The following is a 107895-nucleotide window of genomic DNA, read 5'->3' as shown; positions in this document are numbered from 1 at the left end:
ATTTGACTTTTTATTCTCATAGACGTCCCAAATAGAATTGTATCATATGATAGAGCTACATGGTTTTCTAATAAACAGTTAATTTGAGACTAAATTGATTTCCAAAAGGCCATAATACAGGGACAAAAATAAAGTAGATGATCTAGAGTCCCTGCTTCCAGATTACAGTGCCAGCATCTATTAGACTTAGAGCTATCCAACTTTTGTAATCTAAATGAGGTCCAAAATGCTCTATGTAACAAAAAGAACCAAGTTTGTCTCATAGACGCAGACACTGTACATCTCAATTTAAGAACAGCTTTAAAAAACGTAATTCGTTCTTAACCCGGGCACTGCCTGTATTAAAGACAAACTAACCAGCATGCAAAGTCTAACGCACCTTACCAGCCCCTTTATTTGCATAAACATTTACTGTACTATAGCACTGCTTCTACACTTTTTGAAAATTAAACTTAAATACTCAGAAGATTACTTTCCCTACTGTAAAATGTTTGAATTGAACTAGAGTGGCAGCTCTTTATATTTCAAGTGTACAGAGTGATATAGCTCTCTCCCTATGCCCAGACACTTCCAAACCAGTTACTAACTGAGCAGCAGACGAGGGTGGTGTTACTATTGCCAAATGTCCATTTTGGAAGTTTGATTACCCTTACACCATGAATTTTGAGAAGACGGAGACACCATAATCCTGTACAAAATCACAATTGCAGCAAATTTCTAAGATTCGTGCAGCAAGATTATCCATAACCTTGTACTCCATAGTGGCGGATCTGCTCTAGAAGCAGCCTGCAATCATCGTAGAGCTGGCAGCTCATCTTGTCTCTAGTTCCTGCACCATTTGAGTCCCATCTTCTATCATTACTTTGGGCAAGAAGCTTGCATTTCCAGTCGGGAAACATTGTTAATGGTAAAGAGTTTTTTGACCAGCTCTCTTTCCAATCATTTCCACCTAGAAAAAAAGAGATTGTTAAAGAACAATCAAACTGTCCATTACTTGACAGATTTCTGCTAATAATAAGTGGAGACTTGCTGTACCTGAAAACCCAGCTGTTTCAGATAATCATAGACACAATTCAGGATTCGCCTGCCATCAAAGATAAAGGCCGGCTTCTGCATTGCTTTGTAAATTCTTTCATAGTCCAGAGTCTGCAGAAAACCAAAAAATGCAATAAAAAGGCAGATTGTGACGTTTATCTCTCTTTTATTAAAGCACTATCCATAAGCATAAGAACATAAGCAATGCCTCTGCCGGGTCAGACCTGAGGTCCATCGCGCCCAGCAGTCCGCTCACGCGGCGGCCCAACAGGTCCAGGACCTGTGCAGTAATCCTCTATCTCTACCCCTCTATCCCCTTTTCCAACAGGAAATTGTCCAATCCTTTCTTGAACCCCAGTACCGTACTCTGCCCTATTATGCTCTCTTGAAGCGCATTGGCTAAGGCTTTTAACATTTGCATCTCCTCTTCCTATAGGCTAAGGCTCTTTGCACCTGCATTGTGATGTCATAGAGCTTTATGGTTATAGAAACCTAGAAACATGAAGGCAGATAAAGGCCAAATAGTCCATCCACAGCATCCACTATCTCGTCCTCTCCCATAAGAACATAAGCAATGCCTCCACTGGGTCAGACCCGAGGTCCATCGTGCCCAGCAGTCCGCTCACGCGGCGGCCCAACAGGTCCAGGACCTGCGCAGTAGCTCCCTATCTATACCCCTCTATCCCCCTTTCCAGCAGGAAATTGTCCAATCCTTTCTTGAACCCCAGTACCGTACTCTGCCCTATTACGTCCTCTGGAAGCGCATTCCAGGTGTCCACCACACGTTGGGTAAAGAAAAACTTCCTAGCATTTGTTTTGAATCTATCCCCTTCCAATTTTTCCGAATGCCCTCTTGTTCTTATATGTTTTGAAAATTTGAAGAATCTATCTCTCTCTACTTTCTCTATGCCCTTCATGATCTTGTAGGTCTCTATCATGTCTCCTCTGAGTCTCCGCTTTTCCAGGGAGAAGAGCTCCAGCCTCTCCAATCTTTCAGTGTATGAAAGGTTTTCCATGCCCTTAATCATTCGTGTCGCTCTCCTCTGGACCCTCTCAAGTATTGCCATATCCTTCTTAAGGTACGGTGACCAATACTGAACACAGTACTCCAGGTGCGGGCGCACCATTGCCCGATACAACGGCAGTTGCCCGATACAACGGCAGCCAATGCTAACTAGGACCTGCAGCCTATGAGGACAATAATGTAACTTGGCACCTTATGGCCCAAATTCTCTTTGTTTGGGACTATTGTAACACCATGAAGGGAGAACATGGCGGTAAGTTACGCTCTGTTGCCTTTTTTTTATAGTCACTCCTGTTCAAGTTCCCTGGCTGCATGTGCTATGGTGGTAGAGATGGTTACTCCTCTGACCCTTGGTCACCCCACTACCCTTCACACTCTTCACGATGTACAAGCCCTTCTTTTAAATGGGCTTCTGGGTCTCATGGGTGAACAGGATTCTCTTCCTCTCTTTTTTCACAGCTTCAGTCCTTTGTTACCTCCCCTCTGAATTTGATGCCTGGAATTTGGCAGGTGCCCAAAGCCGCCCTTTTGGACGGACTTTGGTGCAAAGAGGGGAAACCCTGGATACCAGCTGCTAGCTCTCCCTTATTCATTGCCCAATATCATGGTATTGGTTATCGTAGTGCTCGCTCGACATTTTAACTTCTTGCTAGTGATATTTTCATTCTTGACCTTTTGCTCCTTGATACAGAGATATATAGTTCGATAATTACAGCTGGCACGGTTGTGAATTGAAAATAAATTGGAAAATACAATTCCTTTCTATTGTTTTAGCTGAAATTAGGATGTTGCTAATTTAAAATGTTTTGTCCGGATTTATACATAGCCATCCCAGATCAGTTATGGCACAGATATTTCTAATGTTTTCCAAGGGTCCTCTTTATCACTGCAGAGATAGAGACGCTCCAAAGAGACATTAGCTTTATGCCCTTTTCTAAATATGAGATGGTTATGATATACATTATTTGTAGTTTTGGTTTTTTTATATCAATGTGTTTATTTGCAGAGTTAAATTCAGCCCTGCACACTTGACAGATGGAGTAATAGCTCCACGCTTAAAACTTTATGTTTTGTCTGTGTCATGTCTACTTGTTTTAGTTTAGTGGGTACCCCAGGATACATAATATTGGCCACTTCTAGAGCTCTTTTTCCACTTTTTACTAGCCTAACTGCGCAATGTTCTTTTACTTATAGCTTTTATATTCTGAATATAGTTTAGTTAGGGGTTATATGTTTAAGAAAAAGTTTTACTTTATACAGCGTTTATTTCGTGGTGTTCCCTACATATAATCCATTCAATATACATTTCTGAATACATTCAGTACATCAGTATGGTCTCTCTGAAGTGCATAATAAGTTATATGCAGCACGAAAAAAACATATCCTTTTGTATTGTTCAATTAAGAACCTTAAGTAACTGAGTATTGTCTCTCTTTTGCCATAGCTATATCAAGTAAATGAACTGGTATTGTTACATGTTGCCACATTCAGTACAGGCAACATGGTTTCTCTTGTTTTCTATCTCTTATTTGGATCACATTGGAGTACAGCTGCTGAATGATATTTGGAATGCTTTCCAAGCATCTCTTTTCAAGTATCTCTTTCTGTATGCACAGACATCTGGCTGCTCTCCCTTTGAGATTCTCACGGGATGACCTTTCCCCGCCCCATGGGTGGACAAACCCTCAATAGTTGAGTAGTGATTTTCCCTTGATACAGGAGGAATACGTCCAAAAGCTAATTGAAATATTAGGGCTTGTTCAAGGAAACGTGTCTTGCACTTCTCCTTTCTCTCCTCAGATTCCTACCCATTTTTTCCAGCTCGGTGATTGTCCAGAAGCTTTCCAAGGATCGGAAGCAGACGGATTTCCCCTTTGGCCTTCCCACTACTGTGATCGCTGTGACCAGGCCCGCTGCACTCACTGAGGAGTTTCCTGTTTGGATCCACGCAAGTCGCTTGAAGAGGGTTAACCTAAAACCCCAGAAGCAAGTCTTCCCTGCGCAGATTTCACCTCCTCCAGTGGAACAACATGATGATCTCATTGCAGCATTCTACCAACTTTATCATTCTCTTACTGGCAACGCTGCTGCTAGTTTTTCTCCCTGTATGGATCATTTCTAACTGGGTCTACAGGGATGATGTGTTCTGGGTCCATGACACTTTCTGCCCATACCCATCTGTAAATGACACTCCTGTTGTAAACAGCACCCCCGACACCTCTTTGCGAACACAACATCAAGCTGGACTACTCCCTCGCAAAGGCTGTCCTTCAATTGGAATCCAGAAAAGACCGACAGTATGCTACCCTTTGGTATAATTCCAGCAGTGTGCAAGTTGCCACCTTCTCCTTTGACATTGTGGACTGTTCATCAATTGATATCCCAAGGCTGTGCCATTGGTCCTCAGAGATTCCTAAAACTAAACTGACTCACGTTGGGGAGTGTGCATTCTGGGGAGTGGTAGGGTGGAATATTGATACTGACTGGGTTTATAAACTAGAAAATACTCTGAAAAACAGTGGACCAAAATGGTAAATCACTGCTTACTTGTATGACCCTTCATAAGGTTGGATACTGTTATAGGAAAAGTGTTCCTGCACAAATTATTAAGCTTTCTCTTACTATTGACAACCCTAGACCTACTGATGAAGGTATGTACATTATGGACATGTGGTTTAAGGGTGGGTCTAGCTATCCGACCCATCAGTTTTCTTACGGGATCTATCTACCTCCACTCATCCTCTCCCGCCATTTTGTGGGGGCCCCAAAAAATACTAACCCACTGGCCCCTACATTCAATAAACTTACTAACATGATGGCTATTGCTAATCCCACTTTTGAAGATATTGTGGCTGTTGAGGTAGGGTTTTCAGAACGTAACCTTTGGTTAGAATGGATGAAATTCACTGCTGATCAACATAATAAGAGTAATTGTTACATATGTGCTCAAGCTAGACCCCATCTAGGAACCGTACCTCTGGACCTCCCTCCTGGTATCCAACCATGCTTTTTTGGGTTATTTACCAATATCTCCTCTAATTTTACCTATCCCCTTTGTGCACTGTAGTGTTCTAAATACCCTTTGTTGCCAGGACAGCAAAAGCTTGATATTGCCGTTACCATCTATAAGGGCAATTACACATGTCATGTTTCTAATCTGACACAGGGTAGTTTTGTAGGTAATTTACCCCCAGGTTATTGTTCTGTCTTGGCTCATAGGTATGCTCTATTGTTGCTACATCAGATTTGATATTTACTGGCTTTATGGAGACTTATGGCTCCGTGTTAAGCTACCCAGCCAGTGGATAGGCCAGTGCACTTTAGTTAAGGTTACTATGCTTCTGCATATTCTTTCTGAAAGGCATCCTTCCTATTCACATGGTTTTTCCTTTTATTTGTCTTGATATAAATCTGATCACATGTATACATAGATGCTATAGGGGTCCCAAGAGGGGTCCCAGATGAATTTAAGGCCCGAGCTCAGGTTAAGGCTGGGTTTGAGCTCCTTATTCCCTTTATTACTATTAATAAGAATGTTGATCGGATTAGTTAAAATTATTATAATCAGCAACGCTTTGTGAACTATTCTAGGGACGCCTTGCAAGGTATTACTGATCAATTAGGCTCCACTTCTCAGATGGTTCTCAAAATCATATGGCCCTAGATATGATTCTAGCTGAGAATTCTGTTAAATTCTCCTCAGTACTTTAAGCTGTTGTACTTTTCTTTCTGACAATATAGGTCCTCCTATGGACAGTCAGAAATTAGCAGACCTCTTTGCTGAGCTCAAATGTAACTCTGATTTATCTAATTCTTGGGATCAGCACTTTAGTTGAATGCAGGGTTGGGTAAAAGACCTTTTTATTGTTATAATCGCTATTATTATCTGCACTCTTGTTTTTGACTGCTCATGTACTGTGTTATTTGTATTACAGCTCCTAAAAAACCCTTCCTTGAGAGACATATCTAGAGTATCACTCCCTTCCAGTTCATGCTGTGTATTTATGACATCATTTTCATGACGTAAGAGGGGATTGAAGGGACACGTATCAAGTCCTTAGGCCTTGTTTTCAAGCTGTAAAAGCCAGACCCTGTTTGTCTTTCCTTCTTTGAAAATACTACAAGGACATTTATGTTTAAACAGAGATGTTGTGAAGTGAATTCAATTGTTTTTATAAGCCGTATTTGCAAACAGATTTAGATTAGGAGCTTTGCTGGTCAAGGCTTTTTTTCACCCTCTGTGGACTTCAGTCTCCAGATAGAAAAAATGCTGATGTCTTTAAAGTTTCATGTGACCTGTGTCCATATATGGTTTGTGTTTACGTCACATGCTGACACACCTGATTCATGTAAAAGATATAAAAGATGTGAAACTCATAATAAAATTTGGACATGTTTTGGAAGATGATTTCTGGTCTTTAAGATATGTCCCCAGGTACCTGACTTTCAAATGACGGAGACAGAGAAAGTATGGGGCAGGAATTGGGACCTAATCCTTTTCAGATTCCATACAAATGTAAGAAAGTTCTTCTTCACCCAGAGAGTGGTAGAAAACTGGAACGCTCTTCCGGAGGCTGTTATAGGGGAAAACACCCTCCAGGGATTCAAGGCAAAGTTAGACAAGTTCCTGCTTAACCAGAACGTACGCAGGTAAGGCTAGACTCAGTTAGGGCACTGGTCTTTGACCTAAGGGCCGCCGCGTGAGTGGACTGCTGGGCACGATGGACCACTGGTCTGACCCAGTAGCGGCTATTCTTATGTTCTTATGTTACTACTATCAATATCGGTTTGCTGCTCACCTTGAAGATGTCCCATTCTGTACAAATAACTATTGCATGGGTGTTTTCACAAGCTTCATAGGGATCTGAAGATATGGTTATTAAACGCAACACTGCAATAGAAAACAAAATAGCAGATTTCACTGAACCCAAATTCCCAAAATGAAATCAGTAAAACAAAATACAATGGTACTTTGGTTTGCGAGCATAATTTGTTCCAGAAACATGCTCATAATCCAAAGTACTCATATATCAAAGCACATGTCCCCATAGAAAATAATGGAAACTCGGACGATTTGTTCCACATCCCAAAAACTGGTACGGATATTAAGTAGACATAGAAGAGGGAGTGTTAAGTGATTTTGCCCAGAGTCACAAGGAGCTGCAGAGGAAATTAAACCTAATTCCTTAGCCAAAAGGTGCCGGAACAAACGAGACCAACTACTGTACCTCCCTCATCGCCCGAATCACTTCCAGCTTCTCTAGCAGCGGGAGCTCCACTGTGTGTGGCATGGTGGAGTGCCAGCACCACTGTCACCTGCAGCCCAGGAATTAGCACTCTTCTGTGAAGCCCACTAGCCGGCTGCCAGCGTCTTCACCTCTAACCACCACAGGTCCTCCAGCGGGGTCTATTATTGTCAGCCATAGCCTTTGTAGCAACCCAACACCCACCTGAGTTCAGGAAAGTGTGGGGTTGCCCTGTTTATGGTGAAACAGCAGCAGCCCCAAGATCTCTTTTGGTTGCCAGTGCCCCACAGTTGAGTAGGAAGCGGCTGGCAGGAGAACAGGCATCCACTCGACCAACCTGGCATTCTCAGACTCTGGCAATGTTTGAGGTGGTGCCGGTGTTTCCGCATATTGTAACAGCTTGGCAGCAACTCCCAGTGGCATCGTGTGGACTGCCGGTAGCTCGGCAGCCCTCACTTAGAGGGGCCGGCCATGTGGGCACCCACAGCGTGCTCTGACCCGGCCCTTCATTTTCCGGTGACAGCAGCGGTTCAGGCCGGTCTTGCCGCCATCCCTTCCTCCCAGTTCTCTCCACTCTCTCTCCCCCCACCCCCCCATGTGCCGCTCGGGTGCCTCAGGAGCTGGGCCAGGCCCTGTCCGCAACAGCCTTTGCCTTCTGTGCCCTGCAGTTTCTACCGGTGCCGCCGCTGCATACACAGAGAGGAAATATAGACACGTGAGTAAGTGCTCATTTACCGAGGCAACACTTGGTTTGCGAGTCAAAGATTGCTGGAGTGTTTTGCTCATCTTGCGAAACACTCGCAAACCACGTTACTCGGAAACCAAGGCTTGATTGTACCTCCCTAATGAGAATGAAAACAAGAGAATTAACAAGGAAGCTGGATCTCTCAGTGAGGTAGCATAGATAAACCAGAAAAGTTTATGGGGATGGTGCTGGGGACTCCGGATTGGGGGGATGAGCTTGGGGGGGGTTTGGTATTTTCAAAATCTATTGTTTGGAGCACTGCTTACCTTGCTGAGCTTTGGTATCTGTAATTTCGTTGGCTCTATTAAAAATAATTTAACCAGAAAGGTTAAATATGAAAATGTGCCAGTGGAGTAGAACAGAGTATTATTAGGTTATAGAAAGATCATTCATAAACTATCATTTGATATATTTTAGGAAACTCTAGGTTCCTGTAACCCATTTCCAAACCTGAGAGAACTAATAAATGTAAAATTGAGTCTAAATAAAAATCCCATATGCGTTTGTACCATTGTATTTGGCTTCTTAATTGTGGAGAGTTGTTTTTTGTACACCTCACGCATACACATTGAGCCAATCAAATTCTGGAATAAAATAGACAAAACAATACAGAAATGCAACCCCAAGGACTTCATTTCATAATGGTGCAAACTGAGCACTCATACCCTTGATGAACTAGCCCCAATACAAACCAAAACCAGAACCAGCAGACATTCAGACCAATGGTTTGACAACAAACTACTCCTACTCAAAAGACAATGTAGACGACTAGAAAGAAAATGGAGAAAAACTAACCTAGAACTTCCAAAAACCACCTGGAAAAAGCTAAACAAACAATACAAACTACAACTAAAGGATAAGAGAAAAGCACACTACACCAACTTAATAGGCACAGAAACTCAAGACACCAAAAAACTATTTCAAATACTAAAAGAGCTAACTGACACCAAATCCTACCTGACCACTAACAATACCCCCCCCCAGCCACCCTCTTAGCAGAACACTTCAAGAACAAAATTACAAATGCCAGAGCTACCCTCAAAGGTACCCCAACCCACCTAAAAGAAATCACAATAACCCCCACAGAAAAAGAATCAACGGCTGCAGACAGAACCTGGTCCCACTTCCCTACTTTACAATGATCCGACCTTAACAAATTCTACAGAAAGTATAGCCACGCATCATGTGACCTCAGCCACTGCCCACCATATCTCTTAAAAACCACCAGCACAAAATTCCATGCCCTTCTCCTACAATGGATACAAACCATGCTCACAGATGGCCTCTTCCCAAATGACCTCAGTGAAATCATCGTCACACCGATCCTAAAAGACCCTAAAGGAGCAACGGATCAACCATCCAATTACAGACCCATTGCCTCAATACCTCTCTATGTCAAACTAACAAAAGGGCTTGTAGCCAAATTCCTCACCAACTATCTGGAAGACCACAACATACTCCACCCCATGCAATCTGGCTTCAGAACCAACTTCAGCATAGAGACACTACTAGGCTCCCTTGCTGACACAGCTAGACAACACCTCAGCACAGGAAAAAAAAATGCTGCTCATACAACTGAATCTGACCGCAGCATTTGACCTGGTAGACCTTAACATCCTACTGCAAATTTTGGACACAATAGGTATCACTGATAAGGTATACTCATGGTTTGAAGGATTCCTAAAATCCAGAACCTACAGAGTAAAGTCGGACAAAGAAAAATCAGAACCTTGGTCCAACCCCTGCGGCGTACCCCAAGGATCCCTACTATCCCCCCCCCACTCTCTTCAATTTCTATATAGCCTCCCTCGGCGCCTGCCTGGACAAACTAGGCCTAACCTCATATAGCTATGCATCACTATTCTCATACCTTTTTTTTTTTTTTTTGAATTCTTTATTTATTGGATTATTCATTACAATATCTTTGTAACAAACATACATGAATGAACACAAAAAATACAAAATGTAAATTCCCAAATGGGAATTAACATAATCTATAAGGAAACTAATTCAACCGTATCCTAGTCCACATTAAAACTGATCGCCAGTACAAATAAAACATCAAAGCAAATCTTTCTATCTACTATCTAGGAACAGGCAAATGGCTATTATATGCATTCTCATACCTTTTGATCAACCCAAGCCCTCTATGACAGACACACTACACCAAACACTAGAAACAGTAGCAACATGGATGAAAGATCATAAACTGAAGCTGAACCAAGACAAAACAAAATTCATCCTCCTCAAAAACAAAGTCCCAACCATAACCAATATAGAAATTAACTTAATCGGGGCGTGGCTTGGACGCGAACTCTGACGGTTGGATGAGAGAGTAGCTCCGCATAAACAAGCTATATATATAAGAATACTACCAAAAAAAATATATTTTAAAAAGAAAATAACTGAAATATATCAGAACATGACTTCAAACAAACAAAATAAATCTGATTTGGGAGCCGGAGTATCTGGAACAGGTAGCAACAAGAGGTCGAAACCAGAACCGGGTACACCCTCTAAAGTGCCGCTGCCATCAGAAAAAAATCTTGACGTTATGGAAGAACTGAGACAAATAAAAGAGATTGTCTTAGATAGTAATAAAAAACTACAAAAAGCGATTGAAGAAGCTGCAATCCTTACAAAAAGAGTAGACATGACAGAAAACAGAATTTCTACATTGGAGGATAATTCAGAACAACTAAACATAGATATGAGATACAGCAAAACCATTTGGAAAGAGGTGACAGAAATTAAAAGAAATCTTGAAGATAGCCGGAATCGTGAGCGAAGGAACAATTTAAGAATTATTGGACTACCGGAAGGAGTGGAAAAAAACGATCCGATAGCCTTTCTGGAAAAATTTTTACCTAAAATATTACCATTAAAATTTAAAACAGAATTGGAAATAGAAAGAGCACATAGGATTCCAACACAAAGAAATAATACTCAAACGGGACCAAGGACTTTAATATTTAGACTTTTAAGACATCAACAAGCAATGGAAATATGTCAACTAGCCAAGGAAAACAAAAATCTAAAATGTCAAGACTCAAAAATACATATTGTACCAGACTTCGCAAAAGAAACAGCATCAAAAAGAAAACAATTCCTCGACATGAGACCCCAACTGAGATCCTTAGGAGCTAGGTTTGGTCTCCTTTATCCAGCGATAATGAAAGTTACTATAGCTAACAAAACCCAAAACTTTATGGAACCCAAAAAACTACAAGAATTTATGGACCAACTTGATCAACCAATGACAACTTAAAAACAATTGATGGCTACTTTTAATATTTATTTACTTATATATACTCATATAGTAAATAAATCTTTCAATGTAGAAGAAAATTGAAAACATCGGTTAAAGAATTAAAACTCTCAGGTCAACGGAAAATTTGCACGAGGACCGAATTAAAAATTTGAACAGCATACAACATTCTCAAAAGGAAGCAAAGAAGAAATAAAAATCTAAAGAAATCCACATGATTCAATTCTAGAACTTTTAAACAAGAACAGACTTACATGTAAAACTCTTAACTGGACAGAGATCCATCTTGAAATGGTGACGAAGGAAGATTTTCTCTTTGACAAAAGAATAAGGGATGTGCTGATTGGTTAGAAACTATTAGGGGCGGAGTATAGAAAGAAAACAGAGCCATCCTTCAATCATAACATGATTGGTTTAATCTGATGATTTCCTGTAAGAGGCGGAACTTCCGGTAAACTTGCGTTTCAAATACAATAGATTGCGTTTCAATAGAAAATATATACAAAAATCTCAATCTGAAACGAAAGTTTACCGGAAAAGTTTTTTGATATATTTTATGGAGTCTCTTATACCTCATAAATATTCTTCATATAAATATAAAAATATACATTACAGGAAAGCACTTTTAAACTGAACGATGACTTGTGGCTACCAGTGCTGAACACTGGTCTATGACAGACAGTTACTGCCAAAACACCACCCCAGGGTTGCTCCAGAGTACCCTCTTAACTGAGGGTTTATATTCCGTGCGATGCACCCTGACTCACTGTGGTTTGCGACGCTGTAAAAATATGAAATACAAAACTGGTAGCATTTTAATAGCCTTAAATTAAAAGTAGTGTACTCTGGTGCCATGAAAGTGAGTCTGTGTGTCCGTCCCTTTACCACAGACTTCAATTCCTGGCATCATGCTATATGGACAATACCATATCTACAAAATATTTAAAATGGATAAATTTAAAATAACAAACTCTGATACTTTGGAAAACAGTAATGGGAGAATGAATTTCTTTTGATATTAATTTTTTTTTTATATATTAATTTGATTTAAAAATCTATTGATATATAAAAAAAAAAAAAAAAAAAAATTGGTAGTAATTTAGATAATTTATTAATAGCTTGGGGGAGTTATTTAAATCTAACCTCAATCTGCGTATCCAAGTTTTCGTAATAAAAAGGGGAGGGAAGGGAGGGATGGGAGGGAATAGAGGGGGGATATATAAGAAATGGATGGATAAGGGGAGGGGAAAGGATATAAAATATTTAAATTACTGGGAAAATTTTTTCTTAAAATTATTTATTGTTTACTATCTGAAAATTAAAAAAAAAAATAAAAAAAAATAAATGGATTTTAAAATAATGTCCTTAAATGTTAATGGTCTAAATCATATGATAAAAAGGAAAAAAGCTTTATCATTTTTAAAGAGGCAAAATTCAGATATATGCTTCATACAAGAGACCCACCTTTCACATATTGAATCTAATAAGCTGGAAGGAGGTTGGGTCAAACATTGTTTTTTCTCATCAGCTATAGGGAAAAAGGCAGGTGTTGCTGTTCTAGTTAGTAAAAAATGTTCTGCTTCATTCAAATTAAAAGCTTCAGATACTCATGGAAGATGGGTAATAGTGGAAATGAATATGGGAAATACTACCATGATGTTGATTAATATATATGCCCCTAATTCGAACCAAAATGAATTTTTTAAAACCCTTCAACAACTGATCTTACCACTAGCTACTTCAAATCTAATAGTAGCAGGGGATTTCAATGCTGTAATGGATCCTTTATTAGATAAAAACCCAAGTAGAGTTATGAAATCTATGGGATTAGAAAATTTGACACAATCTTGTGATTTAACAGATATTTGGAGAATACTTCATTTTAATGATCGGGAATTTTCCTTTTGTTCTCATGTTCACAATTCTTTTTCAAGAATAGATTATATATTTATTTCAAATCATCTAGCACAGCAAGTGACACAAGCAGCCATTGATCCTATTGTTTTATCTGATCATGGTGGAGTATGGATAAAAATTAAAATTATTGATCAAAATAATAATAGACCAATTTGGAAGTTCGATAATACATTGTTGGCTGATCCAATTTTTTGTGAAAATCTTTTAATAAAAATGAAAGAATTTTTTCAAATTAATGATAAAGATGAGATTAATAGAGAAATTTTATGGGATGCTCTTAAAGCATCAATTAGAGGACAAATAATTTCCTATTCGGCTTTTCTCAAAAAACAAAATAAAAAACAATTTTTAAATTTAGAAAAAGAGATTAAAAATTTGGAAACAAAATTAATAGAAAAATGGGAATATTCAATTCAACAAGAATTATTAAAATTAAAAATTAAATATAATGAAATCTCATCTAAAATGATTAGAAAAGAATTATTTTCTCAGCAAACATTGTATTATGGTAACTCAAATAAGTCGGGAAGAATATTAGCAAACTATCTTAAAACAAAAAAAAGAAAAACAAAATTAATAGCTATAAAAAATGAAAATGGAGACACATTTACACAAATTGAACCTATATTAAAACAATTCCTAAAATTTTATAAATCTCTTTATTCTTCCGAGACTTATAAAAATAAAGAAAAAGATGGTTTAGAATTTTTGAAAATGTTAGAGGGTCCAAAAGTTCCTGAACATATAAAACGAAGTTTAGAAGAACCAATATCAATAAAAGAATTAGGAACAGCTTTGAAATCCCTTAGAGTTGGATCCGCTCCAGGTGGTGATGGATATACAGTTGAATTTTATAAAACATTTCAAAATTTTTTACTACCCTATCTACTAAATCTTTATCAATATCAACTCAATAAAGGTTGTATTAAAGGCACTATAGCAGAATCTTTAACTATTGTTTTGCCAAAGTCCAATAAAGATCCCACTTTGGTCTCAAACTACAGACCAATATCTTTAATAAATGTAGATGGAAAATTATTAGCAAAAATACTTGCGCTAAGATTAGCTAAAGCTCTCCCCCATATAATAGGTATGCATCAAACAGGATTCGTTGCTCAAAGACATTCATCTCACAATACCAGATTAACATTCCATATGTTATATTTAACAAAGAAAATGAATGAACCTACTTTTGCAATTTCATTAGATGCAGAAAAGGCCTTTGATAGAGTAGAATGGCCTTATATGTATCAGGCAATGGAATGGTTTGGTATAGGTCCTGGATTTATACAAATGATACAAACAATGTATAGCTCCCCTTCTGCTAGATTATATATTAATAATACGTTTTCAGAAAAATTTAATCTACAGAGAGGAGTTAGACAAGGATGTCCCTTGTCCCCTTTGCTGTTCGATATTGTTTTAGAACCCTTAATATTAGCAATCCAACAAGCTAAGGAGATACAGGGAATACCTCATTCAGATAAAGAATATAAGATATCTGCTTATGCAGATGATTTATTACTATATCTGAAAAATCCAGAATCCACCATTCCACATCTACTTGAATTGATTGAGAAATTTGGAAATTTTTCAGGATATAAAATTAATTGGAATAAATCAGAGATTCTTCCACTAAATATACACTGTACAAAAGGTTTATTTGATACATTCCCTTTTGTTTGGAAGGAAGAATATATTAAATACCTTGGAATTTTGATAACAAAAACAGTAGATGAAACAATAAAAATTAATGAAAAATGTTTATTACAAAAAGTAATAGAAATGTGTGAGCAATGGAATCCTTTGCATTTATCTTGGTGGGGAAGAGTACAAACTGTAAAAATGATGATTTTACCTGTAGTATGTTACCAAATGGGGATGATACCAGTTTTCTTTCAAGATTCGTTTTATACAAAAATAAATAGGATTTTGACAAAATTTATATGGCTTAATAAAAAACCAAGAATTGCTCTAGTGTCATTGCAAAAAACAATTAAGGAGGGAGGGGTAAATTTTCCCAACTTTTATAGGTATCATCAAGCCTATATCTTACGTCATGGTATGTATTGGATCCTCCCAGAACCCACAAATAATATTCCAGACTGGTTTTGGCTAGAATGGAGGCTTATGTTTCCATTACGTCTTAATCATGTAATTAGTATCAAAATGCCAAGGTTATACAAAGATCATAAAATATTTATGGATACTTGGAAAACTTTAAAATACATAAGTAATCTTACTCAAATTCCAATTAGTAAATCAACCAATCAAACTATATGGCTAAACCCCAAGATCAAGATTGGCGGTTTTAAAGTCATCTGGAAACATTGGATGATAGCAGGTATTCGTATTTTGGATGATGTGATAAAAAATGACAAATTGATGGAGTTTTCACAATTGCAACACAAATTTGGTCTTAATAAAACACAATATTTTAAATGGTTGCAATTGAAACAATCTATTCAGGAAGGGTTCCCTGAATGGAAAAACCTTGCTAAATATCACAGTTTAGAATTCTTATGTTTCCAGATGGACTCAATAGGACATAAAGCCGCACAGTGGTATAAATTAATATCTGGATTTATAAATAAAAAACCAAAAAATACTCTTAGAGACATTTGGAGCATTGAGATAAAACACCAAATTAGTGCATCTCAATGGCCACAACTTTGGTCTTGGAGGCTAAAATGTACGGTATCAGCATCTATGAGACAAACTTGGTTTTTTCTTCTTCACAGAGCATTTTGGACCCCTACACGTTTACATAGAATAGATAGCTCTAAATCCAATAGATGCTGGCACTGTCATGTTGAAATCGGGACATTAGACCATCTTTTATTCTTTTGTCCATTTATCTTATCATTTTGGAAATCAATTTGGCCCCAAATTAATAGAATATTAGAAAATCCAGTAGCCTTGACATATGATACTATATTATTTGGAACAACCATGAGAGCAAAGAGCCAAATCTCATCAAGTAATAACAAACTTTTATTTATCCTAACTGGAATAGCAATACAACAAATTACATTTAATTGGAAACAACATGATAGATTGAATTATATGTTCTGGTGGAATTCTGTATGCCATATATATAAAATGGAACTCGCTATTGCAACACATAAAGGATATATGAATAAATTTCAAAAAATATGGGGACCATTAAAAGATTTTTGCAAAGAATGATAAATTTTCTCATAAATAAAATTTGGAAAAATCTGAAGACCGTTAACAGATTTCTTTAATGGATGATTAACTTTTCCCTTGATAAACATTTGAATAGAGGGGAATGGGGTGGGTTTTTAATTCTGATTATTATATAATAATTAATATATGAATGAATTACAATTAAAAATTGATTTATGTATTAATGATTGGGAGGGAGGGAGGGAAAGGGGATTATTATATCTAATAAGAATTATATAAATTTTGATTTCTTGCATAATATTATAATTTTATATAATATTAAATTTCTAATGAAATGTTAAATTTGATATTAATATATGAGTTAATCAAGTGTGTATATTCAAATTTCTAATGAGTTTATTGAAACACTTGTTGTAACATAAGAAAATGAATAAAGATTTAAAAAAAAAAAAAAGAAATTAACTTAATCAATTACCCCATTCAACCCACCCTAAAACTACTAGGAATGACGATAGATACCGTATTTTTCGCTCCATAAGATACACTTTTTCCACCCCCAAAAAGGGGGTGGAAATAACGGTGCATCTTATGCAGCAAATACCATGCGTCCCCACCCCCACCCCCAGTACCTTGATGTAAGGCGGTCCAGCGCTGCATCGGCAGGCTCCCCTGCTGGATGGCCACTCGATTTGCCAGGCATGCATGAGCCCCGAGCGCGCCTGCCAGGTCCCGTGCCGCTGCCCGAATGGTGTCAGCTCGGCCCAGCGCTGCATCGGCAGGCTCCCCCATCTGCCGCGGAAGTGAAAGGCAGGCATGAGCCCTAAACGCGCCTACCTGGTCCTGCACAAGCTGGTCAAATGGTGCTGTTGGTTCTCGCGAGACTCACAGGAGCTGACAGCCCCATTCAAGCGGCGGGGCGCTCAGGGCTCGCACCTGCCTTTCACTTCCGGCGCAAGTCATTGGAAAAATTCCAGTCCAAGTCAGTGGAAAAATTCATAGACAGGCAGTGGATAACAGATGGAGTGTTTGAACTCATCTTCAGCCAGATGTACTGTATGTGAAATTATTTCAGCTGAAGTAGCCTGTTTTCTGTAAAGTCTTTTCTTTGGAAAACTAATCCTATGTGGAGTGTATTATTTACACACTAGTCTTTAAGCCCGTTACATTAATGGGTGCTAGAATATATGTATGTCTGTCTTTCATTCTTTCTTTCTCTCTCTCTCCCCTTGGCCGCTTTCTGTCTCTCTCTTTCCTCGGCTGACAACCATCACCCCTTGCCTGTTCCACCTGTCCAGCAGTAGGCCTTCTCCCTTCCTTTTACCTCCCCCTGTCCAGCAGCACTCCTTACCTGCTCCCCCTGTCCAGCAGCACTTCTTATCTGCTCCCCTGTTTCTCTTCCCTGCTCCCCCGTTCCTCTTCCCTGCTCTCCCTGTCCAGCAGCACTCCTTACCTGCTCCTATCAGCATTCCCTCCACCTCCATTTCCTTGTGCATCAGCATTTCCCCCCTCCCTACTTCCCTGTGCAGCATTTTCCTCCCTCCCCACTTCCCTGTACAGCAGCTGCAGCAGCATTTCTTCCCCTGTCCATTTTCCTGTGAGAGCCGGGTGAGAGCTGCTATCTTCATGTGTTTGTTTTTTTTTTTGTAGTTGAAAGTCACCGCTGCAATTAGGGTTCGCCGGCCGCCAGCGCTCAGCCGCACCCTGAGAGCCGGGTGAGAGCAGCGACCTACAGTTGTGTGTTGTTTTTTTTTTAGTTGAAAGCCGCCGCCGCAGCTCCTCTGTCGATCGTGGTGCAGAGCGGGAGGCGGGGCCTCAGCACTGGCCGGGCGGCTCGCGGCCCTGGCCCTGAGGAGCTCGAAGTCGGCGGCGGACATGCGTGGCGTGCCATGGTGCAAGAGGAACAGAGATCATTGGCGCCGCGAGGTGGAGAGCAGGTGAAGTAAAACCCGCGCATACGCACTCGTGTTTCCGCGACGGGATCAGGGAACACGATTTTTGACTGCGCATGCGCGGCCTATCATTTTATTATATTAGATTTAAAACTTGGATTCCTGACCCCATTGTCACTAGAGCCCTGAATTTTGCTTCTGAAGATAGGAAGCTTTTGTTCCCCATCTTGTAAGGCTAGGCAGTTGGGGATGACTACACAGGCCAGAAATTATCTGCTGGATCGCAAAAAATGACCAGCTGAAACTTATTTCTTATGCTGTAATCCTATATATCCAAAGGACTAACATGTTGGCCTCACTATTCCTTTAAAGCACATTATTTGCCAATTTAAGCATTTTTGAAAAATAAAGAATGATTACAGGATGCTCAGAAATGTTTCTAAGGCAAACAACTTACATACAGAGAGGCAGAAAATTTGATCAGTCTGAACAGGAAATGCGCCTTAGTAACAGAAACTTGTCCTGCATAGGATTATTTGCAGTCATGAATAAAAGTCAGACAAAAAAAAAGCTCCTAAATTTGAACTCAAACTTTCTGCTGTGGAAAACAAGTAGAAAGAACCATAGGGTATTTCCCCGAAAATAAGATAGTGTCTTATATTAATTTTGGGTCCAAAAAACGCACTAAGGCTTATTTTTGAGGATATCTTTTTTTTTTTCATGTACAACGATCATCTCTCCCTTCCTCTCCTCCATCCCAATTCTTCCTCTTTCCTTTCTTCCTCCTTTTCTATCCCTCCCATCCCCCTGTGCAGAGCTCCACCGACCCTCTCACCCATCAGGGAAGGCCGCAAGCAGCCTGTTCAGAGCGCTGCTGCCACTGCTGTTTGGAGTGGAGGTATGTCGATCTCGTGGAAGGAGGGTCGGCGGGGTTTTGCTGCGTGGGGGGGATTAGAGGGAGGGATGGAAAGATGCTGCACAGTGGGTTGGAGTGAGAGGGTCAGCAGGGTTCTGCTGCATGGGGGGATGGGTGAGAGGGATAGAAAGATGCTGCGCAAGGGGATGGGTGAGAGGGCGAATCAGGGAGCCTGCCGATGCAGCGCTGGGCCAAGCTGATACCATTCGGGCGACAGCACGGGACCAGGCAGGCATTCTCGGGGCTCGCACCTGCCTGGCAGATGCGGACTTGGGCGGCCGTCCAGCAGGGGAGGCTGCCAATGCAGCGCAGGACCACCAGGATTGCAACAAGGTACCCCTAGCCATCTAGGGAGGGAGGGATTTTAAAAGGTACCGAGGGTGGGGGGATGTTTAACATACCAGGATAGCTGTCTAGGGAGGGAGGGAGGGAGAGATTTTAAAAAGTACGGGGGTATGATAAAAAAAGGTACTGGGGTACTCTACTTCTGCAATGGACACAAGCCATGCTCACAGACGGCATTTTCCCCACTGACCTCAACGAAACCATTATCACTCCAATCCAAAAAGACCCAAAAGGACCAAAAAACCAGCCATCCAACTACAGACCAATTGCCTCAATACCGCTATACATCAAACTTACAGAAGGCCTAGTAGCTAAACACCTCACCAACTACCTAGAACAGGGGTGTCAAACTCAATCAGAGAAGGGGCCAAAATCTAAAATCCAGCCTAAATCGCGGGCCGAATGGTTTACTGAACAGTCATAAACTGACAGAGGAGGAGAGGCACAAGTGCCTACTATGCCACTGATGCCAGGGCATGGAGGGGAAAGGAGAGGGAGAAATGGAAGGAGAGATTCCAGGGCATGAGGGGAAGGAAGGGAAGTGGGCAGATTCCAGAACATGGGGTGGGGGTGGACTGGAGGGGGGAAGGGAAGAGAGAGTGAGGTGCTGGCCACATGGGGTGGCGGGGATGCTGGAGGGAAGATAGACACATGAAAACAACCGAAGCATGGAAAAAACATAAAGATGATCAGAAGAAATGTCACAAGGCGGTGAGGGATGCCAAAAAGGACTATGAGGAAAAAATAGCGCAAGAGGCCAAAAACTTCAAACCCTTCTTTAGATACGTGAAAGGAAAAAAACCCGCAAAAGAGGCGGTGGGACCCCTGGACAACCAGGGAAGAAAAGGGTACATCAAGGAAGATAAACAAATTGCAGACAAACTAAATTCCTTCTTTGCGTCCGTCTTTACGGAGGAGGATACCGCTAAAATACCAGAAGCAGTGAAAGTGTTTAGTGGAGTAATAGAAGACAGCCTCACCACAGTTGAAGTGGAGTTGGACCAGATATACTACCAGATCGACAAACTTAAAAGTGACAAATCCCCTGGACCGGATGGAATTCACCCGAGAGTTTTAAAGGAATTGAAGGTTGAAATCGGAGAGCTATTGCAAAAACTTGCCAATCTGACAATCAGAACTGGACAGATACCAGAGGACTGGAAGATAGCGAATGTCACGCCAATTTTCAAAAAAGGATCGAGAGGGGAACCGGGCAACTACAGACCTGTGAGTCTTACGTCTGTCCCAGGAAAGATGGTTGAAGCACTGATCAAGGATAGCATAGTCCGGCACCTAGATACACACGACTTGATGAAACCCAGTCAACATGGGTTCAGGAAAGGGAAATCATGTTTAACGAATTTACTTCAATTTTTTGAGACCGTGAACAAGCAAATTGATAGTGGAATGCCGGTGGACATAATATATTTGGACTTCCAGAAAGCATTCGACAAAGTTCCACATGAAAGACTTCTCAGGAAACTACAAAGCCATGGAATAGAGGGAGATATACAAAGGTGGATAGGCAAATGGCTGGAAAACAGAAAGCAGAGAGTGGGCATAAATGGGAAGTTCTCAGACTGGGAGAAAGTGACTAGTGGTGTGCCCCAGTGCTCAGTGCTTGGGCCGATCCTATTTAATATTTATATCAATGACCTGGAAGACGGAATATCCAGTGAGATCATTAAGTTTGCAGACGACACAAAGCTATGCCGGGCAATCAGATCGCAGGAGGATAGCGAGGAACTCCAGAGCGACTTGTATCAGTTAGAGAAATGGGCAGAGCAATGGCAGATGAAGTTCAACGTGGAGAAATGCAAAGTAATGCATTTAGGTAGTAAGAATAAGGAACACGAGTATAGAATGTCAGGCGCAACTCTGAGTAAGAGCGAACAAGAAAAGGACCTGGGTGTACTGATAGATAGGACCCTGAAGCCGTCGGCACAATGCGCGGCAGCGGCAAAGAAAGCTAACAGAATGTTAGGCATGATAAAGAAAGGAATCACGAGTAGATCGGAGAAAGTCATAATGCCGCTTTATAGAGCAATGGTCAGACCACACTTGGAATACTGTGTCCAACATTGGTCTCCCAACCTAAAGAAGGATATAAAACTGCTGGAGAGGGTGCAGAGACGAGCAACGAAGTTAATAAGAGGTATGGAGAACTTGGAATATGAGGAACGACTCAAGAAACTGGGACTGTTCTCCCTTGAGAAGAGGAGGCTGCGAGGGGACATGATCGAGACGTTCAAAATGCTGAAAGGCATCGATAAAATAGAACAGGAAAATAAATTATTTACATTGTCCAACGCGACACGGACAAGAGGACATGGTTTGAAGCTAAGGGGGGACAAGTCCAGGACAAATGTCAGGAAGTTCTGCTTTACGCAGCGAGTGGTAGACGCCTGGAATGCTCTCCCAAAGGAGGTTATTAAGGAATCCACTGTGCTGGGATTCAAAGGCAAATTAGATGCACATCTCCTTACGAGAGGCATAGAGGGATATGGGTGACTAAAACTACATCAGGTGTATACCTGACTGGGCCTCCGCGTGTGCGGATCGCCGGACTCGATGGACCATGGGTCGGAGATGGCAGTTCTTATGTTCTTAGGCACCCTGTCCCCCCTCCCTGCCAGGCTCTGTACCCTGTCCCCCCTCTAGTGGTCTAGTGGTAGGCAGGGACAGGGCACAGGGCAGGCAGGCAGACCCCATATCCCTCACATACCCTAAATCATCCCATACCCACCACATACCCCCCAGTACATTACATTACATTAGAGATTTCTATTCCGCCATTACCTTGTGGTTCAAGGCGGATTACAAAAGATTTATGAATGGGGGTTACAATGGAAGAACATTTGTCATTTCTAGAGTTGTAAAGAGTAGATCATTTGTCATTTCTAGAGTTGTAAAGAGTAGATCATTTGTCAGTATTTGAATGGTAAAAAGTGGAGAGGAGTAGGTAGAAATTTATGAAGAAAGGGAAACTAAGGAAGATCATTTGTTGTTTTTCAGGTTGTACAATGGAAGAACATTTGTCCTTTCTAGAGTTGTAAAGAGTAGATCATTTGTCATTTCAAGAATTGTAAAGATTGGATCATTTGTCAGGATTGTTTCAGAAATTTCTTGAAGAGTATGGTTTTTAATTTTTTTCTGAATATCTTGTAGTCTGGAGTGGTTATCAGTAGGTTAGAGATCTGGTTATCTAGTTTTGCGGCGTGAATGGCTAGGAGGCTATCGTGTAGTTTTGTCCGTTTTACTTCTTTGATTGGGGGGACTTCTTTGATCGGGGGGGAGGGTATGAATGGGGAGTGCGTTTTTCTGTATCTGGTTGAGGTTGCTTGGCTGAGGCAGTTGTTTAGGTAGGATGGGCTGTCTCCATATAGGGTTTTAAATAACATGCAGTAGAATTTAAATAGTATTCTTTCTTGGATTGGTAGCCAGTGTGAGTTGATGTACGCTTCTGTGATATAGTCATGTTTCCTCAGTGAGTAGATGAGTCTCAGAGCTGTATTCTGGATTGTTTGCAGTTGCTTGGTCATAGTAGCAGGGGAGGTAGAGGATGTTGCAGTAGTCTAGCAGTCCTAGGATTAGGGATTGCACTATAAGCTGGAATTGTGTTCTTTCAAAGAATTTCCGGACTTGTCTCAGGTTTCTCATGACTGCGAAGGATTTCTGTATTGTTTTATTTATTTGCAGTTGCATGGTGCAGCATCTGTCTATTGTCATTCCTAGTAACTTTATAGTGGTTTGGATGGGATAGTTGATTGAGTTGAGTTCTATATTGGTTATGGTTGGGATTTTGTCATTTTCGAGGAGGATGAATTTAGTTTTGTCAGGGTTGAGTTTTAGTTTGTGATCGTTCAACTATTTCTAGTGTTCGGTGTAGTATATTTGTCATGGTGGTCTTTGGCTGATCAAATGGTAAGAGAATGGTTATGTCATCCGCGTAACTATAGGTGATTATGCCTAGATTATCTAGATGTGTTCCAAGAGAGGCAGTGTATAGGTTGAAGAGAGTAGGGGATAGAGGGGATCCCTGTGGTACGCCACAGGGATTTGACCAAGGTTCAGATTTTTCTTTGTCTGATTTTACTCTGTATGTTCTGGATTTTAGGAAGCCTTCAAACCAAGAGTATACTTTATCTGAGATACCTATTGCATCCAAGATTTGCAGGAGGATGTTGTGGTCTATGAGGTCAAATGCTGCGGTCAGGTCCAGTTGTATGAGAAGCATTTTTTTTCCTGTGCTAAGGTGTTGTCTGGCTGTGTCCATAAGAGAGCCTAGTAATGTCTCTGTGCTGAAGTTGGTTCTGAAGCCAGATTGCATGGGGTGGAGTATGTTATGGTCTTCTAGGTCACATGTGTCAAACACAAGGCCCGCGGGCCAAATCTGGCCCGCCAGGCCTTGCAATGTGGCCCGCACCGCGCTGTCATCACTGCACGCCGCTGCGTTCCATCACAATGACGCGCGGTGACATAGGAGGCTTGTGATCTCGCCGGCCGTACTTGCTATCTATCTCCCCCATCGACCGCCCCCCCCAAAAACCTCCAACCGCCCCCCCAGCCGACCCGCGACCCCCCTGGCCGACCCCCACGACACCCCCACCCCCCTTCCTTTCTGTAGTTGGCCGGACAGACGGGAGCCAAACCTGCCTGTCTGGCAGGCAGCCAACGACGGAATGAGGCCGGATTGGCCCATCCATCTCAAAGCTCCGCCTACTGGTGGGGCCTAAGGCGCCTGGGCCAATCAGAATAGACCCGGAAGCCTTAGGTCCCACCAGTAGGCGGAGCTTTGAGACGGATGGGCCAATCCGGCCTCATTCCGTCGTTGGCTGCCTGCCGGACAGGCGGGTTTGGCTCCCGTCTGTCCGGCCAACTACAGAAAGGTACGGGGAAGGGGGGTAGGGGTGTCGTGGGGGTCAGCCAGGGGGGTCGGAGGTTCTTGGGGGGGGCGGTCGATGGGGGGAGGGGGGTTTGCGTCGAGGGCAGGAGGGCCTGGGATCCCTCCTGCCCGTAATGTAGTGCGGGGTGGGGGTAGGGGGTCACCGTGGTCAGGAGGGTTTGGGCTCCCTCCTGGCCCGAACAACTAGCGGGGGGGGGGGTCGCCAGGGCCAGGAGGACTTGGGCTCCCTCCTGGCCCGATATTGTCAGGGAGTTGGGGAATCGGCGGGGCAAGAGGGCTTGGGCTCCTTTTTGCCCCGATCAAATTAGGTTGGTCCCAGGCTCTGGTTTCTGTCTTCTGTTAACTCACTCACCAAGGTCTCTCCTGCCTATTTGACATTTTCTTCTTTCTCTATGCTCACCATCCATCTCTGTACCTTCTCTTCCCTCCTCCATGCAGGTTCAGCAGCTACCCCCCCCCTAAGGGTCTAACACCCTTTTTCCCTTCTCCAGTTCCAGTCCTCCAGTTCAGTGTCTATCTTCCCTCCAGCATCCCCGCCACCCCATGTGGCCAGCACCTCACTCTCTCTTCCCTTCCCCCCTCCAGTCCACCCCCACCCCATGTTCTGGAATCTGCCCACTTCCCTTCCTTCCCCTCATGCCCTGGAATCTCTCCTTCCATTTCTCCCTCTCCTTTCCCCTCCATGCCCTGGCATCAGTGGCATAGTAGGCACTTGTGCCTCTCCTCCTCTGTCCCCTGCATATGTCTTTAAATGTTCGCTGGCGCAAGCATCATTTTCCACTTTCTGCTTGTGCTGGCCTCAGCTTCCTTCTGACATTACTTCCAGGTTGCGGGACCAGGATGTGATGTCAGAAGGAAGCCAAAGCTGGCGTGAGCAACTGGTGGAAGATGCTGTTTGCGTCAGTGAACTTGTCACGAGGTATACAAGGGCAGGGTGCGCTCAAGTGGCAGGGAAGAGTGGGGGAAAGCGCAAGGTGGATACCTCTCTCCTCATCGGTGGCAGCCTTCACAATTCACTGCTCTGCTGGCATCAGGCCTTCCTCTCTGCTGGTCTCACCTACTTCTTGTTTCCACAAAGGCAAGACTCAGAAAAGAGGAATGCAGGTCCTGCTGGGGTGGGCGTGATTATGCAAATGAGAAGTTTGGGTGGGGCTAATTCGACACCGAATAGCTCCACAGGGTAGTGAATGTGATTTACAGAGCTGCTTATTTATTTATTCAATTTTCTATACCGTTCTCCAAGGGGAGGAGAGAAATGAGAATCGTTTACATGAATTTATTCAGGTATTCAAGCATTTTTCTATGTCTGTCCCAGTGGGCTTGCAATCTATCTGTTGATATTATTATAAATGGCATTGTCGTAAATGTTTATTTGAAGTTGCAATTAAAGCTGCTGCCCATGTTTTGCCCACTAGAGAAGGAGTTGGTGTGTTACTGACTGGTGTCAATGTTTTGGCAATACCAAGGTATACGAATACCAATGTTATGAGACTATTTGCCCTATTACTGCCTTCCACTATACCTTTGTCTGTATCATCCTGTGAGAGGCTGGAGTGAGCCAGGTCATCTAGGATCTGTTCTTTCTTGACTTGGGGATCAAAAATATTTAGCCGGGCTCCCTCTTCCATTAGATACTTGCAGATGTAAATACTGGAAGACTCTCTGTGAGGCAAAAGAAACAAGAATAGTTTATTACATTACATTACATTACATTAGGGATTTCTATTCCGCCTGTGCCTTGCGGTTCTAGGCGGATTACAATAAAGATGATATCTGGACATTTCCAGTAGAATTACATTACAGGAGAAGAGTAGATTACAAGTAACAGTGAAGAGTTACAATACATTCAATATCGCAGCAGATAGACATAGCCACGGATTTACAATAAGGAAGATTTCTGGGCATTTCCCGTAGAATTACATTACAGGAGAAGTGTTAATTACAGGTAATAGTGAAGAATTACAGTACATTCAATATCACAGGAGATGTTACCTAGCAACTGAGACAATTTACAACTGGTGAAGAGTAAGAATTACAATATATTCTAGATTACAAAAGATGTTCCATGAGATGAGTCAAGTTTCTTCGGATGGAGAGTAGTTTATACTGTATAATCTCGTTATAACGGACTTGCTTATAATGGAACCTCACCTATAGCGGACGAGGTCCGCTGGTCCCGGCCATATGCCATTATAAACATACAGAAAATCATCGCATATAGCAGACTCGCATATAACGGACTTTCGGATATAACGGACAACTAATTTGGTCCCCTGAGCCGCTTTTAGCTGTAGTTTTCTTCAGCTATAACGGACATGCAGGATCCGCCTACAAGGCGCATGGCATGCCAGTGATATACTATCAAAATGCAGCCCAGAAGAAAATGACAAGAGTATTTTTCTTTCCAGTACAGTACAACATAATGCTTTAGAGCAGTGTTCTTCAACCACCGGTCCATGGACCAGTGCCGGTCCACAGAAATTTCCTGCCGGTCCACAGCCCAGTGTTCTTCAACCGTCGGTCCACGGACCGATGCCGGTCCACAGAATAATTCTTTTATTTCTGCCGGTCCATAGGTGTAAAAAGGTTGGAAAACACTGCTTTAGAGCAGTGTTTTTCAACCGCTGTTCCGCGGCACACTAGTGTGCCGCGAGATGTTGCCTGGTGTGCCGTACGGTCAGGGCCGCCATCAGGGCAGTACCACCAGTCTAGGGAGAGGGGCGATCCGCCCCACGTGGACAGGAGAGAGCTGGACGGGGGACCCGCGGAGTTCAATACATCTCGAGCCGCGAGGCTCGTCTTCTGTTCCTGCCTGCCCTGCAGCTAACATATAGCCGATCGCAAGCGTTCCCCGATGTCAGTGCTGACGTCGGAGGGAGGGCTTAAGCAAAGCCTGCCCTCCGACGTCAGCGCTGACGTCGGAGAATACTTCCGTTCGGCTATTTGTGCGCGGCAGGGCAGGCAGGAAGCAGAAGACAAGCCTCGCGGCTTGAGCTTCGTTTTGCTGAGAAAGTTGCAAAGATGGGCTGGGAGGCAAACACGGAACACAAAAGGGGGGAGGGAGTGCATTTTGGACACAAGGCATGAACTTGGGAGAGAGGAAGGGAGGGAAAGAGATGCTGAGGTGGGGGAGGGAATGCGTTTTTGGACACAGAAGAAATGGACTTGGGAGAGAGGAAGGGAGGGAAAGAGATGCTGAGGTGGGGGAGGGAATGAGTGTTTGGATACAGAAGGCATGGACTTTGGAGAGAGGAAGGGAGGGAAAGAGATGGTTGTGTACACGGGGAATAGAAGAAAGGAGAATTTTTGGTCATAGGGAGGGAGTGAGGTACAGATAGTGGCATACCAGGTTGGGGGGGGGGCGGTCTGCCCCACCCCGGGTTTACGTCCCAAGGGGGTGCACAGCTGGCCACCCTCCAGTGTTGTCCCTAGGCCGGCAAACTGCAGCTCTTTAGCCACTTGAGTGCCACCGCCGCCAACGGTGTTGTTGGCGGTGGCAGCATTATAAAATACTTTCTTTGTGTTTATTTGATTCCTATTCAAGAGAATTACTTTATATATAGTCAATATAGGCACAGAGTTAAATTTTTTAACATTTTCTAATGGTGGTGTGCCTCGTGATTTTTTTCATGAAACAAGTGTGCCTTTGCCCAAAAAAGGTTGAAAAACACTGCTTTAGAGCATCTTTTAGTGTTCTGGTTTTGCAATAATTTCGTGCCATACCAATGTTTTGCTGAATTTTGTTATTGATGTTGCTGATATGCTTGTGCAGTGACTGTTGTTCATTGATTGAACGTTGTTTCAAGTTGATCTAAATAAAGTTTTTTTTTCCAATTCTTTATTCATTTTCATATCTCATAACAAGTATACAATAATCATTCAATATTCATACAATTCACTTGTATACTTCATATAATATTAAATCTTATATTATCCCCCCTCCCCCCTTCCCTTCCACACATATCAACATTTTATTTGAATCTCACACATTATACCCTCCCAATCCCATATCATATTGTTCTTCTATAAAAAAAAGGTGTCTAATCATTCGAATATTCAATCAATGGCCCCCAAATTTTTTTTAACTTGTTATAATTTCCTTTTTGCTTAGCAAGAATTCGTTCCATTTTATAAATATAACATATAGAATTCCACCAAAAAGTATAGTTAAGTCTTGTATAATCTTTCCAATTTCTAGTTATATTCTGAATGGCAACTCCTGTCATAATCATTAGTAATTTATTATTATTTGCTGAAATTTGACTCTTTGCTCTCATCATTGTTCCAAACAAAATTGTATCATATGACATAGCAACTGGATTTTCTAGAAAATAATTAATTTGAGACCAAATTGACTTCCAGAAGGCGTTAATACAAGGACAATAATTTTTCCTTTTCATTTCTTTATTACTCTCTAGGTACTTTAGTTAGATTGTGAGCCTTCGGGACAGTAAGGGAATTTCTAAGTACCTTTCTTATTTATAATTTTAATGTATATTTTCTGTAAACCGCTTAGAACTTAACGGATGTAGCGGTATATAAGAAATAAATTACATTACATTACAATAAAAAATTAGATGATCCAAAGTCCCTGCTTCTAGATTACAGTGCCAACATTTATTAGATCTAGAGCTATCAAACTTTTGTAAACGTACTGGGGTCCAAAGAGCTCTATGCAACAAAAAGAACCAAATCTGTCTCATAGATGCCGACACTGTACATCTAATTCTCCAAGACCAAATTCGTGGCCATTGAGAAGCAGAAATTTGATGCTTAATCTCAATGCTCCAAATGTCTCTTAGACCCGTTTTTTGTTTTTTATTTGTAAAACCATATATCAATTTATACCACTTAGCGGCTTGGTGACCCAAGAAATCCGCCTGGAAACATAGGATTTCCAAACTATATTGAGTATCAAGATCTTTCCATTCAGGGAACCCCTCCTGAATAGCCTGCTTCAGCTGCAACCATTTAAAACTTTGTGACTTAGTAAAACCATATTTATGTTGCAGCTGTGAAAAACTAAGCAGCTTACCATTTGAAATAACATCATTTAAAGTTCTTATTCCTGCAATGATCCATTGTTTCCAGAGAATTTTATGACCGCCTATTTTAATCTTGGAGTTTAGCCAAATGGATTGATTTAATGATTTAAAAATTGGAATAGGTGATAATTTAGTAACATATCTCAAAGTCTTCCAAGTATCATTCAAAATTCTATTCCCTTTGTATCTATTAGGCATTGGTATACTCAAAAGATGAACCAAATGTATAGGAAACATGAGTCGCCATTCTAAATACAACCAGTCTGGGACATTCTCCATGAGCTCTGGAAGGACCCAATACATACCCTGTCTTAAAATATAGGCTTGATGGTACCTATAAAAATTTGGAAAATTTACCCCCCTTCCACAATTGTTTTTTGTAACTTTACTAAAGCAATTCTAGGTCTTTTCCCCAACCAAACAAATTTTGTAAGAATACCATTCAACTTTTTATAAAATGACCCCTGAAAAAAAACTGGTATCATACTCATTTGATAACAAACCACAGGCAATATCATCATTTTAATTGTTTGAACTCTCCCCCACCAAGATAAATATAAAGGATTCCATTGCTCACACATTTCCATTACTTTCTTTAATAAAAGTTTTTCATTTTCCTTTACTGTATCCTCAATAGTACCGTATTTGCCGGCGTATAAGACGACTGGGCGTATAAGACGACCCCCCAACTTTTAGTTAAAATATAGAGTTTTGTTATATACTCGCCGTATAAGACTACCCCTTCTTCCGCACACCTCTACCGCCCCGGGTGCAGCACAGCCGGCCAGGTCCCCTTACTTTTGTGGCACTTCCCCGACCGACCGATAACAGCCTGGGTCCGACAAACCTCCCTGCCCTTAACCGCGAATCTAAATTACCTTCTTACAGCTGCTGTAAGAAGGTAATTTAGATTCGCGGCTACAGGGCAGGGAGGATTGTCGGACCCGGGCTGTTATCGGTCGGTCGGGGAAGTGCCACAAAAGTAAGGGAACCTGGCCGGCTGTGCTGCAACCGGGGCGGGGCGGCCGCCCCTTTCCCTTGGTAGCCACTCGAACCGCGAGGCTACTCTTCTTCTCCCTACCTTCTCTGCTTGCAGCACAGAGCCGAACGGAAGACTTCCCGACATCAGCGCTGACGTCGGAGGGAGGGAGGGCTTTGTTTAAGCCCTCCCTCCCCTCCGACGTCAGCGCTGACATCGGGAAGACTTCCGTTCGGCTCTGTGCTGCAAGCAGAGAAGGTAGGGAGAAGAAGAGCCGCGTACATCCAGAAGACTGAGCATCCAGCCCCGCAGGAGCCCCGCGACCCTCGGAGGCGTCCCCATGGGATCCCCGCGACCCTAGGGGGCGTCCCCACGGGATCCCCGCGACCCTAGGGGCGTCCCCATGCAGCTCTCTAAACAGTACCCCGGCGTATAAGACGACCCCCGACTTTGGGGAGGATTTTAAGGTACTGAAAAGTCATCTTATACGCCGGCAAATACGGTACTTTTGATATTGATTCCTAAATATTTTAATCCATCTTCTTTCCAAACAAATGTAAATGAATCAAATAATTCTTTGGTACAATGTACATTAAGTGGTAGCACTTCCGATTTGCTCCAATTAATCTTGTACCCAGAAAACTTTCCAAATTTTTCAATCAGTTCAAGCAAACATGGAATAGTAGTCTCTGGTTTCCTCAAATAAAGCAGAATATCATCCGCATAAGCGGAGAGCTTATATTCCCAACTTGAAAACGGAATTCCTTGTATCTCCTTTGCCTGATTAATAGCTATCAACAAGGGTTCCAGAACAACATCAAAAAGCAAAGGAGACAAAGGACAACCTTGTCTAACCCCCCTCTGTAAACTAAATCTATCCGATAAATTATTATTAATATATAGCCTAGCACCAGGGGAGCTATACAATGTCTGAATCATTTGAATAAAACCAGTCCCTATACCAAACCATTCTAATGCTTGATACATAAAAGACCATTCAACTCTGTCAAAGGCTTTTTCTGCATCCAAAGAAATTAAGAATGCCGGATCCTGAATATCTTTTGTTAAATTTAAAGTATGAAAAGCCAGTCTGGTATTATTGGAAGAATGTCTTCTTGCAACGAATCCTGTTTGGTGAGTATCAGTAATAAAAGGGAGAGCTTTGGCCAATCTTAATGCCAAAACTTTGGCTAAAAGTTTACCATCTACGTTAATTAATGAAATAGGCCTGTAGTTTGATACCAAAGTATGATCTTTGTTTGGTTTTGGTAAGACAATAATTAATGAATCTGCCATAGTACCTGATATACAACTTTTATTCAGTTGGTATTGATATAATTTTAACAAATAGGGTAACAAAGTATTTTGAAATAATTTATAGAACTCTACCGTATATCCATCACCACCTGGAGCGGATCCAACTCTAAGAGACTTCAATGCTGTTTCAAACTCTTTTAAAGATATAGGTTCTTCTAAACTTCCTTTTATATGTTCAGGAATTTGAGGCCCCTTAAGTGAACTTAAAAATTCCAATCCATCCTTTTCTCTATCTCTGTAAGATTCAGAAGAATACAATTTTTTATAAAAACTAAAAAATTGTTTTAGAATCTGATCAATTTTATTATGTGATTTTCCATTTTTATCTTTTATTACAACAATTTTTGTTCTTCTTTTCCTTGCTTTAAGATAATTTGCTAGCATCCTACCCGCCTTATTTGAATTTCCATAGTATTGAGTTTGTTGAGAAAATAAATCATTCCTTACAAATTTAGAGGATAACTCATTATATTTAACTTTTGCTTTTAATAATAATTGCAAAGTATTCCACTCCCATCTATTAATTAAATTACTTTCCAATACTTTAATTTCCTTTTCCAAATCAACAAATTGTTTCGTAAACTTTTTCCTAATGTATGCTGAATATGAAATAATATTACCTCTCATGGTTGCTTTAAATGCATCCCATAATACTTCCATATTTATATCATTAGTATCATTAATTTGGAAGAATTCAATCATTTTTATTTTAAAATCTTCAGTAAAATTTGAATCTACTACCAAAGAATTATCAAATCTCCAAACCGGCTTAGAATAATCCTTTTCACCATCCTTTAACTCAATCCATACAGCACCATGATCAGATAAGAGAATAGGATCTATAATAGCTCTTATTACATTTTTCGCTAAATTATTTGAAACAAAAATATAATCAATTCTTGAAAAAGAATTATGGACCTGTGAACAAAAAGAGAATTCCCGATCATTAAAATGAAGAATACGCCATATATCTATTAAATCACAAGATTTTACCAAATTATCTAGCCCTAATGATTTCATAACTCTACTTGGATTTTTATCCATAATTGAATCCATTACAGCATTGAAATCTCCAGCCACCACTAAATTAGAAGCAGCCAGTGGCATTAAAATTAGTAGTAGGTTCTTAAAAAACTCCATCTGATTGGTATTAGGAGCGTAGATGTTAAATAAGTCCAGGGTATTATTTTCCATGCTCATTTCAATATGCACCCACCTTCCTAATGGATCCATTTCTACCATCTTAAAATCAGCTGTACATTTTTTATTAATTAAAATGGCCACTCCAGCCTTTTTCCCATTTGCTGGAGCAAAAAATACTTTTGAAATCCATCCCCCTTCCAGCTTTCTAGATTCTATTGTGGACAGATGGGTCTCTTGGATGAAATATACATCCGCCTGTTGCTTTTTAAGGAAATTTAACATTTTTTTCCTTTTAATTTGGTGATTCAGGCCATTGACATTTAAAGAGTAGAATTTAGTCTCCATCTTTCAACTCAATAAAATTCCAGCATTGACACTCCAGTTTATATAAATGAAATTAATTAGACACCATCCTTCCCATAATATCCATAAAATATAAGAATATGATATAATATCCCCTACTACACAGATATTCTTTCCCCTTACTCTTAAATATCCACCCTCCCCATATCCATCCCACCCCTCCCTTCATTATGGATAAACTTGAACCACGCATAGGATATGCAACCACTTCCACCCCCCAGGCATTTATACATTGTCTCCCACATATAAATGTACTTTTTCCCATCTTATATCTTACTACCATGACATATTTTAACTATTAACATATTTTAAATATTAACATAACCATTTATTTCATTATTTTTCCATACTTTTATATAACCCAATTTCCAAAATGGTCAAATACCACCTTTACCTTTTTATCAATTCTCTTTTAAATCTTTTAAGTTCCTCCATATTCAATATTAATAAATGAACATTTCAAAACTTTACATATTTTATAAATCCTCCTTAAGTTCATCTCATATTCCTCCCTCCTCCCACTTTCACAGCATAATATCTATATTTTTTAAAATTTATTTATGAATATGCTTCTTTAAATATATTTATATTAGAGTTCTAAACCATTTCATTCAATTTCATATTCACTACATACATACATAAAAGAAGAAATGTAACATTTTCATAAATCCTTAGCATTCCATCCATTCTATTCCAGTCTTACTTTTATATTCCACTCCTATTAATATATTTCTGTCTTCTAAACCTTTTCTTCCTTACATAGTCATTGGTTCAGAGTTATTCAGAAAGTCTTTCAACTTCCCTGGATCCTCAAAATATAGTGATTTACTCCCATAGGAAATCCTCATTTTTGCAGGGAAATATAAACCGTACTTATATCCTTTCTCTTTAAGCTGTGGTCTTAACTGAAGAAACTGCTGCCTTAATGCTGCTGTTTTCTTTGCAAAGTCAGGCAAAAATAATAATTTTGATCCTTTATATGTCAAATTTTTGTCTACTTTTGCCAACTTCAGTATTTCAAAGGCTTGCTGAAACCTTAACAGTTTAAAGATCAGCGGTCTGGGCTTTGACTGACTTTCTGACCGTTGGAAGGGAATTCTGTGTGCCCTTTCAATTTCAAGAGGTTGTTTTGAGTTCAGCTGAAAAAGTTTTGGTATTAAAGTCTCCAGAAACTTTATGGGATTATCTCCCTCCAATTTTTCCGCCAGCCCAATTATTTTTATGTTCTTCTGACGTCCACGATTCTCATAATTTTCCAGTTGTTGTTGCATCTCTGAAATGATTTTTCTTTCAGATTTAAACTGAACCTCTGTTAGTTCCAACTGTTCCATTTTTTTTTTCCAGTGTTGTCACTCTCTGGTTTGCCAATTCCAATTGCTTATTTATGTTGACAACCTCTTCCTTTACTTCCTGTATGTAATCTGTGTTCTTTTGTAGCATCTGCTGTATTTTTTCCAGCGCTATCATCACTTCTTTTTTATCAATTCTTCCTCATCCGGGAGTGCAGTCTTTGCCGGTGTCACATGATCATGCTTGACACGCTTAGCAGTGCCCACAAAAGCCGTCTCAAGTTTCGTCTGCCTTGAAGTTGCCATCCTCCGACTTTATAGTAAGTTCTTTTGATACAAGAAACTTTATTTTACAGCAAATTCTTCAGAATTAGTGCCTGGGAGAGCAGAGCAATGTGATCACACCTCCATCTTGTGCGTGTTCCAAGCCACGCCACTCTAAATAAAGTTTTAAAAAAAAGCAACTCTGGATATAACGGACTCTGGATATACAGGACTGTTTTTCCAGGTCCCTTGAAGTCCGTTATAATGAGATTATACTGTATTTAAAAACTTCCCTGACCCTCCCACCCTCCACCCTCAATAGTTAACACTTAGAACTATTTTAATATGATCAGAATCTGGAGATCCTCTTATCCACATTACCCCCCCCCCCCCCGTCCCTTTTTATAAAGCAGTAGCACGGTTTTTAGCACCCACCGCAGCAGTAACAGCTCCGATGCTCATAGAATTCCTAAGAGTGTCAGAGCTATTATCGCCGTAGTCGGAACTAAAAACCGTGCTACTGTTTTGTAAAAGGGGTGGTAAATTTAATCTGCCATTTGGACGCTTAGTCTCTCAGTCTTCCAAGGTCCTTCTGCAATTTCTCACAATCCACATGCAGTTGAACAACGTGCAACAATTTTGAGTCATCTGCAAATCTGATGACCTCATTCGTTGTTCCCAGTTCCAGATCATTTGTAAATATGTTAAAAAGCACCAGTCCCATGGCTCGGCTACTTACTGGTTAGTTGGAGGAGGAGTTGCAGTGAGGGAGGTGAAAGTTTCTGCTTTCGATCGGGAAAGGGGGGGGGCAAGAGAGATAAGGGATTTTAACTAGGGTCCTAGAATGTACATGGTTTAAATGATACTGGGAAATGCACTATTATTGATAAAGAATTAATTGTGACAATACTGCTTTTACAGGAGATGCATTTATTTATTCAGTTTTCTATACAGTTCTCCCAGGGGAGCTCAGAACAGTTTACCATATATATATTAAAAAGTTAATAAACTTGAAACTTGAACTTGATACTCGAATATAAACTGAGATTTTGAGGCCCGAAAATTGGCCCCAAAATGGGGGTCTCTGCTTATATTCGGACCAGTGGCCACCCGCCCCCCTCCTGGCCTTGTTGCAGGCCTCCGCCAGACCCTGCATGCACCCTGTCCCCCCTTCCTGCCCTGTCCATTGTACCTCCTCTCTGCCATTATCCTGCATGCCGCTGCGCCTTCTGTATGACACGGGTACCTGGAAACCCTGGTGGTCTAGAGGTGTAGCAGGCGGGAGCACACTTTGGGTGCTGCTGTTCAGCACTGAGCGGCTTCCTGAATGGCTCTTGCAAATTCTCGTGAGACTCATAGAAACATAGAAAATGGTGGCAGAAAAGGGCCATAGCCCATCGAGTCTGCCCCTGCCAATTATCCGTCCCCCCTGAATTTACTCCCTTAAAGATCCCACGTGAGCATCCCATTTTCTCTTAAAATCCGTCACGTTGCTGGCCTCACCGCAGCCATTCAGGAAGCCACTCAGTACCGAGCAACAGCGCCCAAAGCACATTCCTGCTCAGTACTGCTGAACCGCCAGAACTCAGAAAACACTGGAATTATTACATAAGGTGCACCCTGATTTGGGGGGAATTGAGGTGGGTCTCCGCTGAGCTCCATCAGTTACATGTAGAGTTTTTCCACAGAAAATTAAATCACACATTTTTTAAATTTGGGGACCATTCTGGGACAATGCTGGCTAGACATCTGAGATTGCATCAAATATTTCAAATGATTAAGGGGAGGCAGTGGCGTAGTAAGGGTGAGTGGCGGCCAAGGCGACAGTGCCCCTCCCCCATGAACCCCCTTCCCTTTCCCAGTACCTTTTAACTTCTTCGGCATGAGCACCATGTCCACATCAGTGTAGACTCGCCCTTTGACGTCACTTCCTAGGTGCAGGTCCCGGAAGTGACGTCAGAGAGAGCGCTGATGTTGAAGCGGGTGGCAACCTCATGTGGAAGTTAAAAAAATGGACAGGGAGAGGAGGAAGTGACATCACAACCCGATATGGCTGCATAATTTGAGCGCTCCATGTAGCTGCTTGATAAATTGATTGATTTTGGAGCTCTCATTGTCTCTGTGACTCGGGAGTGTGCAGGTTGGGAGCGTTATTAATTTCGGAAGATGGCCACGCGAAAAAAGCTGGAGAAATTTTGTTTCCCTGCGGAGACGGGGGAGAAAGTTGATGCGGCGCCTGGGCCTAGTTCGGCTGATAAAACTAAACCGATGATGCCCGTTTTGTAGGGGATGGAAGAGGAAGGCCAGGCTTCGGTGGTGGGTGATAGCGCAGTGGCTTCTATATCGGCAGCACCCCCGTGGTTCCAGGAGCTTCGGCAGGAGATGTTGGGGGTTCGCCAAGATGTCAAATCGGCACTGGTGGAGATTAAGGTAGAGGTGCTTGGCAGCCTCCGAGGATCAGGTGGCAAAGATGGCCGCGGAGGTGGCGGAACAAAAATTGTCTGTGAACTCCCATGACTCTCTCAAGGAATTACAAATGCATGTGGAAGATTTGGAAAATTGATCCCGGAGGTGCAACATTCGTTTTAAAGGGATCTCGGAAATGGAGGAATATCGGGACAGTGTAGCTGTGGTGCGGGACCTTTGCGGTTCGTTATTGGGACTCACTGATGTGGCAGAGAAAAGTTGGATGCATTTACAGAGAGCTCATCGCAGTGTGGGAACCCTGAGAGGAGCGAATGTGCGAGACATAATTGCTTGTTTTGGAGATTATGGTACCAAGGAGCGCATTATGGCTAAGGCATGGGGGTCCCCGGATTGGCGCTGGAAGGGGATCAAAGTGGGCATTTTCCAGGACTTGGCTTGGGCCACACTTCAGAAGCGACAGGCCTTTCGTGATGTGACCCACCTGCTGAGGGCTGAGGGACATAGATATCGATGGTTGTTTCCATTTGGTATTTGGCTCACTATCAACGGGACTTCGCGGAAGGTGCATACGGTGAAGGAGGCATGGAAGGTGCTCCAGGAATTGGGATGCCGTAATATTCCGGGGCCGGAACAGGGGCCCTCCACTTCCAATGTTACCTGAGAGAGGACTTGGACTTGGATTGTAGTACTTTCAAGTTGCTTGGCCGATATCCGAGGCCAGGATGGTGGACTTTTTTCCTTTTTCTCTCTCAGTCTTCTTGGCAGTGTTTGGATTTTGGTTATGTGTGATTTGCGGGGTGGGTAAGGGAGTGAGTTTGTATGGTATGTATTCGGTGTATGAGAGTATGGATGAGTCTGGGGAGCAGTTGGGTGTGTGCTTCATTTCTTCCGGTATGACTGGTCATGGAAGAACTAGACCAATATTGACTGGGGGAAGGGTACAGGGGGGTAAATGGGGATTTGGGAGTGGGGGCTCCACTAATGATAACTCTGTAGTTGCCTTTCAGCTGGGTTCTTGGAATGTGAATGGGGTTAATAACCCGGGGAAGCGTAGTATTGTGTTGAAAGAAGTGTTGCGTTTGAAGTGGGATGTGGCTTTGTTGCAAGAGACACATTTGAGGGGTAGGGATGCTCATTTGTTGAATCACCCTGATTTTGAGCGAGCATTTACACATCAGGAAGGGGGGGGGGAGAGGAAAAAAGGGGGGCTGGCGATTTTGATCCGTAAAGGTGTGGGGCTGGGTATTGATGGGGAATATCGGGATAAGGCAGGTAGGTGCTTGGCTATACAGGGCTCTTATCAGGGGAAGTCCTTTACTATTGTCAACATTTATGGTCCCAATTCTCAACAGGCTGCTTATTATCATTCTTTGGAGGTGCCTTTGCTGGAATTTGTGCGGGGAGTCATCTTTGTAGGGGTTGATTTTAATGTGTCCCTTAATGCTCTTTTGGATCATTCTGGGGGGTCGGGATATGCTAAGTCTCATCGGAAAGCTTTTTAGGATTTAATGTTTAAGTTGAATCTTTTTGACTGTTGGAGAACTACACATCCTACACAGAGGAATTATACTTTTTATTCCCATGCTAATAGAAGTTATACCAGGTTGGATAGTATATGGGCTCATCAGAATTTGTGGGGGGACATGGGGGAGGCAGAAATTGAGGGTATTCAGATATCTGATCATACTCCAGTTTGGGTGTCCTGGAAGGGGGTTGGAAAGCAGAAAGGGCGTACTTTTTGGAGATTAAATGAATCGTTGTTGGGGGATCCCAAGGTGCTGGAGAAGGTTCAATTTATCATTGAACGGTATTTGGTAGGAGATGGGATTCTTTGGGATGCCCTGAAGGAAGTTGTGCAGGGAGTATTGATTAAACGGGGGGCGAGGAAAAAGAGATGTAGAGGGGAACGGACCTTATATTTCAAGTTTCAAGTTTAATCAAGTTTGATGAATCGCTTATTACATACTAAGCGATTAACAATAAAATATAAATTGTATAGTTTTTAAAAAAGGGGAAAAACACACTGACAAAACAAACATACTCAGGCACATGTGGAAAGGAAAAAGGAGGGAAAAAGTTACAAAATTGTTGTTCTTCAGATGAGAAGAAAGGAAAAGCCAAGTAAAGGAAAAACATGAGGTTTGGGGTAAAATTATTAGGAAAACTTTTTGTTTAAAGATTAAAAGAAGCTTTAAAAAGAAAAGTTTTTAAATGGGTTTTGAATATTTTGAGATCTTTTGTTTCTCTTATATATAAAGGTAGAGAATTCCAGGTAAGAGGGGCCATTACTGAGAATATATCATGATGTCTGGTTCCAATAACTTTTAAAGAAGGAACCATAAGCAACCCTTGAGTTGTGGAATGAAGAGAACGAGTCGTGTTGTATGGAATTAGGGAATTGAGGGAAGAGTTGTTGCGCTTGGAGTTATCTCATAAGGACACATTGGATCCAGCAGTGGACTGTAAATTGAGGGATGTATGTCGAGAATTACAGCAATTTCAGTTGGAGGATGTCGCTTTTATGAGAGCCAGATTGAAACAGAGTCTTTTTGAATATGAAAACAAATCTGGGGCTCAGTTGGCGAGATTCCTGTGCAATCAGTCCATAAGATCCAGGAAATTAAAGGGAGTGGTGGGAGGATCTCGCACACAGATTCAGATATACAGACCTGTTTTTTTAATTATGATGCTGATTTATATAAAGGGGTGCCTAGACCATTGGGGACCATCTGGGTGATTTTTTGGATGGCTTTGGCCTTACCCAGGGTGTCCCAGCTGGAATATGATAGATTGGAGGAGCCATTTTCTGAGTCCGAGGTGCGAGGAGTGATCAGAGGCTTAAAGCCTGGAAAGGCGCCTGGACTCGATGGGTTTTCTGGTCTGTTTTATAAAAAGTTCCAGGACACACTGAGTGCCTTATTGGCTAGAGTGGCGAATGGGGTTCGTACTGGTAGCCCGTTATCGGGCTCTTTGGGTGATGCCACTATTACTGTCTTACCTAAGCTGGGAAAGGAGGCGATGAATTGTGGGGTTATCTCCCTTTTCAATATAGATGTTAAGATTATAGCTAAGGTGTTGGCTCTGCGGTTGGTTCGTGTTTTGCCCCAGCTTATTCAGGTAGACCAGGCGGGATTTATACATTGGCGTCAAGTGCGCGATAATGTGCAATATACTTTGCATGTGATGTGGGAGGCCCAGCGATTACAGGGGGAATAGCAGAACTGTCTATTGACGCGGAGAAGGCCTTTGATAGGGCCATTTGGGATTTTCTTTGGGACATTATATCTAGGCCCAGGGGTGGTTGGGTGATTCTCCGGGGGAGGGGGGGGTCGGGAACAAGTGGAAAATTTATGGTTATTATTGGGGAGGGTACCTCGCCCGATTTCTGTCCTGTATTTTTTTCTTCGGGGCTGGATTAAATTTATTTTTTCTTATCGGGATACGTAGGAGGTAGATTTAGGGTTTAGACTGTCGGAGAGTCAATGGGACATAATATGTTCTGAAATACGTAAAGTGTCAGTGTGCGTGTTGGTTCAGGAGAATGCATATAAAATTGTATCTTGCTGGTACTATACTCTGGCTCATTTACATGTTATGTTTCCTACTGTATCCGATATTTGTTGGAGATGTGGGGAAGGGGGAGGGACCTTTTTCCATGTCTGGTGGGATTGTGCTAGGGTCAGACCCTATAGGGTTATGATTACTGGATTTTTGACTGCCTGGTTGGGAGAGTTGGTTTTGCTTACTCCACAGACTTGTTTATTGGGTCTTACTAACTTGAGGGATGTCTGGTGGCGTAGAAAACTCCTTCGTTTGGGTTTTTCTGCAGCCAAATGTTTGTTAGCCTCTTATTGGAAAAAAACAGTGGTGCCTACCGAAGGGGACTGGAAGGACAGGGTGGGGTCTTTATTGCATATGGAATGTGTAACTGCTAAACAACATGGATATTTTGATGTGCATCACAGAGATTGGGATTTGATTTTTGGCAAGCTTAGGGGTTGAGTATTGGTGGATTTTTGAACGGGGAGGGAGGGGGGTGTTGGATGTTTTTTTTTGCAGGGGAGGAACAAGTGGATGGGTGGGGGTTGGAGGGAGGGGGGTGCGATTTGGGGAGGTTTGGTTCTTGTATTGTTGAGGGGGGGAGGTTTTTGCTGGGGGTATTTTGTCATTTATTGGGAAGGGAATTTTTGGTGGGAGTGCTGTGGGTGGTAGACCTTGTATTTTGATTGTACTTTTTGTATACTTTTTGCTGGTCCCGACTGGGATGTTTGTTGATTTTGTTCAATTTTTTTCAATAAAAAAACTTTCTTGATAGAAAAAAAAAAAAAAATGTACAGGGAAAGGCAAGGGGCATGTGGCAAGGAGAGGTATGGTGGGGGGCTGAGAGGAAGAGGGGTGCTGCACCTTTAGGAGGCCCACCCCCCAGGGCAGATGGCCCTCCCTTACTATGTCACTGAAGGAAGGTGTGATAAGATTTACTGTGCTGATAGTGGTATACAGGCCCAATTTTTATGTTTTTATCAAAAACTATATGTATCTAGGAGAATGGCAGACATGACAGCTACTCAGTGTTCTTTGGAAGCTAGTCACACATTTCATTCCCAGAGGTTAAGATAGCTACTAAGAATTTAAAAATCGTGGAAAGCTCCAGGTGTAGATGGCTTTTTGGCCCCCTTCTATAAGACTTTCTCTAGAGAAATAACTCCTTTGCTTATGAGGGTAGATAATAGCTTGCTTCTGTAAGCTCCTATCCTCAATAAGAGAGGCAGGTATCTCTTACTGTTAAACCTGAAAGGATCGACAGGGATGCTCCTTGTCCCCCCTGCTTTTTGCCATCTCGGTAGAACCCCTAGCACAAAAAATTCAAATGAATCTAGACATTGCAGATTTGAAGGTGGTAGAGAGTGTGAATAAGATTGATTTAGAGCAGACTTGTCATCTGCAAGTAGAGCAATCATCCAGATTTTTCTTTGCAGATTACATTGAAAGAACTAAATGACTGACAATGGAGTCTTTGGTAGAATTTGAAGTAAATTTTGCTAAAATTTTGAAATGTTGGGGATAACCCTTAAACTTGTAGAAGATGACCACTATGGCACGGACTGGCACACAGCAACAATATAGGCCCTGGCCTGCTTCCCCAAATGGGAGGAAGACCCTGTACTGGTGGGCTTACCATAAAATATAATAGTCAGAATGGCAAAACAGGTCACTATTTAGCTTTGACTGCCTTTCTACCTGTTTAACCAGCAATTTCAAAATGGTGGGACTTAAAGGGGCGAGCCTTGTTTTTCTTGGCTGTGCTTTGTGTGTAACAAAGGCAGTGTTCTATGCACTGAGTTCTGACTGGGCTCAGCACAGTTGCTGGATTCTTGATTATAATAATAATAATAATAATTTTATTTCTTATATACCGCTGTACCGTGAAGTTCTAAGCGGTTTACAGTAGAAACAGAAGAAATGCAATAAGTAAGATTATGCCAGTCAAGAGTTACATTGGTCAGCCCTAACCAACTTAATAGAAGTGTTTTTGCAGGTTTTAACTGGCTGGTGAGGGTCGGACTTGTGATATCATTTATGACAGAACTTTCTATTTAGATAGGTGAAAGGTCACTTCTGCTATTTAGGAGTCCAAATCACACTTCACATTAAAACATTTACTGTGGATTTCTGTACTGTTTATGAGAAGATTTATTCAATCTATTTCCAACCCTTTTATGAGTTGTCTCATAAATGTTTGGAGCTCAGTGAGGACAAGTCTTTGGTTTTTTTTTAATCCATTCGAATCCATTCTTTGATTTTTTCGAATCCATTCATTTTGAATCCACTTTTCTGGGGGCACAGTATTGGGGTGCTTGACTGAGTTACCTGGTGTCGCCGGTGTCCTTCTTGAAGGCAAAGCCCAAGATTGCAATCTTCTTATCGGTGATCGTGTTAAAGAGACATCTGACGATGTGAGAGGTAAATCTCCTGCGCTGGTATTCATTGATCTCAACCACCTGAGAAAAGATCCAGATTGCATTATCCATCTTGTCATTACTGGGTTTCAAACCCCTCCTACAATGAATTTTGCACAAACAATACAGAACTCACCTGGAGTATTGCGTTCAATTCTGTCTGTTTCTACTTGTCCTGATTTGTTTTAACATTTTATGTATGTAACCGTTTTGATATAAAATGGTATAGAAATGTTTAAAATAAATAAATAAATAAATAAATTCTGGTCTCCTTATCTCAGGAAAGATATAGCGGCACTAGAAAAGGTTCAAAGAAGAGCAACCAAGATGATAAAGGGGATGGAACTCCTCTCGTATGAGGAAAGACTAAAAAGGTTAAGGCTCTTCAGCTTGGAAAAGAGACGGCTGAGGGGGGAGATATGATTGGTTACCAGTCACCCACCGAGTATCTTATAAAATATGCCTGCTTACATACAAAACTCTTCTTTTCAAAACCCCAGCATTCATTCACAAATATTTGATTCCATATACTACTAATCGAACATTAAGATCCACAGAACAACATCTGCTATCGGTCCCCTCTCTTAAATTCATTAATACTCGACGACAAGTTATCTTTTCTGTTTCAGCTCCCCAAATCTGGAATTCTCTCCCTATCTATCTAAGGGAAGAAACAAACATAGAAAAATTCAAAGGTAACCTGAAGAATTTTCTCTTTAAAGATGCCTTTTCTATTTAACCCTTTCTACACAAATTATTAACAATTCTTTTACCTCTAATCTTTTACTGAAATATTCAGTTTTTTCCCTTCCTCATGTATTTTCCTTACCTGTTTTTTCCTTCTTTAACATATATTGTAACTTTTACCCCTCCTTTTCCTTATGTATCATGTTTTGTTTCGTTTTGTATTTTTTTTTGTCAATAATGTGTTCAGTCTCATTTAGTATATTATTCCCCTTTTTTATTGTAATTTTTAATAACATGTACATCGCTTAGAATGTAGATTAAGCGATTAATCAAATTTTTAATAAACTTAATAAACTTGATTGAAGTCTACAAAATCCTGAGTGGAGTCGAACGGGTACAAGTGGATTGATTTTTCATTCCGTCAAAAATTTCAAAGACACTCGATGAAGTTACAGGGAAATACTTTTAAAACCAATAAGAGGAAATATTTTTTTCGCTCAGAGAATAGTTAAGCTCTGGAACGCGTTATCAGAGGTTGTGGTAAAAGCAGATAGCGTAGCTGGTTTTAAGAAAGGTTTGGACAAGTTCTTGGAGGAAAAGTCCATAGTCTGTTATTAAGACATGGGGAAGCCTCTGCTTGCCCTTGATTGGTAGCATGGAATATTGCTACACCTTGGGTTTTGGCCAGGTACTAATGACCTGGATTGGCCACCGGGAGAACGGGCTACTGGGCTTGATGGACCATTGGTCTGACCTAGTAAAGTTATTCTTATGTTCTTTTGCATTTTACCAATGTACACAGACTATGAAGTTGTTTGATATCTCCTACTGAGGGCTATACTGTGCTAGAAGAAAACAGATCTGCTCAGTGGTAGTGTCACAAACTCAGAAGTGCAAGTGCTCTCCATGACATTAAGGGCCTGATTCTATGAATTAGGCAATGCTAGGTACCCTTATCGGCGATGCCTAGCCGAAATCTGCATGCAAGTTAATTTTTCTTAATTTATCTGACGTGGTAATTGACCAGGCCATTAAAACTAATTTTAAAAAAATATATAAAACATGATTAAAGTTGCACACCAAATTCTTCGCGGTACCTAGCAATGCGTAAGTCGAGGCATCTACCGAAGCCTAACTGAAAAGTAGTCATGGTAGGGGCAGAGAATAGGCATCGTATGACTTAGGAGTCATTAGGCATTTGTGTTAGACATCAGTAAATTAGGTCAGGAAAATCCTGGCCTAATATACTGGTGCCTACCACCAGTGGTGTACCTAGCATACATGACACCTGGGCCCCATCATTTTTTAACACCCCCGTCATCTATAGGAAAAACATGATTTTTAGTAACAATCCACATATCACACAAGAAGAGTGTACCAAGAAAAAGGCAACATCTTACATACTGCAGTGAACATCAATACACCCATTGTAAATCTAAATCTCGGAGAAACTGGAAGGGGAGAAGTTTAGAACAAATGCCAGGAGGTTCTTCTTCACACAGAGGGTTGTGGACACATGGAACGCGCTCTCAGAGGCAGTGGTCTGGCAGAGTATGCTACAGGGATTCAAAGAGGGATTGGATGGATTCCTGAAGGATAGGGGGATTGAGGGATACAGATAAGGGTAGATAAGAATATGGAAAGAGTATAGATAAAAACAAGGGGGCTATAGGGCTAAATCAAGATAACATGACAGGTCATGGTCCTGATGGGCCGCCGCGGGTGCGGACTGCTGGGCACGATGGACCTCTGGTCTGACCCAGCGGAGGCAAATTCTTATGTTCTTAAACAGGCCAGACTAGTACAGATCGATCCTGCACAGTCAATGATAACATGTCTTTCGTACACACAGAACACAGGAAACATTTTCGCCAAGTATGGAATATGTAATCACAAACTACTCCTCCCCCTTTTTACAAAATCGTAGCGCACTTTTTAGCATTGGCTACAACATAACGCTTTGAAGCTCATAGAATTCCTATGAGCGTCAGAGCTAATATCGCCGCAGCCGGTGATAAAAAAGTCTGCCCCTGCCCCCTCTCTCCTCCCCACTTCTATAAAGTAAGGGCCGTTTTGAGTCCAAAAGGGGTGAAGGAGAGCCGACATTTGGGCCATGACATCAATAACGTTTCTCGTCTTTCATTCCTACCAGAACATCTGGCCTTGATCACACATGCAGAACATAGATCAACCCTATGCAAATACAGGAAAACAAATTAAAAGTCCTAATATATACAAACAAAACCCTAATGCCAGACTCTGTATGCATGTAGTACAACATAGAGCTTTTTGGACCCCAGTTAGATTGCAAAAGTTAAATAGTTCTTTGTCTAATAGATGCTGGCATTGTAATCTGGATATAGGGACTTTAGATCATCTTTTGTTCTATTGTCCCCATATCTTAGCCTTTTGGAACTCAATCTGGGATCAAGTAAATTGTTTATTGGAAAATCACGTAGCATTAACTTATGATACTGTACTTTTTGGTATGTCTATGAGAAAAAAGAGTCAGATATCAATGTGTAATAACAAACTTTTATTGATTTTGACCGGAGTAGCCATTCAACATATTACTAATAACTGGAAAGACCATAGTAGGCTCAATTTTAAATTTTGGTGGAATTCAGTTTGCCACATATACAGAATGGAAAGATCAATAGCGGTGCAAAATGGAAATTATAAAAACTTCATTAAAATTTGGGAACCATTAACGTCCTTTTGTCATGATTGATGCCATTTTCCTAATATTTCTATATTTAATATGTAAGATAAGGGTGGGGTGGGGGGAGGGTTTCTATTACATGAAAAATAAAAATTACTAAAAGGATTTCAGGATGGGAGAGGGAGGGTTATATTTACAACTATAAGTTATAATGATAAGATGTACAAGTGGTTAAATCTATGTTATTGTGTTGCAATTTTTGTACACTTGATGAAAGTTTTAAAATGAATAAAGAATTATATAAAAATAAAAAACAATTACTGGTGAAATGTTGTATGGCGACTCCTGCCATAATCAATAAAAGTTTATTGTTGCTTGATGAAAAAAAAAAAAAAAAAAACCCAACATATTTCAATCATTAAGCTGAAAATAAAATCATTTATCCTGCCTTTGTTGTCCATCTCTCTCCTTCCTTTTCGTGGTTTGTTATCTCCTCTTCTCTCCTTCTCATTCCTCCTCCTATTGCCTACCATGGTCTGGCATTTCTGTCCTCCCCTTCCCCAGAGGTCTCTCATCTTTCTTTTTTCCCTCTCCATCCTCTCGGTCCAGCATTTCTCTAATGCCCCATCCCCCCCATGCCCAATCTAGAACTTTGTAATTAATACCCCCAACCCAGCCCTGCTTTGTACTTAACCCCCCCAAAAAAACAAACAAACCCTATAAACAGTTAGTTCAGGCCCAGCATGTTCTCACTTCTTTCCTGTCCAATCCGATGTCCCTTTATCTTCCATCAAGCTGAAAACAATGCTGGCCTCAGCAGTGATTCGGCTCCCCTTCCTGCTTTCCGTATGCCGTGGTCCACCTTGGCGGAAACAGGAAGTTGTGTCATCGTCAGATGCGGAAAGCAGGAGGGGGAGCCACAGGCAACGTAGCTGAATCATTGCCGAGGCCGGCAGTGATTTCAGCTTGACAGAAGGTAAAGGGACATCGGACCGGACAGGATAGAAGGGTTGTGAGAAGGGGAAGTTCCTGGATCATAACTCAAAGGCCGGGAACACCCCCCCTCATGCTTGCACCCGGGCCAGTCTGCCCCTCCTGCCCCACCCTTGGTACGCCACTGCCTACCACTAGGACTCCTAGCAACACCTAAGCCCACTTAAGTGCTGCTAGGCATAATTCTGTAAACAGCGCCTAGCAGTTGACTGACAACTGCACCTAGGAGTTAGGTGCTGTTTATGAAACTAGGCCCTAAACGGGCATTCTGCTAGTCATAACTGCCTCTGCAGCCACATTTTTCACTGACCATGTGGACGTTTATCCAGGGATTATACTGAACATATATAAGCCATATATAAATAGGGTTTGATAGAGGGTAGTTAGTGAACCTGGCATTTTGATCTGTGTGATTTTTCTGTCAGTACTTGATAACATCATATTTATAGACACAGTAAGCTGCCAGCAAACAGTGGTGTACCGAGAGCATGGTAGGGTGGGAGGGGTGGTTTGCCCTGGGTGCAAGGAGCTCAGGGGTGCTGAACTGGTTGTGTGAGTCTGTGGTCTGCAAGCCCTACCCCCTCAGAAATCAACTTTCTGTTCCAGGGCGGTAGGGTTACCAGACGTCCAAGAAAACCCAGACATGTCCTCTTTTTAGAGGACTGTCTGGGTGCCTCGATGGGCTTTCCAAAACCCCAGTAGTTTATCTGGGTTTTAGAAAGCCCTGACCTCCTGGCCGCATCTGGAGGACCTCCGAGCATGTGCAGATGACAAGCAGCATCCGTGCATGCTTGAAGACCCTCCATATGCGGCCCAGAGGTCTGAAAACAGACGAGGCTTTGCAGGAGTGGGGCTAGAGGTGGCATGGGGCAGGGCCATGTGTCTGGGTTTCTCTGGACCAATGTTCCCTCTAAGCTGAGCGCATGAGCGATCGCTCACTATTTTCATTGGCGTCGCTCATAATTTTTCTCGTGTCGCTCACTAAAATACGCAGTGGGCGCGACTGGAATCGAGCGCGGGCGGAGGTGAGAGGAAGCGGCAGTGGCTCAGGCCAAGCGCTGGTGCGGCACTGTGAAAGGGGATGGAAGCGGCGCGAGTCCGGCGCTTGTCGTTCTCCTCGGGCGACGCCATGCCTGCGCGTCCTCCTCGGAGCCTTGTTTTTTTCATCCGCCGCTCCGCACCGCTGCCTGAAATGTGGCGTACCAAGGGGGATGGGGGGGTACTCCAACGGGGGGAAGCAGAGAGAGCTTGGGGCAGTCGCGGCGGTGGCTTTGGGGCCTGTTTCCCCCGATGGTGGCAGCAGTGGCTTTGTGGAGGGTAGGGAGGGAGAAAGAAAGAAAGAAAGAAAGAAAGGGGGCAGGCAGGGAGACAGAAGGGAAACAGAAAAAAAGAAAGGGGGCATCAAGAGAGAAAAAAGAAAGAAAGGGCAGGGAGAGAGGAAGAAAAAGTTAGGGGAGGGAATGAGGTCTGGAGGAGAGGAAGCATACAGGCTGAAAGAAGGGAAGAAAGATTGGATGCACAGTCAGAAGATGAAAGTGCAACCAGAGACTCATGAAATCACCAGACAAGGTAGGAAAAATGATTTTATTTTAAATTTAGTGATCAAAATTTGTCTGAATTTATATATGCTGTCTATATTTTGCGCTATGGCTCCCTTTTACTAAACCACAATAGTGTTTTTTAGCACAGGGAGCCTATGAGCGTCAAGAGCAGCACTGGGCATTTAGCGCAGTTCCCTGCGCTTAAAACCGCTATTGTGGTTTAATAAAAAGGGAGGGGGGTATATTTGTCTATTTTTGTATGGTTGTTACTGAGGTGACAATGCATAGAGTCATCTGCCTTGACCTCTTTGAAAAAAACCCAGAATAGGAATGATAATTAACATTTTCTCAGCGTGTAGTGTGCTTTCTGTTTTTTAATTTTATTGTTGGTAGATCATTTTGACTTGGTCATTTTAAAGTAGCTCGCAAGCCCAAAAAGTTTCTATTTATTTATTGCTTTAGGAGACATATGTCACTGTTTCTGTGGTGCTGCATTTTATGCAGAGTCCAGCTTCTTGCTGGTTCAATTTAACCTTTGTCTGTGTATTTCTATCTTATCCCCCCTTTTACAAAACTGTGGAGCGTTTTTTAGCGCCAGCCGTGATGGTAGCAGCTCTGATGCTCAGAATTTTATGAGCGTCAGAGCTGTTACCACCGTGGCTAAAATCCACACTACAGTTTTGTAAAAGGGGGAGGGGTTAGTTTGTGATGACATATTCCATACTAGGCGAAGGTGTTTTCTGTGTTCTGTGTTTGAAAAGACATGGTTTTCTGTTAGGATTGACGGTGTAGGATTGATCTGTGCTGGTCTGACTTGTTTAGTTTTACAATGGGTGTATTGATGTACTGCTCACTGCAATATGTAAGATGCTGCCTTTTCCTAGGTACTCATGTGTGACGTGTGGCTTGTTACTAAAAATCATGTTTTTCGTACAGATGGGGGGGGGGGGGTGCCAAAAAATGATGGGCCCCGGGTGTTACTTATGCTAGGTACGCCACTGTATGTAAAGATACCAGAAAGCTGGCGAAGCAAAAACTTTAAGTAAATTGTTATTTTTCTAAGTTTTGAGTATTTAACCCTCCCACAATCTCACGGGCACTCGTCCTCCGCGCCTGCTCATAAATTTGTGAAGCATGTAACTTGTCGTTCATGCATATTTTTTTTTTGCACACACCTCATCAATCCTTAGAGGGAACATTGCTCTGGACATAAATCTGGTAAACTCTATGGGGTGGGAAACTGGCAGAGCTGATGGTCGTGCGCAGGGGAGTGCTCTGGCCAGAGGAGGGGCTGCTCTGCCCTGGGTTCTCACTCCGCCAGATTCACTGCTGCCAGCAAATGTATCAATTTGTCTTCTGCATAGCAACTAAGGCTGTGAAGAAGGGGAAGAAGTTTTTTGAGGAGATATCAGTGGATGCTTCCTTGGATCAGGGAGGAAGTGATGTGGTGCCCAGTACTGCCTCTGCTATTTTTTTTCAAGGAGATCTGCTGTTTTTATGGACCCCTCTATGTTTCAATAAGGAATCTATGTTTTTCTTAACTGTTATTTTTCCTCCATTTTTGGAATAGTTTCAGTGCTATCATTATGTTAAGCATGAGATGCAAAAATCTAAGTTTTATTTTAAGGCTCTCTGTTCACGACTGATGGTCTGCGAAGGGGCACCGCAGCACACATATCACAAACACCTAATGGGGGAGGGGAGTTTCAGAGTTTGGGTCGGTTTTGGTGCCAAAATTGAAATTCAGTCAGCCAAAAAACATTGGCAATTAAAAAAGGATATTTTAATAAATTTTAAAATGTTTGGGGGCCATTAATAGATTATTATAGTAAATAGAGTAGTATAATAAATAATTTGTATTTAATCCCATTTATTATGTATATGTGGAGGGTGGGGGGTGGGGGGGTTTAAAAGTGTTGGATATTTATAAAGATATGTGTATGGGGTGGTGGGAGATAATTCTTGTGATATGAAATTTGTAATAATTTCAAGTGGAAATGTATATTATGAACTGAATTATTGTACACTTGTTTGAAAATTTATAATGAATAAAGAAATAAAAAAAAAAAAAAAGAAATTCAGTCAGCCTCTACAACAAACTCCCATGTGAGGTTCATAAAATCAACTCTAAAAGCAAGCTATGAGCCAAGGAAATTTGGACTGCTTTGGCTTGAAATCCTTACAGGAAGGTGTTAGGATTTCTTCTGAGTTGAAACCCAAAATAGAAAGGATGAGAAGGAGTGGATTGATTTAGTTATTCAACCAGATTATTTCCTATAATAATGGAGTTTACACAACGCTCCTACTCCCTTCCACATCAACCTGTCTCAGTCCATTAAATATTTTAAACACACAAAATTGATTGACCTGTTGCCAGTACTGGGCCACCTCAGGCAGGTTGAAAGCCTCACAGAGATAAATCATGTTAAGGACATCCTTCTGAAAACAGCTGCCACCGAAGCCTGGAAAGCACAAGAAAAGTTGGCCATCAAATTAAGAGCTTTACAGTGGAACCTTGGTTTAAGAGCATAATTCGTTCCAGAAGCATGCTCGTAAACAAAATTGCTCGTATATCAAAGCAAGTTTCCCCATAGGAAGTAAGGGAAACTGCTTTGATTGGTTCCACCTCCTCCCCCCTCCCCCACGAGGCTACCAGCGCTGCTCCATTCTCCCCCCCTCTTTAAGGAATCCGACGCTGTTCCAAACCACTCCCCGCGATCCATTTGCGCATGCTCAAAGCCTTCTGGTCTCGCTCTCTCCGAGATTGAGAGCGAGACCAGAAGGCTTTGAGCATGCGCAAATGCTCAAAGCCAGTCCAGCCCAGCCCAGACCAGAAGAAGGAGGATCTCCGACGCACCGCCCAGCCCAGGCCATGCCAGAAGAGGGAAGATCTTCGGGCACCGGCACTGGTGCCAAGTCGGGTAAAGGGTGTCATTGACTGCTCGGGGGGGGGAGGGGGGAGTAGGATCGCGGTGGAGGGGGGCAACGCGAGCAGGGGGGATGCCGGATCGCTGGGGGGGATGCCAGATCGCGGGGGGGGGGGGGCACTCGTACTGCAAGGCAAGCTCGGTTTACGAGGCACCAAGTTTGCGAATGTTTTGCTCGTCTTGCAAAACACTTGAAAACTGGTGCACTCGTAAACGAGGTACCACTGTATTTACTAGAATGCATTAATGTACATTAAAGCTCTGTTATCTCACTTTAATCCATATTAACATGCTAGCACACATTAGTAAATCTAGCCTTAAGTGCATAAAAATCAGGTAAACTGGGGTTTTCTGTTTCAGACAGCGATCCATTATAGACTTTGCAATTTGGGATAAAACAAACACAGAAAACCATACAAGAAGCCAGATCTGCTAAGGTAATAACAGAAATAACAAGGTAGCTCCATGGCCAATCATAATGCGTGTTAACAAAATATAAAAGGTAGAAAAGGCGAGCCGATTGATGTAGACCGTAGAGGTATTTGTCTGTTGGGGATTACGGTGGATCGCTGTTCCACAATCGGCCAAAAATCAGCCACTAGCGACCGTGTTTAGTGCATCCAGCCCTCAGTACCTTCTTTAGGATAATGACTTCCAAATCTACCTCTTTGCATTAGAAAATCCACCAAGAATCCAGTCCTGAACCTCAGCTTGCTTGTCCACTTCCTGGTTGTCCCATCACCACCATAAACTTACCATAGTCAAGCTACAGCTTCGTATTTTACTCCAAATTTTTAAAAAATCTCTGTGGATAACACTATCACCCTTCCAATTTCTCAGCCTGAAAACTTCTGTCTCTCCTATGTACAATACTAAATATTGCTAAAAATATGTCATTTTCTTCTCTGTATCACCAAAATCTGGTCACTGGTTTCAGGGATGGCATTAGGGAAGGGCAAAGAAGTTTTAAGTTTATTTTTAATTTGATATACCGCCTATCTGCAAGTCTAAGCCCTGGGACCTCTGTTACCCTGGGCCCTAAATCAGCCTGAAGTTGAAAGAGAGACAGCCTGCAAGTAAGCTTTGGAGCCCTTTCCATAGCATCTGCCCTGGGCTCCATCACTGGCCCCCGACTGCTTTCTAAACATAGTAGATGATGGCAGATAAAGACCCGAATGGTCCATCCAGTCTGCTCAACCTGATTCAATTAAAATTTTTAAATTTTTTTTTCTTAGCTATTTCTGGGCAAGAATCCAAAGCTTTACCCGATACTGTGCTTGGGTTCCTACTGCCGAAATCTCTGTTAAGACTTACTCCAACCCATCTACACCCTCCCAGCCATTGAAGCCCAACCTCCACCAAACGGCCATATACAGACACAGACTCTCAAATGATCCCCTGCATATCCTACTGTAACCTACTCCTCCTAGGGTTTCCACAGCCTAATCAAAATTCAGCAGCATGACTTCTCTCTCTCCAGTACTAGGGTTAGCAGATGTCCAGGAAAACCCAGACAAGTCCTCTTTATAGAGGACTTATGTTCTTATGTTGACTGTCCAGGCTCCTGTATGAACTTTCCAAAACCCGGCATTTGTCCAGGTTTTGGAAAGCCCCAATGAGCTCCGGCCGCATCTGGAGGGCCTCTAAGCATGTGCGGATGGTGTCACAAGCATCCGCCCATGCTCCAAGCCCTCCAGATGTGGCTGGAGCTCGTCCGGAAGAAGAGAGGAGGCTTTGTGGGGGTGGGGCTGGGACAGGACATGGCTGGAGGTGGAGCTGGGCACGGTTGGAGGTAGAATGAGGCAGGGTCATGTGTCCGTGGTTTCCCGGAGAAAAATATGGTAACCCTATCTAGTACCATTACGGCCATACAACCTTCTCAGATCACCATTCTCAGATTCCCCATTCTCTTGTCCTTGCAATTCAAACTTTGCCTACTCACCTACAAACACATTCATGCAGCAGTTCCTCGTTACATTTCATAAGAACATAAGAAGTGCCTCTGCTGGGTCAGACCAGAGGTCCATTGTGCCCAGCAGTCCGCTCGTGCAGCGGCCCTTCAGGTCTAGGACCTGCGTAGTAGTCTTCTGTATGTACCCCTCTATCCCTTCAATCATTTTTTTTCTACCTTATCTATATCATTCTAACTGTACCCTTCTTCATCCTATATCTTCCCTATCTATATCCTTCAATAATTTCTTCTTTCAATAATATATCCAATTTCTCTTTGAAACCCTGTCAAGTACTCTGTCCTATTACACCCTCTGGAAGTGCATTCCAGGTATCCACCACCCTCTGAGTGAAGTACTTCCTGACATTGGTTCTAAACCTGTCCCCTTTTAGTTTCTCCGAGTGCCCCCTTGTTATTGTAGTTCCCCGTAGGCTGAAGAATCTGTCCCTCTCCACATTCTCAATGCCCTTCATGATCTTATATGTCTCTATCATGTAAGATCTTGAAGGGAATTGAGAATGTGGAGAGGGACAGATTCTTCAGCCTCTTGTATTTTTCCCTGCATCTCCGCTTGTGAATTCCATTATTCAGGCAAGCCTCTCTCTCCGTTTCCTCTTCCTTCCCTGCCAACTCCTAATCTGTAATCTTGACCTAGCCCTCTGAGCTGGTGCATTATCATGCTCCTTCTCTGACCATAGCCAAATTCTGTCTTAAAATTTTTTTATGAGGCTCCCTTTTAATAAAAAATTTTAATCCTGTCTCTCCTTTATTATAACTTGATTTTAACCCCATTTTTTTTTATGATACATGTCCTGTTTCCTATTTGTCTTTTCTGTGTGTCTTGATTAGATTGTAAGCTCAGTAGAACAGGGACTGTCTTGTATGTATGTTTTATATGTTTGCATCGCACTGAATTTAATACCGTTATAGAAATGAGAAGTAGTAGTAGTTTATATCACCTTTTCCTTGACACTAAACTCACCGACACTGGCTTTGAGGAAATGACTGCCAATGCGCTGGTCGGTGCCAATAGCAGTAGCCACTTCCTCCACATCAGCTCCTGTCATCTCACAAAGGGCACTGATTGAGTTAATACTGCTGATTCGTTGTGCCAGGAAGGCATTGGATGCCTGTAAAGCAGGACGGACAGAATTAGACACAGAATTGTGAGTAAGAGAACTTGGTATTGGTAGGAAGTTTGTGCAAATGTGGGTTTTGGATGCTGAAGCTCAGGAGATTTGGGCATCATCCTTAAACAGCAGGTCCAACCCCCTTGTCTTGAGACAGTGATACCGAGGTACCCCTAATTCATGGCTTCTCAACCCAGCCTGGTTTTCAAGATATCCACAATAAATAGGCATGAGATAAATTTAGGATTGCATACAATGGAGGCAGTACAAATATCTCATGCCTATTCATTGTGGATGTTCTGAAAACTTGACTGGGTGTGTCCCGAGAAGTGGGTTGAAAACCGCTGCCCTAATGTAATGAAAGATTCAATTGGCAGTATATTGGGCATTTGCCTTTTGTAAAACCAAATGACACTCAACCTCTGTTTGCAGAACAGGAGAACTAATTGAAATCGGACATAGTGGATATTATTTAATAAGCAGTTAATTTTTTTTAAATAACACCACAATATGGGAAACCAGTGGCATAGCCATACCTGCTATTTTGGGTAGGCCCAGAGGTAACTTGGGCCCAGAGGTAACTTGGGTGGTCCCTTCCTCCTTCCCCCCTCTCTCTCTCTATATATATATATAAAATACACTTTAAAAAAAAACAAAACTTTCCTTCTACTCACCCCATCCCCCATCTAACATCTCTTCCTCCCTGATGCCTCTCTCTTTCTGGACCCTTAATACACCTGTTTCTTCACTGGCAGGTCTCACGCAGGCAGCAAATATGAATCGTTGCTGCAGAGGTACATTGGGGTTCAGAAAGAAGGGGAGTTGTTGATCTGCAGGCAGAGGAGGGGAGTAAGGCCTGTGCCCCACCCACAGCTAATCTGGTCCCGTGGGAGAGGCTGCGATACAATGAAGCAAACTGAGGGACACCATTCATTTCACTGTGAAATTATTTCGGTACTGAAGCCCACACCAGTTTTGAGAGCTCCGATGACCAGGTGTTAGTGGTAATTATCTTGCTCTTGGGGACCCAGTGCTCATAGATATTGCTGAGTGCTTCAATTGCCATCTGGCCTTCAGGTGTTGCATCTCCTCCAATGAGAATTCTGTTTGGGTGCTTGAGATCCCTCATAGCTGTTCCTTCTGCCAGAAACTCTGGATTAGATAGAACCTGATTGGGAAGAAGAGTAAAATTAAGATTGCTTTTTATATTTAAATTATTAAATGAATAACTACAATCATGTATAACATATAAGTATAAATTCAAAATGAAACAATTCATAAATTAATGGTATAAACTTTGTTTCAAATACAATTATCATAAAAGGAAGATTATTCAACTGTTATCCTTTCCCCAACTCCAACCCCCTACCCATTTCTCTTCTCAAGTCTGCATATAAAATAAATAAATTTAGGATCTACTTATTAAAACACGACTTTATACAGTAGGTGTCAATATATTTAATAAAGGTTGTCAAATCATAACTTAAGAACATAAGAATTGCTGCTGCTGGGTCAGACCAGTGGTCCATTGAGCCCAGTAGTCCGCTCCCGCGGCAGCCCCTAGGTCAAAGACCAGCGCCCTAACTGAGACCAGCTCTACCTGCGTATGTTCTGGTTCAGCAGGAACTTGCCTAACTTTGTCTTGAATCCCTGGAGGGTGTTTTCCCCTATAACAGCCTCCGGAAGAGTGTTCCAGTTTTCCACCACTCTCTGGGTGAAGAAGAGCTTCCTTACGTTTGTACAGAATCTATCCCCTTTTAACTTTACAGAGTGCCCTCTTGTTCTCCCTATCTTGGAGAGGGTGAACATCCTGTCTCTATCTACTAAGTCTATTCCCTTCAGTATCTTGAATGATTCTATCATGTCCCCTCTCAGTCTCCTCTTTTCAAGGGAGAAGAGGCCCAGTTTCTCTAATCTCTCGCTGTACGGCAACTCCTCCAGCCCCTTAACCATTTTAGTACCGTGTCCTTCTTCATGTACGGTGACCAGTGCTGGACACAGTATTCCAGGTGAGGGCGTACCATGGCCCGGTACAGCGGCATGATAACCTTCTCCAATCTGTTCGTGATCCCTTTCTTAATCATTCATAGCATTAGAAACATAGAAACTGATGGCAGAAAAGGGCACGGCCCATCTAGTCTGCCCACACTAATGACCCACCCCTACCTTCCTCTATGAAGAGAACCCACGTGCCAATCACATTTTGTCTTAAAATCTGGCACGCTGCTGGCCTCAATTACCTGTAGCGGAAGATTGTTCCAGCAATCAACCACCCTTTCGGTGAAGAAATATTTTCTGGTATCTCCATGAAATTTCCCACCCCTGAGTTTCAATGGATGCCCTCTTGTTGCCGTGGGACCCTTGAGAAAGAAGATATCTTCCTCCATTTCGATATGGCCCGTGACATATTTGAATGTCTCTATCATGTCTCCCCTTTTCGCCGCCGCCAAGTCTCTTTCCTGGGGGGGGTCTCTCCAAGTACCACCCCGGACATCCTGTATTCGTGTATAAGATTTTTGTTACCTTCATGTATCACCTTACACTTATCCACATTGAACCTCATTTGCCATGTTGCGGCCCATTTCTCAAGTGTCTTTATGTCACTTTGCAGATCTTCGCTACTCTGAATAACTTTGTATCGTCTGCAAATTTAATCACCTCATTTGTCGTGCCAATTTCCAGATAATTTATAAATATGTTGAAGAGCACGGGCCCAAGCACTGAACCCTGTGGCACTCCACTGGTGACGCTTTTCCAGTCCGAGTATTGTCCATTTACTCCCACTCTCTGTTTCCTATCCGCCAGCCAGTTTTTAATCCATGTATTTTACTCTCGATTCCATGGTTCGCAATTTTTTGAAGTAGTCGTTCATGCGGAACCTTGTTGAACGCCTTTTGAAAATCCAGATATACAATGTCGACCGGGTCACCTTTGTCTATCTGCCTGTTTACTCCCTCGAAGAAGTGCAGCAAGTTCTTCAAGCATGATCTTCCTTTGCCGAAGCCGTGATGGCTGGTCCTCATCACACTGTGTTTGTCAAGGTGCTCAATGATGCGATCCTTTATCAGCGCCTCTACCATCTTTTCCGGTACTGAGGTCAGACTCACGAGTCTGTAGTTTCCTGGATCACCCCTCAAACTTTTCTTGAAGATCGGCGTAACATTCGCTACCTTCCAGTCTTCCGGAATCCTTCCCAATTTGATCGACAGATTGGCTATTAGTTTAAACAGTTCAGCTATAGCCCCTTTCAGTTCCTTGATTATGCTCAGATGGATGTCATCCGGTCCCGGGGATTTATCATTTTTAAGTCTATCAATCTGCCTGTATACTTCTTCTAGACTGATCGTCAACCCTGTCAGTTTCCCATCTTCATTTCCCGCGTATAGCCTGTCGGCTTCCGGTATGTTGTGTATATCCTCTTCTTTAAATACAGACGCAAAAAATGTGTTCAGTTTGTCGGCGTTGACTTTGTCCTCCTTTAGCACTCCCTTTATTCCATGGTCATCCAACGGGCCCTCTGCTTCCTTCACGGGTTGTTTCCCCTTAATATATCGAAAGAACGGCTTGAAGTTTTTTGCCTCCTTGGCTATTTTTTTCTCGTAGTATCTATTGGCCCCTCTTACTGCCTTATGGCACCTGCTTTGATGCTGCTTGTGCTTTTTCCAGTTTTCATCTGTTTTCGACCTTTTCCATCCCTTAAATGAAGTGTTCTTTTCTCTGATCGCTTCCTTCACTGCTACAGTGAGTCACGCCGGTTCCTTGTTCTTTTTCCTCTTGGATCCCTTGTCGATACGCAGTATATATAGATTTTGTGCCTCGGTGACTGTGTCCTTAAAAAGGGACCATGCTTGTTCTAGCGTCTTTACAGTGCTTATCCTTTTCTTAATCTTCTTCCCCACCATGAGTCTCATCCCTTTGTAGTTCCCTTTTCAGAAGTTCAGCGCCGTGCCCTTCGTTCTGGATCGATGTCTCTCCCCTGTGTCCAGATGTTGAAGGGAAATGAGGAACAGAGTAGGGAGAAGATGCTGCAGGAAAATGGGGAAGAGAGAGTGGGTTGAAGACACTGAAGGGAAATGGGGAAGAGAGAGTTGGGAGAAGACTCTGGCAGGGAAGAAGACAGAGATGCCAGACTATGGGAGAAGCGGAGGGAAGAAGATAGGTGCCAGACCAATTTGGAAGGAGGGAGAAAGGGAGAGGCACAGTAACAGAGCAAATGGAAGATGCAGAGAGAAGACAGACAGTGGATGGAAGGAAGAGAGTAACAAGATGAGGAAAGCAGAAACCAGAGAAGACAAAAGGTAGAACAAAAATTTTCTATTTATTTATTGCTTTAGGAGACATGTGTCACTGTTTCTGTGGTGTTGCACTGTATGCAGAGTCCAGCTTCTTGCTTTGTCTATGTATTTTTATTTTATTCCCCCTTTTACAAAACTGTGGAACATTTTTTAGCACCAGCCGTGGTGGTAGCAGCTCTGATGCTCAGAATTCTATAAGTGTCAGAGCTGTTACCACTATGGCTAAAATCCACACTACAGTTTTGTAAAAGGGGGAGGGGTTAGTTTGTGATGACATATTCCATACTAGGCGAAGGTGTTTTCTGTGTTCTGTGTGTTCGAAAGACATGGTTTTCTGTTAGGATTGACGGTGTAGGATTGATCTGTACTAGTCTGGCTTGTTTAGTTTTACAATGGGTGTATTGATGTTGTACTGCTCACTGCAGTATGTAAGATGCTGCCTTTTCCTAGGTACTCATGTGTGACATGTGGCTTGTTACTAAAAATCATGTTTTTCGTACAGATGGGGGTGCCAAAAAAATGATGGGCCCCAGGTGTCACATATGCTAGGTACGCCACTGATTTGTAGTATTCTATCAGATGTATTCATAAGTGGCAGCCCCCCTCCCCCAGGTGCATAGTGAAAAAAGGAGGCACCTGGCATCACTGTGCTATGTGCCTCCCCCCCTTCAAATCTTCACCAGCAGTGAGCAGTATCTCCTACCTATTGCTCACACTACTAATACTTATCACTTATAAATCGCTGAAAGGCATACGCAGTGCTAGACAGTACCTTCTCAGAAGAGCTTAGAATCTAACTTTGACAGACAAACATGACATATAGCAATGTTTCTCTGGCCACAGTTCTCTCTCTGACATCACTTCCTGGTCCCCTGACCTGGAAATGACAGCAGCAGGAGTGCTGAGGCCATCACAAGCAGCAGGTAAGAGATGCTGCTCGCTGTAGGTGAAGATTTGAAGAGATGAGTGGGCAGAGAGGAGGAGAGGTGCCAGTGCCCCTGCCCCTGCCAATAAGGCACCTAGGGTGATACTCTCCCTGAAACTACACCATTGGTCACACCATTGTCCTTGCCATGGTTCTGCCTACACGTATGCCCCCTTGCTGTTACACACTATGGGACAGATTCCATAAACAGTGCCAATAAAATTTGGCACTCAAAAGCTTAGGGATGAACACTTTATATAATAGTGCCGGGCTCCAAATTCAGTGCTCATCTTTGGGAGTGAGGACCTATTTAGCTGAAACCTGGTATAAATCCTGGAACACAGGTTGAAAAGGTGACGGCAAAAGCTAGAAGGATGCTAGGTTGCATAGGGAAGAGGTATGGCCAGTAGGAAAAAGGAGGTATTGATGCCCCTGTATAAGACTCTGGTGAGACCTCATTTAGAATATTGTGTACAATGCTGGAGGCCACACCTTCAAAAAGATATGAAAAAGGATGGAGTTGGTCCAGAAGAAGGCTACTAAAATGGTGATAAGGCGTATGAGGACAGACTTAAAGATCTAAATCTGTATACTTTGGAGGAAAGGTGGGAGAGGGGAGATATGATAGAGACGTTTAAATACCTACGTAATGTAAATGCGCATGAGTAGAGTCTTTCATTTGAAAGGAAACTCTGCAATGAGAGGGCATAGGATGAAGTTAAGAGGTGATAGGCTCCGGAGTAATTTGAGGAAAACAGGCTCCTCTCTACAGCTGGAATTCTCTAGCAAAGTTCTGGGCATCACCATAGATTCATCATTATCCTTCAACGACCACCTCAACTCCCTGATAAAAAAATGCTTTTGCAGCCTTCACATGCTGAGGAAAGTGAGATCCTGCTTCCACCAAAAACACTTTGCCGTCCTCGTACAATCCATTATCCTCTCCAGATTGGATTATTGCAATTCCATTTACCTAAGCTTAACAAAGAAAAGCCTCCACAGACTCCAACTAATCCAGAACACCGCGGCCAAACTTATCTTCTCAAAAAGTAAATTTGACCATGTCACACCGCTCCTATCCAAACTCCACTGGCTTCCCGTTATTTCCAGGGTCTACTTTAAATGTGCCTGCCTAACCTTCAAGATCCTCCACGGTATCCTTCCTCCTTTTATCCCTCTATCCTGGAATTCCTCAAATCCAACCTCCACTAGATCCACTCAAAAATTAAAACTATCCTACCCCTCCTTAAAAGGCATCTCCCTTGTTGGTAAACTTGGCTCTTCCCTCCCTTTCAGAATCACTCAGCTCTGGAACAGTCTCCCTTCCCCTCTCCGCAATTTGAGCCCCCTTCTACCATTCCGTAAGCATCTGAAGACCTGGCTCTTCTCCAGAACGTAACCCCGTCCCGCTCCTGGCACTCTCACACCAACCTCTCTTCTCTCATACTTATATAATTCCACTGGAGTTCCGTTCCTTCCCTAACCATGTAAACCGTGTCGAGCTCCATCTGCGGAGATGATGCGGTATATAAACCCAAGATTTAGATTAGATTAGATTAGATTAAATACTTTTTTATAGAAAGGGTGGTAGATGCATGGAAGAGGTGGTGGAGACAGAGACTGTCTGAATTCAAGAGGGCCTGGGATAGGCACGTGGGATCTCTCGGAGAGAGAAAGAGATAACAGTTACTGTGGATGGGCAGCTCTATGACCTCACAATGCAGGTGTAAAGAGCCTTAGCCTATAGGAAGAGGAGATGCAAATGTTAACAGCTTTAGCCAATAGGGAGAAAAAGAGATAATGGTTACTGTGGAAGGGCAGACTAGATGGGCCATTTGGCCTTTATCTGCCATCATGTTTCTATGGTTCCCCTGCTATTCTCTAACACTGTGTGCTTCTTTTGTGAATGCCCCTGACCTAGTCAAGCCCCTGGTGAATTGCACATGATCCAATGTAGGCATCCATTGTTACAGAATAATGTGAAATCAGATCGGCGTCCAAATTAAAATTACCGTATTTTCACGCATATAACGCGCGCGTTATATGCGTTTTTACCTACCGCGCATACCCCTCGCGCGGTATACAAAAATTTTTTTACATAGTTCCCACCCCGCCCGACGCCCGATTCAGCCCCCTCAGCAGGACCGCTCGCACCCCCACCCCGAACGACCGCTCGCACGCGCTCCCACCCGCACCCGCATCCACGATCAGAGCAAGAGGGAGCCCAAGCCCTCTTGCCCGGCCGACTCCCCAACTCCCCGACAATATCGGGCCAGGAGGGAGCCCAAACCCTCCTGGCCACGGCGACCCCCTACCCCCACTCCGCACTACATTACGGGCAGGAGGGATCCCAGGCCCTCCTGCCCTCGACGCAAACCCCCCTCCCTCCAACGACCGCCCCCCCCAAGAACCTCCGACCGCCCCCCCAGCCAACCCGTGACCCCCCTGGCCGACCCCCACGACACCCCCACCCCCCTTCCCCGTACCTTTGGTAGTTGGCCGGACAGACGGGAGCCAAACCCGCCCGTCCGGCAGGCAGCCAACGACGGAATGAGGCCGGATTGGCCCATCCGTCCCAAAGCTCTGCCTACTGGTGGGGCCTAAGGCGCGTGGGCCAATCAGAATAGGCCCTGGAGCCTTAGGTCCCACCTGGGGGCGCGGCCTGAGGCACATAGGTACGGGGAAGGCGGGTGGGGGTCGGCCAGGGGGGGTCGCGGGTCGGCTGGGGGGGCGGTCGGAGGTTCTTGGGGGGGGCGGTCGTTGGAGGGAGGGGGGTTTGCGTCGAGGGCAGTCGGAGAGTCGGGACAGCGCACGGAGAGGCGGGGCAGTGCACGGAAAGTCAGGGAGGGTGAACGGAGAGTCGGGGCAGTGCACGGAAAGTCAGGGAGGGTGAACGGAGAGTCGGGACAGCGCACGGAGAGTCGGGGAGGGCGAAAGGAGAGTCGGGGTGGCCAGAGGAGAGTCGGGGCGGGCGAAAGGACAGTCGGGCAGCATGCGCGGTATACCCGTGAGCGCGGTATACAAAAGTTTTTGTACATAAAATCGTGGTTTCTGCGCGCTATACCTGTGTGCGCGTTTTACACGGGTGCGCGTTATCTGCGTGAAAATACGGTAGTGCCAATTAAAACTCTAAAATTAAAACATTGGGGCCCATTAACTAATTATTTTGGGCACTGATATGGGATCCATGCTCAAATTTGGATGATCTTTACAGAATCCAGGGATAATGGGCCTCTTTACAAAATTGCATGCAGAGCACTTACCATGGAAGTAGCACTTTTCTGTGCACTTAACAAAAAAAAAGTATAAAAGTTGTCATTCTAGGACAAACCAAAGGTTCACCAAGCCCAGTATCCTGTTTCCTACAGTGGTCAACCCAGTCAAAAGTACCTGGCAAGATCCTAAGGGGTAAAACAGATTTGATGCTGCTTATCCTATGAATAAGCAGTAGATTTCCCCAAGTCCATCTTAATAATGGCTTATGGACTTTTATTTTAGGAAATTATCCAAACCTTTTTTTTAAACCCCGCTAAGCTGATTTCATTACATTCTCTGGCAATGAATTCCAGAGTTTAATTACACACCGAGTGAAGATATATTTTCTCTGGTTTGTTTTAAATCTATTACTTAGTAGCTTCATTGCATGCCTCTTAGTTCTAGTATTTTTGGAAAGAGTAAACAAGCGATTCACATGTACTGTTCTACTCCACTCAGTATGTTATAGACCTCTATCACATCTCCCCCGAATTGTCTCTTCTCCAGGCTGAAGAGCCCTAGCCACTTTAGCCGTTCCTCATAAGGAAGTCAACCTATTCCTTTTATCATTTTTGTCCCCCCTTCTCTGTACCTTTTCTAATTCTGCTATATCTTTTTTGAGATACAGTGACCAGAACTGCACACAGTATTCAAGGTGCAGTTGCACCATGGAGCAATACAAGGGCATTATAACATTCTCATTTTTGTTTTCCATTCCTTCCCTGATAATTTCTAATGTTCTACTGTATTTGCTTTCTTAGCCACCAGAACCCGAGCTGGGAGTTTCAATGTATCCTCAGTGATGACACCTAGATCCTTTTCCTGGGCACCTATCAAATTTGTAAATGTTGATTCCGACAGGGGTATTTTCTTTGATCCATATCTATGCATGCATGAACTCATATCCCAGAAAATAAAGCACCATTAATTTTGCTTGGAACTGGTTTTGTTTTTTGCAAAATTCACGTAGAGGGAACTGTTAGCCTCTACTGGGGTCTTCTGTCCTCTCCCTCTTCAGACTCATTCTTACTTGGATTCTCTTATGGGGTTCCTTTCTCTTTCTCTTTATTTTTTCCTCTTTTTCTTCCCTTTTTGACCTAGTTTTCCTCCCTATTTTGTCTATTTTTTGTCTATTTTGTGTATTTCGTATATATATTTCACAGGTCGGGAGTAGGGGTGGGTGGAGGGGTTGGGGGGAGGTTTGGATCCGGTTTTCTACGGTGTATTCTAATGTATGATATAGTATTGGGGTGCTACGATATGTCCTGGGGGGGGGTTCAGAGGGTTTTACATGGAAAATTGTATTGAGCACCTCTTGTTCCTGAGACATCTGATCTTGGTTGTGTTTATGACCTTTTCTCTGTATGCCCGGTAGGGCGTTTTTTTTCTGGATTGATGGATGTCCCTTTACTCTGTTATGTTAGGTGTGTACTGGTCTGCTCAATAAAGAAATATTATATATATTTAAAAAAAAAAGATACAGGCCAGGATTGGATGGCATTACCTGGAAGTGAGCAGGAAAGAACGTGAGGTAAAGAGTTGATCACTTCGTTATTTCAGCATTTAAGGGAGGAGTAGGTTCTCTGGGGAAGCCGTCCTGGCGAAACGCATCAGAGCCCGCAAGTATAAACATAAATAACTGCTCACTATGTTAAAAAGTATAAGCATTGGCACAGTGACTGGAGAATATAGAACAAGTGAAAAAATATAACCACCAATATAAACTGCTTGACAGTTTATAACCAGTTGCCTTTGGGTGCTGTGATTGACCAAGGGTGCCGCATTTAGGGGCGTGTCCCGGGTTGTGGTTACTCTACCATACGATTCGGAGCACTTTGGGTTACGTGGTATATAAGCTTGGAAGTGATTGTTGGGTGACCTTAGCACATATTTTTGAGCATTACCTGGAAGCTGGCACTAGATTTAGTGTTGGCATCAAAGATCCTACGTATGCTATCTGCTGCTTGGACTGGAACAGTGCTCTTTTCCACCACAATTTTGAATCCTACTGCCACCTCAGCAATCTGGCGGGCACACGCTTCTATGTATTTCAGGTCAGCTGCCCGCCCTTTGCCAATACCAAACATTTTGGTGGGAGTGTTCACCTGGCAGACAAGAAGAAGTTAGAATGCTAACTGAAAACTGTACATTAAACAATCAGAAACTGGAAAAAGTAGATTATGATATGCTTACAAATTATGTAGAGGTGAGATTTATAGTGATTTAGATGAATGGAAATCTCAAATGACCTAGGACTGATTGACATGCAAATGATTAATTCACCAAAAGCTAATGGATGAATAAATTTATATTGACCTAAGCTGAAGACTCCCGTTTTTTTCCTAGTATAATCAAATATTCTGGAGGTTTAATGCCAATTCAGGCCTCACTTCAGTCCTTATCTTATCATTGGTACCATACCAGGATTACCAGATTTTGTTCCGATAAAACCCTGACACGTGGCCCCGCTCTGCCCTCCAAACCTCTTCTCTTGTGCCACCAGCGGTTGCGCACACTTCTGAACGGCTGGACGTACACGTGGTTATTCATTCCCATGAGCCTCCAAATAACAGTCAGAACAAACCCCCCCCCCCCCCCCCAGAACTTGACCACAAACAGTACTGTGGAGAGTGCTCAAAATCATTTACAATTCAAAATAATCATCTTCAGCTTTAAACAGGACAAAATAATCACTTAGAAACTCAAACAGTTTGTGGAAAAAAAAAAAAAAAAACTGGAACAGCTGGGTAAAGCAGGGTTTTACCCAGGTCTCTTCCGGGACAGGCTTAACATTCAAAACAAACAAAAACAAAAGCTTCACTACCTAACTCCTTCTTAGGCTTTGTGCACAGCACTAATCCTTAATGGCTTTATCAGATAAGGATTCAGGTTAGAGCAAACGGAGATAGCAGTAATCACACTGCTGAAACATTTCCCCTCAGCCCCTACTGCAGGGATATAAGTGCTTCTATCCCATCCCCCACTCTAGGTAAGAGCCACAGCAAGTCTTCACAGTACCCAAACAGTAGCCAGTTTACTTTTAAAGTTGTAAGAAAAGCATTTACAGTTTCTGTAGTTTCCAACCTTTTTCCTGGGTCAGCAGCCCATTCCCATTTCCTGGGATTACTTGCCCATTTGGGAGTAATTTCCATGGGTTGGAGCTGTTCTAATGAGGATTCCCCATTACTCCCAGCAGCATCCAACATTTCTATGTCTGTCTTCTTCTGAAGGCTGGAACTTTCCTCCAAGTCTTCCCTCTGGCAAGCCTGCTGCTTGGGTTTCGGTTCCTCTCTCCTGTTTCTCTCTACTCTCTTCTCTGTGTAGAGGGGCATACCCTGATAAGGCTTGTTTTTCCTCACAGGTGCTTCCTCTGTGTATTTAGTATGGTCATTAATCTCTAGGGACCCTAGTGTTGCTCTCTTTTCCTTCCCCTGGGAAACTGCAACCCAAGGCCTGGTTTAACAGCTAACCTCTCTCCTGTCAATTTGAGAGTTTTTACTTTTACCCCCATCCCTGTCATTCTCATGGGTTTGGGATGCCCTGGCACCTTCTGGGCAAGGAATGTAGCATATACACACTTAATAGCTACATCACATGCCCCCCTAGTCCTGGTGTTTTTGGAAAGAGTGAACAAGCAATTCACATCTACCTTTTCCACTTCACTCAGTATTTTATAGACCTCTATCATATCACTTCAAACCATCTCTTCTCCAAGCTGAAGAGCCCTAGACGCTTTAGCTTCTCATAGGGAAGTCGTCCCAAACCTTTTATCATTTTTGTTGCCCTTCTCTGCACCTTTTTTTTATTTTTTATTTATGTGTATAAAAGTTTTTAAAAGGAATACAATCAAATATACAAAGCGAACAACCAAGCAAATAACAAAGAGCTAGAAAAACAAATCTAAATGCCCCAACAGAATCCCCACCTCAAAACAATACATAGAAAAACAAAATTATATAGAGTGCTTCCTCCATTGTTCATAGGGTTTCCAGATCTTAGAATAATTCCCAAGAGTATTATGTGCCTTTTCTAAGTCCGCTATATCTGTTTTTGAGATACACTTACAAGGAAACTGTAACAAGAATGTGCCTCTAAGGGCCAAGACTTGTTACCTTAATGCTATAAGCTTTTTCCTATGCTCTCAAGTGACTTTTGTTAAAATGAGGATATGACCAAATTTTTTTCTGAACGTGCTTTGTTGGTACAAGTTTAAGGCCTGTAAATATATGAAAATGCAGTAAATTTAAAAAAGTCTGTGCACGTCTCTACCTAATTATTGTACTTCTACAACACTATATTTTTATTATCTTATTTCTAATCTTAATGTATATTTTCTGTAAACCGCTTAGAACCTAACGGATGTAGCGGTATATAAGAAATAAATTACATTACATTACTATATATGAAGTACCAACTTACTGAAATAAAGATGATGTCGGCCTCTTGGACAGCTCTAGCAATATCTGTAGAAAAGAAGAGGTTCACCCCCCGACAGGCCTTCACAACTTCTTGCAGTCCTGGCTAAAAGCATGGAAAACAGACAATCATTTGACTGAAAAGATATGGGCAAAATAAATGACAAGTGTCTTTAGTGTCTTTGCTGTACGATCACACTGCTACTAATCAAAGATTACATATTAGGAGGTCCTTGCCAGCAGAGAGATGTTAATGTGGATGTACGGCTACATTTATTTTACAAAAAAATGAATATATTGCACTACTAAATAAATCATTCATCAAGCTATTCAAGTAGAATTTGGTAAGTACCAGTAGAATAGGTTAAAGGGTGGTATCATACTACTTGGGATCTGGGTTGGTCGTTGCTGGCAATTCTTATGTTCTTTTGTGAGCCAAGTATGGGGATAATCAAGCCATTGTGACATCACTGATGAGGTTGGCTCTTAGGCATTGATGGAATGAGACATTATGACATCACAATATTAGCTCTAGAATGCTGCTACTCTTAGGGGATCTTGTCAGGTACTTGGGACCTGGGTTGGCTACTGTTGGAAACAGGATACTGAGCTTGATAGACCTTTGGTCTGTTCCAAAGATTAAAGGGTTGAAGGTAGATAACTTCCTTGATGGTACTGGCATTTTTTTTTCAATTGAATGGTCCCAAAAGATGAAAGTACTTGAACTGGACATGAAACTAATGAACTCCATGAAATTAATAGCACATTTAAGATGAAGCTTGGAAAATATTTATTTTCAGCCAGTGTCCTACTAAACTATAGAATCTGATGTCAAAGAATGTGGCCAATATTACTAATTTTTGTTGTTTAAAAGGATTTTGATAAATTTCTAGAGGGCAGACCAATAACCGTTATTTAAACCAGGGCTTCTCAAACCCACAGCCAGTTGGATTTTCAGCATAGGTCCCAAAAAAACAAGCAACTGATCTGCAAAATCTGTCTGAACAAAAACACAGCAGATTGCAGTGATGAAAATATTATTTATATTTTCGTCACTGTGATCTGCTGTGTTTTTGTTCAGACTAGGGGCTCCTTTTACTAAGCTGCATTAGGGCTTTAACGCACGGAATAGTGCGTGCTAGACGCTAATGCCAGCATTGAGCTGGCATTAGTTCTAGCCACGTAGCGCGGGGTTAGTGTGCACTAATCTGCTGCGTGCGCTAAAAACGCTAGTGCACCTTAGTAAAAGGAGTCCTAGATTTTCAGAAAATCAAGTGCATGTAATTTATCTCATGCATATTCATTGTGGATATCCCGAAAAACTAACTAGCTGTGGGGTCTTCCAAGACAGATTTAGGAAGTTAGCCTAAGCGGTCTCTACCTTCTGCCGCACGGAATGGGCTTTCATTTTTGGGGATCTGATGGGTACTTCTAGGTGATCCAGGCTGTCACAGAAAAGCTCAATAGACCATTACCCTAACCCAGGAATAGGCAATTCTTGTCTTCGAGAGCCGAAGCCAGGTCAGGTTTTCAGGATATCCACAATGAATTTGCAGATGGATTTGCAATGCATGCACTGCCTCCTTGAGATGCAAATCTATCTCATGCATATTTATTGGCCACCGCGGGAGCGGACCGCTGAGCAGGATGGACCTAGGGTCTGCCTCAGCGGAGGCAACTTCTTATGTTCTTATGTTCTTATATCCTGAAAACCTGACCTGGCGCCAGCTCTCCTGACCTGGCCCCTGCCCTAACCCAAACTGATGTCATGTCTTGTTCTTATAGCACTGTCCAGTAAGTAAAATAGATCATCTCAGATGTAAAATGCGATATAAAGGAATCTGCTGTTTTCATAAGATTAAAAAAATCTGTAGCTCTTTGGGTTAATTGGGGAAGCTGCAAGGGATGTGCTAACCTCCATCTAAGGCCATCCACCCTGCAAGAGACTACATTTGTTCAGTGGCATGGTAACGGTAGGAGGCACCTGGGGTGGTGGCACCCCCTGCACCCCTATGCCCTCCTCTCCATGCCCCCACTCCACACTTGTGCTCTCCCTTCCCCCCCTGTATCTCTAAATCTTTGCCAGTGCGAGTGGCTTCGACAGCATGTTCCTCGTGCCAGCGTTGGATTCCCCTCTGATGTCACTTCCTGGCCCTGTGACCCGGAAGTGATTCTGAGGGGAACCAGGCTGGCGTGAGCAATAGGCAGAAGTTAATCACGCTAGCGAAGATAATACAGAGGTATGGGGTGGGGGGGGGGAGAGATGGCACAAGCATGGTGGGGCGGAGAGGTGCCAGAGCTCCCTCCGACTTGGCGTCCAGGGCAGTCCACACACCCCTGCATGTGTGGCCTCTGCAGTACCACATGGCAGATTTAGGTTTCAGGATTACCTCAAAAATAGGTAGCTGGTCTGAATTCCAGGCCAGGATTCGCTTCTGATTGATGTCCACAACAGTTACTGTGATTTCAGGGCACATCTGAGCAATGACAGAGCATGTTGGACCCCCGACGTAACCGGCACCAATGCAGCAGATACGTTGTACCATTCTTACTGAGAAGAGGAAGTCAGTTCCAAGCAGCTAATATAATTGAATCTGTGTTACTCCTTAATCTGCAAGAAAAAGAAGCAAAAGTTCTATTAAACACTTCTGCTAAGAGAAAGCACTGCCTTCACCCCTCGCAATCCTATTCACACTGAAGAAAAGCTTGGTGGGAGAAAACTGGAAGCTGTAGTAAAGGAGAAAAAGCAAATGACCAGACCTTTTTCATAACAGCGACAGTGCCAAGTGACTATTCTGTATACAGTAATGTGTGGATAAAGAGAAAATCCTCTAGTACAAACAAATAAGTTACAATTTTATCTTTATTTACCACCTTATTTGCATTGCAAGTCAAAGTGGTCTACAATCCCAAAAATAGTAAAAGTAATAAAAAGGAAAGGAACTCAAAATAATAGGAAAGCAGCCAATCATAAAGAGGATACTATCAGACTTTCATTCTAGATTCTAGGTTCCAGATTCTGGGACAGGATCTCTGAGCCATCATTATTTGTGGCAGGGCCATCCATTAAGGAGAAAATAAAAGCAACATAGCACTAACAAAAGACAAAAGGGTTATCGCATAACTTGAAATATCCTTAGTGTGCAAGAGCAGTTTTGGGAGAGAAAAATGAATCGAGAGTTGCTCTAAACTGGTTAAAAGAAGTTTCTGCGTGAAGGGAGAGCGATAAGGCATTCTAGAGCAAAGGTGTAGGAAGAAGGCAGCACTGCACCTGGTGGACTTTCAACAGGCTGGAGAAGGTCCAGGGAGAACCAGCCTGCGGTTATTGAGAGAACGGAGGAAATGAGTGGGCATATATGGGATTGTCTTGTAAAGGAAGCCAAGTAATTAGGACTACCAATGTGTAAGGCTTGAATTCTGAAATTAATGGGCAGCCAAACAATTGAAAGAACAGAAGAGTGAGATGGTCCTATTGTTAAGCTTGACACAATACACAAGCAGCCATATTTTGTAGTTTGAAGTCTTTTCAGCTTGGCTGTAGTGAAACCTGAATAAATCGCATTATAGTAGACGTATTGTGGAGCAATAATTAAAAGCAAGGAATAATGTATGCAGTGAACCCTTATCTAGTTGATTGTGGACTGATCTTAATTGTTGTAGAGTTATAAAGCTAAAGTATAGTACTGAGGAAATTTGCTGAAAAAAAGCTTGGAATCCAAAGTCACTCCGAGGTATCGAAAGGATTCAACAAGGGCTAAAGATAAATTGAAGAGAGTAAGCTTACAAACTTGAAGAGGAAATTGACTGTTGAGTCAACAGGTCATGGCTTTACTTGGATTTAACACAAGGTGATGATCATCATGCCAAGTGGTAGTGTCTTTCAGGCAGACTTGGAGGGGGAAAGAGATCAAGACATTCAGTAGTAGTATAATGAATAAGTAAAATGTTGTCCATATAATAAAAAGCACTGATGCCATGGGTCTGTACGAGTGTAGCCAAGGAGTTAAGAAAAGATTGAAAAAAGTGTGAGAAAGAGAATAAAGCCTTGGGGGGACCCCACAGGCAAAAGGGTTCAATAGTGTGGACAGGGATGATACAGAGAAACTTGGAATGTAAAATTGTATAAAAACAGAGGTAAACCAGAGCTTGCAATACTTAAAGAAGAAAGTTGTTGAAGTAATAGGGTGCAATTAATTAGACTAAATGCAGATGAGAGGTCTAGAGAGACAGCAAGGGCAATAAAGCATCCATCCAGATTACAGTGTGTCTGGGAGGGAATGCATGGATGGGAGAACATCGCAGGGGAGGAGACATAGGCATCCTGGGACTGTCTGCCAAGTCTCTTCCCTGAAGAAGCCCTTTCTGGAAACATCAATCGCTCCTCCTAAACTTACTTGCTCCACTTCATCACTGACGCTGAAACCGTGGATTGAAGACAAAGTTTTATTTTATTTTTCTTTCCAGCTTATGATTTATCTTTAATCTTATCTATTGTTTTGCTTTTTGTCATTGTTTTGTTCTATTTCTATCATTTAAATTTCTCCAGAATTCTACTGTTCAACGACTCCCCCTTCTGCTTCTATTCCTTTCTCTCTTCTCTTCTACCTTCCAAAGTATTTAGATCAATGCTGTCTTGTTAAAATGTTTATTTTATTTTTATTTTTCCTCTAACTCTACTTTTCACTTCTCTATTATCCTCCAGGTACTTTAGTTAGATTGTGAGCCTTCGGGACAGTAAGGGAATTTTTCAAGTACCTTTCTTATTTCTAATCTTAATGTATATTTTCTGTAAACCGCTTAGAACCTAACGGATGTAGCGGTATATAAGAAATAAATTACATTACATTACTGTAGACCTCACTTAAGAGATCAGTAAGTACCATTTCTGTGCTGAAACCAGGGTGAAAACCCAATTGACTGGTGTGTAGAGCTAGTACCAATTCAATGCGAGATTGCAGCTGATGGAAAGGAACAAATTCAATTAATGTTGAGAGAAATGGTAGATTTGAAATTGGGTGATAATGTGCTAGAACAACAGGGTCTAGAGAGATCTTCTTCAAAATAGGGTGGACATTGGCTACAGAAAGATTGTTGATGACAATTTAGTACATAAATGGCAGCAAACCAAAGGAAGGTAGCTTTAACCAACTAGAAGGGATGGGGTGTGAAATGACATCCAAGAAGACCTGGATACTTGAGACAGAGGTGAAGAAATGGTTTTGAGTGTAAATCTTAGAACAGATGTATTAGGCAAGGGAATCTGGTGAGGGGAGAACACTGAAAAGAAAGTCCAAAAATGCCTCAACAATGACAGAAGCACAGCACAACGGAGGAGTCGAGAGGATAAGATGTCAATAATTCAGCCACGGGTATACAGTTCAAAGTACACTTTATTGGTAGTAGCACTGCGAAGACTCAAAGACTCAACACTGAAAATACCTTTGTCAAGAGGCTCAAAGGATAATTTCTCTATCGCATGAATAGTGCAATAAGCGCAGGTAAATGTTTGAAATGAGCAGAGTCAAAAACTGGTGTTCAAAGCAATGCTAATGGTCATGAGTAAGGGAAAGCAAGTCACGGGGTGAGAACACTTGAAGAGGAGTTCTATATTCATGCGATAGAGAAATCATCCTTCAAGACTCTTGACAAAGGTATTGATTTCGAAACACTGTCAGTGTTGAGTCTTCGCAGTGCTTCTACAATAAAGTGTATTTTGAACTGTATACCCATGGCTGGATTATTGACATCTTATCCTCACGACTCCTCCGTTGTGCCGTGTGAGGGGAGAACACTAGCAGAAATTGTTGAATGGACACTTGTAAATTGAGAAAAAGTGGAGCATAATTGTTTGCCTGAGTTTGCCAAGTTAGCAGCTAGATTTGAGAATAAATCTTTTTAATAATAATAATAACTTTATTTTTCTATACCGCCAACACCCAAAGAGTTCTAGGTGGGTCACAAAATAAGAAAACTGAACAATTCAGTGATCAAATACAGAACATATGGGAAGCAACAATACAAGTTTTATACTATTATAGTGTGAATACTATGATGTAGTCACTAATCAAATAACAAATTTCTTGAACAAATAGGTCTTAACTAATTTCCCGAAAGTGCAATAAGATGCAGTTTGTCAAATCATATCATCTAGCCAAGCTTGGACTTTACCTGCTTGATAGGCCAAGGTTCTATCAAAAAACTTTTTGTACGGTAATGATTAGAAAAAGTAAATAAACTAGAATGACGAGTAGACTTAATCGGACTATACAATTTGAAGTGAGAAAAAAGATAGAATGGAGATGATCCAGATAACAATTTATAGCAACGCAAGCGAATTTGAAAAGTATTCTAGCTTCTATTGATAACCAGTGCAGTTGATGGTAATAAGGGCTGACATGTTCCTGTTTTTTCAACCCGAAGATTAAATGGACAGCTGTATGTGGAATTAACCTTAGTCTTCCAAGGATTGTTTTATAGGATCCCAGACTGATTATATTGCAGTAATCGAGAATGGACAAGATTAAAGCCAGTACTAGTAATCTGAAAGAGATAGGGTCAAAATATTTTTTTAATGGTTCGCAATTTCTATAGTGCAAAAAAACATTTTTTAACAAGTATATCAGTATGTTCCACCAGGGTTAAATGACGATCTAGTGTGATTCCCAGAACTTTAAGAGAGGGAACTATTGGATGTTCTTGTCCTCTTAATAAACAGTTTTATCCATTATTTTAGCATTAGGACTAGCAAGAAAAAAATCTTGTTTTTTCAGTATTTAATTTCAACTTAAATTCAATAGTCCATTGTTCAATCCAATTTAAGATAAAGGTGATCTGATTTTTTATTTTCGTGGTAAGAGAAATGACTGGTATCAGTATTGTAATGTCATCGGCATAAATGTAAAATATTACATTTAGACTTTGTAATAAATCAGCCAAAGGGGCAATGTAGATATTAAAAAAGGTAGGTGACAATGGTGAACCCTAAGGTACCCCGCAAGGATTGCTCCAAGAACTGGAATATTGACAATTGCTGAAAACTTGATACGATCTTTTTTTCAAAAAGCCCTGGAACCAATCTCGAACTTTTCCAGAAATTCCCGTAGCATCTAGACACCCCAGTAGAATCTCATGATCTACCAGGTCAAAAGCACTACTAAGATCTTGCTGAAGTATTAGAGCGCTGCTGCCTTGGCTAAACAAACAATGAATATGATCTATCAAAGAAGCTACAGCCGTTTCTGTACTGAATCCTTGTCTAAATCCAGATTGATGATCATGAAGAATATTGAATTTTTCTAGATATTTGACTAAGTTAACCAAACCTTCCATTATTTTACAGAACAAAGATATACTTGCAATAGGTCTATAGTTTGTTATTACAGATATAAATTCTTTATGATTCTTTATGATAGGGGTAGCCAAAATATGACCCAACTCATTCGGAAATAGCTCATTTATCAAAGAGAAACTAATCAATTTAAACAGATCTACCTTAAGGTAATTGAGGCCTTCTTCATAATTGTCGGAGAGCCCGTGTCTAATAAACAGCTCGATTTGACATATTTATTGTACAACTTAATAAATTGTTGCCAATCTGGGATATCAAATTTATTCCAGTACATTTCAGCTCTTATACCTTCTCTCAACTGCACTGGTTGAAAATTGGGGAAATCAGTAGTAGATTGTAAAGTAGCTCTTAAATTACAATATGTCAGCAGACAGAGATTTTTCATTACGTGATCGCTTTATAGAAACAGTGTCAGTTAACTTATTCACTAGTTTAAATGGTTCTCTACTGTTTATCTTAACTGTACCTACTTTCTGTGCATAATAGTTGGAGCGTTTATCTTTCATAAGATTCTTATAGATTTTTAAATTACATCTCCAATTTTTCTTGTCCTTCTCATTACCAGATTTTAACCAAATCCTTTCCAGTTTTCTTAATTTCTGTTTAAAAGCCAATAATTCTGCATCATATCAATCGTTTAGAGGCTTTTGTTTTCTTTTACATGTCTTTAGTGGGGCTATTTCATCTAAGATTTGATTACTAATAGTTTTCCACATAGTTGGAAAGTTTGCCTCAGAATCTGATTTAGCTGTTAACATAACATCATACTTCTTAACCGCGTAACCATAAGTTCTACGCGGTTTACAAAAGATTAAGAACAAATTAAGGATACCTGAAGTGAGACCAAAATTTAACAGGGTTAGCAAAACATCTTTTAGTCACACTCTTTTCTGTCTTGTCATTTAAGAGATTTGGTTGAGATGATCTCTCCTGCCAGCTTAATATAAAATTACAAATACAATGGCCAGACCAAATAGAATCATTCTTCAATAGTCTTCTTCAATTGAGCAGTATAAAATGTTGGTCTCTAAGACAAGCTTGCTGGGCTTCTGAGGATCCATGCTTTTTCCAGAGTTGTTTGGAACGATGAACCTGGCATTTCAGGAGTGGTAGTCCATGGTGGTACAGGGTTCTTAGAAGCATAAGGGAGCAACAGAGTCTAGGGTATTGCTTAGCAATGAATTCCAATATCACAGTCAATTGTCAATAGATAAGAATTGGGAAACATAGGGACAAAAGAGGATAGTATAACAGGGTCAATGAGGTGAACACATTTTGTTCAGTAGTCCAGTAGCCTGAGCAGACAGCAGCGGAAGACTGAGAAGAAATTTCCAAATGGAAAGAGAGAAAATAGTGATTTGACCAAGACAAAAGGTATGACATTAAGATCTAAGGGGAAGGGTCGTTGTCGAAGCCATTCTTGTACAGATTTTAAAAAGGCGAGTCATTCTTCCAAAACAGCATATGCAAATGAAGTTCGTGGAGCGTAGGCTCGCTAAATTTACTTGAGATGAGTCACTGGTGGTAGCGATCAGCACATGTGCAGAATACATCCACATATTAAAAACCCCTCAACACAAAAACAACCCCCTCCTTCCCCCGTGAAATCAAAGAACAGCAGGAGAGATGCCAACTCTCCTGCCATGTCGCCCAACCTCCCAACACCCACTCCTGGCAGCGAGAGAGATGCCCACTCTCTCCTGCTGTCACCTCCTCCCTTCCCCGACAATTCCCCCAGTACCCTGACGACCTCCCTGTCCCTCCATCCCTTATTCAGGAAGTCCGGCTGGAAGGCAGGCCTTCCTCTTACAAAATGGCATGCCTTCCCCTTCCCGGTGCATCCTGGGATGCACCAGGGAGGTGCCTAAGGCCCCTCCCGTAGGAGGGGAAAGGATTTTGGTTATGCCTTTTTAAAAGGTAAGTTACATTCAGATACACTAGGTATTTCCCTGTCCCTAGAAAGTTTATTATCTAAGTTTGTATCTGAGGCAATGGAAGGTTAAAAAGCCTACCCAAGATCACAAGGAGCAGCAGTGGGACCTGAACCAGGCTCCCCTCTTAGGCTATTCATCCAAGCTGCTACAACTTATCTCCAGCATACCCTGGAACAGGCAGAAAGTTCATCCAGGTCATGCTATGTTCAAAATTAACAATTATAATGCTAGCAAAGATATCTAAACATTCAAACAACATCAAATAAAAATCAAACAAATACCAAATTACACAAATTACATTAACTTGATTAACTCAGCATCAAACCAATCAGAGGTTATAAATCTGTTGCAAATGCCAAGTCTTAATTGCTGATTTAAAGCACTTAAAGGCCAGTTTACTGCAAATTGACAATGTAATACACATTTTAAACTCCCATAAATGGGGTCTTATATGCTTCTGACAACAGAGGAAGCTGGCAGAGGAGGAGACAGTTATGAAAAGTTAAGAAGTGCTCTCATTGATTTTTCCTGCTGACCACAAGGACATGGAGAAAATAGACTGGGCCAGAGGGGCTCTATTTGCTCTCCCATTCTTCTTTCTATCACAACTGGCTTACTGGGCAACAATCTGCCTTGGGACCCATTGAATTAGCACATCTGAGAGGGCTGTTTCAAGACATTTGGGCCCTAAGCACATGCCTGGGTTGCCCATGCTCTAATCAAACCCTGAATCGACCCAACTACTAAGCCCAGTTATTGTTAGTAATGCATAGGGTTACTAGACATCCGAATTGACCTGGACATGTCCTATTTTTAGAGGACATATTCAGGCTCCGGACGGTTTTTCAAAAGCTAGCACTTTGTCCGGGTTCGAAAAGCTTCCAGCTCGGGACCGCGTCGGGAGGGCATCTCCGCATGCAACACAGTGACTTCATGTGTATGCGCATTTGCTCATGACACTGTGTCATACCTATGCATGAGCGGATGCCCTCCTGATGCAGCTCCGAGCACAAGAACAAGTTGAGGGGGCTGGAACGGAGCGTGACTGGGGCGGGGCCGGCCTGGGGGTGGGGCCATGGGTTTGGATTTTACAACAGTAAAATCTGGTAACCGTAGTAATGCACAACTAATGTCCAATAATGCAAACGCTGCTGGAGGCTTTCACTGATCTATATATGCTTTGGCCTATATCTGACCATGCCATGTTTTCTCATACCATACTCTTCCACATTCTGTCCTACTGTTCGCTATCTTTATCCTACTCTACTATCACTAATAATAAAACCCTAAGCGCGCATGCACACTCCTACCTGCGTGATCCCTGCCTCCGTGATCCGTAACTCTGTGGCCGGCAGAGAATGTTAAAGCATGCGGTGTGCGCGCGCATGACGGTTTGGTACAGTGCGTGCGTGGCGGTTTCCTCTATCCTGCGGCGGCAGGGACACTGACAGACAGAAATAGAATGAAGAGCAGCGGCGGTGGCAGCGGTTCGTGCTGGTGGGCCAGAAGAGACCAGGAAGCCGGGATGGAGGGAGGGTAGGAATGGCGGTTTGGGAGCAGGTATTAGGGAGCAGGGAAGAGGTGCTGCTGGAAGGGGAGAGGTTAAAGGAAGGTAGAAGGGCTACTGCTGGACAGGGGGAGCAGGCAAGGGATGGTGGTGGACAGCCGAAGAAAGAGAGAACAGAAAGAAAGAAAGACAGATAGGCAGCGGCCAAGGAAAGAGAGAGAAAGAAAGAAACACACACATCTATTCTAGCACCTGTTAATGTAACGGGCTTAAAGAATACTATATCATATTTACCATACTATGTCTGCCATGCTACAATCTCACAAGCCATGTGGGCCACTCCATGTCTTCCATGCTGTTTCGTCATGCATGTTGACCTTACCATTTTTGCCAAGTCGTATCATACTATGTTAGCATGCTTTGTAGTTATTGTGTTTGCTGTGCTACATTTTGCCGTACCATGCCATGCTATGTCTCATCATACCATGTTTTTGTCATGTACTTGGACGTCTTAGCTAGTCTACTAGCTTGCTTTTAATGCATTTTCATGAAGATATTTTTATATTTGGTAATGTAAAAAAAAAAAAAAAGATAGATGTATTAAGAGTTAAAATGTCTAGATAGTTTATTTAAAAAAAAAAAAAAAAAAAAAGTTAGGTGTGTGACACTTTTGAGAATGGACATTTTTACTCCTGAATTTCCGGACGTCTTTCTCAAAATGTCCAAACTCTGACTTAGACGAAAATGCCCCTCCATGTCTGAAAGTGTGGCGCAGGGATTAAAGCTACAACCTCAGCACCCAGAGGTTGAGGACTCATAAGAATATAAGAATTGCTGCTGGTGGATCAGACCAATGGTCCATCGTACCCAGCAGTCCGCTCCTGCGGCGGCCCCCAGGTCAAAGACCAGTGCTCTAAATGAGTCCAGCCTCACCTGCGTACGTTCCAGTTTAGCAGGAACTTGTCCAAATTTGTCTTGAATCCTTGGAGGGTGTTTTCCCCTATGACAGCCTCCGGAAGAGCGTTCCAGTTTTCCACCACTCTCTGGGTGAAGAAGAACTTCCTTACGTTTGTACGGAATCTATCCCCTTTTAATTTTAGAGAGTGCCCTCTCGTTCTCCCTACCTTGGAGAGGGTGAACAACCTGTCTTTATCTGCTAAATCTATTCCCTTCACATTCCTCCCTGTGACCATGGGCAGGTCACTTGGTCCCCCATTGCCCCAGGTATGTTAGACAGATTCTGAGGTCAACGGGACAGACAGGGAAAAGTGCTTAAATGCCTGGATAAATCTATGTAAACCATTCTGAGCTCCTCTGGGAGAACGCTATAGAAAATTGAATGAAAAAATAAATATATACCTTCACTCACTGAACCACTGTTGTTGCTATTCTACTATGCTTATTTGGCAAGGCCAGCTCAGAACTGCAACGTAGCTGAGACGGTTACATGCGAGAGGAATGCTGGGCTGACCCCAGCAGCATTACAGAGCTCTGTCTGTTGCCAATGAGATCTCCAGAACAAGCTTGGCACTGTTCTTCACACAGGGGGGCAAAGCATGCACTCTGTCCACAACCTGCCTGAGTCTCCTGAGGGTAACCTTCAGCGTTCCCCCCAAGCCTTTGGCAATCACTGGAGCCATTGCCTGTTCAATATATGAAACTGTTAATATTGGCTTCTAAGAAAATAAGAAGGAACCCTCCGGATGTTAGGATGATTTTGTCCTTCATGCTGTGTACTTTTCCTTATTTTTCTTCCCCTCTAATTTACTGTAAATGTAATGTAATGTAATTTATTTCTTATATACCGCTACATCCGTTAGGTTCTAAGCGGTTTGAAGAAAATATACATTAAGATTATAAATGAGAAGTAAGAAGGTACTTAAAAAATTCCCTTACTGTCCCGAAGGCTCACAATCTAACTAAAGTACCTGGAAATTAATAAAGAAGAGAAAATAAAGATGGTTGAAAAAAGAAAAATTCTATGTGAATTTATAGGATGGAAATTAAACTGACAGTGAAGTTGTGCACAATCAGAGCAAAAGAGAAATCATAAGAGTAAACATAAGATTTAGCATCTGTACTGCTAGAAGTAAAATTAGCATTAAGCACCAGAACCTAAGCAGAAAGAAAACCAAAATTACAAAACCTACAAATGGGATTAGCGACATCACATTACAATCATCTAATGGAATTTGTATCCTGTCTTGTTAGCAGCTTCCCTTAAGACCAGTGTCTCTCAAACTTTCGTGAGCCGGGGCACACTAAAGGTAGTGGCCATGGCTTGACGCACCCAGAAGTGTGCAGACGTCGCCCTGATGACATCACGTATATGCATGACATCATCATGTCGACGTCCGTGCATGTGCTGAGGCCCTCCAGATGGGCCCTGAGACGCCAGTAGGGGGCGCCAGCAGGGAAGATGGCCGGAGAGAAGGAGAGGCACTGGTGCCAGCTGATTGCCTACAGCAGTGTTTCTCAACTACTTCAAACTAAGTACCCCCTACATCCAACAAATATCAACTGAGTACCTCAACCACAGACCTCCCTAGACCCACCCAAGCTCTGCCTTAGATCCCATCCCCTTTACTAATTGCAAAGCAATTTTTTCCATTCATTTTTCATATACACACAATATGCACAGCAGATATAAATTCTCAAAACTGACACATTTCAATCACTATATTTGAAAATAAAATCATTTTTACCTACTGGCGATCCTCTGCAGGCTACTGTAATTAGCTTTAAAGGTGAGACTGAGAAGCCAAGGGGGAAGCCGGTGGACGCTAGAGAGAAGGGGGGAAGGCCTTCGGCAAATCGGGCAGCGCTGGCGATGTACCGCTTAGGGAAGTCAGCTGGCAGGTGCCTCTCTTCCTCAGTGTGCCACAGCACACTTGGAATCTCAGGAGGCAAACTAGAGTGCCTCGGCACACAGTTTGAGATACGCTGCCTTAGACACTGGATAATGAAGTCAGCATCACAGAAAAGACAGGCAATTATATTTCTCAAAACCAGTTTACTTTGTTGAAAAAAATTTACTCCATCTTATAAGTGCTGGAGCCAGCGAGGTCATACAGGAGTGAATGTAAAGCTCCGAACAGTAGTTCCTTGTGCTCCTGAGGAGAAAGGACTCCTTTTAATCAAGCTTTAAAGGAAAGTATTGACTAAAAAAAGCTTCCAATAGACCAGCTTCACCTTAACATCCTATATATTTTTTATCTATAAAACTCTTAACTTTAAAATAGAAAACTTTATTTATTATTTTTTTTATCTACAATATAGGAATTGTCTTACTGGGTCAGACCAAAGGTCCATCTAGCCCAGTATCTCATCTTCATGGTGACCAATCCAGGTCACAAGTGCAAAAACCCAAATGGTAGCAACATTCTCTGCTACCGATCCAGGGCAAGCAGTGGCTTCGCCCACATCTGTCACAATAGCAGACTATGGACTTTTCCTCCAGAAACATGTCCAAACCTATTTTAAAACTAGCTATGTTTACTGCTCTTACCAGTGGCATTATAAAGGGGGACGGGGGGGGGGGGGGGGCAGGGGTTTGGCAGTCTGTCCTGGGCACTGTCTTGGTAGGGGTGCTGGCACCCGTCCTCCTCTCCACCACCCCCAAGCCTTCCTGACCTCCTCTACCAAACGCATGCACCCCTTCCCTTCCCACCTCTTTAAATTTCCCGGCATGAGCAGTATCACGAACTTGCTGCCCATGCCAGTGTCGGCTCTCTCTGACAACACTTCCGGGTCCCACGCCTAGGAAGTGACGTCAGAGGGAGAGACAACATGATGTGGGCAGCAAGTTCATGATGCTGCTCACCTGGAAAATTAAAGAGATACGGGGAAGGGGAGGGGGGCATATGTGCGGCAGGGGGAGATCGGGAAGGAGTGGGGGAGGGCGGAGAAGAGGGTGGTGTAGAGGCGCAATCGCCCCATGCACCACTCACCCTCGTTATGCCACTGGCTCTTACCACATTCTCTGGCAATGTGTTCATTCTCTGAATGAAAAAATATTCCTTCCTATTGGTTTTAAAAGTATTTCCCTGTAACTTCATCGAGTGTCCCCTAGTCTTTGTAATTTTTGACGGAGTGAAAAATTGATGCACTTGTATTCGTTCTACTCCACTCGGGATTTTGTAGACTTCAATCCTAGTTCCCCTCAGCCGACTCTTTTCCAAGCTGTTTAATATATTTGTGAGTGACATTGCTGAAGGGTTAGAAGGAAAAGTTTGCCTTTTTGCGGATGATACCAAGATTTGTAACAGAGTAGACACCGAAGAGGGAGTGGAAAATATGAAAAAGGATCTGCAAAAGTTAGAAGAATGGTCTATAATCTGGCAACTAAAATTCAATGCACAGAAATGCAGAATAATGCATTTGAGGATTAATAATCGGAAGGAACCATATATGCTGGGAGGTGAGAGGCTGATATGCATGGATTGGGAGTGGGACCTTGGGGTGATAGTGTCCGAAGATCTAAAGGCGAAAAAATGGTGGCTGCTGCCAGAAGGATTCTGGGCTGTATAAAGAGAGGCGTAGCCAGTAGATGGAAGAAGGCGTTGATGCCCCTGTACAGGTCGCTGGTGAGGCCCCACTTGGAATATTGTGTTCAGTTTTGGAAACCGTATCTGGTGAAGGACATAAGAAGACTTGAAGCAGTCCAGAGGAGGGCGATGAAAATAATAGGAGGTTTGTGCCAGAAGATATATGAGGAGAGACTAGAAGCCCTTAATATGTATACCCTAGAAGCAGTGGAACAGGGGAGATATGATTCAGACGTTCAAATACTTGAAAAGTATTAATGTAGAACAAAATCTTTTCCAGAGGAAAATGGTAAAGCCAGAGGACATAATTTAAGGTTGAGGGGTGGTAGATTCAAGAGCAATGTTAGGAAATTCTACTTTACGGAGAAGGTGGTGGATGCCTGGAATGTGCTCCCGAGAGAGGTGGTGGAAAGGAAAACGGGGATGGAGTTCAAAGAAGCGTGGAATGAACACAGAGGATCTAGAATCAGAAAATAATAGTAAATATTGAACTAAGACCAGTACTGGGCAGACTTGCATGGTCTGTATTTGTATATGGCCTTTTGGTTGAGGATGGACTGGGGAAGATGTAGATGGGCTGGAGTGAGCTTTGCCAGATATTTCAGCAGTTGGAACCCAAGCACATTACCAGGTAGAGCTTTGGATTTTTGCCCAGAAATAGTTAAGAAGGAAAGAAAAAAATTAAATTGAATCAGGTTGGGCAGACTGGATGGACCATTCGGGTCTTTATCTGCAGTCATCTATTCACCTTTCCCTCCCTAAAAGGCTGCCTCTACAAGAGATTCATTGATAGAACCCTAGCATTCCAAGCGGGCAAATGGAACAATTGCCTTACCGCCCTCATCTCCAACTCTCCACCCTACCACCTGTTCAGGAAGTCACTAAAAACCTACCTCTTCGACAGATTCCGCTAACGCTGCCTTCCCCCCTTCCCTGCACCCTCCTGACCTCGACATGCCTCCATTCCCTCTGACTATGCCCCCCTCCCAAGCCACTATGGCCTCTCTTTCTCAATCTCTGTTTTATCTAATTGCCCTGCCTTTTCATTGCCTCACATTTAACATCACTGTAAATGTATCACCGCTATAACATGGAACATCGCTGTATACGTACAGTCTCTTCTTTAGTATATGCCTTTTTATTACTGCTATTTATGTAACATCTTTGTAAATGTAATAACACTGTAATATGTATCATCGCTGTAAATGTACAGTCTCTTCTATTGTTAACCGCATTGAACTTCCATGGTATTGCGGGATACAAGAATAAAGTTATTATTATTATTATTATGTTACTACACAAGATCTGAGCAACAGGCACTGTAGATTGTAAGCCAGGCAGCAGACAACCGTGCTCGATTTGCATACAAGAGCACACAGACGTTGTATGCAATCTTGTACTGAGCCAGGAGGACACGTTGCAAATACCCCAAACAACTCACCAAATAGCAGGAGAAGCAGGAATAAGCCAGACAACTGTGGTTAGGACAGCAAACATGTTTGAGCAGTTTTAAGAAAATGTTGAAGAAATACCTCTTCTGTAAGATGAAATATGGGACTTGGTTTATAGTTTTTGGATGCGAGGCGCTGTTAGCCTCTTTTTAACTTTAGGACGCTTTACATTATCACCATCAAAATCTGCAATAGAGTAGACACGCCGGATGGTGTGAAAAACATGAAGAAAGACCTGGCAAAGCTTGAAAAATGGTCTGAAATTTGGCAGTTAAAATGTAATGCTAAGAAATGCAAGGTCATGTATTTGAGCTGCACAAACCCGAGGGAACTGTACAGTTTAGGGGGTGAAGAACTTATGTGCACAACAGAAGAGCAGGACTTGGGAGTGACTGTATGTGATGATCGTAAGGTGGCCAAACAGGTTAAAAAGGTGACGGAAAAAGCTAGAAGGATGCTAGGTTGCATAGGGAGAGGTATGGCCAGTAGGAAAAAGGAGGTATTGATGCCCATGTATAAAACTTTGCTGAGACCTCATTTAGAATATTGTGTACAATTCTGGAGGCTGCACTGTCAAAAAGATATAAAAAGGATGGAGTCGAACCAGAGGAAGGCTACTAAAATGGTATGTGGTCTTCATCATAAGGCATATTGGGACAGGTTTCTACCTTCAGTTCCCCCTCCTTTGTTCTTTCCCTTGAATGTTCTCTTTCTTTCTATCAATTGTAGTTCCAACCCTTCTTTCCTTTTGTTCCGGTTCGTCAATGTCTTTATAAATTGTCATTTCCCTTGGTTTGTCTTTGTTCATATTGTATTTTAATTGGCGCATTGTTTTGGCATTTTTTGTACACCGCCTAGAAGGCTTGATTAGGCGGTATAAGAAATTTTAAATAAACTTGAAACTTAAAGATCTCAATCTGTATACTTTGGAGGAAAAGCAGGAGAGGGGAGATACGAGAGACATTTAAATACTTACTTAATGTAAATGCGCATGAGTCGAGTCTCTTTCATTTGAGAGGAAACTGCAATGAGAGGGCATAGGATGAAGTTAAGAGGTGATAGGCTCTGGAGTAATCTAAGGAAATACTTTTTTACAGAATGGGTTGTGGATGCAGGGAACAGTCTCCCAAAAGAGGTGGTAGAGACAGAGACTGTGTCTGAATTCAAAAGGGCCTAGAATAGGCATGTGGGATCTCTTGGAGAGAGAAAGAACATAAGAACATAAGAACATAAGCAATGCCTCCACTGGGTCAGACCTGAGGTCCATCGTGCCCAGCAGTCCGCTCACGCGGCGGCCCAACAGGTCCAGGACCTGCGCAGTAATCCTCTATCTATACCCCTCTATCTCCTTTTCCCTCAGTATCCCACGATCCCTTTATCCCTCAGGAATCCATCCAATCCCTGTTTGAATCCTTGTACCGTACTCTGCCTGATCACTTCCTCCGGTAGCGCATTCCAAGTGTCCACGACCCTTTGGGTGAAAAAAAACTTCCTTGCATTTGTTTTGAACCTGTCTCCCTTCAGTTTCTCGGAATGCCCCCTCGTATTTGCTGTCCCCTTTAGTCTGAAGAATCTGTCCCTATCCACCCTCTCTATGCCCCTCATGATCTTGAATGTCTCTATCATATCTCCCCTGAGCCTCCTCTTCTCCAGAGAGAAGAGCCCCAGCCTATCCAGCCTCTCAGCGTATGAGCAGTGTTCCAGCCCTCTTACCATTTTCGTTGCTCTCCTTTGGACTCTCTCAAGTACCGCCATGTCCTTCTTGAGGTGCGGCGACCAATACTGAACGCAGTATTCCAGATGAGATAATGGTTATTGTGGATGGGCAGACTAGAAGGGCTATTTGGCCTTTATCTGCCATCATGTTTCTATGTTTCTATTTTGACCTGCCTTGGGAAAGGCGGGGTATAAATAAATACAAATATAAATTTATAACAATCTGAAATTAGTGTCTTAAAAAGCATTGTGCCCAAGAGTTAACTTTACATAAGAAAGACACATGCCTGAAACTGTGCAAGCAGCTTTTGACCAAGTATCTGGAGGAAAGCAGGGAGGGATGCTACGTTTCAAAGCCACTGCCAGAGCTGACATTCCCCTGCAACAAAAATGGATGCAAGCGTAGGTGAAGGGGGAGGATGTGCCGGGCCAGGAAACCTCCTGGAGTGTTTTTTTTAAATGTAGAATGGGGGATGGGTTTCAAAGACGTGCTAGACTGAGGGTGGGGAGTGAAGGGGGAAGAACTTATAGGGCCAGAAACAGAGGATACAAAAGAGAGAGATGGTGGGCAATGTTCTGGAGGGAGAGAAAAGGAGAGGAGCTGGTCGTGGGTTGCTGTGAAGGAAAGGGGAATGAGATACTTGAAAGGAAGACAGTTGGAAAGAGAAAGGCAGAGATGGTGGACCTGGGGGTGGTGTAGAGGGAGGGCGATATATAGAATAAGAGGATAGGATAGTTGGAAAGGGCATAGGAGGGCAGTTGGGAAGAGAAAGGGGGATAGTTGGACTTGGGGATGGAAGGAGGGTAATAAGGGAAAGATCTGGGGGTGGAAGGGAAAGAGATTCAGCATCAAGTTTCCCTCTCTCCCTCCCACCTATTGTTCAGCATCAAGGAGGGTGCGATGAACAGAAAAGAGAGGGAGAGATGTTGGACCATGGGGAGAGAGGATGAAAGATGGACCTATAGGAGGGAAGAGAGGTTGGATAAGAAGATTTATTAGGATTTATATACCGCCTATCAAGGTTATCTAAGCGGTTTTTACAATCAGGTACTCAAGCATTTTCCCTAGGAGATGCTAGGGGAAGGAGAGAAAGAGACAGGGAGATATATCCTGATGAGAGAGGGAGGGCGATTCTGGAAGTGGCTGGAAGAGGTCAAAAAGCAGATGATAAGATGAAAAAGAACACTGAATACAGTTGTAGAAATGTGGTAATGGAGAGTAGATAGAAGAAAATAGGAGGCTGGGAAAAGAGATGGGAAATTGGAGAGCTACAGAATGAGAGGAGGTGGAAAACTGATAAGTAGCTGAAAATTTAAAAAGAAGATTGAGAAAGAAGGTAAGATTTGAGTGGACAGAGGCAGTAAAGAAAAAAGATACCATAAATATACTAGGTGTAACTTTGGATCAGTGCCTAACCATGAGAGACCAGGTGGACTCCTTGATCAGAAAGGGATTTTTCACTCTCTGGAAACTCAGATCCATTAAAGCTTATTTCGATACAGCGGCATTCAGAACCCTAGTCCAATCCCTCGTACTGAGTCTACTTGACTACTGTAACATCGCCTATTTAGCAATTTCCCAAAAGAACATACAGCGTTTACAATTGATGCAAAATGCAGCGGTCAAACTGATCTTTGGGCTGAGGAAGTTTGACCACATGACACCCTACTACCAGCAGCTGCATTGGCTGCCAATGGAGGTGCGTGTAAAGTTTAATTCGCCTGCTTCTGCTTCAAAGCACTACACGGACTTGCCCCTAAATATATAACTGACCTTTTCGTCTTCTCAGCCAACAGACACAAGAGAAGCTCACATTCCAACTTCGTTCCCCCCCCAGTGAGAGGTTGTAAACTGAAAAAACACCATGATCTTCTCTTGCACCAAGCAGGATCATGGGGTAAAGACAATTGCTTTCGCCCACTACTTATGAGGAATTTAGGAAACGTCTGAAAACACACCTGTTCCTAAAGTATCTAGACAACTGATCCTCTCTTCTCTCTCCCCTCTATAGCGATTAACTTGTTCTATTGATCACTCTCTCCTCAAAAATGGATTTCCTGTCCTGTTAACCCTCTTTCTTCCTCCCCTCTTAAAGTCAATCAATTTGTACCTTTGCTTAATCTTTGTAAACCACATAGAACTTCACGGTATTGCGGTATATAAGAACATAAGAAGTTGCCTCCGCTGAGTCAGACCAGAGGTCCATCGTGCCCAGCGGTCCGCTCCCGCCTCCCCATTGCCTGAGCAGTGGTCCTTGACTATTTTTATAACCTATCTCTGCTCCTATCCCTTATAACCTAACCTCAATCCTTATCTGTACCCCTCAATTCCCTTGTTCTCTAGGAACCTATCCAAACCTTCTTTGAAGCCCTGTAACTTGTTCTGGCCTATCACACCCTCTGGGTGAAAAAGTACTTCCTAGCTTTTGTTCTAAACCTGTCCCCTTTCAATTTCTCTGAGTGCCCCCTTGTACTTGTGCTTCCCCATAATCTGAAAAATCTGTCCCTGTCCACTTTTTCTATGCCCTTCAGGATCTTGAAGGTTTCTATCATGTCTCCTCTAAGTCTCCGCTTCTCAAGGGAGAATAGCCCCAGTTTTTTTAGCCTGTTATTATTATTATTAGTATTATTAAAGAAAAAAGGGAGGAAAGCTGAAAGGGCAAAATCAATATGTTGGAGACAGGCATAGTGAGAGCATAGTGGAGCAAGAGGGAAGAGGAGAAAAAAAATGGACAGCAGACACTAGAAAGAGAATTAGTAGAAGATAGAGAAACTGAGACCAAGATGATGGAAAAACAAAATGTCTAGACAAGGTAGAAAAAAGTGTTTTATTTTGAATTTATTAACTGGAATATGTTGTGCTTTGGGACATGTGCATCACAAATATACTTGCATTCTATTCAGTGGCATAGCCACACCACTAATTTGGGGTGGGGGGAGGGAAGGGCACAAAATTTTCTCCCCACCTGAATACAAAATGTAAATACTTGAGCTGGTGGGGATCCCCAAGCCCTGTCAACTAAAGATCTTCTCCTCCAGTCTAGCAACCAGAAATCTCCAAGCTTTGCAGCTAGTGGCCATATCCTCAAGCTGCCACTGCTTTCATGCATGCATAAAAGCCAATAGTGTTGCAAGCTCGAAGGAAGGAAAGGTGACTAGTGGAGTCCCTCAGGGTTCGGTGCTGGGGCCAATCCTGTTCAATATGTTTGTGAGTGACATTGCTGAAGGGTTAGAAGGAAAAGTGTGCCTTTTTGCAAATGATACCAAGATTTGTAACAGAGTAGACACCGAAGAGGGAGTGGAAAATATGAAAAAGTATCTGCAAAAGTTAGAGGAATGGTCTAATGCCTGGCAACTAAAATTCAATGCAAAGAAATGCAGAGTAATGCATTTGGGGATTAATAATAGGAAGGAACCGTATATGCTGGGAGGAGAGAAGCTGATATGCACGGACGGGGAGAAGGACCTTGGGGTGATAGTGTCCGAAGATCTAAAGGCGAAAAAACAGTGTGACAAGGCAGTGGCTGCTGCCAGAAGGATTCTGGGCTGTATAAAGAGAGGCGTAGTCAGTAGAAGGAAGAAGGTGTTGATGCCCCTGTACAGGTCATTGGTGAGGCCCCACTTGAAGTATTGTGTTCAGTTTTGGAGACCGTATCTGGCGAAAGACGTAAGAAGACTTGAGGCGGTCCAGAGGAGGGCGACAAAAATGATAGGAAGCTTGCGCCAGAAGACGTATGAGGAGAGACTGGAAGCCCTGAATATGTATATCCTAGAGGAAAGGAGAGACAGGGGAGATATGATTCAGACGTTCAAATACTTAAAGGGTATTAACGTAGAACAAAATCTTTTCCAGAGAAAGGAAAATGGTAAAACCAGAGGACATAATTTGAGGTTGAGGGGTGGTAGATTCAGGGGCAATGTTAGGAAATTCTACTTTACGGAGAGGGTAGTGGATGCCTGGAATGCGCTCCCGAGAGAGGTGGTGGAGAGTAAAACTGTGACTGAGTTCAAAGAAGCGTGGGATGAACACAGAAGATTTAGAATCAGAAAATAATATTAAATATTGAACTAAGGCCAGTTACTGGGCAGACTTGCACGGTCTGTGTCTGTGGATGGCCGTTTGGTAGAGGATGGGCAGGGGAGGGCTTCAATGGCTGGGAGGGTGTAGATGGACTGGAGTAAGTCTTAACAGAGATTTCGGCAGGTGGAACCCAAGCATAGTACCAGGTAAAGCTTTGGATTCTTGCCCAGAAATAGCTAAGAAGAAAAAAAAAAAAAAATTTTAAATTGAATCAGGTTGGGCAGACTGGATGGACCATTCGGGTCTTTATCTGCCGTCATCTACTATGTTACTATGTCATAATGCCTCATTCCATCAATACCTATGAGCCAGCCTCATCAATGATGTCACAATGACTTTATTATCCTATACTTGGCTCTCATAAGAATCAGAGTATGAATGGGCACAACCACTGACCCTCAAGCCTTGCATTGAAGAATGCTGGTGTAGGACTGAGGTTGAGATAGACACCAAAGAATGACATGGGATGGTTTCCCGTGGTTATCAGCGGGGACGGGGATGAATTCTGTCACTGTGTCATTCTCTTACACACATCTCTGCACTTTTGACTCTAAAGCTTTGCTTTGGTCACAAGAGGATTCCTTTACTATGTAGCCACCTTATTTGACACCATTTAGTCTGTGCATCAGTATTTTATGAGAGTACTTTCTCTCAAAGGATCATTTTACATCTGACTCTTGACAAAGGCATTTTTGCCGTAACACTGTTAGTGTTGAATTTACATATTGCTTCTATCAATAAAGTGTATCCTTAACAAATCCACAACTGAATGATTGACATCTCTTCCTCATGACTCTTTGGTTTGTCTTGCTGCTTTCGTTGTAGAGGCCTTTCGGGCTTTTCTTCAGTGATATAATGTAATGTGCCAATATAGTTTAGAGTTTTTATGCTTTCAGGTGGATTTCCTGGGACACCAGGCCGCTCAGTGGTACAAATTAATATCTGGATTTATGAAAAAAACAAAACAAAGACTGGTCTCCGGGACATTTGGAGCATTGAGATTAAGCATCAAATTACTGCGTCTCAATGGCCACGAATTTGGTCTTGGAGGATGATATGTACAATGTCTGCATCTATGAGACAAACATGGTTTTTCCTGTTTCATAGAGCATTCTGGACCCCTGTTCGTTTAAAAAAATTACATTGCTCTAAGTCGGATAGATGTTGGCATTGTCATCTTGAAGCAGGGACTTTAGATCATTTATTGTTCTATTGTCAATTTATTATGGCTTTCTGGAAATCAATTTGGGGCCAAATTAATAGTTTATTAGAAAATTATGTGGCATTATCATATGATACAGTATTATTTGGCATGCACATGAGGGCTAAGAGCCAAATATCTTCCAAAAATAATAAACTCTTACTTATTTTAACAGGAGTCGCCATAAAACAAACATGCAATTGGAAAAATTGGAGTAGATTAAACTATAGTTTTTGGTGGATTTCAGTGTGTCATATTTATAAAATGGAAAGAACATTAGCTCTTTAGAAAGGAAATGTTAATACATTTCAAGATGTGTGGTTAGTACAAATGAAATAACGGAGAGGGGGTAATTTTTTGAATTTTCACTAGGTGCTTTGAATGAAAGGAAAGTCTTTATTATATGATATATGTGTTATGATATGTTGAAGAGTTGGGAGGGAATGGGATAAAATATATTGAGTATGATTAATTATAGAATTTCAAGTGATATATTTAAGTTAAAATGATGTTACTTTTTGTTACACTTGATGTAAGTTATAAAAATGAATAAAGAATTAAAAAAAATTTTTTTTTAATGCAGATAAAGGGAATGGCGATTGGGGGGGGGGGGGGGCGACGATGGCCTGCCTATATGTTACTGCTTTTGAGGAGAAGTTCGTGTTCACTGTGCAAGATTATGCAAATGTTTGTGCTTGGAAGCACTTCATAGATGATACATTTTTGGTGTGGACAGGTACAGAAGAACATCTCTCCAGGTTTGTCCAATGGTTAAATCTCTGTGATTCTAATTTGGCATTTACATCTACTGATATCTCCTTTTTGTACATTTCTATTCATTTGGAACATGGAGAATTTATCACCATGATACAAATAAAGAGCACTGACTGCACCAATTTGTTGTGCTTTGACAGTTATCATCTTAAACATCTCAGAACCAATTAACCTACGGGGAAGTTTTTGTGGCTGCAGTGCCTCTCTTTGTCTGTGGAAGAATACAAAATGTGAGCAGAAGATTTACAGATCGGGGATATCCTGCGGGTATTATTAAAAAGTATACAAATGTGCATTGTATGCGCAGAGGGAACATTTATTACAGAAGCATGCAGTGGAAATCGGGTCACCGTTTGGATGTATTCTGCCCTATTTGCATTTCAATTCATGAGGTCTTTAGTGACCCACCAAAATTTGCTTATTTGAGAGGCAAAAATTCGCAAGAACTCATGGCAGCCATTTCATAAAGGGGCTGGGTGCAGAGCTTGACAGGGCAGGAAAGGAAAGGAAGGGCTGGGTGCAGATCCTGGTAGGGCAGGGAGTGAGGAAGGGATGCTGGGGACAGAGCCTGGCAGGGCAGGGTACTTGAATACAAACCTTTTTTGGGAGGAAAAAAGGTTACCTCAGTTTACATTTGAGTATACCATATATAGTATTTCTGCCACCAAATGAGGGTTTTTTTTCTCCACTCTTGTTGATTTTTCCAGGGGAATTGGAGTTAGTGTTTCTACATCAACAGTAATATTACAGCATTGATGATATATCTATTTTTTTTTTTTTAATGTTTATTCATTTTAAAGCTATAAATAAGTGCAACATATTATAAAGACATTGTACACTTTAACAGCATTTAAATTCAATCAAATTATATTTCATAACAAATACATGTATCTTCCCCCCCCTTCTATATACCCAACAATTGCACTCAATCATAATTAAATTAAAAATAATTTCCCACCCTAGATGTGTATGTTGAAAGGGCAAAATCAATAATCACTCCTTACAGAATTTTGTCAATAGCTCCCAAACATCCCTAAATTTCCTATAATGTTCCTGCTGTATGACAATCATACGTTCCATTTTTAAAATGTGGCATAAAGACCCCCACCAGAAATTATAATTTAACCGGTCCCAGTTTTTCCAGTTCTTCAAAATAAGTTGTATGGCAACTCCTGTCATAATAAAGACAAGTTTGTTGTTATGGGAAGTTTTTGGGCTTTCAGCCCTCATTAACTTGCCAAATAGCACATCAATGCCACTGGATTTTCCAGTATTCTATTAATTTGACCCCAAATGGATCGCCAAAAGTTAAGTATCAAGGGACAAAAGAAGAGCAGATGATCCAGTGTCCCTATATCGAGATGAAAGTGCCAGCATCTATTAGATTTATAGCTATCTAATTTTTGCAAACGAACAGGGGTCCAGAAACTTCTATGTAACAAAAAAACCATGTTTGTCTCATAGATGCAGATGCTGTACATCTCATCCTCCAAGTCCAAATTCTGCTGCTTAATCTCAATGCGCCAAATGTCTCGAAGACCAGTTTTTGGTTTCTTATTTAAAAATTCAGATATTAATTTATACCACTGGGCGGCCTGATATCCTAGGAAATCTGTCTGGAAGCATAGGACCGGCAAACTATACTGATTTTTTAAATTTCGCCAATCAGGGAACCCCTTCTGAATGGCCTGCTTCAACTGCAACCATTTAAAGCATTTAAAGCAGAGACCTTATATTCCCGACCTGCATAACGAATACCCTGTATCTCCTTTGCCTGTTGAATAGCCAATAGCAAGGGTTCCAGTACAATGTCAAAAAGCAAAGGAAATAATGGACACCCTTGTCTAACTCCCCTCTCCATACAAAAACGTTCTGAAAAAGTATTATTAATATATAATCTGGCAGAAGGGGAACTATACAAGGTTTGAATCATTTGTATAAATCCGGAACCAATACCAAACCAATCCATTGCTTGATACGATCAAAGGCCTTCTCTGCATCCAAAGATACAGAGAAGGCCGGATCTTCCATGGCTTTTGTTAAATTTAACATATGAAAAGCCAGTCTGGTGTTGTTTGAAGAATGTCTTTGAGCAACAAAACCCTTTTAGTGCATACCGATAATATAAGGGAGAGCCTTAGCCAAGCGTAAAGCCAATAACTTAGCCAGAAGTTTTCCATCCACATTAATCAAATAAATAAGCCTGTAATGTGAAGCCAACAAGGGATCTTTATTTGGCTTCGGTAAAACAATAGTTAAAGATTCTGCCATAGTACCCGAAATACAACCTGAAGTTAATTGAGCCTGATATAAATTTAAAAGATGAGGTAATAATATAATTTAGAATGATTTGTAAAACTCCACAGTAAATCCATAACCACCTGGAGTGGATCCAACTCTAAGGGACTTCAATGCTGTCTGATGTTATAGCTATTGGAAGTCCTTTTGATTTGTGATTTATAATCTTAAACCCATTGAATTTATAAGAAAGTTTTGGGGTAAAAATATGCTAGAAATTATTAGAAAAGGGATTGTAAACAAGACTAAGAATGTTATAATGCCTTTGTATCGCTCAATGGTGCAACCTCACTTTGAGTATTGTGTTCAGTTCTGGTCTCCTTATCTCAAAAAAAAATACAGCGGTACTAGAAAAGTTTCAAAAAAGGGAATGGAACTCCTCTTGTATAAGGAAAGACTGAAGAGGTTATGGCTCTTCAGCTTGGAAAAGAGGAGGCTGAGGGGAGATATGATCAAAGTCTACAAAATCTGGAGTGGTGTAGAACGGGTACAAGTGGATCGATTTTTACTGCATCAAGATTTACAAAGATTAGGGGATACTCGATGAAGTTGCAGAGTAAAACTTTTAAAACTAATAGGAGGTTTGGGGGTTGGTTTTCTGGTGGAGGAGTTTGGTTTCTGTGGGTCTTCGTGAAGGAATAACGTGAAAGACCTGACTGTTACTGCTATTTTCTCTTGTTTGCAGTTGTTGATTTATTGTTGTATTGATTGTATTTAAAAAACTGAAAACTCAATAAAAATGATATTAAAAAACAAAACATAAGGATGGGATATGGCTATACCAGGATATAACTTGCTCCGCCGAGATAGAGAAGGCAAAACCGAGGATGGGTAGCAGTATACATCAGAGAGGACATAAAAGTTACCAGGATAACAGACGTCAAGTATACGGGGGAATCCCTCTGGGTGAACCTTGCCAGGGGCAATGACAAATGCCTGTATCTTGGTGTTATGTACAGACCTCCAAAACAACAAGACAACATAGACAAAGAATTAATCAAACACATCAAGACCATCACTCTGCGTGGAGACATTGTGCTGTTAGGGGGACTTCAATATGTCTGATGTAGACTGGAAAAAAACTTACCGCTACAACCAGCGGCAGCAGAAGGTTACTAGCATCCATACAAGGAGCATTCCTAAACAGATGGTATTGGAGCCCAGCAGGGATCAGGCGATTCTGGACCTGTTACTCACCAATGGAGACAGTGTCACAGATGTTTCGGTAGGAGATGCTTTAGCCTCCAGTGACCACAACATGGTGTGGTTTCACCTCAGGAAGGGAGCCACAAGGATAAATACATCGACAAAGGTCCTTAAATTTAAGGGAGCTAAATTCCAGAGCATGGGAGATTTTGTCTATGAGGTGCTGCAAAACCAGGACACGACAGACGATGTGGAGGTACAGTGGTCGGCTCTGAAATCTACCCTGCAGGAAGCAACCAACCTCTACATACAAACCGTGAGTAAAAGACGGAGAAATAATAGACCCCCAGTGGTTCTCCGCAGAGATCTCGAAACTAATAAAGCAGAAGAAAAGAGCATTTGTATCCTTCAAACAATCACAACAACCGGAAACTAAAGAAGCCTATCTGGTGAAATCTAGAACTGTTAAAAAGCAGTCAGGGAAGCCAAACTCCGGATGGAAGAAAATATAGCTAGGCATGTTAAAAAAGGGGATAAATCATTTTTCAGGTATGTTAGTGACAGAAAAAAGAACACTGACGGGATTGTACGCCTCAGGAAACCTGACGGTAACTGTAGACCCGGACTCAGGTAAAGCCGAACTACTCAATGTCTACTTCTGCTCGGTCTTTACCTGTGAGGCACCGGGATCTGGATCGAAGATGCAGACAAGGGAGTGCTCGGAGGACCCGTTCCGGGACTTTAAATTTACCGGGAGCAGCACATACCATGAGCTATCGAGGCTAAAAGTGAACAAAGCCATGGGACCGGATAATCTACACCCCAGGGTACTTCGGGAATTGAGAGATGTCCTGACAGAGCAATTAGCTGCACTTTTCAATCTTTCCCTAAACAAGGGAAAAGTCCCCTTGGACTTGAAAATTGCTAACGTCAATCCGCTCCACAAAAAGGGATGCAGGTCAGAGGCTGAAAATTACAGACCTGTGAGTCTCACATCAATAGTGTGTAAACTTATGGAGACATTGATTAAAAACAGATTGGATATGATTCTGGATGACGAGAGGCTGAGGGATCCCCACCAGCATGGATTTACGAAGGGAAGGTCTTGTCAATCCAATCTGATAAGCTTCTTTGACTGGGTAACGAAACAACTAGATAGGGGAGAGTCCCTGAATATAGTGTATTTAGACTTCAGTAAAGCCTTTGATAGTGTCCCACACCGTAGGTTATTGAACAATATGGATACAATGGGACTAGGAGAAACATTGACTGCATGGGTTAAAGACTGGCTCAGCGGCAGACTTCAGAGGGTGGTGGTAAATGGTACTCCCTCAGAAACGTCGGAAGTGACCAGTGGAGTGCTGCAGGGCTCGGTCTTGGGTCTGATACTATTTAATATCTTTGTACAAGACCTGCCCCCAAGGACTTCGAGGTAAGATTACATTATTTGCCGATGATGCTAAGCTATGCAACGTAGTGAACAGTGCAACCGTGCCCAACACTATGAGGCAGGACCTACTTTTACTGGAAAAATGGTCAAATACTTGGCAACTGAGTTTTAATGCCAAAAAGTGTAAAGTTATGCACCTTGGTAGCGGTAACCCCTGCAAAACATACACCCTGAATGGTGAAACCTTAACAAGAACTGTCACAGAATGGGACCTGGGTGTAATCATTAGTGAAGATATGAAGACTACCAATCAGGTGGAGAAAGCTTCAACCAAGGCTAGATAGATGCTGGGTTGTATCCGAAGAAGTTTTGTCAGCCGAAAGCCTGAAGTTATAATGCTGTTGTACAAGTCCATGGTGAGACTTCATCTGGAGTACTGTGTTCACTATTGGAGGCCACATTATCAAAACATAAGGATGTGAAGAGAATGGAATCAGTTCAGCGAATGGCCACTAAGATGGTCTCAGGACTCAAGGATCTCCCATATGAAGAACGTCTAAACAGGCTGCAGTTATATTCTCTTGAGGAACGCAGAGAGCGGGGAGACATGATAGAGACGTTCAAATATCTTACAGGCCGTGCTGAGGTGGAGGAAGATATCTTTTTCCTTACAGGTCCCACAGCAACAAGAGGACATCCGCTCAAACTCAAGGGTGGGAGACTTCATGGCGACATCAGGAAGTACTTTTTCACCGAAAGGATGGTTGATCGATGGAATGGTCTTCCACGTCAGGTAGTTGAAGCCAGCAACGTGCTCGACTTCAAGAAACGATGGGATAAACATGTGGGTTCACTCCGGGGAAATGCTTAGGGGAGGGTTCTTTGAGTGGGCAGACTTGTTGGGCTGTCGGCCCTTTTCTGCCATCATACTCTATGTATTTTTTGAAATATTTTTTCACCTTTGAATAGTTAAGCTCTGGAATGCATTGCCAGATGATGTGGTAAGAATGGTTAATGTAGCCGGTTTTAAAAAGGGTTTGGACAAGTTCCTGGAGAAAAAGTCCATAAAATGCTGTTGAGACAGATGGGGGAAGCCACTGCTTGCCCCGGTGATATGGAATGCTGCTATTATTTTGGGTTTCTGCCAGGTACTTGTGACTTGAATGGGCCTCTGTGAAGATGGGATACTAGGCTACATGAACCACTGGTCTGATCCAGGAAGGCTATTCTTTTTTTTAATGTTTTTTTTATAATTCTTTATTCATTTTAAAACTTTCAACAAGTACATAATAATATAATCATATATACTTTAATATCACTTATTAATCTTACATATTATAGTCTTGTAGTTTCAGATGATTTAAAATGAATCCCACCCTTCCCCCCACCCTATGCTTCAATAAATAAAGGGGAAGAAATAAATTATTAATTATAATCAATCATTGCAATAATTTGTTGATGGCTCCCAAACACCAATGAATTTTTTATAACGTCCCTGCTTAAATTATAAAAATTTCATTAAAATTTGGGAACCATTAAAGTCCTTTTGTCATGATTGATGCCATTTTCTAATATTTCTATATTTAATATGTAAGATAAGGGTGGGGTGGGGGGAGGGTTTCTATTATATGAAAAATAAAAATTACTAAAGGGATTTCAGGATGGGAGAGGGAGGGTTATATTTACAACTATAAGTTATAATGATAAGATGTACAAGTGGTTAAATTACATTACATTTGTGATTTCTATTCCGCCTGTGCCTTGCGGTTCTAAGCGGATTACAATTAAAAGAGATCAGGACGTTACCGAGAGAATTACATTACAACGATTTAAGTAAATTACATGTTGTGGTATAGAAATACAAGTATAAGATATCTGGATTATGTTATTGTGTTGCAATTTTTGTACACTTGATGAAAGTTTTAAAATGAATAAAGAATTAAAAAAAATAAAAATAAAAATAACGTCCCTGCTCAATAGTTAATATCCTCTCCATTTAAAAAAATATGACAGTGAATTCCACCAAAAACTATAACTTTTTCAATTTCTTGTAATCTGTTGAATGACAACTCCTGTAATTATGAGTAAAAGTTTATTATTTTTGGAGGAAGGCTATTCTTATGTTCTTATGAGCAGCAGTTCCTGAAATGTAACTTGCTGTGAACTACAACTTCTTTGAAATGGGTAAGGAAGAGAGATTATGGCCCTCTTTTACTAAGGTGCACTAACCGAGTAGCGTGCACTATACGCTAACGCGTGCATGTTAGTCTGTGGACGTGTTTGCATTTAGCGCACGCTAATCGGTTTATCGCGCCTTAGTATAAGAGGGGGTAGGTGTTGGCCTGCATACAGATCATCTATGTGCATCTAACCACAGTGGACAAAAACCTGCTGGGCAGATAGGATGGGCCATTTTTGTCCTCCTCTGCCATTATTTATTATGTCAATATTTTGTGCCAAGTAAATATGATTATTTTAAAAAAAAATTTTGTTGGGTTTTAAGTCCACAGCTCGAACAGGAATTCATGTCTAATATATTCTATGGAGTTTACTTGCTCAAAACAGTGAGGATTACCTTTTCCCTACTGTTGGCAGCTATAGGTCCTGAAAGTCTCTTCTAGTTAGCAAGGAAAACATCAAGAGTTCATGGTGTTATTCAAGATATGCTCCTCTAACAGGATTCTGCCCTTCTCCAGAAACACTTAAAGCAACAGGTTAGGAAGTACAGTAAAACCTTGGTTTGTAAGCATAATTCGTTCCAGAAGCATGATTGTTCGTTGTTGTTTTTCTTTGTAATCATTTTTATTAGAAAGGGTACAACAAGAGGGCAAAAGGCAGAACAGAAAAGCCAAAGGCTCAAATACAAATAAGCAGCAATCTATATAATAAAACCGTAGGCGGCGCATGCGCAGTCTTATCGGCGTGCTTCCATGATCCGTATGTCCGTGGCCGCCAAGACTGCAGCATGCCCCGCGCTTACTACGGCCCCACGCGCAGCTCAGTTCGGCACGGCGGTTTCCCCAGATAGGGGAAGCCGAAAAACTCAATCCCGCCTCATGGTCCTGCCGCCGCTCACGAATTCCCCCCCCCCAATCCTCCTGCAACAGCCGCTACCGCTCCTGTTCAAAGCGGCCTGCTGAGGTTCGCGGCCGCTGTAACGAACCTCGCAGGCCGCTCTCCACATGGTAGCACATTCCCTCTGACGCAATCGCGTCAGAGGGAACATGCTACCGAGTTGGAGAGCGGCCTGCGAGGTTCGTTACAGCGGCCGCGAACCTCAGCAGGCCGCTTTGAACAGGAGCGGTTGCGGGAGGGGGGGGAGTTTTAACAGGAGGAGTCGCCGAAAAAAACCTTCAGCCGCAGCAGGCCAGCACACGGGAAGGGAAGGGGGAGGGGCCGAACGGAGCAGGGCAGCTCAAGGTAAGAAGGGAATAGGGGGTGGGGGAAAATGTTTCTACTACTCAGAAGGGACCTGGAGGGGAAGGGAAAACCGCTGCTGCTTCTGCAAAGGAAAGTGGTGGTAGGGGAGAGAAGGGAATGGGGGGTGGGTGGGGGAAAATGCTGCTACTACTTCTCAGAGATCTGGAGGGGAAGGGAAATATCACAGCTGCTTCTGCAAAATAAAGTGGGGGGGGAGATAAGGGAATGGGGGGTGGGGGAAAATGCTGCTACTGCTTCAGCAAGGACCTGGAGGGAAAGAGAAATACCGCTGCTGCTTCTGCAAAGGAAAGTGGGGGGGGGAGAGAAGGGAATGGGGGGGTGGGGGGAAATGCTTCTACTACTTCACAGGGATCTGGAGGGGAAGGGAAATAGCACTGCTGCTTCTGCAAAGGAAAGTGGGGGGGGGGAGAGAAGGGAATGGGGGGTGGGTGGGGGGAAATGCTGCTACTACTTCACAGGGATCTGGAGGGGAAGGGAAATAGCACTGCTGCTTCTGCAAAGGAAAGTGGGGGGGGGGGGAGACACAGAAAGAAATACAGACAGACAAAGGAGGCTAGGGAGAGAGACGGACAGAAATAAAGACAGACAGGGGACCAGAGAGACACAGAAATAAAGACAGACAGGCAAAGGGTGCCAGGGAGAGAGAGAAAAAAATTGCAGGAGGGAGAAAGACAGAAAGAAAGGAAGAAAGAAACAGGAGCAGGGAGAGAGACATAAAGAAAGAAAGACAGCCAGCCATATATTCTAGCACCCGTTAATGTAACGGGCTTAAACACTAGTAATATAATAAAATCACAAACTGTAAACCAAAGCACTTGTATATCAAAGCAAATTTCCCCATAGGAAGTAATGGAAACTCAGACAATTCCACAACCCAAAAACTTTAATACAAAATACTATAGACATATACAAAATATGCAAGGCTTCTGCTCATTGCAAGACCTCGCTCACTTAGGACAGTCACTACACTCTTGCAGCATCAGAGAGAGAGGAACCATCAGCTCAGTTGTGATGATGTGGCGCGTGTATACTGTATGCACTCGTATTGCAATACCTCGCTCGTTTAGAAGAGTCACTACACTCTTGCAGTGTCAGAGAGAGAAGAACCATCGGCTCAGTTGTGATGATGTGGCGTGTGTATACTGTATGCACTCGTATTGCAATACCTCGCTCGTTTAGAAGAGTCACTACACTCTTGCAGTGTCAGAGAGAGAAGAACCATCGGCTCAGTTGTGATGATGTGGCGTGTGTATACTGTATGCACTCGTATTGCAATACCTCCCTCGTTTAGAAGAGTCACTACACTCTTGCAGCGTCAGAGAGAGAAGAACCATCGGCTCAGTTGTGATGATGTGGCGCGTGTATACTGTATGTACTCGTATTACAAGACCTCGCTCATTTAGAACAGTCACTACACTCTTGCAGTGTCAGAGAGAAAACAATCGGCTCAGTTATGATGTGTGTATACTGTATGTACTTGTATTGCAAGACATTGCTTGAATATCAAGTTAAAATTTAATTAAAATGTTTTGCTTTTGTTGCAAAACACTTGCAAACCAAGTTACCTGCAATCCAAGGTTTTACTGTAGTCTTAAAGAAGCAGTGTTCTTTTACTTATGCAAATATACAGAAATCGGGCCAGAGGGAGTAATTATATCCACATTCAAAAACACAAAATAAAGCCGCATTAACTATCACAAACTCTCTAATGCAGAACTGCGAATAAACTATGTTTCTATCCTTCTTGCAAAAACAATGTGGTTCTTACCTGAGGAATATGATGATTCTAAGAGCATTTAAGAGAATCAAGATACCTAGTCCAAAACTGTTGAGCTTGTGTCCTGCAGTGTAGCAGAGAGACAAATACTTTATGAATAGTCTCCCCTTGGACACACCTACCACACACTTCCATTGGTACACAAAAGGCAGGTACAAATGTCTTTAAGACATAAGCCACATCCCAGTCTACTTGATTCTCACACCACTTGCCACTGGCAAAAATGTAGGTATTTAGCAAAAGATAGAACAAAATGCAGGACAATAAATCCCTGTGTAATTATGAGATATAATAAACCAGTCAACTGAAAATGATTGTTGTCAATTGCAACTGTATAAATTACAATAAGAGTTTACATTGTTTTAGGCACAACTCTATATTGTACTGATGGGCTACATATTAATACAGCAGGAAAAAGAATCCTTGCAGAGAAGTTTCTAGGCATTTAAACTAGAAGGTGTGCTGTTCAAGGAGGAAAGTGTTTATGAGCAACTTGAGAAACTGAAGGTGGACAAAGCGATGGGACCATCCCAGGATTCTGACAGAGAACAAAGAGAGGTTCTGTCGGTTCCTATTAAAGACTTATTCAACAAATCTCTGGAGACGGGAGTGGTTCTCGGGGATTGGAGGAGAGTGGATGTGGTCCCTATTCACAAAAGTGGTCACAGATATGAAGCGGGAAACTATAGGCTGGTAAGCCTCAGTTCGGTTGGAAAAATAACGGAAGTGTTGCTGAAAGAAAGGATAGTGTACTTCCTTGAATCTAATGGGTTACAGGATCCGAGGCAACATGGCTTTACAAAAGGTAAATCGTGCCAAACCAACCTGATTGGATTTTTTGATTGGGTGACCGGAGAACTGGATCAAGAACATATGCTAGATGTAATTTACTTAGAGTTCAGCAAAGCCTTTGATACGGTTCCTCATAGGAGGCTCTTGAACAAACTTGAAGGGCTGAAGTTAGGACCCAAAGTGGTGAACTGGATTTGAAACTGGCTGTCAGACAGATGCCAAAGGGTGGTGGTTAATGGAAGTCGCTCGGAGGAAAGAAAGGTGAGTAGTGGAGTCCCTCAGGGTTTGGTCCTGGGGCCGATCCTGTTAAATATGTTTGTGAGTGACATTGCTGAAGGGTTAGAAGGAAAGGTTTGCCTTTTTAGAGATGATACCAAGATTTGTAACAGAGTAGACAGCGAAGAGGGAGTAGAAAATATGAAAAAATTATCTGCAAAATTTAGAGGAATGGGAATGGTCTAATGGCTGGCAACTAAAATTCATTGACAAGAAATGCAGAGTAATGCATTTGGGGATTAATAATCGGAAGGAACTGTATATGCTGGGAGGTGAGAGGCTGATATGCATGGACGGGGAGAAGGACCTTGGGGTGATAGTGTCCAAAGATCTAAAGGCGAAAAACAGTGTGACAAGACAGTGGCTGCTGCCAGAAGAATGCTAGGCTGTTTAAAGAGAGGCATAGCCAGTAGAAGGAAGAAGGTGCTGATGCCCCTGTACAGGTCATTGGTGAGGCCCCACTTGCAGTACTGTCTTCAGTTTTGGAACATAAGAACATAAGAATTGCCACTGATTGGCAGACCAGTGGTCCATCGTGCCCCGCAGTCCACTCGCACGGCGGCCCTTAGGTCAAAGACCAGTGCCCTATTTGAGTCTAGTCTTAACTGCGTACGTTCTGGTTCAGCAGGAACTTATCTAACCTTTTCTTGAATCCCTGGAGGGTGTTTTCCACTATTACAGCCTCTGGAACAGGGTTCCAGTTTTCCACCAATCTCTGGGTGAAGAACTTCCTTACATTTGTTACGGAATCTATTCCCTTTTAACTTTAGAGAGTGCCCTCTCATTCTCTCCACCTTGGAGAGGGTGAACAATCTCTCTTTCTCTACTAAGTCAATTCCCTTCAATATCTTGAATGTTTTGATCATGTCTCCTCTCAGCCTCCTCTTTTCAAGGGAGAAGAGGCCCAGTTTCTCTAGCCTCTCATTGTATGGCAACTCCTCTAGTCCCTTAACCATTTTTGTCGCTTTTCTCTGGACCCTTTTGAGTAGTACTGTCCTTTTTTATGTACGGCGACCAGTGCTGGACGTAGTATTCCAGGTGGGGGCGTACTATGGCCCAGTACAGCGGCATGATAACCTTTGCAGTCGCAGATGGCTTCATTGACTTGTCTACAAGTACTCCCAAGACCCTTTCCTGGGGGCTCTCTCCGAGTACAGCACCGGACATCCTGTATTCGTGCATATGATTTTTGTTACCGACATGCATTACCTTGCACTTATCCATGTTGAACCTCATTTGCCATTTCGCGGCTCATTCCTTGAGCGTGTTTATGTCTCGTTGTAGGTCTTTGCAATCCTTCTGTGTCTTCACTACTCTGAATAACTTTGTATCATCCACAAATTTAATCACCTCACTCGTTGTACCAATTTCCAGGTTGTTTATAAATATGTTGAAGAGCATGGGCCCGAGCACCAAACCCTGCGGCACTCCACTCATGACGCTTTTCCAGACCAAGTATTGTCCATTTACCCCCACTCTCTGTTTCCTAGCTGCCAACCAGATTTTAATCCACGTGAGTATATCATCCTTGATTCCATGGCTCACAATTTTTTGAAGTAGACGTTCATGTGGGACCTTGTCGAACGCTTTCTGAAAATCTAGATATACAATGTTAACTGGATCACCACTGTCTATCTGCCTGTTTGCTCCCTCGAAGAAGTGCAGTAAGTTTGTCAAGCAAGATCTTCCTTTGCTGAAGTCGAGCTGGCTGGTCCTCATTAGATTGTGTCCGTCAAGGTGATCAATGATGTGGTCCTTTATCAGCGACTCTACCAGCTTTCTCGGTACTTAAGTCAGACAAGTTCCTGCTGAACCAGAATAAGGCTAGTCTCAGTTAGGGCACTGGTCTTTGACCTAAGGGCTGACTGGGCACGATGGACCACTGGTCTGACCCAGCAGTGGCAATTCTTATGTTCTTATGTCTGTAGATTCCCGGATCTCCCCTCAAACCTTTCTTGAAGATCAGTGTAACATTTGCAACTTAGCAAACTTCCGGAATCCTTCCTGATTTGATTGACAGATTGGCTATTAGTTGAAGCAGTTCAGCTATAACCCCTTTCAGTTCCTTGATTACCCTCGGGTGGATGCCGTCCAATCCCGGGGCTTTATTGTTTTTAAGCCTATCAGTCTGCTTGCATACCTCTTCTAGACTGACCGTCGACCCTGTCCGTTTCCCATCTTCATTTCCTGTGTATAGTCTGTTGGCTTCTGGTATATTAGATATATCCTCTTTGATAAATACAGACACAAAAAATGTGTTCAGTTTGTCGGCGATGGCTTTGTCCTCCTTTAGTACTCCCTGTATTCCATGATCATCTAACGGCCCCGTAAGAAGACTTGAAGTGGTCCAGAGAAGGGCGACAAAAATGATAGGAGGTTTACGTAAAAAGACTTATGAGGAAAGACTGGAAACCTTGAATATGTATACCTTATAGGAAAGGAGGGACAGGGGAGATATGATTCAGACGTTCAAATACTTGAAAGGTATTAACGTAGAACAAAATCTTTTCCAGAGAAAGGAAAATGGTAAATCCAGAGGACATAATTTGAGGTTGAGGGGTGATAGATTCAAGAGCAATGTTAGGAAATTCTACTTTACGGAGAGGGTGGTGAATGCCTGGAATGTGCTCCCGAGAGAGGTGGTGGAGAGGAAAACGGTGACGGAGTTCAAAGAAGCGTGGGATGAACACAGAGGATCTAGAATCAGAAAATAATAGTAAATATTGAAGAACAAAGGCCAGTATTGAGCAGACTTGCACGGTCTGTGTCAGTATATGGCCTTCTGGTTGAGGATGGGCTGGGAAGGTATAGATGGGCTGGAGTGAGCTTTGATGGAGACTTCAGCAGTTGGAACCCAAGCACAGTAGCAGGTAGAGCTTTGGATTCTTGCCTAGAAAAAGCTAAGAAGAAAAAAATTTTAAAATGAATCAGGTTGGGCAGACTGGATGGACCATTCTGTCTTTATCTGCCGTCATTTACTATGTTGCTATGTATAGTACTCTAGAACCAAGCAAGTAGTAACGTTGTATCCCTGGGTCCTGCCACTCTGTAGCTTGCCATTCACTTTGCTGAATGATACACAAAATTTGGGTGTTTCCTTCACAGAAAGAAATGTGAAAATTCAAAAAAGTGTCCTCAGTTTGAAACAGCTGGAGCTCTCAGTCACTACAGAATTCAATTGCATTTATCAAGGATAACACTTATTAAAAAAAACCCAAAAGTTTATTACGGAGAAGGTGGAATAAAATTTACATATTTACCCCAACTTTCCAAATTATGCTAAAGCCTTGTTTTAACAATGGTATAAGTAGAAAAGTTTAAAAACACTGTAGATATCTGCAGAAAAGACTCTGTCAGGCCATCGATAGTGCTGCCCAATTTAGGGAAAAAAATTTGATTCAATTCAGCCTATTGAATCGATTTTTCAATTCGATTTTCCTGCCCAATTGGATGTTTTTTTCAAACATCCTGGTGGGTTTATTTTATAGCCTCTTCACCCCCTTTGCCCTCTCCTTCCCACACTGGCGCTGTGGTGGAAACAAAACAAACAAAAAAGACTTTTCCTCTTTCTGTTAAATCCTAGCTCACGTTCGCGGTCTAACACCAGCTCTGGCAGGATACACGTTTCAAATCTGACATATTGTAATCACATGGGAACTGTGAACCAGGCACCAGCAACAGGAAGAGCAGGTGAGAGAAGCACTAGGTTCACTGCACTGCCAGCCGACTGTACTGCTGTCAAATTGGATTAGACCATTTGGGAGGCAGGCTGGGGGAGGGGGGGTGTCAGAGTTGATACCTATGTGTGAATGTGTGTGTTGGGGGGTGGCAGCAGAAGAGGGCATTCGGACAGATTCAAAACAAATGCTAGGAAGTTCTTCTTTACCCAACGTGTGGTGGACACCTGGAATGTGCTTCCAGAGGACGTAATAGGGTAGAGTACGGTACTGGGGTTTAAGAAAGGATTGGACAATTTCCTGCTGGAAAAGGGGATAGAGGGGGATAGATAGAGGATTACTGCACAGGTCCTGGACCTGTTGGGTCGCCGCGTGAGCGGACTGCTGGGCACGATGGACCTCAGGTCTGACCCAGCGGAGGCATTGCTTATGTTCTTATGGGAGAGGAGGAGATAGTGGATGCTGCGGATGGACCATTTGGCCTTTATCTGCCATCATGTTTCTAGGTTTCTATAACCATAAAGCTCTATGAC

The 107895-nt window shown here is 42.3% G+C and overlaps 1 protein-coding gene across 1 annotated transcript; it reads right to left on the bottom strand.

Moving 5' to 3' along the window:
* Positions 1–210: 210 nt before the first annotated feature.
* On the bottom strand, positions 211–70603 carry LOC117351531 (UDP-glucose 6-dehydrogenase-like). The gene is made up of 11 exons (XM_033926913.1): positions 70397–70603; positions 68011–68112; positions 65496–65696; positions 56087–56284; positions 54969–55116; positions 51476–51570; positions 43137–43267; positions 25964–26103; positions 6859–6950; positions 1036–1146; positions 211–949 (listed from the first exon to the last, which is right to left on the bottom strand). Exons 1-11 carry the CDS (start codon positions 70550–70552, stop codon positions 902–904), a joined length of 1422 nt encoding a protein of 473 aa, XP_033782804.1. The 5' UTR covers positions 70553–70603; the 3' UTR covers positions 211–901.
* Positions 70604–107895: the final 37292 nt, after the last annotated feature.

This window comes from Geotrypetes seraphini, chromosome 18 (genome assembly GCF_902459505.1).
Source record: "Geotrypetes seraphini chromosome 18, aGeoSer1.1, whole genome shotgun sequence".
In the NCBI taxonomy this organism is placed as follows: domain Eukaryota; kingdom Metazoa; phylum Chordata; class Amphibia; order Gymnophiona; family Dermophiidae; genus Geotrypetes; species Geotrypetes seraphini.
The sequence above is the reverse complement of the archived record's forward strand: the minus strand, read 5'-3'. Positions and strand labels throughout refer to the sequence as shown.

Excerpts from the sequence above, each read along its gene's own strand:
- LOC117351531 (XM_033926913.1), bottom strand. The coding sequence starts at position 70,552 with ATGGTACAACGTATCTGCTGCATTGGTGCCGGTTACGTCGGGGGTCCA. Across the intron at positions 65,697-68,010 it reads CCGACATCATCTTTATTTCA|GTGAACACTCCCACCAAAAT; the intron begins GTAAGTTGGTAC and ends CTTGTCTGCCAG. Across the intron at positions 56,285-65,495 it reads AATCTAGTGCCAGCTTCCAG|GTTCTATCTAATCCAGAGTT; the intron begins GTAATGCTCAAA and ends CTTCCCAATCAG.